Source organism: Schistocerca serialis, chromosome 1 (genome assembly GCF_023864345.2).
Source record: "Schistocerca serialis cubense isolate TAMUIC-IGC-003099 chromosome 1, iqSchSeri2.2, whole genome shotgun sequence".
Taxonomy (NCBI): Eukaryota; Metazoa; Arthropoda; class Insecta; order Orthoptera; family Acrididae; genus Schistocerca; species Schistocerca serialis.
This window is the reverse complement of record NC_064638.1, coordinates 316,131,144-316,275,322: the sequence shown is the minus strand read 5'-3', so window position 1 is coordinate 316,275,322 and position 144,179 is coordinate 316,131,144. Positions and strand designations below refer to the sequence as shown.

General features: G+C 39.9%; 1 protein-coding gene across 2 annotated transcripts; it reads left to right on the top strand.

Annotated features, from left to right (window-relative positions):
* Positions 1–77,443: 77,443 nt before the first annotated feature.
* On the top strand, positions 77,444–140,110 carry LOC126469743 (D-2-hydroxyglutarate dehydrogenase, mitochondrial). Of its 2 annotated transcripts, none has more exons than XM_050096965.1 (8): positions 77,444–77,797; positions 89,666–89,942; positions 95,853–96,050; positions 107,802–107,995; positions 113,849–114,017; positions 122,375–122,661; positions 128,719–128,887; positions 138,966–140,110. In XM_050096965.1, exons 2-8 carry the CDS (start codon positions 89,672–89,674, stop codon positions 139,217–139,219), a joined length of 1,542 nt encoding a protein of 513 aa, XP_049952922.1. In that variant the 5' UTR covers positions 77,444–77,797; positions 89,666–89,671; the 3' UTR covers positions 139,220–140,110. The 2 variants fall into 2 exon arrangements, with proteins under 2 accessions (XP_049952922.1, XP_049952915.1); XM_050096958.1 differs by lacking the exon at positions 128,719–128,887 and adding an exon at positions 128,936–129,104 and having other exon boundaries at positions 77,449–77,797.
* Positions 140,111–144,179: the final 4,069 nt, after the last annotated feature.

Sequence of the window (144,179 nt, the reverse complement as noted above, 5' to 3'; positions counted from 1 at the left end):
CTGCTAAAGAGGCATTCATTTTTTTATTATAGAAATTCACATGTGAACCAGAGAGTGAATTGGCAAATTGTAAAGATTCACACTCTTGTAGATAATGTAACTTCAAAATAAAGCCCCAGTTCACATCTACAACTTCATAGTTAATAATTTTCTCTCCGGATAAAGTATTATGAACTAATTTGAGCATGTAGTATGGAACGAGAATTGCATACTATCATTGGCAGCACGCTTGAAGTAAGGGACCAAATTTTCCAGATCCAGTGAAAACCAAGATTTTTCAATATCTGAATGTTGACAGCATCAGCATCACATTTCACTGACCTCACAAGAACACTTACAAGAAACAGTTTCAGTGAACGAACTTCCACAATTTCAGTCATTACGTCTGATGACAGTTTATTCACATAGAAATACACAATTGGGCGCTTAAACTTTCCAGTATACGACACTATCTCAAAAACCAAAGCTTCAGTAGCCAGTTCTTCTGGATCTATATTCACAAAGTTGCCCAGATCAACGTAGTCTGCATACAATTTTTGTTGTTGTTCCACACAAGCTGCTTCCTACTTGACATACTATCAAAAATAAGTGCACACTCTTTAAGGTATCGTTTGTCACTTGTATTATATTTTAGATAGTTGAAAACCTCTTGTAGATAGTCAGGTTCACAATTCAGTGATGACACCCAACCACGAAGAATACTGGGATAGGGCAAAAGAAGCACAGAGAGTACAAATCTATATGCCCTAGTGGAATATAAATGCAGAGTTAGCGCAAATTGTTTCGTAAGTTCATCGTATCGCCCGAATTGCTTCTTTGCACCACTGTTTTTCAGTTGGGTAACTATAAAATCTAAATGAAAACCACTAAAACCTTCCTGAACAACACTTTCCAGATTGTCATTTACAGTTTCTTTTCTTCGGCACTGTAATCAATTCTAACATTGTTTCCTCCTTTCCACGTCGCTTATGTTTCATCTGCACTCGTCTAACTTTTTTCCTTAGGACCACAGTTCTGTGAGAGACATCAGTTTGAACATTGCACCACTCTTGTCATGATTGCTATCGGATTCACACAACGTGTTTGTCATTTGGATCTCATATATTTCCTGAAACAAAATTAAAAGAATCCACTTGCAACAATTACGCGCAACTACAAATTTAGAAATATGCATTAACAGCACAGTGTATCCTTGTTGCTAGTTAAATACATGGTTTTACTTCAGAAGCTGATGGTTTATTCCGAACAAGTTGCCTTCTCCGATTTATTTTCACCTGAAAATGATCTGGAAAACTGGATAAACTTAGTATAGTGTAATCCTTCAGCAGCTGTCTATCAGCTCCTGGTCGAAACATGTAGCTATCTTCGTTAAATGAGAGCTACAAATGACGTTATGTTTCAAAGGAATCCAATATTCCCTTCTCACTGCATGCGCCCATTTCTTTAAAACTTCTGGACGCGTGATGAGGAAAACAGAAAGGATTTTAGATATCTTTATACATAATTTGAATTTCTCTAACACTGTTTCCTTTACTATAGCTAACAGGTAGTATTGAATACCACTTCCTATTGCCCATCGATTACTGCGTGCGTATGCAACACAGCTCTTGACCATCTCTGTTAAAAAAAGAGACAGAATCACTTAAAAATCACGAGCAGAGCGACGAAAAGAAGTGTTACTTGTCCGGTTACAATGCGGCAATTCCACCAGACCGTCACGGTTTTCTAGGCAAAGACGCCTTTGACTAGTCTCTACAGTTTAGTACTGAGCTCACTGGCCGTAAGTGGACTATCCCACAGGCGTTACACGCGACTGGTCGCTCTTGTAACGTGAAATTTCCACTCGTTCTGAAACTATCCGCAAATACATGTCCAGTTCGCCTACATACGTCCACCTTTAATAATCCTCCACCCCATTTGATAAAATTTTCGAATGTTTTTATGTTGTCTTGCACTGTGAAAATTACGAGTATTTGACAAGATACATAAATGTACATAAAGAAAATTAACTTGTGGTTTTTCGTGAAAAGTCTGTACCCAGGGTGTTGTCAAGTTCTGCTTAGGCACAGAAATGAAACAATCAATCATCAAAGGAAAATATCATTGCAAAATGCACTTCCCCCAATTATTTTAGAAATTCTGATGGAATGTTATCTATTCCTACTGCCTTATTTGATCTTAAGTCCTCCAAAGCTCTTTTAAATTCCGATTATAATATTGGATCCCCCTATCTCATCTAATTCGACTCCTGTTTCTTCTACTATCATATCAGACAAATCTTCCCTCTCATAGAGGCTTTCAATGTATTCTTTCCACCTATCCGCTCTCTCCTTTGCATTTTAACAGTGGAATTCCCGTTGCACTCTTAATGTTATCACCCTTGATTTTAATGTTACCTAAGGTTGTTTTGACTTTCCTGTATGCTGAGTCTGTCCTTCCAACAATCATTTCTTTTTCAATGTCTTCACATTTTTCCTGCAGCCATTTCGTCTTAGCTTCCTTGCACTTCCCATTTGTTTCATTCTTCAGTGACTTGTATTCCTGTATTCCTGAGTTTCCCGGAACATTTTTGTATTTCCTCCTTTCACTCGTCAGTTGAATTATTTCTTATGTTACCCATGGTTTCTTCGCAGTTACCTTCTTTGTACGTATGTGTTTCTTCCCAACTTCTGTGATGGCCCTTTTTAGAGACGTCCATTCCTCTTCAACTGTACTGCATACTGAGCTATTCCTTATTGCTGTTCTATAGCCTTAGAGAACTTCAAGCGTATCTCGTCATTCCTTAGTACTTCCGTATTCCACTTCTTTGCTTATTGATTCTTCCTGATTAATGTCTTAAACTTCAGCCGACTCTTCAACATTACTATATTGTGATCTGAGTCTATATCTGCTCATGGGTATGCCTTACAATCCAGTATCTGATTTCGGAATCTCTGTTTGACCATGATATAATGTAACTGTAATCTTCCCGTATCACCATGTCATTTCCAAGTGTACCTTCTCCTCTTGTGATTCTTGAACAGAGTTTTCGCTGTTACTAGCTGAAACTTGTAACAGAACTCAATTAGCCTTTCTCCTCTCTCATTCCTTGTCCAAAGCCCGTATTCTCCTGTAACCTTTTCTTCTACTCCTTCGCCTTCAACTGCATTCCAGTCCCCCATGACTATTAGATTTTCATCCCCTTTACATACTTTATTACCCTTTCAATATCCTCACACACTTTCACTATCTCTTCATCTTCAGCTTGCGGCGTCGGCATGTATACCTGAACCATCGTTGTCGCAGCTGGTTTGCTATCGATTCTGTCACTGAACTGTTCACAGTAACATACTCTTTGCCCTACTTTCCTATTCATAACGAATCCTACTCCCGTTATACCATTTTCTGCTGCTGTCGATATGACCTTATACTCATCTGACCAGAAATCTTTGTCTTCCTTCCACTTAACTTCACTGACCCCTACTATATCTAGATTGAGCCTTTGCATTTCCCTTTTCAGATTTTCTAGTTTCCCTACCACTTTCAAGCTTCTGACTTTCCACATCCCGACTCGTAGAACGTTATCCTTTCGTTAATTATTCAGTCTTTTTCTCATGGTAACCTCCCCGCTGGCATCCCCCTCCCAGAAATCCGAATAGGGGACTTTTCCGGAATCTTTTGCCAATGGAGAGATCATCATGACACTTCTTCAATTGCAGGCCACATGTCCTGTGGATACACTTTACGTGTCTTTAATTCAGTAGTTTCCATTGCCTTCTGCATCCTCTTGCCCTGATCATTGCTGATTCTTCAGCCTTTAGGGGCAGTTTCCCACCCCTAGGACAAGAGAGTACCCTGAACTTCTGCCCACTCCTCCACCCTATTTGACAAGGCCGTTAGCAGAATGAGGGTGACTTCTTATGCCGGAAGTCTTCGGCCGCCAATGCTGATTATTAATAGTGTTTGGAGTCTGGGCGCGCGACCAACAGAAACTCCTCTCGCACTGGAACGTTAAGCATTAGCTGAAGTCTGACCAAGCGAACATCACAGAAAACTGTCTTCTGCCAGCCATGACCCATGCTGTTAGCAGTGGTGAAATTTCAAGATTAGGAATGTTGCAAGAAGTCCTTCACTGACCAACGTAATATCTTTCATAACAAATTAACATCTTGTCCAATATAAATTCCTACACTCACTGAAAATTGTCTCTTGCAATAACTATTGAGGTTTTTGGCTGACATGTAAACCGTCTCTTGCCTTCTTATGTTAGATATTGGAGAAAAACTAAGTGATGCACAGAAAATCAAAGTGCAGATAACAACACAGTCCTTCATTCAGTAACCAAGCAGAAACCATACCTAATATGAGAAAAATGTACACTAGTTGTTTCATGCCCGGCACTTGCAAAAATATTACAAAGTATGAAAATGTTGTGCAATCCTTTTACATGATACAGAATTACATCGACAGAAAAGATATTCATAAACATCCATAAGAAACTACATGAAACATGACTTATGCACTTGTACAAGACGTAGATAACCAAGAAAATTCAAACATTCGGAATAATCTGTTCATAAAAAGCAAAACATATAACATATTGAACAAGCAAAGAAATCGCATAAGATACAAGTAAGAAATCTACAAAATAAGAAACATAGTTGTGTAATAAGAACAAATTCATGTGTGTTCAGAAGAAATCGAAAACATATTAGAAACTGGCATCTTTACATTTAAACCACGAAAAGCAAAAAAAAATATAATCTAACACTAGAAACATGTATTCTTTGGTACCAAAATTATCACTGCTTTAAAATTTCAGGTATCTGTCTTGATTCATGATCATATGTTTAGGGAAGGGAAAAGGGCTTTGACATAGTCATGTGTTAAGAAGTCGTGTTCACCCAAAATTGTTCAACACCCCCACGTCCAAAATTGTTAAACACCCTCACGCATGCATCAGATTAGTACTTCATCACCTGTACTTCAAAAATTTCTCAAATTACTTCCCTCCTTCAACTTCTTAAATTTCGCAGTACTTACTTCCAAAATCTATTATTCATCACTTACATTTTCCTAAAATTTCATCTTTTAATCGCATAACTTCCATAGTGCTCAAATTATACCTCAAATGTTGCTCAGACTTCAAACCTAAAGTTCAAGATGTCCACAGTATTAAAATCATAAACGCAAAATCGTTTTTCTGAACTGTGCTCTTCTCAAATCATCACCTCATATAAAACCATATTATTGTCAAACCTTATATCTCGCAATATCACTTCAAATCATTTCTTTAACTCTCATTTTCTCAACCATAGTTAACCATCACCTCAACATATACCCCTGGTAGCTTATTGCTAACTCATGAGTTATCTATTACTTAAATTAGAGTAGCTCATCACACACATCCACACAACACAGAAAAAAGAGCAAAGCATCTAACTACAAGCAAAAGAAGTGCCAAACAAACTATATAACATTACATCTTAAAGAAATTTTATCACTAATACAGTTGCAAATAAAGAAACATCGAAAACATAAAATCATAGAAAAGTAAATTGTCATAGCGCAAGCAACAGTATATCATATCCTAGCAAAAACTGGTTTAACCAGTGCAAAATGTATTGCATCCTAACATAAACCAGCCTACCTGTCAATTGAAGAAAGATGACATTGAAACGTAAAACAAGAATAAATATATGATTATCTACAATACCTTAGTTAGATTGGTGTACCATGGTACTGATTATACTAAATACGTGTTATACAGTAAGTTAAAAATGTTTGTTGAAAAAGATTGTTACTAATTATTAGAATTTTGCTCTTTGTTCTTTGTGCTAGATTACCTCTCTCATTTTTCATGCTTTTTGAATAAGTCTCCCCCAATGATTTTTCAGAAAGTAAACATTTTTCAGTAAAATTTCTCATCATAAACTTTCAAGAGCTCTGGTGAACAGAAACGGTTAAACTACTTTTTAAGTTTACAAAAATATCAGTCAGAGGCTGAAAAAAAAATTGCGAGATGAAATATCATCTGTCAGTTAAGTAAAGTTTTAATAAAGCGTGATGAAGCTTTATTACAAAAACTGGATTAACAGCTAGGAACCATACAAACCGAGGTGACTGCTACGAAGGAACCTTATCGTGGGATCCCTGATTCAGTAACCGATGTCACGAATGAGGTACAAATGTCTCAGAAAGCACAGAATGCCCTGCACACTAAAGTATAGGAGATCACGTGTAAATTTAACCAGCTTTCTCTACAACAAACTGAGCTGATGGAAGAGCACAAGAAGGCTCACTCTGAGAAAATAGGAACTGAAATTAGCCAGTGGTTAGCGAAGAAAGATGTTGAGATTAGACAACACGTAACCACTGAAGTACAAGCGGTAGTACAGAGAATCACTATTGAAGCGGCATTCGGTAGAGGTCAACCTGCAACCGAATTAAGAACCGGATCAAAGCAGGTTCAGCAAACGTTAGATGAGAAACATCCACAATGGAAAAATGAAATTACTGCGCGTCTAGAACGATAGAAATGTAGTGTGTAAGATAGAGATCAACGTATGACGCAAGATCGTAAAAGATACGGGAACGAAAGTTATTATGAACTAATAGTTTTACGGAGCGGAATCATTACAGTCCTGCTCCAGAGAAGATAGTAGTTTTGTCACAGGAACAAAAACCAAGCTATGCAGATATCAAATTGTAGGGAAGCCTTATAAAACAAAGGCAATTTCAGAGTTTCTCAGGTCAGAAAAAGACTATACACCCCGTTATTTTTATGAAGAATTTCGAAAGATACAGTTTTTAATTTAGCACATTGTCGGTGAAGCAGCATTGTGGGCTATGGAGACAGCAGGTAGCCTCAAAATTTAGAACAATATGAGAAGGTATTCTTACCCAAATATTGGAGCACTTGCATCCAAGAACGTTTGAGACAGGTGGTGTTCAATCCCTCAACGTACAACTCAAAACTTGGTCGCATGCGTAAATATATTGAAAGCTACACTCAGTAAAGCTCGTTATTAGGATGAACCCATGACCACTAGAGAAGTATTACGTATCCTTAAACCGAAACTACCTATCCCGGTGAGGGAACAGCTAGAAAATGTCTCTGAACACGATTCCAAAAAATTGTCACTAGATTCTCTCGATCTCATAAAGGAAGATCGAAGGAAGTAAAACACAAGTAACGGTAGTACTCTCCACCATACGGGGGAACAACAAAAACAATGTTAATGGTAATCGAAAGAGGTATGATTACCATAGCAACAACAGTAAGAGTGGCAATAGTGGTTACAGGCAACTACAGAATAACGTTACGTATCGGAATTCAAATGTGAACGGTACAACAACAATCAACAAGGTGGTAAGAGGAAGAGACGCGGAGACGTCATAGAGAACAAAAAAATGGTTCAAATGGCTCTGAGCACTATGGGACTTAACATCTTAGGTCATCAGTCCCCTAGAACTTAGAACTATTTAAACGTAACTAACCTAAGTACATCACACACATTCATGCCCGAGGCAGGATTCGAACCTGCGACCGTAGCAGTCCCGCGGTTCCGGGCTGCAGCGCCTAGAACCGCACGGCCACGGCGGCCGGCCGTAGAGAACAATAATCTCAGCTCCCAGCAGTCAAAAACCAGTCGATACAATTCCGCTAGGCGGTAAAACCAACAGACAGGTCAACCTAATCCGAATTGGTGGCCACTTGCTGGATCCAGTAAATACCGGAAAAATCCTGAGCACATTAACGTGTAGGGACGAGATGGTCTGCAAGCAATTTGTGTTAGTAATTTGCAACCTTGACTTATTAAACTAATAGTTCAGTAATTTTCATATCTGTCAGCACCTGATTTCTTTGTAATCCAGATTATCTATAATAAACGCATCCGACCTCAACCGTTATACATGCACAGTAATTTACCCACTCGGGTATACTGTAGCTCACGGCTTTGTCAAAGCAATAAGATAACGAACTGATTCAACCGCCGACTCAGGGCACTTAGATATGCAGCAGTAGGCCTAATTAATGGGTTTACTAAGCAATTATACAGAAGTATAAGAAGCCAGGCATCATAGAAGGTTATGTTTATAGCGTGGTCATGTATCCACATGAAACACACAGCCACGCAGATTATTCCGTCCCTTGGACGAAAAAGGAGGCGGTAACTAAAGAAATCAAAAAGATTTTAGATTGGACTATTATAGAGCCTTCTTATTCTCTTTATAGCAGTCCACTATTGGCTGTATCAAAGATCAGTCAAACTTTAATTAAATTCGCTCAAGAAGCAGAAAAACGCAAAAGGAAGTATGATAAGAAATTAAAGAAAGTAAGAGAATATGACAATGGAGAATTAAGCCATCCCAAAGCTTCGAGTCTTAAAAAACAGAACATAAAATGGCAACTTTCGTACACTGGTGCCTACAAGGTTGTAGAGAAAATCCGTGGGAGCAGTTACAGGCTGTCACAACCTACCAGCATGACTTTCGAAGGCCTGTATCCATATAAGGAATTGAAAATGGTTCAATGGTTCAAATGGCTCTGAGCACTATGGGACTTAACTTCTGGTCATCAGTCCCCTAGAACTTAGAACTACTTAAACCTAACTAACCTAAGGACATCACAAACATCCGTACCCGAGGCAGGATTCGAACCTGCGACCGTAGCGGTCGCGCGATTCCAGACTGTAGCGCCTAGAACTGCTCGGCCACACCGACCGGCAATTGAAAAATAACTTGCAAAGAAGGTGAGAATTTCTCTAGATAATATTTGGTTTCTTTGTATGTGTATTGTTGTTCGTCACATAAATATTTTTAGGACGTAAGTAGTAAATTGTACTTTGTTATCTTACGTAACATTTTCAATGTAATTGTTAACTAGATGAACATTGGGCAACTAAAGCAAAAATCATTCTAGCGAACAACGTCTATTGCATTTAAGAATTGAGTTGGAAATTTTTTTAACCATTTTTAATTGTGTCTCTTGTATAACGTCCTGAACAGGGATGGAACATCATTAAATGCTGTTTAAAGGAAGTGAGAACTGCTGATGGTTAATCCATTTAAAATTCAGATTATTTTCCTTAAAGGTTCACTGAAGATAGCTATCTTTTTTTTTACGTTTTATAAACCTAGAATATAATAATGGTAGGAGAAGTTTCATTTTGCACACACAATTAAACAATGATTCATTCTTTACTTAAATCTACTTTTGTGTCTTGATAAACATTACAAAGTTTGAATTGCTTTGAGCTGAATCTAACTGCAGTTTTGCCGATTAGTTTTAGCGTTTCTGATGTCCTGGCGTCAACATTATTCGCAATTAGGCACCGGTAGCTTGCTTTCATGGATAAACATGAACATGCACTGGTGTCCTCTACACATGTAATAGTATTGTTGAACATGAAAAAGATACACTGGCCATTAGTCTGTAAAAGTCAAGCCATAGCCCTGAGTGTCAGAATCAAGATGGTCAGCTGCTCATAAAACATGAAGTGAAGAGATACATATGTATGCTTATGTGAGCACATTAAGTATCCATAAAAAGTTACGTACACGTCTGTAAGATTATAATATGTGGCAATAATATACAGATGACTATATCTGGCATCACGTAAGACGACGCTTTCGCACATAGAGGCGGAGCAGTAAACAAGCGTGGGGGGACGAGAAATGCGCATGCACGTCAACAGAGAGTGAGCAAACAAAGTCCACGTTGCCGAACTGCGGACGACACCTCAGGCTCATTTGTCTTTGGTTTATCGTATTGTACGTTCAAATCTGTGAGGGGAATAGTAAATATTAAAACCAATCTCTATCAGTCGTCATGAGAGAAAAATTAATTCACGTCTTGACGACGTTGAGTCCACTGCTTCACAGATTTATTCTGCGTGACGTCGGGAGACGAGAACAGCTGACAGCTTTTTGAAGACGTGAAATACACTCAAACTTACAACTGCCTAACGACAAGGCCATTGACACTACTTGCATATAATCATGTATTGCGATTTGAACTGTATTATAAGTAAAAATTTAAGACAGAACAAAATGATCTTCAATCACAAACCGAAATCATTATATTTGCCTGACAACTGCTTTTTCTCAATAGAAATTTTAAAAATGTGTATAAGGTGTGTGTGTGGATATGTTTGACAGTTGTTAAGTGTAATAACTGCACGTAAAAAAGAATTAGTGGTAGATAATACTAATGTAAAAGACTATCGTAAAAATGGTCAGTAAATTGTGATATTTTTCGCTGTTAACGGGCATTATGAGTGTAAATCGACTCGTTCGACATTACAGTGAGAGAGACCACATTTATAATCCATTGAACAAGCAAACAATTAACCATCATCTGCGAATAACTCCTGAGAATGCTGACAGATAACATCGAAAACCACCGATATCTCGACAAATAACAGTTACTGTCATTTTAGGGCCTTATTTAGTTCCTGCCTTGAAAATGATAGGGTTTACACGTGGAGATATCGGACTTTTGCAGAATGTATCGAGTTGCATTCTCGTGTCTTAATAGAGCATACAAAGTGGTGGGAGAAACTTAACTTCTCCTTGGGCAATATGTTGAACATTATAGTCTGCAGAAGTCAAAGGATAGAAAGTCATAATCAAAAAAGCTATGAAGGTCCCATTGTTATGTATGCAACTGATGGGTTGACAAACACATTTTTTAACCACGAGTCTTTAAAACTAAGAAATATTACTTTGTTTCAAACTCTACATCGCAATACCATCGTCACTTCCATTTGAGTCTGTTTCCGAACAATGTGATTGTAAATTTACGGTGATAGGTTCAAGTTTTATATCCGTCAGCACTTCCCTGTCAAATTATTCTTTCTGAAGTTTTTCAGCATGCCGCACAGACTGTGGCCACGCTACAGGTGGGATGTTGTCTATTGCCTCACGCACGAGCGATTCAGTGAATATTTTCTTGAATGTTTTTTTTCTTCTCCCACATAGCCTTAACCCTTTAGCCAAATTAATTCCATGGGGCTACACTGACAGTGACACGTGGGTAAACGCAAAACTGTGTAATCCCATTCACGTGCAAGGAAGTCGAGTTTATACATCCTGTCACGTGACTTGTATAGATTAACGAGCTGCAGGAGATCGGCACTAGTCTGGTTTATACTGTGCTTAATATTTTTATTTTCAAGCCAGGAAAAGATATCGCTTTTCTGGAGTTTGTACTTGGTGTTTTCTCTGTAACAGTTGAATACTACCAATGACCGACTTCGAAGCAAGATATCACAAGAATTGTGAGTCACGTCACGAAACTGATAGTGTTCATTTCCGAATGGTAGTCACTTCTATTTTTCCCACACGTAAATACAAGTTTACTCTCACAAACAAAACCAGAAGAAGAGTCAGCTTGCAGAATAATTAAGTTAGCATGTAACACGCCCGGGAGTACAGATGGGTGGCGTACCTTTTAAACTGGTTGTCGCTTATGCTTTTCTAGACCGTGCGCCCTGTCCACACCACGTACCTGATAACCCCGCGGCGGTCGTACTGCTCTGCTCCACACTGCTGCTGGCTTGACTGAAATTATCTATCGAAATATGCAAGCGAGTCAGGGGAGCCACTCGACGTCAAATACAACACTGTTCTACGTATGGTATGAACAACTATATTCTGAGGCAATTAAAGGAAATCGCAGATTGCACTGTTTACATTATAATTCATAAATGTTTATCCCAATTCACAATCTTGATAATTATCTGTCCACAATATCACTCAGACGAGAGTACGCGTAACCGACACGACGCGGGTGATTGTTGATGATTCCTATGAAAACTTCGACTCCCAGTACCATCACTCACTTTCCAGCAGATCTTCCTGGAATGATCGAACAAAAGTTCTTACGCTCGTCACACAAACAGATGTCTGTTAATAGTCCTCCTTGCCACTAGTAATTACATAACATTGTTCGTGAAGTTAATTTTTCAGTTCTCAGTTCTCACTTGTACGAGCATGCGCGTAACCGTCGCGGCGCGGCTGATTGTTGATAATGCGGAAACGCGATGACCGAACACACGTTCTCACGCTCGCTACAAATCACAGGCACTTGACTGCACTCTTTTATGGTAACTAGTTTCTAGTGATTCACATCAGTTCATTCTGGGGGACCGAGCACGTCGCGGATGACATACGAGGTGCGGCTAGAAAAAAACCGGACTGATGCTGGAAAAAACATTTATTTACAATTTCATGTTATCTCCTTCAATGTACTCTCCTCCTCGGTCTCTACACCGCTCCATACGAATTTTCCACTGTTCATAGCAATGCTGCAGATCATTTTCGGTAAGTCCATACATTACTTCCGTCGCTTTTTCTTTTACTGCTTCAACAGTCTCAAATCTAGTTCCTTTCAAAGCTGACTTGACTTTAGGGAAAAGAGAAAAGTCACAGGGGGCCAAATCAGGTGAGTAGGGTGGATGATCTAAGATGGGAATGTTGTGTTTTGCCAAAAACGTCTTCACTGACAACGCACTGTGAGCTGGGGCATTGTCTTGGTGAAGGATCCATGACTTTTTTCTCCACAAATCGTTCCGTTTTCTCCGTACTCGCTCACGTAGGGTAGCCAGGACGCTAATGTAGTAATGCTGATTCACTGTTTGTCCCTCTGGTACCCAATCAATGTGCACAATCCCTTTGATGTCAAAAAAAAATCATCATTGCCTTGAATTTCGATTTTGACATTCGTGCTTTTTTTTGTCGTGGAGAACCAGGAGTTTTCCAATGCATCGATTGGCGTTTAGTTTCGGGATCGTAAGTAAAAAACCACGATTCATCGCAAGTAATAACATTTTGTAAGAAGGTGGGATCACTTTCAATGTTTTCCAGGATGTCAGAACAAATGATTCTTCGGCGTTCCTTCTGTTCAATTGTGAGACACTTTGGAACCATTTTTGAACACATTTTGTTCATGTTGAAACTTTCGTGAAGAATCTGCCTAACACTTTCCTTGTCAACTCCTGTTAACTCAGACACTGCTCTGATTGTTAAACGGCGATCTTGTCGAACAAGTTTACCGATTTTTTCAATGTTTGCATCAGTTTTTGCTGACAATGGTCTGCCAGTGCGAGTGTCATCACTGGTGTCTTCGCGGCCATCTTTAAATCGTTTAAACCACTCAAACACTTGTGTTCGCGATAAACAATCATCGCCGTACACTTGTTGTAACATTACAAACGTTTCACTTGCAGATTTTCCTAGTTTGAAACAAAATTTGATGTTAACACGCTGTTCTTTCTGTACACTCAACATTTTCAGACGCACAGACAAAACGTCAACTACTTAAAACAGACGCCACGGGCAGACTGAGTGCAGGAGGCAGGTGAAACTCGAGCAGTAGGCGGAGCGAGAGTCACGTGACAGGCCACGCGACTTTCAGCCTTATTGCATTCGTTTTATTGTTTCACCAGTACTAGTCCGGTTTTTTTCTAGCCACACCTCGTACTGTACGGTACGACGCCCAACGAGAGGATACACATATACTTTATCAGCAGCACTGCTCATTTTTAAATTACTTTTTGATGCAGTTTCCTCTTAACCATTTGCATATTTTATCACTTTACTGTAATAGCACTTTTTTGTAGCAACACTTCAACTTCCGTACTAACAATGCCTCTCACATGCAGAGCTACACACTACACAACATAACAGTTTCGTGTCCCGCGCTCGACTCGACAGACGCGACTGCCCGGAAAGATACTCCGCAACCAATCCAGCGATATGACATTACGCTTACGAGCATGCAGAATAATTATCTGAAAACCTATTCCTATGAAAACTTTGACTCCCAGTACCATCACTCACTTTCCAGCAGATCTTCCTGGAATGATTCCTTTTGACCCATATTTCATCAAGATAATGCACTATTGAACTACCTCCTTCTCTTGTATCGTGGATCTTTATATGAGATGTAGTTCGTCCTGCACCTATGTCACATCTTTGAACTAAATACTTCTTCTTAACATATCTGGAACCGACGTCGTTTAAATTTGTCTGTGTGAATTCCTAAGGAACCAAACTGCTGAGGTCATCGGTCCCTAGCCTTATACACTACTTAAACTAACTTATGCTAAGAACAACACACGCACCCATGCCCGAGGGAGAACTCGAACCTCCGGCGGGGGAGGGGCCATGCAATTTGTGACATGGCGCCCCATCCGCATGACCGCTCTGCGCGGCCGTTTAAAATTCTTTACATTGACGAAGCGCTTAGCATTGAAGGCAATTTTCTCCTGCATAACTGTAACCCGTTTTTGTGATGTCGGGCATTCATCATTCACATGGAGCACTTTAAAACATCTTTGTTAAAACCATCCATCCATATTTGTTACAGGTTCCTTGTGATTTCGATGCTTTCCAGGGTACACGGAACCATCTTTTTCTACGGTTCCCACAGCTCTGACACTTTCGTTTACAATTTCCTTCACAGTCCTCTTGCGTACACCACATGATTTTTGTGTCTTCAAATGTCAACAGTAGGAGACCTACTTTCAAATTCACGTTTGAGAAAGTTATAAATGCGGTAAATAATCCCCTTGCCCGCTTGGGCACTTCACATTTATTGCCGTCACCTGTTTTTTTTTTTTAATCACACTAAACATTTACAGATACACATTCACAGATATACTGCTACAAGAATAAAAAAAAAGAAAACAACAAAAAGAACTAACAGTTAAATGAATAAATCGGTTGTCGTGAAATATAGCCACAGTGCAACATGTAGGAGCGAGACTCTTGCTGTGTAGGTGTAACCCGCTGCTAGCTGCTCGGAAAGAGAATGAGTAATATTGGCTGCTAGTGGCTAGTGGAGGGGATGCACAGAACGGGTGAAAATTGGGCCGCTTTTCAACATGACGCGGACTTTAATATACGTACATCGTGTGATCATGAACTGTGAGCAAAAAGATGTCATAAGTAACATAAGATGTTCGATACATAAACAACCAACAGTGCTAACGTCAGTGACGTGTGAACAAACACAAAACTAAGTGTGAAATTTTCCATCGAGTCTGATGAATTAAAAACAGCGGCGCAGCTCAAGTGTTGAGGCTAACGGGGCAGACTGACATAGCGACAGTGCAACGGCGCTTCGTAAACCTGTGGGTAATGGCGTCTCGCGTTGCTAAAAATAAATTATGAAAACTTTTGAGTGCAAAGTAAACATTTCTGCAGCCAACAAGACAATACATGTATTTTCAGCCACCATTGTGTAGTGATAATGTGAATAATTTTCATAGAGACAGTGAAAACTGTGAAACTGATGTTCAGCTGTAACTAACTTTAAATACGTGAGTAAATTCCATGAACTGGATCCAACTGCTGCGATATTTCTACAAAGAACCTTCACGAACAACATAAAAACTTCACAAACAGTATTGTTAAACATTTTTGTGTGATACTAAGAGTGTACTAACCTGTGTGAGATCTTCTCAGCGGACCTTCGATTACTTCCAGATCATCGACGCCGCATGTCGACGACACACGCCTACACTGAGATTTGAAAACTTGTTATTAATCTATAAGCCTTGTATATCACAAAGTTAGAAGAAAGAATTATACTGTGTAGCGGCTTGAACATTACTGCCACGTCAAAAAAATAAAATAATAAAACTGTTAAAATGAACTATACCTCGCTATTGTGCAAAGGACAAGTCAAAACTTATTTGACTCGTTTCTCAAACTATAACTATCCATTATTGTGCACATAGATTACATATGTGGCAAGGGACTCTGAACAAGTTAACTATTTTAAAGAATCTTTCGTGAAAACGCAATTGTACATTCCTGTCACTTTGGAAATTAATGTATTCTCATGTGTATGATTGTTTTTAAGTATTATGTTGCGGAAGTCAGATACAATTAGTCTGAAGACTTCTGCCCGGGTTAGACGCTGGGCTTTCCCTTGGGCCTCGCCGAGAAGGGTGGCGAAGTGTTCTAATCCCTGGTGATTTGCTCACTTAATCCCGGACTAACTGTATTGGTCACAGTATAGTAAGTGACAAGATAACTGTATTGGTCAAGGTATAGTAAGTGACAAAATGCAACGAAATTTTCCACGGGGCACTGTACCGTCTCCTGGAAAGCCTCTAAAAACTGTAGTAAAATGGTACGATAACCATAAATGACGAGTAACTCTCCACTTTCACGTATTTTGAACAAATGTATCTATGTAAAAAACACTAAGAATAACAAATAGTATGAGTATATTGAAAGTCATGGAATTTCTATATAATTGTGTGATAAAGACTCGGATGAATAAAATTTCACTCTGGTGTCAGCTCTCGAACGTATCAGACGCTTTTGTACGTGGTTACTTCTGAACGCACTACTTTGTTAATTGTTTGTAAGTTTTTCACAATATATGTATAAGAAGTATTTCTTCTTGTAATCTCATTTCATACCTCTCCCTCAAAGTCAATATAATTAAGTGGACGTAATCATCACTAGAATTTAAGTCTTATCGTTATCATTTGCCATTCTTTTGTCGTTATAGCGCATTGGCAGCCATTACATGAAATATAATTAATCGCATGTTTTTCGGGTTTCACCCACAAGATAACAAGAAAAATAGTACTTTAAATATTTTGTTATCAGGAGAAGAACTTTTTTTGCAGAAAAATTTTCATGAAATAACCACGACGAACCCAAAGATAACAAATAATATAAGGTCTGGCTCGCTTAAGAGTAAATCGCTGACGTAAAAATCTTGTTTTCATTGCTGTAAAAATCGTTCAGATCATAATTAACAGTATAAAAGAACAGTGTTTAAAAAGAATTTACGTAACATTGAGAACAATGGTGCAACTAAATAGATGACTATATCGTGTCTCTCGCTGCAATAATATTTCTTTATGGACTCTTAATTACTATAGTTGTAAACAAACCACTCGTATTTCTGAGCTATCTCTGTGTTTTAACAACGTAGGTAAACTGTTACAGCTCAACTTTGTGTCTCGGAATTATTTGCCTACGTAACAACATTGATGATTGTTAGCTATATTTTAGCCGCTACTACGAGTTTGCGAAATATATGTGACATCACAACTTACAAATATCTTCATCCACGATTCCAAACGCAATAAACAGATACCTTTCAAAAAGATTTAAAAAAATTTACGCTCGCTGGATTGCTGGTAGCACTTTGGCATTCGTGAGTAGTCCCTTCCGCTGATTTCATGCTATGTTTTAGTATGTTCTTCAGTACATGAAGTTTGCTTTGTCTTGGTTTAGCTGAGGGCGTCCCTTCGTGTTCCCACTTCACAATCTCATCCCAAACAGTCGCCTTGAGCAGTTTTAGGAACTTTGAAATATCCCTTATGTATTTGTTGCTCAGGTGAGGTCCAACGTCTAGTCCCCCTTACATTGGTCGGTCCGCCTATCACGATCTACTGTGTCAATTCTGCATTACATAGAAGTGTCCGGATACTTTTGACCACATATAGTGGTTCTTGAAGTTATTTCAGACGTAGCTGAGGCACTTCTTTAGTTCATTTCAAACGTTGCTCCACATTTTTATACTTAGTGTGGCAAAGGAACACTTGCTTGACTATTAAACTGAATTCATGAGGTACTGACAGATATACACATGGGTTTGTTCTGGGTTCATGTCTCGTTCCAGCACACAGTTTTGGAGTGTCATAAAGTTTCAAAGCAGCACATACTCCACTGCAGAGTAAAACATTCATTCAGAAAATCCCTAGACTGTGACTAAGCCGTTTCTCGGCGTTATCATTTCTTCCACAGTTCGACTCATCGTTTTAATCTGCTGGAAAGTTTCCTTAGGACAAAATGTGCCCTCCCTGCATACAGATCTTCAGATTTCCATCAACATTTAGTAAGCTTTTATTTCTTGTATTTCCGCCAGTATACAGGGTGTCCCAAAAAGAATGACCCGATAACTTGTAATAATATTGAGGCAAATGTCACCAGGTAACTGAAACAGCGCTAGATGTAATCGGCATAGTCTAGAGTTTCAGAAAAATCCGCTAGATGTCGCTACGAGCGCTGACCTGGAGCGTACAGCCAGTCTCGTGCAATATGGACCCTACATTTTTGAAGGAGAAACCGTACCAGGACAATCATACCTTGCAATGCTACGGAACTGGTTATTCCCACAGCTTGACTCTGACAATTTCATGTATCAGCAACATGGAGCACCACTGCGCTGGCACAACAACATGCGCAGTTTCCTCAATGCCAACGTGCCTCAACGTTGGATAGGGAGAAGAGTACCGCGAGACCAGGCTTTTCACTCTTGGCCTCCTATGTACCCTCACTTAACACCATGTGATTTCTTCCTGTGGGGATATGTTAAGCAATGTGTTTACGTTCCTCCCTTACCTCGTGACACTGATGAACTAAAAACCAGAATATCAGCTGCTGTAGCTTCAGTGACAGAAGACACCTTACCCTCAGTTTGGGACGAATTCGGCTATCGGCTAGGTATCGTCCGTGCAGCCAATGGAGGACATATTGAACATTTATGATGGATTTTTATAAACTTCTGTCTTTTCTGAGTAATTTAGTGTGCAATTTGTTGGTGTTAAGCTCTTATTCCTAATAAATAATTCTATTTAAAATCGGATCATTCTTTTTGGGACACCCTGTATTTCTCTGCTTCATATATCTGAAATCAGTTTAGGCCACATGCTGATGTCTGTATTGTCAAGTGCTATTAGAATAAACATCAGTATCAAATTATGTATCTAGATTGTGTTTAATTTTTTATTTACGCCCCGCCATATTCTCTGGACTTTGAATAAGTTTCATTATTTTCAATTTTTACTTATAGTTTAATATTTTCCTTCATTCCTGGAACCTATTGTACAGCTTTGATAGAACACAGAGAAAATAAAAGTAAAAAGGATGCAGACATCTCTAGCGTGTCCTCCGACCCAATTAAAACATCACAAGGGGAGAATAAGCGATTTTGTTTATTATGGTTGGACAAATGAATAAAGAAAACTCATGTTATTCGAGAGGGTGGACCACAAAGCAGATTACGATGCCTCAAGGGCAGAGTGGTTTAAAACTCCGGCTTCCAGATAGCGACGTTAGCTTTGTGCAACGCTGTACAATAAGAGAAAATTAATTACGTGCGTTGTAGCAACTTATTTTGTGTTTCACGTAGCTTTGTGTACAAAGTACACTTCGTAAGTGATCTTTTGCATGTGAATGTTGAAGAGAGTTAATTCTCGTGTGCTCACACGTGAAGCTTACCTGCTGTAGCAATGACGCCACATTTCTTTTGCTCTTTTGGGATGTAGCTACTCACAACCTACAGCAGTGGCAATAAGTATTTTGACAAGCACATTTTCATAAGAAAATTATTCAAAGGAAAATTTTTATAACTGTTATGTCATTTGATTAACTGCGCCAATATCACAAAACAAGAAACATTGAGTTCCATAAGCTGCAATATCACAGATACAGACGTGTTCAAATTATTAGATTAAATGATTATTTTTGATTTAACTTTTAAGGTGTACAAATAGGAGAGAAAAGTATAATAACTGATTTGTTTTAATGGTATGATTGATGCCACGAAATTTCTCTTCCAAGCAACTCACAGATCACTAAATTTTTCACACTTGATAACATTTGTCATTTAATCGTGTGGTGTTAGTTGTCTGTGTACATGATTTGAAAGTGTGTTTACAGTAATGTTTTATGTTTCTGTTGTGTACTTCAGCTTGTTATTTATCCTATCAACTTCTTGCTACATTAACAAGACATTATATAGCTTGTGAACTTGCATGTTTTTAGCTGTAGGAATAAATCGTGGACTTTCCAAAGAAAGTGAGGTTATGGGAAAAACAAAAGATATTTCACCTTAGAAAGTATCGGTTATGGTAGCACTTCTTTCTGAAAATCGCTGTACACAGCAAGAAATTTCTGACAGAATGAGAATATCACAGAAAACTGTCAGCAGAATCAAACTTTCAGTGCAGAGAGGTGGTGAATACAAGCCAAACAGGAAAGGAAAATGTGGACGTAAAAGAAAAATCAGTCCTAGAACAATGAAAAATCTTACAAACATGGCAACAACGAACTGTAAACTTACTTTTACAGACATGAGCCACAGCTGGAAGGTTTGGGTGTTGAAGTTTCACCTGTTACAGTGAGGAGGAGGCTGTTTGAATGTAGTTTTAAGGTATGCCGCCCACGGAAAAACAGAAAATCTCACTGCAGTATGCTAAAAAGCTTCAGGAGTGGACAAGTGAGGGCTGGGCTAAGGTATGTGCAATGATATGCTAAATTAAGTGTCTGATCTCTAAAGTTAGGAGTTCTGACTTGAAATTGTGATGTTTTATGATACTGAAGAAATGCACATTTGAATTTTGGGACTGTTGAGGTCTCCTATGCTACTATTCCAAAATTTTCTAACTTGAAATTTTGTACACATGCTTCAAGTATGCTTCAGTGATGAATCTGTATTCATTGTGATGGAAGAAAGCAGCCAGTATGTTCGTCACAGACCTGGAGAACAGTTCAAAGCTGAGTTGTTGCAGTAATGTGTGAAGCATCCAACTTCCATTATAGTCTGGAGTGTGATGTCTGTGAAAAGTCCTGGCAGATTACACATTGTTGAAGGAACAATGAGGCAAGAACAATATTAAGAAGTCATTGAAAGGAACTTTTTCCTCCAAATAAATGAGTGGTTTCCTAATAAAGATGCCTTTTCTATTCATGATGGGACACCTTGCCGTAAAGCCAGAAGTGTTTCCAAGTACTTGGAAGAAAAGCAACTGAAAGTGTTTCCCTGACCAGGAAATAGCCCTGATATGAACCTCACTGAAAATTTATGGCCAATTGTAAAACAGAGAATAAGGAAATTTACAATAACCACCAAACAAGTTCTTATGGAGAAACTACAGGAAATCTGGTACCGCGACAACGATAATAAACTGTCATGCGAAAAGTTAATAAAACTACGCCAAACAGGATAAAAATGATGATCAAGAACAAAGGCATGCATACAAAGTACTGAATGTACAAATATAATCTGTATGTGGATTTAAATGTGTAATAAATGTAAAGTTTTGGAAAAAATGTCTTTAGTCTAATAATCTGAACATATATGTAGTTTCACAAAACTACTGTAGTCTGACAAAAATCATATTACAGCTTAAAAGACTTGTGGAACTCGAATCTGTGTACGTAGCCATTAGTACTTGGTTGAGCAACCTTTCGCCTTGATTGCAGCCGCACCGTTGATAGTAAGGGGTCAACGGGGGCAGCCAAATTATGCAAGCGGAATTTCCGCAATTTTTCAACCAAAGATTGCAGCAATTGGTCCCAGATGGAGATTACTGAAGTATTCAGTCGGACTGAGATCTGGCCTTTGGCTACGCCACTTGAGTATCCTTACTTGCATCCTTCTCCAAAGATCCGTGACATGAGCAGAGATGTGTGCTTGGGATCATTGTCGACCTGAAATTCCCAGTTTCGTCACATTTTGTCTTTGGCATGGGACAATATGTGCGTTTTCAAGGTCTGAGAATATTTTAAGCGATTAATAATGCCTTCAATAGGCACCAGAGGGCAGCCACCTGAATGGGAGAAGCATCCCCACACCACGACATGGTACCAGACATGGTTTCTTGCATTGACAGGTCTTCGAACATATCGAATGCCATCGGGATAAAACAATTAAACTTACTTTCATCACTCCAGAACACATGCGACCACTGTTGAGGTGTCCAGTCCTTATGCGCTCTGGCAAACTCAAGTCGGGCTTTCCCATTTTTTGCCGATATTAATGGATTTTTGCATGGACGCCGATCATGAAGATTAAAATCTCCGAGGATCCGTTTTACGGTACTATTCGATATTTCCACGTTGTAGAATTCACGCAGCTCTTTCTTCATAGCAATATCAGTCTTCTTTCGGTTCCCATTCGACATCCTTCTTGTGAGATCCACCATTCGGAGTGTGGCTTTGTTGCGCCTACCTGTTCTTTGTTTATTATCTGTAATTCTTGTTAATTGTTTCTTCTTATTCCAAACACTCACAATTTGTCAGACAAATCAAAATCTCGAGCACCATTTGCCTGAGACTTGCCTGCTGTAGGGCATCGATTATCACGTGTTTAAGGTCTGCCGAATACTCTTTGACCTTCGGCATGTTGCGAACTGCGCAAAAATAAAACATAGTGTAAACCAAGCGTATTCGGGGTAATACTGACGTAGGCATTTGTTTTCCGACAATAAACCACAGTGTCACAATACTTTTGAACCGACCACAATAACTTGGTCAGTGTTGTACTTACCACTACTGCATTGAGTCCTAATGCACGTGTTTATATGGATACGCGCTTCTTCACAGTACGGCAAGACGGGCTGCCTAAGCAGCTTGAAGCGACAAATCCTAGTTACATTAAGAGATACGCAGTAAGCTGGGGGGTCTCGTAAACAGACGGCGAATGGATTTATGAACGCCTGCAAACTTTTCTATGGAGAGTGTGTTTGTGACGAAAAGAGAGAAACAGATGTGTACTTGTGCGACCTACGTGCTAATCGTCTATGGATAGCGAGTATCATAAGTTTGAAGCTAGTGAAGGAGCTCGAAGAAGCGAATTATTAAGACAGAACATAACAATGAGTCTGCCTCACAAATCTCTGGAATAGCTTAGCAACGCCTTGGAACCGGTTAATCGTCAATATTTAGCTGTGGATTAACTGTCACTTTAAAATATCCACAGATTCTTATCGATTCTTTTGGTTTTGGTAGAAACACAATTTCCGTAGCCCCTTTACTGGTCTTCTTCTTTGGTCATTCTTTCAATGTTTTCTTTAACTTTGTCTCTCATATTAAATTGTTGTGGTCTGAGCTTTAAAACTTTTGATGTCGCTTCTCAATTCCAGGACTGATTTGTACTTTTTCACGGGCGTAGCCAGGCTCGAAAAGAGATTCATGGTCCTGAAATAGTTTCTTCTCAGTTTCTTTACAGCTATTTCGATCCACCATATTTGCAATCAGTGATTTATTTTCGCTGATATTTAATCATTTCTTGCAAAAGGGATTGACTGTTTATCGTGAGTTAATAACCATTTCGGAAGGTTTTTGTTGTTTTATTATATTTGACCACTACTATTACTTTTTAAGAGCCATTTGGTACCATTAATGTTTTCGATGTTGAATTTTTCGATGTTGAATTTGAATTGAAGTACTCTGGCGATACCAGAAATTCGTAAGCGTCCAGGTTTATCAATAACCAGGTTGTAACAGCATCCAGCAGGAATTTAATTGTGCAGCCATTGATTTCCAGTGTCATGTAGATTTTTCCTGCATCTTCACTGTTGATGATTTAATTGTTGCTGATTTCTCCAGCCAATACAGCTTCGTTTTATTCATTCTGTGTTTTCCTGGTCCATGAGTTTGAATGTTGGTGCTTCTTGACAGTGAAGGGATTTTTGTTTCTCCTCAGACAAATGGCGGACATGTGACAAGTCTTCTTGCAATTATTACACACTGCATTTCTGAATTTCCATTTATTCCGGCTACGATCTCCTCTAAATTTTGGGCAAGGCTTGTATTTTCCCTTCTTAGGGTTCCTTTTTTTATAATCTTCTTCAACGTGGTCTTCTGGATTTTTAGTGGCTGGCCATTTGACAAATTTTGTTATTCAACGAACTCTGAAAGCAAAGAATGGTGAAAATACCGAAGTTACTCAATTTCATATGCTCCAGCAATCCTTAAAACTTCATCCAATGCAGGTTTGCTGTATTGCAGAGCCGAGTTCCGCACACTATCATGAGGAATACATAGTATAATAATATTTCAGATCGTTCTGTCAGTATAAACAATCTGTTGACCATCATGTTCGCATACGAAATTACAATACCTTGAAACACCATGCAGATCAGCCACGCACTCTGAATGTCTGACCAGGCTTCCTTTTGGGCTGAGGAATTTGCTTTAAAATAGGCAGATAATTGCTTAACCAGTTTGGAATATTTTTCCGTAGTGAACGTCCTTTTGTTGAAAGAGCTGTACTTGTCAGTACAGAACAATGGCAGGAAATACACCAGTTTCTGGTAGTGGTCCCTTACCAGGTGCAACTCAGAATGTTGATCTAGGTGGCGCAGGTACGTGTCCCATAGTTCCCATGTTCTGTCGAAAGCGGGAAACGCTGGTACATTTGATTTTTGTCCAGTGACGTAGCGCTGTGTGTTGTCGGCAGTTTTAATAAATCACGTTATTATTCAGAGGCGTCTTGTTGTTATTCCATCAACTGCCGCCGTTGGAGTGTCAGTATAAGCCCCGTGAGGACTGCCATTGTCATTGTGATCGACTTTACGATTCTTTGAATCCTCGTTCCCAAATACAAATAACTGGCTAGCGGCAACGTTAAATGTACTTATTGAAACGGCTGTTACACTAATACACACGTTTATTAACATAAAACACAAAGTAGTAATTGTGTACAGTCATACTGTAATATAAACGAACGCAGCAAAATAAGAATAACTGACTACAAAACTGGAAGACCTGTTGCTCCTATACATGCACAGAAATTATATAAATAACATTAAAATGTAGGAAAGTTCAAATATGACAGGCGAAAAGGGAGAAATCGATAGGGTGCCCTTGTATATATCGCCCATACGTGCTGAATGTATACGGATGGCAAGTACAAAAACTGTGAATATACGCTAATGAAAGAGCTCGAAAAAGTGGATTAGCAACGTAGAACATAACAAGCAGTCTACTCCATGAACCCCTGGAATAACTTAGAGACGTACACAAAATATAGAGTGGAAGAAGGAACAACTCTCTACAGAAGATAACAACATACAGAGAGTTTTTCAAAATTCTCATGAAAAATTCTACCCAAGTGTAAATGGGGCCAAGCAAATAATGATTTTCAAAAGAACACAGTTCCGGAATGAAAACGTATTCCAGTGTCCCCAGTCTTAGGACTAGAAGGAAGCTATTAATTTTCAGTGACTAGGATAAGTTCTACATTTACATCCAACTAACTGCTGTGGTGGTGATAGCTCAGTCTAACCAAACGGTTGGTTATAATTAACTCTCTGCAATGCCCAGCGTTGCCCGCGATGTTTAATACCTGCCACCAAAGTGATTGGCCATGTGCCTATTTCATACACATTACACATAGCGAATCAAAGCCACTTGGGAAATTGCAATGGCTTTAAATCAAATGGCGTATTTAATCACCCCCCCCCCCTTGTATGAAACATGGACCATGCCGTTGGCGGGGAGGCTTCCTGCCTCAGCGGTACTCCATAGCCGTACCGTAGGTGCAACCACAACGGAGGGGTATTTGTTGACAAACCAAATAAACGTATGGTTCCTGAAGAGAGGCAGCAGCCTTTTCAGTAGTTGCAGTCTGGATGATTGACCGATATGACCTTGTAACAACTAGCAAAACGACCTTGCTTTGTTGGTTATGCGAACGGCTGAAAGCAAGAGGAAACCACAGCCGCAATTTTTCCCGGCGGGATTCAAGCTCTACTATATGACTAAATGATGATGGCATCCTCTTGGGTAAAATATTCCGGGCTGGGACTACCCAGGAGGATATCGTTATCAGGAGAAACAAAACTGGCATTTTATGTCTCGGAGCGTGGAATGTCAGATACCTTAATCGGGCAGGTAGGTACGAAAATTTAAAACTGGAAATGGATGGGATAAAGTTAGATATAGTGGGAATTAGTGAGTTCGGTGGCATGAGGGAAAGACTTCTGGTCAGGTGAATACAGGGCTGTAAATACAAAAGCAAAGAGGGGTAATGCAGGAGTAGGTTTGATAATGAATAAAAAAATAGGAAAGTAGATGAGCTACTACGAACAGCATTGTATTATTATAGCAAAGATAAACACGAAACCCACACCCACCGCAGAAATACAAGTTTATATTCCAACTAGCTCCGCAGATGAGGAGGAGATAGAGGAAATATATATAGGATATTATTCAGATAGTTAAGAGATACGAAAATTTAAGAGTCATGGGAGACTGGAATTAGATGGTAGGAAAAGGAAGAGAAGAAAAAGTAGTAGGTGAATATAGACAGGGGGAAAGAAATGAAAGAGGATGCTGCCTGGTAGAATTTTGCACAGAGCATAATTTAATCATCGTTAACACTTGATTTCAGAATCATAAAGGAGGTTGTATACATGGAAGAGACCTGGAGACACTGGAAGGTTTCAGATTGATTATATAATGGTAAGACAGAGATTTAGGAATCAGATTTAAATTGTGAGACATTTCCAGGGGCAGATATGGACTCTGACCACAATTTATTGGTTTTGAACTGCATATTAAAACTGAAGAAACCGCAAAAAGGCAGGAATTTGAGGAGATTGGACCTGGATATACTGAAAGAACTAGAAGTTGTAGAGAGTTTCAGAGGGAGCACTAGGGAACTATTGACAAGAACAGGGGAAAGCAATACAATAGAAGTAGAATGGACAGCTTTGAGAGATGCAACAGTGAAGGCAGCAGAGGATCGAATAGGTAAAAAGACGAGGGCTAGTAGAAATCCTTGGATAACGCAAGGTATATTGAATTTAATCGATAACAACGGTGAAGTCACTGATGACTATGCCACTAAAGCAGAGTTATTAAACACGATTTTCCGAAACTCCTTCACCAAAAAAGACGAAGTAAATATTCCTGAATTCCAATCAAGAATAGCTGCCAAGATGAGAAACATAGAAATAGATATCTTCGGTGTTGCAAAGCAGCTTAAATCACTTAATAAAAGCAAGGCTTCCGGTCCAGATTGTATACCAGTCAGGTTACTCTCAGAGTATGCTGATACAATAGCTCCATATTTAGCAATTATATACAACCGCTCGCTCACAGAAAGATACGTACCTAAAGACTGGAAAATAGCTCAAGTCACACCAATACCCAAAAAGGGAAGTATGAGTAATCCGTTGAATTACAGGCCCAAATGACTAACGTCGATTTGCAGTAGGGTTTTGGAACATATACTGTATTCGTACCTTATGAAGTACCTCGGATAAAACGATTTATTGCACGGATTCAGAAAATATCGTTCTTGCGAGACACAATTAGCTCTTTATACTCACGAAGTAATGACTGCTATCGACAGGGAATGTCAAATTGGTTCCATATTTTTAGATTTCCAGAAGGCTTTCGACACCGTTCCTCACAAGCGTCTTCTAACCAAACTGCTTGCCTATGGAATATCGCCTCAGTTGTGCGACTGGATTCCTGATTTCCTATCAAAAAGGTTACAGTTCGTAGTAATAGACGGAAAGTCATCGAGTAAAACAGAAATAATATCCGGCGTTCCCCAAGAAAGTGTTATAGGCCCTCTATTGTTCCTCATCTATATTAACGACATAGGAGAAACTCTCAGTAGCCGTCTTAGGTTGTTTGCAGATGATACCGTTATTTACCGTCTTGTAAAGTCATTAGATGACCAAAACGAATTGCAAAATGATTTAGATAAGATATCTGTATGGTGCGAGAAGTGGCAATTGACTCTGAATAAAGAAAAGTGTGAAGTTATTCACATGAATATTAAAAGAGATCCGTTAAATTTCGATTACGCCATAAGTCACACAAATCTGAAGGCTGTAAATTCAACATAGATAATGTTGTGGGTAGAGCCAACCAAATGACTGCGATTCATTACCAGAACACTTAGTAGGTGCAACAGGTCTACTAAAGAACTGCTTACATCACGCTTGTCCGCCCTATTCTGGAGTATTGGAGTGCGGTGTGGGATCCGCATCAGACGGGACTGACGGATGACATCGAAAAAGTACAAAAAAGGGCAGCTCGTTTTGTATTATCGCGAAATAGGGGAGATAGTGCTACAGAGACGATACGTGAATTGGAGTGGCAATCATTAAAACAAAAGCGTTTTTCGTTGCGACGGGATCTTATCATGAAATTTCAGTCACCAGTTTTCTCCTCCGGTTGCGAAAACATTCTGTTGGCACTCACCTACATAGGGTGAAATGATCATCACGATAAAAAAAGAGAAATCAGCGCTCGCACAGAAAAATTTAAGTGCTCGTTTTTCCCGGGCACCATTCGAGAGTGGAACGGTAGAGAGACAGCTTGAAGGTGATTCATTGAACACTCTGGCAGGCACATTATAGTGAATGGTAGAGTAATCACGTAGATGTAGATGATGTAGATGTAATCGATGAAAGGAGAAAATGTAAAAAAGCAATAAATTAAGGGGGCGAAAGGTAATACAAACGTCTAAAAAATGAGCTCGACAGGAAGCACAAAATGGCTAAGCACGAATGGCTAGAGGACAAATATGAGGATGTAGAATCGTGTATCATTAGAAGTGAGATAGATGCTGCATACAGGAAAATTAAAGAGACCTTTGGAGAAAAGGAACCACTTATATGAACATCAAGCTCTCAGATGTAGAATCAGTCATAAGCAAAGAAGGGAAAGCAGAAAGGAGCAAGTAGTATGAAGAGGGTCTATACAAGGGGGACGTACAAGGGAGATGTACAGTACTTTGGAGCAATATTCTGGAAAGGGAGCAGATGTAGACGAAGATGAGAAGGGAAATATGATGTTGCGTGAAAAATATGACTAAGCACTGAAAGGCTTAAGTCGAAACAAAGCCGAGGGAGTAGATAACTTTCAGTTAGAGCTACTGATAGCTTGGGAGAGCCAGCCATAACACTCTTCTATCTGGCGAGCAAGACGTATGAGACAGGCGAAATACCCTCAGACTTCAAGAAGAATATAATAATACCAATTCCAAAGAAAGCGGTTGCTAACAGGTGTGAAAATTAGCGGACCATCAGTTTAATAAGTCACGGTTGCAAAATAATAATACGAATTCTTTGCAGAAGAATGGAAAAACATGTAGCAGCCGATCCTGGGGAAGACCATTTTAGGTTCCGCAGAAATGCAGGAACGTGCGAGGCAATACTCACCCTACGAATTCTCATAGAAGATAGGTTAAGGGAAGGCAAACCTACGTTTATATCATATGTAGACTTGGAGAAAGCTTTTGACAATGTTGACTGGAATACTCTCTAACAAATTCTAAAGGTGGCATGGGTAAAATACAGGGAGCGAAAGGCTATTTACAGTTTTTACAGAAACCAGATGGCAGTTATAAAAGTCGAGAGGCACGGAAAGAAAGCATTTGTTGAGAAGGGAGTGCGACAGTTTTGTAGCCCATCCCCGATGTTATCCAATCTTTATATTGAGCAAGCAGTAAAGGGAATTAAAGAAAAATTTGAATAGGTATTAAAACCTAGGTAGAAGAAATAAAAACTTTGAGGTTTGCCGATGACATTGTAATTTTGTCAAAGACAGCGAAGGACTTGGAAGAGCAGTTGAACGGAAGGAACAGTGTCTTGAAAGGAGGATACAAGATGAACATCATCGAAAGCAAAAAGAGGGTAATGGAATGTAGTTGCATTAAATCAGATGATGCTGAGGGAATTAGATTAGTAAATGAGACACTTAAAGTAGTAGATGAGTTTTGCTACTTGGGAAGCAAAATAACTGATGATGGTCGAAGTAGAGAGGATATAAAATGTAGACTGTCAATGGCAAGAAAAGAGTTTCTGAAGAAGCATTTGTTAATATCGAGTGCAGATTTATGTGTCAGGAAGGCCTTTCTGAAAGTATTTGTATGGAGTGTAGCCATGTATGGAAGTGAAACATGGACTATAAACAGTTTAGACAAACGAAAATAGAAGCTTTTGAAATGTGGTGCTACAGAAGACTACTGAAGATTAGATGGGTAGATCACATAACTAACGAGGAGTTACTGAATAGAATTGGGGAGAAGAGAGCTTTGTGGTACAACCTGACTAGAAGAAGGGAACGGTTGGTAAGACACATTCTGAGGCTCAAGGGATAACCAATAAGTACAGGAGGGAAGCGTGAGGAGTGGGGGAAGGGGGGCATCATAGGGAAAACAAGAGATCAACTCAGTGAGGAGATTCAGAAGGATGTAGGTTGTAGTTGTTACTTGGAGATGAAGAGGCCTGCACAGGATAGAGTAGCATGGAGAGCTGCATCAAACCAGTCTTTGGATTGAAGTTTACAATAATATTTGAATTAGTGTGTGTCAAAGGAAAAGATGATTAGTTACGCCATCTGAGGTTATACTTAGCGATATCTATCTCATTGCGCTTTTGGAGATATCATCTTCTATTGTGTCAGCTCAGTTTTCACTGTTTCAAGGAGAGCTGTGTCTGAAAACGACTCGAACTGTTCGAACAGTTTACGTCACAATTCGGGAAATTTCGGGTTCTATTCGATCTTTTGATTGGCCTGCGATCTAGTGCCTTCTGTTGGTACTATATCCACGACTCGCCTTAGTGTTTGTATGGAACGGTGTATTTTAATAATAAAAATAACAGTGTTGAAACACGAACTAAAATGTCTTCTAGAGTATGTGTCACGTGTAAGAACGGCAGCTGATGAATAAATAGGAGTTTGCAACCATTTTCCTGCCAAATTCTCAAGCTTTCGCTCGTCCTGCGATGTAGTGACGTCTCATGGCACTATATCCAAGACGGGTTTGGCCACTGTAATTTCTTCTCGCGACAGGAATTACAGTCATTTTACCACAATGTATGTCGTTTATTAGGCATTTAATTTTTCGTTATTCTTTTCATTATTTCATCTGAATGTAGAAATTTGAAGTCAATCGTCCAAGAATTTTGAAGTAAATCGGTCAAGTAACTTTCAAGACGAGTGGTAACAAAGTTTCTCCTTCATACATTTTATATAAGTATTTATATAATGTGAGTATTAAAAAATATATATGTCCGCCCAAATGTTCATAGGGGTTTGTGTAGAAATTTGAAGCAAATCAGCCAAGAACTTTTAGAGATTTTTGGTAAGCCCCTTTCCCCTTTATAATTACCCACATAAATGTTTCAAGTCAGATTATGAAATCTTATAGAGACAGTGATCCTCCTCTTTTCCTGACGATAAGTGTGCAAAATTTCATCAAGATCGGAATTAAACTGTAGATTTGTATGAATTACAAAAACAGACATTCCTTTGTAAGTACAGTATGTATGTACGCGTGCTGGTACTCATGAAGGTCCAGTGTGGGCTGTAATAATCGTATGACAACGAAACTCGATAGATACACTAATGTGTTAATTCGGAAGCTATTTACGCTGGAAAAAATTGGTTCTAATTTTCGCTACCAGGTGCAAATCTGGCGCTATAGCTGTGCACAGCGTCTCTTCGACCTCTCCGGTGCTCATATTTAACTAGGTGCGTAAGTGGCGTTTAATAACAAAACCAATATTATGCTTTTCTCACTTGTTTGACCTTTTCTGCCCATGCCTCGTTCCTAATCCATTATATATGGAAACTTCGGTCTTGCATTCACAGCGCCAGATTTGCATCTGATGGCCAAGATTGAATCCAATTTTTTTCCAGCGTAAATAGGTTCCGCATTACGGTTTAGAATATATACATGCCAAGTATCGCTGCCATACGAAAGTTGTAGCCCACACTAGACCTCTGTGAATACCTGCACTTTAAATATAATCACCCACTATCAGTCGCGACACGCTGTCTCGTTTTTGTTACCCCCTACCTAGCGGCCAGCAAGCTATACTGTTCAGTTCGGTGGGATCTAGGGAAAGCGAATGTGAATCTTAATTGTTTACATTGGTTTGTAGATTGGTTTTTGCAAAGGGGAGCGTCAGTAGCGCAATAAATGGCACGAACAACAAAAGGAAGATGTTATATTTGCCTTAAGTTTCCTATGGACTCAGAGAAGCATAAAACAGTGCGTTGCTGGACAGATTATGTACGATTCTCTTGTAACCTACAGATATTTACTAAAGAATTTCGTTTCCTTTTAACAACAAAACAACGGAAGACACGACCTTTCCATAAAAACATTGTATATCTACAAAAAACTACTAGTCAAATAAGTGAATATGGTGACAAGGAAACTTGAGTGGGATGCAATGCCTACATTATTTAACCTACTAAATAAGCCACCTCAACGGCACCTGAAGGCAAAACAACATCGGACGAGACAGTAAAACTCCAAAAGCAGTGAAAATTGTTTCTCGACACAGAAGAAACCAATTCCACAATTTATAGTTGCTACAGCCGAGACACAAACGGCAAGAATCTTCAACGCATTGGCCTCTGAAGCAAACGTAATTACATATATAGAAATTAGGAACTGTGAACTGTGAATGTGCGAATCATTAGACAACATTCAAAATTATTATGTGTCAAGGAAAGTGCCTATCACAATAAGTACAGACAACAATAGAAATACATGCTTCTCTTGCATGAGAGCTTCAGCTTCTTTTTTCGTCCCCTTCGCCCCATATGGCCGGGGGGGGGGGGGGGGGGGGCGAGGGCTGTCAGTGGATACAATTTGCCGGTCTTCAGCCACATGAAAGTAAAAATTTTAAAAACCTAGTATAAAAAATGGACATGGCGGTTGACAAAAATGAATTTTTGCGCATTAAAAAGACATCGTCAGTTGCATCAGTATCAAAAAGAATCATCCGATTTTTAAAAAATCGTAACTATGATGTTATTTGAGATACGTGCGTGAATAACGTACTGTTGGAAAGGGGAAACCTGAGTTTTACATAGTAACAGCAGTGTGCGCCCACTTCAGTTCTAGTAAAAATGATGTCGGGACCACAGAAAGCGTTTTGAGTTCTACGTTCTGTGCAGTGCGGGTCAGTAATAACTGTTCTGCGTGACTTTCGTACTAGATATGGTGTGGATCCTGTAATGTTATGTGTGCCTCACTGCTTTTTTTTTCTTTAACTAATTTGTGCCTGATTTTATTCTGAGAAGCTCAGTAATGTATGTAAATACCGTAAATGTAAATGTGATTCAAAAAGTACTTGAAGTGAAGTGAAGAAAAGCTGAACAGCAAGAAACTCTTTAGCGCGCAATACCCGCAACGATAGTATTAGAGAATCTTTGAGTATGGACTCTAAAAAAAAAGACAATTGATTTTATTATAAAAAAAGACTGTTAATCTGTATCTTGTGGAAAGAGGACGTGTTGCTTGGCCGTCGCTCAGAACGTATTGTTACATTTAATGAAAACTGATATTCTAGTGATAAAACCGAGTGAAGTATGCGTAAGAGTTGCCAAACATTTATGTGTACAAATTTTTTGGATGTGAAAAATAGAAATATCTTGTTTTTGGAAAAGAAGGTAAACTTCATTGTCGTTGCCGTCTATCAATCGAAAGAATTGTAAGTGTACAAAGTGCACTAAAATACAGGAAAAGAAATGCATTCTCTATAGATTTCATTCAATAAGTAACAACCTCTCATAATTTCTTAATTACAGTAATTGGATTATGTTCATGTACAATAGTATGGTGCTGAACTCCACTGACCAATTTTGATGTAGCAGGACGTGTAGTTTGAAGGAAATTTGTGCGTCAAGCAGTCTCCTTTTCTCACGGAAAGCAGATTTCTGTTTGATTTTACTTACTTACAACAGTGGTCCCTTAGGTATGAAAAGCTACGAAAACTTGGGCTCAAAGCTATCCGCAATACGGCCAAGTAACTAACAGAGTCGTATTTTAAACCTTAAAGAATAATAACTTCCTCCAAATTGCATACGACAACAACTGGTGCAGAAGCTGATCATTCAAGGAGGCAGCAACCAAAATTCAGGAACCAGTTACAACTTAAAGTAAAAATCTCAATCAAAAATCAGTCTCTCTCTCTCTCCAAACACATATATAAAAATTTCTATCATTATTATACAAAAAGGTCATTTTGCAATTCTCTTACAGCACACAGCGTTAGACGATGGTATGAACAATGCCGAGAAACAGGTTATTTGTGTGAAGGCAAATCGCCGGGCCGTCCCCGAGTGCCTGACACAGACGACGAACGCATCCGCCATAGTTTCACAAGGTGTCCGCAGAAATCCGTTCGGCGTGCAACTCGACAACTCAGCATGTTGTAAGCCACCGTGTGAGCTCGAATCTCTCTTATCTTCCCATCATTGCCTTTCTGCGAGATTTAATGGGAGAAAGTAACATATTGGTTAATTCTAACGGAAACGTACGTTCTCGGAACTTGAACAGGAAACACACCGTGATGGACAACTCCGTTGTAGTGTCTGTCACCGGAGCTGGATGAACTTCTCGGCGACGCTTTCGCGCTTACTAAATGCACCTGTGACGAAATGCCCCTTTCTTTTCTCGGATCTTATTTCCTCCATCAACACTCTATGATACGGGTCCCAGATCCTTCCCACCTCTTCTCTTTGACGTTACATCTGACTGTGTTGAGAGACAGTTGCTAGTGTCCTCGGTGCGCACGGCCTACAAGAGCTACTGACGGTAGCTAGCAATCACTGGACTCATTCAGGAATATCAAATAATTCGAAATATCATCGGCTGCGAGTCGTGGTGGAGCGACCATAAAAATCTACTCTTGGGATGAGCAGATAGGTGTGAGACAGGGAATCAGTACAAAAATCTAAGGAATGTAATTCACACACGATGGAGACTGTTCACAAAACTCTCATCCTTCCAATTCCTGAGTATTCTTCACTCTGAGATGGGCAGTAATACAAGCGTTTGACAGCACTAAGTCTTTAAGCTATTGAACAACTTCCGGTAGCGAGGAGAAAAGCACTGGCTGTGGTACATCTTAGTTTTTAATTACATTCAGTTTCTTGTTTTAGACAAGTTGCTTAAAAAATATACCCTCAGATAAAAAATAAATTAATCTAATATATTGTACGATGAAAGCTGATGCTCAGAGAATAAATGGGAAGGAATGTGTGGGTTTAACGCCCCTTTGATGTTGAGGTTACTAGATAAAGGACAGCCTCTAACCGGACAATTTCGGAGTAGGAAATAGGAAGTGGCGCGAAGGGACATCTTGTAAGGTTATCTCTTAGAAATATAATGTGCTCGGTACTACTGACTTATTTATTCCAATCTGATTACAAAGCTGCCGATAACTGCTGGAAATGGCGCACAGGGAGTAGCAGAAACCCGCAATATGGAGAACGAGACACCCACAAAATTATACAAACATTTATAGCTAACGACTGCTACGAGATAGAGCAGACGCACCATGATTTAAAGCTCTGTCGTACATATTTATGAAACCGACATAACGTATTACATTGCTGCAATAGGTTCCGCGTTGCTTTAAATGTTGTTAATGGTAACAGTGCTGACCTGGTTGCCAGAAAAAGCACTAGCTGCTAACGCTAACATCGTTTCTCTCTTTACGTGCGATAGCTGAAGGTATCTACGTCTTCTTCTCTGTTCATGTTGTTGCTGTCGCATCTTATACAGCAGTTTTAAAGTATAAAATGCGAAAACGGAAGCCTAGAGCAACACTTAAGCAGCAGGCCATAATCTGAACATTTGCTAAATATCCAAATTGTGCGCTCAAGACGAAAGTGATACGTCAGGGCTGGATGGAGGTTTCTGCACAGGCTCGGAACCAAACTTCTCCTCCCTACTAGGTAGTGTTAGTTGTGAATCCTTCAATACCTCCCAGCTGTCGTCTGGAAACTGCGGAGGGAATTACGCAGCGTGGACGATCGGCACAGAGTTGCAAGCAATAGGCCCTTTCTCACTCCAATACTCACACTTCACATATTATAGTGTGATGCGATATACCAAATGTGGGCCATAGATGACTGTAAACCTGTTATCTTTCCAATGAATAACATTTCTGCACATATGTAAACCATTTGCTACGTTGCGCTCAACGTTCATCAGATCTCAGGAAGCCTGCAGGGGGTGGTGCAAACTAGAGGTCACTCACCGACGTTTTAATTACGCGGAAATGGGTCCATTGACTGATATGTCATATACCTCCAATTAAAAACATTAAAATCAACTCGATGGACATCTCAGGACTATACAAATTGACTTAACTAAGACAGTAATAACCACCCAATTTTAGACAAGTCAATACTAAAAGTATGCTGGTAAGCATCAGAAAAGCTTAGTAGCGATGATAACTGAATCAGGATAAGAATCTGTGACCAGAACTATTCAACAATTCTTAACAGCATGCACTCATTAATTTTGTGTGTATTCTGTTTGGTACATGTCATGTGTGCAATTATATCTTATTAACATTCATGCATTATGTTGTCTGGAAAGAATTGGTTATTACGTGTGCTTCGCAGGCATGAGATCCCAGTAACACTGCAACAGACCAGCACTATGAGAATTAATTTTCTACTGTTCCAGACTGGAATTATACGTCCGCGTCGAACTGTTTGTCTGTAAAGCGGATGGTGAAACATCCATGTACATTTGAAAGCGTTACACACAAACTAGTTCAAAAATGGCTCTGAGCACTATGGGACTTAACTGCTGAGGTCAGCAGTCCCCTAGAACTTAGAACTACTTAAACCTAACTAACCTAAGGACATCACACACATACATGCCCGAGGCAGGATTCGAACCCGCGACCGTAGCGGTCGCGACTGTAGCGCCTGAACCGCTCGGCCACCCTAGCCGGCCACAAACTAGTCAATAGAGAGCTGTCTCAAGAACGGATCTAAGTTTTTTCCAAAAAGTTTATGCTGATGACAGGGGTGTAAATGTTTTACAGCGTATAAAATTTCTGAAATAAATTTATTGCTGTTATTGTGACATGATTGTATAATTTATTCATTCACTATAAAAGCCGCCTACTGTTTGTAAAAATTTCAAAAAACGTCTAAATATTGGTATCTGGATCTTCGGTTGGACGAACTTCCCTCATATAACGTGAACTTCTTTAGCTGCGAGCATCCTATTGAACAAAACAGCACTTATCATTCTCTAACCTTCACTAAACGCCTTACTGTCAGAAGTCACAAAAACATTAACTGAATTTGGTCCTGTGTTCTGTCACAAAGAAAGCGCATAGTGGAAATTTAAGTACTCTACTTTATATCGACCGATAAGGAAATGAACTTCACTAAATGCTTACAAAGTATCTTTCTCTTACAGGATAAACCAGGTTAATGACCACATGAGGCGCAATGGTGTGATGGTATGCACATTCTGGAAAAGTTTAACCGATTAAGTTGATTCCAAACCGACATTTATTGTAAAAAATGGAGCGTAGTCCTCAGTTTCACTAAACATTTAACATGTATAAAATCTTGACACTATGGTTGCGTAAGGGAAAACTGTCATTATATTAATCATCATTTTTCAGTGAGAATTAGGTAAACTAAGGGACGCAACATGGACTCTCATGTGCTCACATGCAAATATGCAAACATTCAAAGGATAATCGAAGGCAGAATTCATCACTTTGTAGTAAAGACTGAGTCGTCAAAACTGGGTTGCGACTCGCAGCGAAAGAAAGCGCAAGACTTAATCGTGGTCACGTTGCATGTGGTGAATCGTGACCGGTTAAAGAAAAAAGTCTGCCCTATCTGAATCTAGTGAAGCGACAGCAAACTTATCACTCGCGTGAACCCCGTAATGCTTCTGACTTTAAAGACTATAGAAAGTTCCTAATACGAAAGCCGGAAATATTTTCCATCCAAAATCACCTTCCACGAGCGCACAGAGGTGGCAAGCCATGCCCACCAGAACCCAACAAGGCCACGGTTAGTATCAAATCCGACCTGACTCGAGTCCGACAGCCGGCCGCTGTGACCCAGCGGTTTTATGCGCTTTAGTGCGGAGCCGCGCTGCTGCTGCGGTCGCAGGTTCGGATCCTGCCTCGGGCATGGATATGTGTGATGTCCTTAGGTTAATTAGGTTTAAGTAGTTCTAAGTCTAGGGGACTGATGACCTCAGATGTTAACTCCCATAGTGCTCAGAGCCATTTGAACCATTTTCGAGTCCGACAGAAAGGAACTTGAAGGGGTCGAACTGATCCTTCGGCATGACGAAGTTTTCAGAGCTACCAGGCGTCTCCTCCAGTCAGAAGATAGGAGATACAGTAACTACTTCCTTTGCTCAAAAATTTCCATCGGTTCACGGTATAAAATTTGAAGAAGCGCTTGCCTTGCTTGTGGGTGCGAGGTAAAAAATCGCGAGGCCGCGCACTATGGACGTCTAGGCAGATAAACGTCCCGCCAGATTGGCGCCCAAAGCCAGCTACGGAAACCTAAAGTAAGTGCCCCTCCCCTGGCACTGCTACACTGCTGAACCAAGCAAGTTCAGCGGCATTTACCAATGTGCATGCGTTTGCAATTGGACTCACATTTATACGATCTAGCAACCATCCATCTTGAGGAAATGTGCTCAAAGTTGCTGTGGATGCTGAATATCAAACGTAATAAAAATCACGATAAAATCTATCATTTCGACTGCCAGCGTGGATCCTCCTGACATGATATAAGTACGAAAAAACACTGTGCAGAACACTATAGATCGTATTGAAGGTGGAGTGATTGCCGCCTGTCAACTGAATAAAATGTAGTTAATATTCCCTAATGAATCGCATCTATGCTTCAATTCGAAAGTTAAGGTATCTTCGAGGCCCACGAAAAAACTTGAGTTACAGCTAAATTGCGCAGAACCAGACGGAGACATATGACTTGCTTGCCACGACAGTACGAAGCCACTTAGTACGTCCACAACAGTCCTTGTGATGTGGCTTGCATTTGGTGCACAGCAGTGGAGTCGTCAGAACACAGCAAAGCACTATGGACACGTTTGGATGAGATCACTTGTAACAAGATCACGGAAAGATCAAATGCCGGCCACATTCAGCGCGGTATGGGCCGAGAGTTAAATTCGACGTTCCTCTACTTTCGACCATGTCCTACGGTCGAATTCCTGGCTCTTTATCTCGGTTTAAGTACCCAAAGACCTGCAGTGGATAGGGACCTCTCGGCAGCCTCTGGTCACGCAACTCCTGCAAGATTGTGTATCCAGTTCTAGATGTTGTTCTGTATGCTCGGCAACCGCCAGGTGCGTCACCTTCACATAAAGGCACCGCGTAGATCGGCAAATATGGTAGCTTCTCCACCATGACTGTCTGCAGGTGCAAGTACATAGTCGCGAACGAGTTGCAATGTAGCCTTGAGAGGCGCTGACTCTGCCTCGTCGTCTAGTGCGCTGCTGGGACGAGCTACAGCATTCTCAATACTGTGGAAAAAGGAATACTACTAATCTCATCAGCGGCAGTTTCATGTTAAAAAACAAGTACGCTATTGCATGTTTCGTGCTGGCACTACGACAGCTGCCATCTGTAGCAACGACGTATGTACCTTGTTAGTTACTTTCATGTTCCATGGGTCATTTTGCAAGATAAATCGTCATGATGTGCAACGAGTCATTTTACATTCATATTGCAAATTAGTTGTTTTTTGCAATTTAAATTCTCATAAACATGGGCACCTAAGAATTTTGAAGTTTCCAACCTAAGTATTATTTGATCAACATGTGTTACACTTATCACTGGTGCAGTACCCCTAGAGATGCAGAACTTAGTATGATGTGTCTTTGTGAAATTCAGAGTGAGACTATTCTCAGAAAACCCAGTCAATGATACGTATGAGACCTTTGTTCACCATTTCTTCCATTTCTGTATGTATACGTGATTTCTCCCCAGTCAGAATTATGCCCCTGGATTCTGTTGGTTGCGCACAACTGTGAATTCGCCAGCCTTTTCGAAAGAGTATGGACACCAGACAGATTTCACTGACGAATGTGTAAGTGCAGCAGCTAAAGGTTCCTTGATAAGTCTAATAACAGAACTATTGAAAAATTGTATGATAACAGGTATAAATAATGTTTTTGACGCCTTCTGGTAGAAACGAAGACACACGTCGAAGAATGAAATTGTGAGAGCAAGAAGCTTTGATACAAGAAAAGTTCTAAATATGCATGTTTTGACAACATGTGTCATTCTTAAATGTATTTCAGGGATAAAGGTAGGTTACAAGTAGATAAGCAAAATTATGAATAAATATCATGGAGCATGTAGAGGAATGGAAATAGTTCCTACAGTAGACATTTTTCAGCAATATTGAGTATAAAGAGGCGTTAGATACTGTTAGATACATTCTGTTCTTGGTAGAAGAAGACACCCAAGTTTTCCAAGGTTGTCATTAACAGCCAGCCACATCATGTGCCCATCACTAAGTTACAGCATGTAGGCATGGAAAAGGAGAAGGGGGATAAGTCTCAGCAGAAAATCAAACTTGGACTGCAAGAGTTGCCACATGACATCATAGTGAAAGACAAACAGATTGATTAGTTTCAAGAATGTTTCGTAAAGGCGTTACGCAAAACTGCATTGCATTACGTCTCATAAAAAGCGAAAAAATATACGATCTCTACATTACACACCTTCTGATCAAAAGTGTCCAGATACCCTTATGTGATGCGGAACTGACCACTAAATGTCACGACAGGACGGCCCGCCAGTGTAAAAGGAGGTGGCTAATTTTGCGTAATCAGTACAGAAGCAGTAACAGCAGTGTGTGTCGGACAGGAGAACTTATATGAATGTGTGGTGTCTGAATACCATGCATTCATATACCTGATTCGGCTCGATGGGCAATGCATCCACAACCTTCTGTCTGGATGCACAATATCGTTCGGCCTCCAGCGGGAATCTAAAATTAGTGTGCAGGAGCACATGGACAGGGAATGCGAATACGTGGCGCCAGGGTCGGCCGGGGAGCGTGCCGAGATAGTCCGTGCATTTGCGATAAACACTCTGTCCGGATGGCGCAGTGGTTAATTCAGCTGCCTAAAAAGCAGGTAATCCCGGGTTCGAGTCCTAGTCCGCCACACATTTTCACTCGGTTCCTTCCTTCCCCCTCCACCTTCAATTTACTTAACAAGAGAGCTTAGTGTCATCGAACGTGGACTAGTCACTGTATGTCACCCGATTAGCAAAACCGTCAGGGGCCTTCCAACCCTTCTAAAGCAGCCCAAGTCGATTGTTGGTGATGTATTTGTGGAGTGGAAATGCGAAGAAACGACCAGGCATGCCTCATGTACTGACGGAAGGGACCATCGAGCATTGCGCAAGGTGACTATAAAAGTCGCAAGAAATCAGCCGGAAGGTTTCAAGTGCTACCAGCAGTCCAGCTAGCACAATGACCATGCCTGGGGATTTAAAAAGAATTGTGTACAACGGTCTACCAACTCCCCATAATTCATACGTTTCTGTACTCAATACTAAGCGGTGATTGAGGTGGTGTATAGAGCGATGCCACTGGGCAATGGATGACTGGAAATGCGTAATTTGGCGTGACGAATCGTGCTATACCACGTAGCAATTCAGTGGACGAGTTTGAGTTTGGTGAGTGCCTGGAGAACGTTAGTGTACAGTGCCAACAGTTACGTACGTAGTAGGTAGTTTTATGGTATGGGAGTGATCTTCGTAGTGGTGCCCTTACGTAATAAACGCTAAATGCGGAATGATATGAACACATTTTACAGCATTGTGCACTGCGTAGAATGCAGGTGCAGTTCCGAGGCAATGATTGGAGCAGCATGACACTGCACCAGGTTATAAAGCAGCATCTGTGAGGTATTGATTTCACCACATTAATATTCCTAAAATGGACTGGCCTGCCCAGAGATCTGACGTGAACCCAATGAAGCAGGGTTGGGATGTCCGCCCCCGGTAGCTTAGTGGTCAGCGCGGGAGACTGTCAATCATAAGGGCCCGGGTTCGATTCCCGGCTGGGTCGGAGATTTTTCTCCGCTCAGGGACTGGGTGTTGTGTTGTCATAATCATCATCATTTCATCCCCAATTCTCCTAAGTGGCGTCAAATCGAAAGACTAGCACCAGGCGGGCGGTCTCCCCGACGGGAGGCCCTCGTCACCCGCCATTATTATTATACCTTTGGGATGAGTTAGAACGTCGACTTTGCTCCAGATCCCAACATCCAACAACACTACCTTCTTTGGTTTCGGCTCGTGAGGAAGACTGAACTGCCGTTTCTCCATAGACATACAGATTCTTCATTGAAGGTTTCCCCGCCCGACAGAGTTAAGGCCAGGCCGTCATAATGTTGAAGTGTGGGCACACCCTGTATTAATGTCTGTTAATAAGCGTCCGTATACTTTTGACCACATGGTGTGCATAGGTTTCAATCTCTGCCTCAAATACTTCATTTGATCTGATTCCATATTGCTACTATACATATCCCACAAAATACACTACTGGCCATTAAAATTGCTGCACCAAGAGGAAATGCAGATGACAAAAGGGTATTCATTGAACAAGTATATTATACTAGAACTGACATGTGATTACATTTTCACGCAATTTGCGTGCATAGACCCTGAGAAATCAGTACCCAAAACAACCACCTCTGGCCGTAATAACGGCCTTGATACGACAGGGCATTGAGTCAAACAGAGCTTGGATGGCGTGTACAGGTACAGCTGCCCATGCAGCTTCAACTCGACACCACAGTTCATCAAGAGTAGTGACTGGCGTATTGTGACGAGCCAGTTGCTCGGCCACCATTGACCAGACGTTTTCAATTGGCGAGAGATCTAGAGAATGTGCTGGCCAGGGCAGCAGTCGAACGTTTTCTGTATCCAGAAAGGCCCGTACAGGACCTGCAACATCCGGTCGTGCTTATTCTGCTGAAATGTACGGTTTCGGAGGGATCGTATGAAGGATAGAGCCACGGGTCGTAACAAATCTGAAATGTAACGTCCACTGTTCAAAGTGCCGTCAATTCGAACAAGAGGTGACCGAGACGAGTAACCAATGGCAGCCAATACCATCACGCCGGGTGATACGCCAGTATGGCGATGATGAATACACGCTTCCAAAGTGCGTTCACCGCGATGTCGCCAAACACGGATGCGACCATCATGATGGTGAAAACAGAACGTGGATTCATCTGAAAAAATGACGTTTTGCCATTCGTGCACCCAGGTTCGTCGTTGAGTACACCATCACAGGCGCTCCTGTCTGTGATGCTGCGGCAAGGGTAACCGCAGCCATGTTCTCCGAGCTGATAGTGCATCCTGCTGCAAACGTCGTCGAACTGTTCGTGCAGATGGTTGTTGTCTTGCAAACGTCCCCATCTGTTGACTCAGGGTTCGAGACGTGGCTGCACGATCCGTTACAGCCATGCGGGATAAGATGCCTGTCATCTCGACTGTTAGTGATACGAGGCCGTTGGGATCCAGCACGGCGTTCCGTATTACCCTAATGAACCCACCGATTCTGTTGCACGTCATCTTCGTGGTGTAGCAATTTTAATGGCCAGTGGTGTAGTCTCGTGTTTGCTACTAATATTGTCTGCTTAATAATTATCACTCGTATGCGACGCGAACAGTAATTGCCTTGTCATATTTTCTAGTGATGCACCACATATTACGTACGTATCTGTTGGAAATTCTTCATTTAGATGTCTGCCTGCTACGAAGTTCTCAATCCACTCAAAGGACTTATTACAGTACCACATGAACATAGGTCTCGGTATGGTACTACATCGAATGCCTTCTAACAGTCTAGAAACACGGAATTTAACATGGCTCAAGAGTGCTAACAGAGGATCCAATTATTCATGATTTTGAAATTAATGCAGTCTACCTCGAGAAAGTGCATTTTGTTCCAGGTAAGCCTCACTGTGCCAAAAATAATATCCTTTTCGAGAAAATACTATGCTCGTAGATAACTTACAGATTTCACTGGTAAATTACTCGATGTAAGACCGAACTGACTTTTTCCCACTGTACACTCTGTATTTTAGCCTCGATACATACACGTAGTTTCGAAAAATTGCAGTTGTTGTCTCACCCTGGAACGATACACTATCAATAAGTGATCTCTCAGCTTCCTTATTCAGAGAAGAACCATCTCTCCGACTGACTAAACCGGCGCTGGACTATGTTTTTTGACTCAAAAGTAGTATAACAAAAATTTATAACTTTTGCTAATCAAATGCCTCTTATTTAGTCACAATCGAAACTTTTATGGCCACTATCGAACGAAGGCATAATACTTGCTGACTTCTGAGGCGAACACTGTGGCGCAACGCACCAAGCGCCAGCTCATCACAGACGTTGCAGGATCAGCTAAATAAAAGGGTGATGAAACTTCAAGCGTTTTTACATCAAGCTTTACACAGCGTCAACTTTGCGTACAAATTGCCGTCCCGTACCTTATTTCAGAGGCTTTGCGATAGGCTATAGATAAGAGAGCAGTGCATTCATCTTTGCTGAAGGGATATGTAACCACAAGTGACCCGACGTTGAGTTAAACTGAGTCGCCTAACAGAGCCTCGAGCTAAAGACGAAGATACTGTGGTAGATTAACCAGACTACTTTGATTATTATGCTAATTCGAAAGGGCCTTTATCAGTTCCCCGCTGTGTCTATTACAAAGCCCAAAAAAATTTAAGCTTTCCTCCACATCTTATTGGAACTTCGCTCTAATCCATATATGTGTTAAATCATGGTTTAAAATCTTTTTTCACTTACAGCCTCTTACCCGTAGCGAGGACGTAGCTCCGCTGAAAGATAGTTTTGTAAATAGAACAGGAAAGGCGCAAAGTGACGTATCCTTCGCCACACACCATAAAGTGCCTTGCGGAGTGTAGATATAGATGTAGATGTATGAAAATTTATTTTCAAAACTGCAACCATATTTATAGGAAACCAGCCGGAAAAAAAGAACATCACGACAATAAATGGTGTTTCGACGACTCCTGACTTACGATTAAAGTAAGAGGAACTTTTGAGCCCCAAAAAACAAGTGAAGTTTTCAAGGAGAAAGAAAATATCGAGAGCTACTTCGTTAATTCATCAAACCAGTGTCCACACCGCTGCAAGGAGAGATAAATGTGTGATGACACACCAAAGGTCTGGAATTTGTGTTATGAAATGTACACCGGGTAGGAGCTTCACATAAATTGTGACTACCGACATACTCTGACGCAAACTAACACCAAGAATTACTCAAGGACTTTTGAAAATATTCCCTAGTCAAGAGAGCTAGGCAGGTTCTTGTAGATGTTGGTTCTTATCAGCCCTAACCCGACAGGCTGGGAGGACGTCAAAGGGGTTCCCCGATGACAATATTTATTAGCGAACATCCAGTTTCAGCAGTCGCCTGACGAGCAAGGAAAACCTTCCGAAAACTTTGGTCGGAACCAGGGAATTATGACTTATCAGTCGAAACAGCCTTAACCGTCGAAGATTTTACGCGAGTAGTGGACTGCAAAAACCTTTATTATTAAATATAATGTCCTCGATGCGGCTCTCGAGAAGTAACATCGCCTGCCATTACATAATAGCGGGAAAAGGTCAGCTGAGCTTGAAATATCGAACTAATTTGCCAGTTGAGGAAGAAGAAATAAACCGAGCTGCAATCGGTGGTGTCCAATAATAATGTGGAGGCTATATCATAAGAACAGGTTGTGGTCAAGCTTTCAAAGTCAGTGTAATCATATTGGAGTCGCTGAAAGTGTGGTCGTTTCAATGTACACATCTGCAAAAGCTTCACTATTTTTGGAAATCAACGATACGTCCTCAAAAGTCAGTATATGCCTGGCAGTAAAAGACAATAGCTATAGCACCGTATTAGCACAGGTACAGCTCTCTTGGGTGTCGATTATCTAGTAATTAACACTTTTAATTCAAGTTAAGGGCTCAGAGATGTTGCCTGCGATTTAAGTTTATCGAGGAAAGATTTTGCTGAAAAGGATCTTGCAAGTGTAATAAGGGTGCACACTAACATATGAAATGCAAACTTCAGTTATATGTAGAGTGTATGCTCTCGTGGAGGATGGTGGATCTGGGAGAGTCGCAAACCATTCAGAGGTAGCAGAATCCGTTTATTTATTTATTACAAGCTCAAGCACTCATTTGTCATTGCCTGTTAAGCTCGAACTTGATCCACGAACCTGACAACGAAGCGCCTTAGAAGGACACTGGCCACTGCTACGCTCAGCACGGCCAAGGTTTGATGCGACATAGCATCCCAGACAATCTCGGCCTGATACTACCATACTGATTATCCAACATGCACCATAACCAATTTGCTTCATAATTCTAACTTACCACTGACATATCACATTTTAACGAATGACCTTGTAACCTTCCCTTAGAAGATAAAATTAATAATTATTTTGTTAATATCTTAACTCGTGAAAAGTGATAAATTTTGACGTAAGCAGCGCTACGCCATGACTCTGTAAAACCAATCTGAATCTGTCCGTGAAAAATAAACTGAAAAATTCTTGCCTCATGATGGTGTCGCCGGATAACGCTGTCTATATATCTGCTCGTGAATGGCACAGCTTAGTGCAATGCTGTACTATCTAGTAATACTGGACAACATTTTCCTGAGATATGAATTATTAGAAAAACTGACATTGCTTATTGACATAGCTGCACAGCTGGTCGTCTGATTACTAAAGAACACGTGACTATGATCTGAGAAAATTTTTGAAATATTTAAAATTAAATAAATGACTGGATCGGGACAGGCAATGACTTAAGGCAAAATTATTCCTTCCCTTTTTGTTGACTGGTAAAAATTATATTCTGAAAATCTTTTACATTATTGGTAAAGATTTGCAGTCCATTATATGAAAAATTGAATATTAAAAATCTGGGTCAACTGGTGCTGACGAATCACAAAAAGATTGAAACAAATTCATATTAACATCTCAGACAAGTGACTTAACTATGTGCATGCCAATAAAAACAATAAAATTTACCCTACAATACACGGCTATGAACTGCACTGTAGCAGCGATCGACTGCAACTACTGCCGAGACTGCTCTGACCTGTGACTCCATTGCAGCAAAGATATTTTCTATCGCAGGCAGCGCGTGGGTAATACATCGAAATTACATTTGCTCCAGCAGGGTGGTGAACCTCTTACAACCTTACTTTAACAAAATTTTCAGTTCCAATACACGACATACAAAATAGAAGTAGAGAAGGTAATAGCTTAGAAAATAAAAATAATAAAGAAGTACTGTCACAGCATCTTCAGTTCACCTCTCACATGATATACAAATTTAGTATAACCCCCACCCCCGTATGTTAAATGGTTTCCTGATTTCATAATCAAGTTGCACAAATTCATACTCACAGTTTAGTCTTACTGAGTCATTAATATTAATAGCTAGTGTAGGGTGCACCACATATTTGACAACATTGTGCATTTTGACTTTCCTCCAGCGAAACTTACCTCCAGTGTCATATCTAGCCGGTGGGGGAGGGGAGGGGGGCCATAGCATACCCGGGTATCCACCCTGGGCGACAATTTCAAATTTCAAGGGGCGCCAAATTCATATTCTTGAGGAAAAAAACCTTGGTTCCCAAAGCGCCTAGCATCCAGTGCACGTTGATCTATCAATTAATCGCACGATTTTGAAATCCATCCCGGTTGATTTTTGAACATTTCTGAACGAATCATAAGTTGATTTTTGAATGCGTGCGTAGTGTAAGTGATGTCTCTGCCGCAGAGATTCCCATCATATCTCAAAACAAAAAACATTCCCGCAGAGAAAAGGGGACGGATCTATACGAGTTGAGCCAAATAAACTCGAAAAGGTGGATGCCAATCGCCGTTTTTTATGTCATTGAGTGGGTGTGCGAATGACCAACGTCATTATAATCATTTGCAAAATCCATAGAGTCAGACTGCTAGAGTGGAAATAAACGACTAACAGAAATAACAGGTAAGAAAGATTACAGATTATCTTCTCGATGTATCCAAGAACATGAAATTTTGATAGAAAATTTTTGCCCGGTCGCTACACTATTACGGGCCAGTTGCACAGTCCCCGGTTAGCAGACTCTTAAATTCTATTCTCGGAATAGCACAGAAAACGCGTTGTACCGGCACGTAATAACACCTGACGGAAGAGTAAATGCGTGATAACTGAGCCGATGATTCTCGCAGAGTTAGTGAAGTTAAGCGGAGAATAAGTTTTTTGGAAATTTGTGGTAAGGTCTTGTGGGACCAAACTACTGAGGTCATCGGTCACTAAGCCTACTTAAACTAACTTACGCTAAAGACAACACACACAGCCATGCCCGAGGGAGGACTCGAATCCCTGACGAGAGGAGCCGCCCGGAAGGCGACAAGGCGCCTAAGACCGCGCGGCTACCCCGCGTGGCAATAAGTTTTGACGATGGCAGGAATAGCTACAGAATTAGTGATGACAAGAGTGTTTCTTACAACGAGGAAGGAGAAGAAACTGCGACATCACACAAATTATAGGCAAGACTCAGATGATTCCAAATTTATATTAAAATTTCTTACTAATGCTACTACTACTACTACTACTTGTAGATCTCATGATATTAGTACATCGTGAATTGTATTCTGTCGCATTATTTATGCAAATGAGGAAGATAAGAACGACCATTTGTACCAAAACAGTCTTGCTTATTTGGCGTGAGTTATAATTGCTGCAATATTAGAAAGGCTTAGTTCGTTTCATCTAACAGACAGTGACAAAATATACGTAATCAAATGGAGAAACCACTCCAGTCCTGGGTTCTATTCGCATTAACAGCTTTTTCAGTATTAGACAACGACATTTTGATTTTTCATGTAGGAAAGCGTTTGACGAACTTTGATGAGGTAATAGACTTGTTCGCAGAAAGGAAAGCACACCGTGTAAAGCTGCTGCAAGATTAGAGAGAAAAAAATTCTGGGACCTAAGGACTGAAAAAATGTGTACTGGTTTTATGTTTCCTGTATTTAATTTTATGCCACATAAAAGCTAAAGTTGTTAGTTTCAAGAGAAATTCTGTACCCCTGAACTTGAAAAGAAAACAAATTAAGCTCAAGGTAGAAATCGTTACTGGTCACAGGAAATTTAAGAAACTCCTCCACACGGTCGGCTTAGAGGCAGAAGCCCCAAAGTGTAGATTATTTGATGAGGAGGATAAAACCGCGCAACATCCAGCCTTCCAACGCCAAGGTATGGAGGGCAAAAGACATAGAATATTCGGGTTGGGAGAGCCTGAAGCTAGTAAAGGGTGTCCTACTACTTCTCAAAGGTACCTGTTAGCTTTACTAGAATCACAGGGAGCGAAACCACCCAATGTACTCAGTCTCGCTGTGGCCAAAGTGGAGTAAGACCACTGTTCTTTCTGTGTCCCTGTATAAATCGAATCAGCGTTAACATAGACACTGTGAGCGTTCTATTGTCAAGTTCTGGGCGTCAAAGTATGTGTCCTTGTACATGTTGATACCAGTTTCTATTGAGGCAATGTCAGGTATATCTTCTTGTATGGAATTCTTAAGTGCGCGGCTCTAATTTCATAACTGAAAGTAACCTCTGCTACTTTACTGAGAGATGAAATTAACTGGTAAGGCAGAATTTTAGGTACAGTATATGACATAAATATTTTTAGTGAAGTATAAAACAGACAGAGATGACATTTAGGGATGAGGCAGGATTTTAGGTGCAGTTCTTGTAAAATTCTATCAGTGAAATATAATATTTATGAATGAACGTATGTGTGTGTGTGTGGGGAGGGGGGGGGGGGGGGGAGGGATGAAGTTTATTGACGAGGCAGAAGGTGCCTGCTTTTACCAAGGGAGTGTGCATTTAAATACCTGTACGGTTGTGCGTGTGCATGTGTACTTATGCAAGAAAACAGCTATTGCCCAAAAGGAAGTGTGAATGTTGTTTTGTTACATGTTTCTGTGCTCCAAACGTCCATCAGCTACAAGTGAGTGGTTGCCTTTCTCTTATTTTACGTAAAACATAAGGTAAGATGTTCAAACGTTACACATCATTAGGTTCTTTCATAATCATTTACAAACTGTCTTGTGTAAAGAATTTTACAACATTCTTTTCAAGAAGCCAATGGAAAAGCATAAGATTAATCACTACTCATCGTTCCCATTCTGAGAAAGTGAAAGTAATATCAGCATTCTGGAAAGCTAAAACAAAACTCTTGAAAAGTCCCTTGTTGTACTTTGCATGGTCCAAAAGAGCCCATATGCAATTAATAATAAATCAACAATGTTGAATCTATGACCACATTTCTTTCTTAAACATCCAAATCAAGAAGTTGGTAAGACGGACAGAATCATTCACGATGATAAAATGACAAGTTTTATGGCGTTGGTCATTGGAAAGGATGGGATTGATGCATGAAATATGAACCGTTTACTTCATTTAGCTTGATATTTTAAAATACCATTAAGATACCGTTACATTAAGCAGATTTGCGAATAAATGTGTGTATGTGTGTTTGGGGGGAGGGGCAGGAGGGTGATGAAATTTATTGACGAGGCAGAATTTTAGGTCCTTATATATTTTTGGTAAATAATGAATATGTGGAAATACTGCAAGTTTCACCAGTGTTGTCGAGATCTTTATGAAATTTTTGATAAATAATTCAGGTCGTCTAGATACTTTTGAACATGGCGTCAATTTAAACTTTCATTCATTTTTTTAATTTCCAGCTTCTGTGACATTACAAAAAAATGGTTCAAATGGCTCTGAGCACTATGGGACTTAACATCTGAGGTCATCAGTCCCCTAGAACTTAGAACGACTTAAACCTAACTAACCTAAGGACATCACACACATCCATGCCCGAGGCAGGATTCGAACCTGCGACCGTAGCAGTAGCGCGGTTCCGGACTGGGCGCCTAGAACAGCTAGACCACCGCGGCCGGCTGTGACATTATAGATTCCACAGTCTTGGACAAGTATTTCTCGTACTTTTGTACACTGAACGGCACCGACGGTTTTTCATACTTGGGTGCAGTATGCGTTCCTTGATCAGTTGTTCTGAAGTTCAACAGTTAAAATCCATTGTGCTCGTTTCTCGTTTCTCTTTCGGACCGAAATTATGGCCAATAATAAACTGAAAATTCATGAAACTTCAGACAATTTGTCCTTCAGAATAACAATCCGCTTGTTTGCGATGGAACAATCATAATAATTCTGCCCACTCACATAAATCTAGTCAAAAGGCCCATGTAATCAACGCATTGTATTCAATGCCTGCTGCAGGAATTAGCAAAACTAGCAAGCAAACAGTTTCTTCAGCGCTACGCCAGTCCAAAAAACTTTGTTCATTTGCGTATTAGTGGAGAACATGTGAAATTTCAGTTGGACACGGTTGCCTCAGTTACACTGCTGAATCGTGACGCAAATGAACTGTTAGGCTCCCCACTCCTGTCTAAAACTAGCGCGCACCTGATGGCTTATAATGGACACGATATTCCTGTTCTCGGAAAATGTACACTGCCTGCCATGTATAGCTCGCATACGCGAACTGTAAATTTCACACAGGGCGCTGAAGACCTTGCTGTCGTGCGCCCAAAAAACCCCTCTACTACTACTACTACTGTAAATTTCACTGCGCTACAATCACGTGATTGTGAGAACATATTTGGCCTTGATTCTTTTGATTTGTATGGCTTTAAAATTCAGGACAATGTGCTGACAGTGACTGCATTCAATATCAAAGAAAGCGTTCCTTGCTTGCCGAAAGAATTCCCTGAGCTCTTTTCGGAAGGCTTAGGCAAAGCTAAAAATTTTGTTGCACATACTATTATGAAATTTTTCCTTGCCAGGACTGTTCCTATTGCGTTACGGGACAAAGTCGCTACTGAACTTCAAGAATTGCATGATAGCGGAACTACTGCGCTCATATAAGCTAGTCAACGAGCAAGTCCATTTTGCTCCCTAAGCCTTCATGTCGCATTCGCCTCTATGTTGACTGTAAGTCTACAGTCAACACACAAACTGTGATTGAAACTTATCCATTGCCACTCCCAGAGGACCTCATGGACAGATTTGTCGCTGGTCGCTACTTTTCAAAAATTGATTTACCCAACGCATATCTTCAAATACCACTAGATGGAGAATCTCAAAAAGTGTGTGTTGTGAACACTCATTTGAGCTTGTTTAAATATTTGCGTTTGCCTTTTGCCAGTGCTTCCACATCCATCATTTTCCAACGTTATTTGGAACAGCTGGCTGCTCAAGTACCAAACTGTTCAAACTACTTGGACGATATAGTCGTAGCAAGTCGTACACATGAAGAACACACTACAAATTTGTGTGCTTTATTTCGTGTGTTATCTGGTGCAGCACTAAAGGGTGGACTGGACATGTGTGATTTTTTTAAACCTGAGTTGCAGTATCTTGGTCATGTCATAAACAGTCAAGGCATACATCCTCTTCTATCACATTTGTTAGCCATACGGGACCCGCCAGTTCTTCGCAGTGTCACAGGCTTGCAGTCAGTCTTAGGGAAAATGAACTATTATATTCGTTTTGCCCCGAATGCTGCACAAACAGCAGCTCCATTGCATCGCTTGAGTCGCAAGGATGTTCCCTTTGTTTGGACAGATAAATGCCAAATTGCTTATCAAGAACTTAAAAGATGATTCACTTTGATCCTGACAAAACAGTTGTGTTGCAAGTTGACGTTTCCTCTTACGGAATCAGTGCGGATCACAAGCCATTGTAGTCATTTTTTCATCCGACGAATCCTGTTCCTGTACGAACAGTCCAAAAATTGCAAAGTTGGGCTTTGTTGTTGTCTCAGTAACAGTACGAGATTGTGTATTGTCCCACAGCTCAACATGGAAATGCGGACGCCCTTTCACGTCTTCTGATTGGCCCTGATGCAGACCTTGACGCTTCTGCTGCATCTTGTTATCACATCGATACTCATGATTCTGAGTTGCTTCAGTCCTTTCCCCTGAACTACAGGAAGATAGCACAGGTCACGGAAGCTGATTCAGATTTGAACATTTGGCTAAAATGCATTCGCACGTCTTGGCCTCGCTCATATGCGCAACGTAAATAACTCTGTAGTGCGCCGATACTTTGCACGTCGGTATAGCCTCGCTAAACAGCAAGGTAATTCTTGTTCAAAACGACAATGGACAGTCGCCTGTGGTTGATCCCCAAAGCTTTGCAAAAATAAGTGTTGCAGTTACGTCGCCAAGGACACTGGGGATTGTTCGTACAAAACAGTTAGCGCGTCGACACTGTACTTTGCAGGGTATGGACACCATATAGAACAGATGACGTCACTGTCACACGGAAAATCAGTACGCTCCGCTACAAAATTCTCTGCTTGGCCTAAATCGCAATCACCATGGCAACGTCTGGACATAGACTTTGCCGGATCTTTTTGGAACAATCGTTGGTGGAGTGTGGTGAACTCTTATAGCAAGTTTCCTTTTGCTGTGCCAATGAACTAGACAACGTCACGTAGCAGAATTCAGATGTTGTCCTCCATTTTTTCTGTCTCGAAGGTTTACCTGAAGTCATAGTGTCGGCCTTCAGTTAACGTCAAATGAATCTGAAACATTCTGTGAACGCAATGGCATACAGCGTCTAACTAGTTCACCGTTCCATCTACAGTCCAGTGGTGAAGCGGACCGTTTTGTCAGAACACAGAAGCAGCAGACGGGCAGACTTTGCATCGTGCACACCAGGGATCAAGCATTGCAACTGTTCCTCGCCTCCTATCGTCCGTTCGCCCGTGTCTACGAGATGGACCATCGCCGGTGTAGTTGCTACAAGGCCGTCGCCATCGGACACTGGTCCACCTGCTCCACCTGTTCCACCCTCTTCAGCATCTAGCGCCGAAGACCACGACTATAGATTCGCGCGGCATGATACTGTCTTTTACAGGGTTTTTAGCGGTAGCAGACGGTGGGCGCGAGGCGAGATCGTCCGTCGACTTGACGCTTGCATGTCTCTTCTTTCAGTTTCAGATGGCTTGCAGCGCCGCCATCAAAATCAACTGCCAGAGGGTGTCCTCACGACACCGCGGGACAACCCCATGGAGACGGAGCCTTCGCCTCCTCCGCCTCCTTTCGTCCTACCGATGGAGCTGGACCTCCCCACGCCGCACCAGCAGACTCCTTCATCCTCGAATGGGCCACTGGAGGTGGACGCGTACCGCTCTAGGCGTTTTCTGGGGGACGTTTTCATCGAAGTGCAGGCCGTCCCCTGCAGCCCAAGCTTCCAGTCCAATGCAGCGTCCACGCTCCTGCCTCCCCTCCCGTTGTTGAGCTCCTTATACGACGACGGTCCGTCGCTTTGGGGGAGAGGAATGTTATGGCGTAAAGTCAAGTGCCGGTACGCCAATCGGGAACGATAGAGAAGAGATGGCTGAGGAAAGCCAGCCAATAGCACGCTGACCGACCCCTCTGCAGGACAACGCGACAGTAACAGCCCCTATGTGAAGAGGACATAAGCGCTGCGCACAAATGGTCGCGGCCCAGTTCTACAACAGCTTCAAGACTAGCAGCTTCAAGACCAGCAACTGCGATAGAAGCGTCAACTCTAATCACTTGCTTGCACTGTCTATGTAACATGGACTTGGGAATTGTTATACTGAAGCGATTTCTTATTTTGTCTGTCGCTCTTTGCTTGCGACACATCTGTGTAATATAATGTTAAGTATTGTATTTTTTCATTTTATAATAAAACTCATTAATAGATTTGTCTGAATGTTGTCTAGTGATCTGTGAAAGCAGGTTTCCTAGGCAGCCCATATTTAACTATTAGGCCGGATTTAACAGAATGGATTCCACTTCAAGACTCCTGCTCTCCATCTAGTCTAGATGCAGTGCCTCCTCGCTTAGCTCTCGACCAACCGCTGAGCACAAGTGAGTTGGAGCTTCCAGTCAGAAGAATTTGCAATAAAATTTAACCTCCCACCCACACGTCGAAAAGGGAAGAGGCAATCAGTTTCGCTCAGTTCTAAGGCAGAAGGCGCACCCAAACACACACACACACACACACACACACACACACACACACGCCTCCTCCCCCCCCCCCCCCCTCCCCAGCACACACTGGTGTGTAACTTCCTCTCACACAAAAATTTAGACAAACACAAAGGATGTTATTTTCCGTTGCTTATTTGATCGCCCGAGTCTGGCGAATATGCTGTCAGGTCTTGAAAGTTCTGTAACTCGCATTCCTCAGTTATGTGCCATGTTCCAAAAGAAGCATTAGCTGGCGCCTATTTGTTCGACCACCACGGGTAAAGCTAAAGTTAATGTTATATCTTCGCCCCTCAGTATTGTTCACTCTTGCATCTCTGAGAAGTCTTGGACTGCCAGTGCGGCATGGTCCACATTGAACAAAGACCCCCTGCTGTCCACAAGTCCCTGCCGGCAGCAGTCCACACAGCGTCTGAAAAGCGACTGCCTACTACCCCAGGTGCATACCTGAGTGGCATCCCCCAGTCAGAGCCCTGCCAGACATGCAACCCCTTGCAAGTCGTACCGTGTGGCAGAGCCAAGGGAACCACAACTCTTACCCAGAAAGCTACAGTAGTAGGGAGATGGGGTTTTTTGCTCCAATTTTGATATCAAACTGATATGCAGATTACATAAATTGATCAATTAATCACACTCCGACTGTGCCCACCCCTGCCCCCAGATGATATCACATGTTTCTCTCAGCCTGCAAGTGGGCCCCCTCCCCCTCTCCCCCTCCCCCCCTCTCCCCCTCTCCCCCCTCTCCCCATCTACTCTATTGGCGGGAAATTCGTATTTTGGTGGGGATTTCTTTGTTGCAGGGCTGTGCTGACATCCCTCACCACCCTTCCCCCAGGATTTGGCGGGAAATTAAAATTGGTGGTACCCTTTCTGGGACTTAAACCTGGTTCTACTGGATGGACAGCCCAAGTGCACTCCCTAACACATGTAAACTGTCCAGGTGCAGGAGAGGAAGGTTAGGTTAGTGTACTTTATTTATTTTGTTCAAGAAAATGAATTAAAAACATGTCCTAATTATGTAATTAATCATAAATATTGGGCCTAATTACACAACTATATGTATGGCGCTACACAAGGACGGCCTCAAATCACAATAGAACTCAAAAATTGATGATACCATACAACTGATGTTATCCTGCTTGGAAAAAATTTCGCAATACCTACTAGTGACAGACGCACACAAAATCTACCCTTCCCCCACAAGCTAGCGGGGAAAAAAGCAGGGGGGTAAGGTACTATTTTTATTCTTTCTGGATGGAAATACATTTGACTGACGAGGTGCTTGCTTTGGACAGAGAGGAATTTAAAAAGTGTGTTACCTGTAAGCATACAGTATTTATCGTTGTTTGTCATCAGAGTTCGCTACAGACGCCTGCTCAAAAACCACCCTACATCTCAGGTGATCGAAGCTATCTCAACTGATGGAAAAAAATGCATCACAGTTCTAATTACACTTCGAAAAGTCGTGAAAAAGAAACAGCACTCGTTATGGACGGGTCGTAATACAACAAATTTACTGGGAAAATCGTTGTCCTAAAAGACTGCAAGGGAAGCAATAGTTGAACGTGCGTGCCCCTCGATGCACAATCACAAACTGCCGAAAATCGAGGACCTCTTCCTCACACCTCCCTCTATCAAGCTACTGGGAGGGCGCATGATTATTCAGACGGCTAGCAGCTCCACAGAGCGTCTCGTAGTCTTTCTGCGCCCTCCCCCCCCCCCCCCCCCCCCCACACCCTCCGTCTGCAGCCATTGACCACACTCGGCCCTCCATGGTCACTCGCGATACACGACATGCCTTGAGGCAGCAGTCTAGACAACACAAAAGGGAAATTTACCAGCTTAACTCCACCCATCTTCAGAACACTCCAGATGGCTTTCTGAAAAGTCAGCTGCTTGCAAAACAGGAAGCTCCTTCCACCTAAGGCAAGTGCAGCTTCAGACCGCCGGCCTTCAGCACAAAGTGCGATGCCAGCAACCCTCAGAATAAACCAGTGATAAATGAGTGCTATTCCGAGCGAGGGTTGTTTGTCTAAAGCGCCAGTCACGACCTCTTATGGAAGTCCCGCCACGCCATTCAGAGCAGTGTCAGTGGACTATTCAACATCAATGCAACTCCTGCAATAAAGCAACTATTAAAAAAGGAAAACATAGACGTGACAACAGTAAATGTCCTCTTTCCACGAAAATAAGTAAAGTCCATTTTCTTTTAGTTTTATGAGCAAAATCAGTATAGTTTTTACTTTTGACTGCAGGATACAATTCGCATCTCATTATTTTGCGACATCCAGCAAAGTGCACCGCCGCCGATCACAAGTGATCAGCAGCAACATGTCCACCAACTTCCAAAGAAAAAATATCTTTTTAAGCTATTTCTTTCAGCTTGTTGAACAAAATACTCAACCTGAATGCGTCTCTCACGTTCAACAACTGTAAATAAACGGTCATGCACGTTTGTATTACAAACATTTCAGACAATCTTTCATGCCATCGGCCTACATGTTCGAAAAAAAAAATTCATTTTACGTTCAACAACAACAGAGAACGTAGCTGTTTAGTACACTACGGCAGGTCCCCTTTTACCAGTGCGATGCTATATCACACTAGCATTTACAAAACAAATCGTGAGAGCCTGTCTCGCCCTTTGTAGGTGGGAGACAGAAATTTCGTTAAATGATATTGCCGCAACAAAAAGAGTAACGCCTATCAAGAATCATTCCATGGTGCCCTAGCCATCTCCTCCACCCACTAGGCGGTACGTCATTGACATCAATTTGCCCGGCTCAGTAATTAAATTGATCATGAGAGTCAGTTTGCAAGGTGAGTAATTTTTGTTAGTAGTCGGATTACACTCACCAGGTAAGTCAAATGGGAATCCGTGGAGGGAAGATGATGTTTCTTTCGAGGAACATTATTGAGAACCGACATTTGAAGCTGATCGCAGAGGGTTTCTACAGCCCACAACATACATTTCGCGTAAGAACTGCGCTATTAAAAACACAATTATAGCGATTATGTTACCATCACCCTGCATAAAAAGCGGTCGTGCGTCTACAGGCACACACACAAGCCACTGATAGTGTTATGCTTTCGGGTAGAAATGCTGTCTGCGATCTGGAATCAAGTCTATCCATTCTACCACGAACTTGTGTTGCTGTAGAGACGTCTTTTAATGATTACAGTCACTGGTGAATCATATTCGTGCCACTCTCATATCTCGAAACGAGTCACTTTTTTCGAACCATCTGCTAGGGATCCCATATAGCAAACCTCCAGTACTGTATTTTAGACAGTAACTCTGCATCTTGGTCGTGATCGAAATCGCTTTCAAAGACAGGTGTAAAGTTTCATCACCCGTACTGCAGGATAACAATATCAAAAATGGCTCTGAGCACTATGGGACTTAACTTCTGAGGTCATCAGTCCCCTAGAACTTAGAACTACTTAAACCTAACTAACCTAAGGACATCACACACATCCATACCCGAGACAGAATTCGAACCTGCGACCGTAGCGGTCGCGCGGTTCCAGACTGTAGCGCCTAGAACCGCTCGGCCACTCCGGCCGGCCGATAACAGTATCCAACTGACTATCAATCTCACGAGAGGGTTCCTGTATTATTCCTTCATAAGCAGTTTAATACATTGTTCTTTCGGGTGTAAAACACCCAATAAGTGTACACAGCCATACACTTTTTTTTTTTCCTACCATGACTTAGGCACCCATGTCAGCTGCTGCTAAACTGACAGTAACACGTTTCGATCCTCTGGCTCTCACAGAAAACTGAACATTGCTTGGTGTAAACTGTACACCTATCACAACACACGTGCTAGCAGAAATAAAACACAGAGGCGATGTTTCTCATTCACAAAAATGTGGAAGACGTCGCAACATATGGAAACTGGAAGAGTTTGCAGTATCGTAGAGTGCTTCCAACAGCTATTTGAATGTGATGACCTGTACAGTTAATCTCATCTTCCCAATCGACGGGATAGCGGAAGTCTCAGTGTTCCATTTCGAAATGCACTGTTCCTTCATTTTGCAGCCATGTACATGATTACTGTTCCAGTGTTGACCATCGTAGGAAGGGGCTGTTCACAACACGTGTGAGGTAGTACAATTAAAAAGAGGTACTGTCACCTTAATGGTGAAAAAAAATAAAAACATGTGGAGGACATCGTAGCATATGGAAATAGGACCAGTCTGTAGCCCTGAGGAATGCTACCAAACAACTGTATGAAGGTGACGACCTCTACATTTAATCCCATGCTCCACAGTGATATCCGGTGTTCCGCCAAGGCTCCCTCCATGTCAGCCAAGTGGTTTCAGTCAATCATTATGTGGTAATCATCAGGTACACAGAGGATGGTCAGGATGGGAAAGACACCATTGATATGGAACGATGTACTGTAAAACACACCACAGTTGATACCGAAATCAATTTCACCCAGAAGTCAGAGTGAGCTATATCTACCACATTCAGCAACCTGCATAGAAACAGAGTGAACTGAGTTAATGCTGTAGGACCGTGTTTTGACCACTCAGTGGAAATGGGAACATGTTTTCATAGCTCTGCCACCCATGTACAATGTGTAAAGTCAGCACCAAACGAAGCCCTCTCCTGCAACAAGACGTAGCATAAAAGACGACACGAACAGTTACAGTGGTCTTTCTTATCGGGAAAATTAGGAAGTCTCAACATCATGCAGGTACTGCAGTCCAAAGCATATCCACACCCCTCAATGTCCATTCACGTCTATCATGCAAAGATTCTATCATCGTTATTCTGTACCATCCAACAGAGAAAAATTAAGAACTATAAAAGCTCATCTAACTTTATCCGATAGATTTTTACCGCATCTCTCTCTTCTCACACATCAATGCCGTTTATGTGCCAGCATCGAGCATATGCAGCAATCCTATTAAATATACAGGTATTGATCCATTGGAGAAGGTGGCCAGTGATTGACGTCACTTGCACAGATCAGTGTAAAGTTTCATCACCTGTACTGTACGAGGACCCTCTCCCACAGATTATCAGGCACAGGACTGGGTCCCTGTTTCGTTGTTTCATACACCGCTTTTTCTACTGTAACACGTTTTGTACACTGTCATACATTTTTTTTCCACCACGACTTCGACGTCTGTGTCAGATTCTAAACTCACATTAACACGTTTTGGTCCATTGGCTCCCCCAGAAAACTAGACATTGCATGGTGCAAATCATGTTATTGTTGCTGATCCCCAACACACCCACACACTGGGTCATTGAAATAAGAGACAGACAAAACATAAGGAAACTGGAAGTGTTTTGAAGCATTGTGGAGTGTTTCCAAACTGCTGTCCAAAGGTTATTGATGAGCTCTACATATAAATTTATCATTCACAGTGACGGGATAACTGATGGCACTGTGTTCCATTTGATTGATTCCTCACATTGTTGCCATGCACGCAATCACTGTTTGGGTGTTAGCTATCCCCGGAACAAGTTGCCCCCTCCACCAAGACTCTTTCTCCATCCAAAACAAGCGATGTCAATCATTCATTAAGTGATAATCAACAGTGTACCAGTGGATAGTTGGGATGGAAAATACACTGTCGATGTGCTGTAATAATAAGCTTCGCAGTTGATGTGATCAATTTTAGCAATTTTATCGTAATTTCAACACTGACTAATGACGTAGCAGCATGCTTACCAATTTCTGTATCATCATTAAACAGCCACCTCAAGGCATGCCGCAAATCGCGAGTGACCACGGAGGACGCAGTGCGGTCAGCAGCCGCTGGCGGAGGCTGCAGAAAAATTACGAGATGCTCTGCGGAGCAACTGGCCATTTGAAGAAGTGTGGGTCCTCCCCGTATGTGGATGGAGGGAGGCGTGAGGAAAAGGGCCTCGATTTTCAGCAGTTTGTGATTGTACATCGAGAGGTACACACGTTCAACTACCGCCTTCTTTGCAGTCTTTTAGGACAACGATTTTCCCAGTACATGTGTTGCGTTATGACCAGTCCATTACGAGTGCTGTTTATTTTTCACGACTTTTCGGTGAGTAGTTAGAACTGTGATGCATTTTTCCATCAGCTGTGATAGCGTGTATTGGCTTTGATTACCTGAGCTGTTGGGTGGTTTTTGAGCAGGCGTCTGCAGCGAACTCTGATGACAAACAACGATAAATACTGTATGCTTACAGGTAACACACTTTTTAAATTCCTCTCTGTCCAAAGCAAGCATCTCGTCAGTCAAATGTATTTCCAACCAGAAAGAATAAAGATAGTACCTTACCCCGCTGCCTTTTTCCCGCCAGCTTGTGGGGGAAGGGTAGATTTTGTGTGTGTCTGTCACTAGTAGGTAATGCGAAATTTTTTCCCAACAGGATAACACCAGTTGTATGGTATCATCAATTTTTGAGTTCTATTGCGATTTGAGGCCGTGCTTGTGTAGCGCCATTCATATAGTTGTGTAATTAGGCCTGATCTTTATGATTAATTATATAATTCGGATCTATCTTTACTTCATTTTCCTGGCCAAAATAAATAAAGCACACTAACCGAACCTTCCTCTCCTGCATCTGGACAGTTTCCATGTTTTGGGGTATGCACTTGGGCTTTCCATCCAGTAGAATCAGGGTTCGAGTCTCAGAAAGGGCACTGCCTATTGTAATTTCCCACCAATTCCAAGCGCCTCTGGTGGTATAATTGTGTTGGGGGCGGGGGGGAGGGGGGGGGGAGTGCACTTGGACTTTTCGTGCAGGAGCACCAGACTTTGAGTCCCAGAAAGGGTACTGTCAATTTTAATTTCCCACCAGTTCCTGGGGAACCTGGGGAAGGGGGGTTGGGATGTCAGCGCAGCCCTGGGACAAAGAAATTCCCGCCAAATTTGAAATTCCCGCCAATGGAGTAGGTTGAGGGATAGGGAGGGTGGAGAAGGGGGAGGGGCCTGGAGCCCAAGTGCAGGCTGTGGAAAAACACCTGACATCATCTGGGGGCGGGAGTTTGCGTGATCGGGGGTGGGCATAGTCGGTGGTGATTAATAGATCAATTTAATCAATTTGCATATCAATTTGGTTTCGAAAGTATAGTGGGAACCCCATCTCACTATTACTAGCTACCCCTATGAACAAATGCCATGTTAGAATCTTAACTGCAAAATAAAGTTACAAAAAGAAATTATGGAAGAAGCACAACCCCTGAACCTGTTAGTTACTCACCTATTGGCCGAAAACAAAACTGGAGCTAACATGGAAACAAAACGCATAAACTCGAATGTGATTAACATCATTACACAGCTGAATGTGATGGAGTGGCCAATTAGGTCGTCATCTCACAATTTGTTACGTCATGAATATGCCATACTTTTTACATCATATGAAAATGCCCAACGTGCTACATCATGAATGTACCGAGAAGTCAGAAAATCTGTAACTGCTCTTAATTTCTATGGATTGGGATGGACTCCATAGCCATTCACTAGACAACCCAAAATCTTTATTTCTTGGGAAACGAAGGGGCACTTTTTCGGATTCAGTTACGGATATGTTGTCTGAGCACATTTAAACATGTCATTTTGCAATGTCTACATTTTACATTGTTTTTACAATATTGTCTAATGTCCTCCACAATTTGCGAACACATCTCTCACATTTCAGCATGAGTCTACATCTATGTGTATACTCTGCAAACCACTGTGAGTTGCATGGCAATTGGCATCTCCCATTGTACCAGTTATCGTGGTTTCCTTCAGTTCCATTCATCTATGGATTGCAGGAAGAGTGATTGTTTAAATGCCTCTGTGTGTGCTGTGATTACGGTAATCTTGTTCTCACAAACTTTATGTCAGTGATTCCTTGGGGGATGAAGTAACTCCTAAAGCCACCATTTACAACCAGTTCAGTAGTCTACAAATAAACCAAAGCCTACTACCTGCTTTACCCACGACTGAGCCAATGGATCGTTCCATCTTGAACCCCTATCCAGGTATTTGTATGAACTGGCAGATTCCAGTTGTTACTCATTGATATTGCACTCATAGGATAATACTTGTTTTCTTTTTGTGAAATGCACAATTTTATATTCCTGAATATTTAAAGCATGTTGCCAATCTTTGCCTCACTCTGAAATGTTACCAAGATATTATTTAATATCTTGAATATTTATTCAGCTTCTTTTGGAGACTACTTCATTACAGATGGCTTCATCATAGGCTACAGTCTGAGGTTACTATTAACGTTGTTCACAAGATCATTAATATATAACATGAAAAGCAAAGGTCCCAAAACACTTCTCTGGGACACACGCGAAGTTACTTCTAAATCTGACGATGTCTTTCTGTTCAAGTTAACATACTGCATCCTCCCTGCCAAAAAATCCTCAATCCATCACACTTTTCGCTCGATACTTCGTATTATCGGTGGTACTGAGTAAAATGCCTTTTGTAAATCAAGAAATATTGCTTCTACCTGGCAGCTTTGATCCAAAGATTTCAGTATGTCGTGCATAAAAAGTGTGAGTTGGGTTTCGCATGGTCGATGATTTCGGAATCCATGCTGGTTGGTGAGGAGATGGTCATTCTGTCTGACTGATGAGTTACAACAGAAAATTTTTTCATAAGACGTTATTGAGTGGAAATATATAAAATGTATCAGAAGGCTGGTTCGTTTGTTTCCAAGACAAGCAACTATATGAACATCTGAAATAGCTGAACTTCATTGTTTGACAAGCTCAGTAACATGCTTCCTCCAAGACATGTTTTCATCAGTATGTATAAACCAAAATTTGGAGCATTTTACGACATTCCTGCTAATGTACTGCATCAATTGTTGGAATGATTATTTGTTGCACAAGACTGAATATAGTGTGTTTTTTTTTCAAAATTTAGGCAGTGTTCATTTTCTGGAAACCACTTAATAATTCTTTGGAAAATATCATTTACAATCTCTCCTGTTCCTTTCTCTCTAATGAGATTTATTATAACACTACTATTATGTTCCTTTCTCTCTAATGAGATTTATTATAACACTACTATTATCAGCAAAATGTAGCAACTATCCTTGTTTAATGTTGATTGGAAGGTCATTTCCACATATAAAGAATAGAGTTGGACCCAAAATTGAACCCAGGGGGACTATTTGCGATTCCTCCCCAATCACTAATGTTTTCTACTTTTCCAACATTGTTTGAATTATTCTGCACGAATTGTTGCTTCTGTTCGTTAATTATGATTAAAACCAGTTGCATGTAGAACAATCAGTTCTATAAAACTGAAGGTTTTCTAAGAATGTAATATAGTAAAGGAGGACACTGGTGGAATCAGGCATGAAGAAGGTCAGATCCTTAAAATCAAAAAATTCTGGTGGTTATGATAAAGTATCAACGAAGTTAAGTACACAATGTGCTTCTGAGTTTAGTAAGACATTAAGCTATTTGAGTAACTAGTCGTTTATCAGCGTGATATTTGTGGAATTTCTGTAATATATACTGAGATTATGCCTTTGTTCAAGGAAGGAAATAAAGAAATACTGTTTAATATCTGTCCAATTTCCTTTTGCCTGCATTCTCAAAAATTTTTGGAAAGGTAATTACAAATGGATTTTTAACCAACTGACTAAAAATAATATGTTGTCAAAAGCCCAGTACAGATTTATAAAGGGTTCTTATATTGAGATGACTAGTCACACATACAATGAAAATGTACTCCTTAAGTTATTAAATAATAACTACAGGCTACTGCTATATTTTGTGCACTGTCAAAGGCATTTGACTGTGTAAATATAATATCCTTTTAAATAAATTAGAATATTACAGTGCAACAGGAAATTCTGCAACATGGTTCAAATCCTATATCTCTTACAAGAAACAAAGGGTATCATTAGGAAAGAGACATGTATTAAGCTATCAAGTGTCATCCAACTGGGAACTAACTACATGTGGTTTCCCACTAGGTTACTTTTTCTTACGTTTATCAAATACCGTTCATCAGTAACATTACCAGTTGTGAAATTCGTTTTGTTTGCGGATGATACAAACATTGCAATAAACAGCAAATGAAGTGTAGTCTTAGAAAATGGGATAATGAAATTTTCATGGTCGTGGTTCTTAGCCAATTACTTGTCACTAAATTTTGAAAAAAAAAATATTACATTCAGCTCTTTTAAGAGGTTTGCCACAATGTATGCCTAAAATATGATAAAAAACAGGTAGAGAGGTGGACATGTTAAATTCTTTGGATTAAATCTCAATAATAACTCAAATGGGAGAGGAACACTACATATATGCTGAATCACCTATACAAATCTCTATTTGAAATGCAAACATTGTCCTACATAGGAGATATACTTTCATTGTACAGTTTCCTATAGCATTGTTTTTTGGGATAATTTATCAGTTAAGCTGTAATTTGTCATTATAAATATATCTTTTACCCACACCAACAGCTCAGTTCACTGAAATAAGAATAATCTACACAAAGACTATAAGTTCCTTACTTTGGTTCAGAAAGGTGTCTGTTTTTCAGTAACTTGACAACATTTTCAATAACTTGACAGCAGCCATACAAATTTTAGCTACCAGTAAACTTCAGTTAAAGAGGAGCCTAAAAAATACATTTGTGGCCAGCTCTTACTCCACTAATGAATTTATTATTAGAACCAGTTGACGTATGCGTTACTAATAATATCAAATAATGCGAGTAATAGTACCAACTGACCTCCATACACATTCGGTGCAGTAATGTGGTCATTGTAAATAAGTGTTGTAAAGTGATTTTCCTGTTTAGTGTTTATTATCTCATAAATTATTTCTTTCACTGTAAATATTTATTATGCACTCTTAATTTCCTTACATGTCATGCATCCTGAAGGATCTCAAAACTGTGGATCAACTGGAATTAAAAATACATCTCATATAATCAAATAGCTTAGAAAGATTGCATTAAATACCAACTGGTGATGTTTTATCATTTAATGCTTGTAATACTTAGAAGATGAATGTACAAATAGCAATCTCAATTGCACAAACCTCTTGGGCACCGAAATGTAATATGCTAAGTAAAGTTCTTCTACGTTAATGTGAGGCTATGCTTTAACACTTCCTTTTCGGGGGGGGGGGGGGGGGGGGGGGCGGAGGGAATCAGTCTTCTGGCTGGTTTGATGCATACTACCACGAATTCCTCTCCTGTGCCAAACTTTTCATCTCAGAATAGCACTTGTAACCAACATCCTGAATTATTTGCTGAACGTATTCTAATTTCTGTCTTCCTCTATAGCATTTACCTCAACTGAGGATGAAACGGCGGTCGGATGGTCCCGATGGGCCACTTGTGGCCTTCTCACTGTTCTCATTTCTGGTACTTATTATTACTTTCATCTTTGTTCGATTAACTCTCAATCCATATTCTGTACTCATTACACTGTTCATTCTATTCAACAACTCCTGTAATATTCTGCACTTGCACTGAGGATGGAAACGTCGTCAGCGAATCTTATCAATGATATCATTGAATTTTAATCCCACTCTTGAACCTTTCTTTTATTTCCATTATTGCTTCTTCAACATATAGCTTGAAGAGCAGGGCCGGAAGATTACACCCTACTTTATCCATTTCTGACAAGTTCCACATCATTACGAAGTGTCGTATTCATGATTTATGGAACAAGTACTAATCTAATCTAATCTAATCATTCCCTTCATTCTTGGCCTTCCACTCTCATTGTTCCCTCCTGATTATTATACATATTGTGTATTACTTGTCTTTTTTCCATAGTTTAACCCTATTATTCTCAGGATTTCTAACATCTTGCACCATTTTAAATTACTGAACGCTTTTTCAAGTGCACAGATCCCATAAAACTGTCTTGATTTTTCTTCAGTCTTGCTTCCATTATCAACAACGAAGTCAAAACTGTTTCTCTGGTGCCTTTACCTTTTCTGAAGCCAAACTGATTGTCATCTAACAAATCCTTAATTTCATTTTCCATTCTTCTGTATATTATTCATCAGAACTGTGGATGCATGGGCTGATATGCTGATTGTACAGTAATTCTCACATTTGCCAGCTCTTTCAATCTTATAAACAGTATGTATGATGAATTTCCAAAAGTCTTATGGTACATCACCAGTCTCACACATTCTACACATCAAAATGAATAATGATTTTGTTGCAACTTCCCCCAAAGATTTTGGAAATTTCGATGAAATGTTATCTATCCCTTCTGCCTTATTTGTATGTAAGTCTTCCAAAGATCTTCTAAATTGTGATTCTCATATTGGACCCCTTATCCCTTCCCTATCGACTCCTGTTTCTTCTTCTATCACGTCATCTGATAAGTCCCCCTCTCACCCCCCGCCCCCCTCCTGTAGAGGCCAGGCCACAATCTACTCTTTCTACCTATCTGCTCTCTCCTATGCATTTAATAGTGGAGCTCCCATTGCATTCTTAATGTTACAGCTCTTGCTTTTAACTTCACCTAAGCCTGCTTTGACTTTTCTGTATGCTGATTCAGACTTTACAATAATAATTTCTTTTTCTATTTCTTCACATTTTTCATGTAGCCATTTCGCCTTAGCTTCCTTGCACTTCCTGTTTATTTTATTCCTAAGTGACTTGTATTTCTATATTCCTGCACTTCTGCGAACATTTTCGTACTTCCTTCCTTTATCGATCAACTGAAGTATTTCTTCTGTTATCCATGGCTTCTTCGAAGTTACTCTCCTTGTACCTATGTTTTTCTCTCCAACTTCTGTGACTGCTCTTTTTAGAGAAGCCCATACCTCGTCAACTGAACTGCCTACTGAGCTACTTATTATCACAGTATTTATAGCCTCAAAGAACTTCAAGTATATCTCTTCATTCCTTAGGTCTCCATATCCCATTTCTTTCTTAGTAGTCTCTTAGACTCCAACCTACTTTTCATCATTACCAATTTGTGCTCTGAGTCTATATATGCCCCAGGATATGCATTACAATCCTGTATCTGATTTTGGAATCTCTGCCTGACCCAGCTGAAACCTTTCTGTATCAACCAGTCTTTTCTATGTATATCTCCCTCTCTTGTGATTCTTGAACAACCTTATCACTGAAATGTTCACAGTAACTCATTCTCTGCCCTGCCTTCCTATCTGTAATGAATCCTTCTCCCATTATACCATTTTCCACTGCTGTTGAAATTATCCTATACTCATCTTACCAGAAATCCTTGTCTTCTTTGCGTTCCATTTCCTGTCCCCCCCCCCCCTTCTCCATATCTAGACTGAGCCCTAACATTTCCCTTTTCAGATTTTCTAGCTTCCCTACCATGTTCAGACTTCTGACATTCCACCACCCCAAATCATAGGACATTATCTATAGTTGGTTATTCAGTCTTTTTCTCATGGTCGCATCCCCCTTGGCAGTCCCCTCCCAGAGATCCCTATGGGAGACTAGTCTGGAGTATTTTGCCAATGGAGAGATCATCATGACAATTTTTCTATTACAGACCACATGGCCTGGGATATCCATTATGTGTCTTTGAGGCAGTGAATTCCATTGCCTTCCGCATCGTCATGTTGTTGATCACTGCTGATTCTTCTGTCTATTACAGGCAGTTTCCCACTCCAAGAGCAAGAGAGCACACTGAACCGGTATCCACTCCTCTGCCCTCTTTGACAAGGCCATTAACAGTATGAGGTTTGACTTCTTATGCTAGAAGTCTTTGGCTACAATTGTTGCTGACTACATTATTTTTTCGAATATTTTGGAAAACGATGTTAAAAAGGAAACTGGTAATAATTATTTATGTCTCTTTTTTCACCTTCCTTATAAGAAATGTTGCATAATTTAAATTGTTTGAAAAAATTCCCTGTGTCTGTAATGCATTATGTATATCGCTAAGGACATTACTTATTAATTTAGAACAACTTTTCACCCACATCATATGAGCTTCCATTTTTTTAAAAAACATTTTTTACGATTCTTTTATTTTAAATGTGTATTCATGCTAGTTTTGTTGCTTAAAGTTTTGTGGAATGACATTTGTAAGATATTCTCTTGTTTCTTCAACTGAACCCATTAATATTATTGTTGCTGCTACATATAGAAAATGATCATTAAAAGTATTCACAATCTGTGAATTATCAGTCACTTCACTGTCATTTAGTTTAACAATTGTAGTATCTTGCACAAAGACTGGTTATCCTCCCATTTGACAATAACCCATATAGTTTCAATCTTATTATCTGTATTATTAATGTCTGTCTTGATGTGCATATTCTGGACATTTTAATTGTTGTTATTGTGGTCTTCAGTTCGAATACTGGTTTCATGCAGCTCTCCATGCTACTCTATCCTGTGCAAGCCTTTTCATCTCTGAGTAACTATTGCAACCTATATCCCTCTGAATCTGCTTACTGCATTGATCTCTTGGTCTCCCTCTACGATTTTAACCCCACATGCTTCCCATATTTTAATTACTTTCCTTAAAATATTGCAGTATTTTTTGTAATATGCAAGTAACATTAGATCTTGACTTTTCTGGCCTGCATGTAAACCTCCTTCTTCCTGCTACATGAGATTTTAATTTTATTAGTTATCCACATCTTACTTGCTTTTTTTTGCTGTATCTTTATGTAACTACCATTTTCAAATATTGACACAAATCTACTACAGAATAAACTGAATTTGGCATTAGCATCTCTTTCTTCATATACCTCATCCCATACCACCTCTTTTAATTTATTCTTAAAAAATTGTGTCTTGTTCTCATTAACAAGCCTCACCCCCTTTGAATGAACCTGCCTCAGGGATTTAAGGTGCTATATCATTTATTTCTATTAATTGTGCATCTTGATCAGTTGGTCCATTGGCAATTGGGTACACAGTACTTGCAGCCTGAGCACTTACTATAGAAATGTTATTACTCAGTGTCCTGCTGTCTTGCTGAACTAGAGTTGAAAACTACCAGTATTAGATGTTAGCAACTAACAAAAGCTTCACAGCTTAATTGAGCATCTTAGTTGATGACATAACTCATCTCAGCGTTGATAGCGGAATATTACCGTCTTCAATGGCAAACAAATGCCCAGAGCAGTCTTTACTATGTGTGCTTAGTGGAATAGCGTCGCCCATCTCGAGCTCTAACCTTCCACAGTCTGTCTGTGATGCCTGCAACAAGTCCCATGCAAGAACAGCATTGTCATTACACTCTGTTACAATGACAAATTCAAAGGGTGTGTTCCATCACTGACAGTTGTTCTTGCAATGTTCCTGTCGGTTGGACATATTCCTCAATTGTGGTTGTCAGTGTAATCACTGAACATAGCCTTTATTCACTAACTATGGCGAGAGTCTGCTCTTACAGAGGAGGAAGCTCCTGAGTCTGCTATCACCTGAACTGGTTGGCAGTTGATGATGACATCAATGATATTTCCTGATTTGCATCTGTGGCATCCTCATCTCCGCAGAAGGCCACCACACTTAGTTTTCCAGAAGTCAGCTGCTATGGAAAATTCTGGCGCCTTGGTACAATGACAGGGAATGGTTATGGCATGTTGGGGAGCGACCTTGTCCAGAGTACAGTGATAGGCTTCATCCCACAGATAGGCTATAATCGTCTGCAGTTGACAAGCATCGACATAACTATTGTGATGGTTGATGTCCTGTGGCGTAGTCGCCATTGAAAACTCGCCTTCATTGTCTGCAATAGCATATATTGTGTCCAGGGTGTTCACAGTAGAAACACACCAGCGTGTTGTAGGGATTGGTACTACAGATCGACACATCGCTTCTTCAACATTCACTATTAGCTCCTGGTGTATCAGGTCGACAGTTCATGGCTGCTGTCTCTTGCTTACACCATTTAACAGTTCTGGTTGTCATAAAATGCTGTATCTCCTCTTTCACTACGTGGCTTATGAGACACACTAGGTTGGAGTGGTCTTGCACAAATTTCGTAGGGATAACATTCGACAGTCAGTCATACCTTTTTCGTCCAATTCTGTGCTGTGACATCCTTTCTCAGAAGAGTTTGGTATAATACTCGTATGTCTTCTGTGACCACTTTCATCTAGTGTGTGATTCTATCAACTTCTGCTGGTAAACTTTTAAGGATGTGAAGTTGTGATACAAGGAACTCTTGTGTTCCTGACATTTCGTCCAGGACTGCACTGGACACTTTCAGAGGCGCTCCTCCGCTGAGCCTTGCCGACTCTGTGGTCGGATTTTTCATGATGGGCAGCTCAAAAGGTCTACTGCCATCTCTGCATAAGGGTTAGTGTTCACTAAAGTGAGGTGTCGCAGGATGTGGGCACTGCGATGTTTGCGTACGTCTGGTTAAGGTTAACCATTTATACAAGCTCATCTGGAGATAGATTGGGTCGAAATTCGAACAAAGGGTAGCGGTTTGAAGGGCAGAGGGAAAAAAGTGCCAAGGCAAGTGCCCACGGAAAAAAACCACTGCGATAGCTAGGTCGGGTAGTAAGAGCAGTAGCGGATGTTAGAAGTGGGTATCATGCAATTGGATACCGTGTCAAGCCAAGTTTCGTCATAAGAGATCAGTCCTAGACAGTGCTACAGCACAGTGTGCTGCAGTTTGTGCTATGAGAGCCCCTGCCGTGCTGTCAGTGGTGATTTCACGTGGGGGAGACACCAGCTACTTCAAAACATCTGCAGTGCGTCACTGTGGCTTCAATTTTGCAATGTAATAGCTATCCCCTATACTAGAACTGGAATACAAGCAGTATATCGTTTCCACTGTCTGTATATTCAATAGACCAATGGATTCCAAGCCTACAGTTCTCAGCTGTACATTAGGCATCCATCAGTGTTGTCTGGAGATGCTTGTTAGGACCCTATTAAATGGCTGAAAGGATTCAATTAAGACATCTAATACAAAAAGTGGAATGACATTATGTGTATGGTAAATGTGTACTTTTACTTGGACTGCACAGCCAAGCAGTGGTTCGATAACAACGAAGGAAGCTCAGTAACTGGGATAACTTCCAAGGCAAATTGAAGAAAACATATGACAACAATCTGCAGCAAGTCCGCTTGGCAGAATAACAATTGAAGAACAGGGTCCAGCATCACTGGGAAACGATGCAGCCCTATACATACAGAATCACTTTGTTCTTTTCTGAAACAGAAATTTTATCTACAACGTCAAATCACGGAGAACCTAAATCAGGATGGCCAGACACGGGTTTGGACTGTCGCCCTCCCGAATGCGAGTCCAATATGCTAACCACTGTGCCACCTCGCTTGGTCCTCCCAGTTGGTGAGCACAGCAAACAGCGAATATTCCAGATTGCTGGTATTTATATAAACGTCGAATATTCCAGAATGTACAAACGTGGGACATTTCAAGAGCCTTCCAGGAACTATAAATACTAAATAACAAATAACTGAAGACGGGTCTGAAGTGGCGACCCACAACACACCAGCAAGCAACGCTAACTGCACGGCGCTGTGGCACACTGCACGCATCTACATCTACATCCATAATCCGCAAGCCACCTGACCGTGTGTGGCGGAGGGCACCTTGAGCACCTCTATCGGTTCTCCCTTCTATTCCAGTCTTGTATTGTTCATGGAAAGAAAGATTGTCAGTATGCATCTGTGTGGGCTCTAATCTCTCTGATTTTATCCTCACGGTCTCTTCGCGATATATACGTAGGAGGGAGCAATATACTGCCTGACTCCTCAGTGAAGGTATATGTTCTAGAAACTTCAACAAAGAGCTACTGAGCGTCTCTCTTGCACAGTCTTCCACTGGAGTTTATCTATCATCTCCATAATGCTTTCACAATTACTAAAAGATCCTGTAACGAAGCGCGCAGCTCTCTGTTGGATCTTCTCTATTTCCTCTATCAACCCCATCTGGCACAGATCCCACACCAGTGAGCAGTATTCAAGCAGTGGGCGAATAAGTGTACAGTAATCTACTTCCTTTGTTTCAGACTGCGTTTCCTAAGGATTCCGCACTACAGCTCTTGGCAATATCATTATTAGTTAAGTTTCTTACTTATTTATTTAGCCACAGATATTTTGAAAAGATATTGAACACGCCAGCTAAATATAAAATGAAAGGTAGCTAAAAGTTAAACAATTCAAAAGTGCATCAAATAATTACTTTCATATCTATACATGTACAAATTAGGTGTATATATTTATGTACACAAAACAGCGAGCAAGTCTTGAGATAAAAATAAAACTAATACTAAATCATTCCTCCTCAGGGGACACCGCCTTAACGTAGCACTGTCCGTGCGGGCGAGGAGGTTTGCGTGCTCCGGATCCGGAGGGCTACGCCAGCGGTAGCGTAGCTACCAGCAGGGTCACCCATGCCGGACAGGCCAAAGGGGAGGAGCCAGACAAAGTGTGTCCCACAATGATCTATTGCTCCCCTTTCCTATCCCAAACCTGTCCTCGCCATTTCCTTTTCCTGTCATTCCCTGGTATATGTACAAAAGGGCAGAAAGACCTCTATAGGCGTGGAGAAGCCAATCTTTCTACAGGAGAAAACCCCGAATGAAAAATCCTGGTCCTCCAGGTTGGGGGTTGGTGACAGGCTACCAACCCGTCCTGGAAAAAATAATCACCGGTACTAGCATCACAGAAGAGCCTCGGATAGGACTGATCTCTGTAAAACGACCTAAGCAAGAACAAGGACTATGGAAGGAAATACAACTAGGGACCTGGAATGTCAGAAGCCTATACCAACCTGGGGCAGCAAAATGTGTAATAAGGGAGGCAGATAAGTATCAAATTGATCTATTGGCCCTGCAAGAAACAAGGTGGACAGAAACCGGAGCTACAGAAATGGAAAACTACGTCATATTCCATGGAGCCTCAGAAACAAACTGTGGTGTCACCGCCAGACACCACACTTGCTAGGTGGTAGCTTAAATCGGCCGCGGTCCATTTAGTACATGTCGGACCCGCGTGTCGCCACTGTGTGATCGCAGACCGAGCGCCACCACAAGGCAGGTCTCAAGATACGGACGAGCACTCGCCCCAGTTGTACGACGACTTTGCTAGCGACTACACTGATGAAGCCTTTCTCTCATTTGCCGAGAGACAGTTAGAATAGCCTTCAGCTAAGTCCATGGCTACGACCTAGCAAGGCGCCATTAGCCTTACATAGTTTGATAGTTATCATATGAAATGTCTCATCAAGAACGTCGTAAACCAATGACGGATTAAAAGTTAAGTATTCCCAAAGCAACGTACTTTTCTTTATAGCAATTCATTGAGCGTCCTGTTTCAGACTTCAAGATATTCTGCGTGAGCTTATAGCGTGCCTATCGGCCCCCTCAAAATAACACTGTGTCGGCACTTCTGTCGACACATCACAAACCACTCACTAGGAACTGGTTTTGCAGTGAAGAAATCACTCTGTACCACTCTCATAGATTTTAAATCAATCAACCCCAGAATCTCACTCCTAACCATAGACACGGGAAAACACAAACTCACATATATAAATTGTCATGCCCCAACTGAAGAAAGCAATGACATCAAAAAAGATATTTTCTACGAGGAATTAGAAACGGTTTTAGACAATGTACCAAGTGAACATTACAAAATTATCCTTGGAAGATTTTAATGCGAAAATAGGGAAAGAAGCAGCCTTCATGGGGACCATCGGAAAGCACAGTTTACATGATGTGAGCAGTGATAACGGCACTAGGCTGGTTAGCTTTGCGACTGCAAAAGGCTTGTTTATAAGTAGTACTGATTTCGACAAGAAGAGAATATATAAAGGAACCTGGGTGTCTCCAGATGGGAAAACAGTGAACCAGATTGACCACCTAATTGTAGAGAAGAGAATAAAGAAGTGGATACAAAATGTTAGAACGGCAAGAGGTGCGGAATGTGGATCAGACCACTTCCTTGTCAGAGGAAGGATGAAAACAATATGGAGAGCTAGGAAGCACAAAAGAATGCAAAGAGTCACTCGATATGACCATGAGAGTCTGACTGAAAATAATATAAGAAGAACTTTCAAGATAGCACTAACAAACCGTTTTTGAGGCTTTGAATGAAGAGGAAGGAGATACTGTGGTAGATCAGAACTGGAAGGCGATTGCAGAGACCATTAAAGAAACAGCCCAAGAAGTAATCCCAAAGCGAACTAGGGGAAAAAGAGTGTGGTTCAATGAGGAGTGTGAGGGAGCTATCAGGGAGAGACAATGGGCCAAACTACTGTGGATACAAAGCAATATGCAAGAAGAAGAAAAATCGAAGTTTGAAGAAACACGATGGCAGACCCAAGCCACATTGAGGAAAGCAAAGAGAAAATGTGTTAAAAGTATCATGGAGGAAGCTGAACAAGACTTTCATGGAAATAGGTATAAAAAACTTTATATAAAAGTGAAAAGTTTTAAAGGAGGGACATACCATCAACACAGATTCATAAAAGATGCCAATGGAAGAATGTTAACAGAAGATCAAAAAATTGGAAGAAGATGGATGGAATACTTCAGAGAATTACTAAACTCTGATGAACCAACCGAACTACTTGAGTTTGATGAACCAGTAACAATAGACCCAGAATATCCTCCACCCACCATTGAAGAGATAAGGAACCAGATTAAAAACCTTAAGAATGGTAAAAGTCCAGGTGAGGACAGTATTCCTGCTGAACTTCTCAAGGCTGGAGACGAAATCCTCTGTTTCAAAATCCACAAGCTAATCGAGCAAATTTGGGTAAAACATGAAATACCAGAGGAATGGAAGGTAGCTGTGATATGCCCCATATATAAAAAGAAAGACAAATCCGTATGTGACAACTACAGGGGCATAGCGCTACTCAACACCTGTTATAAGATCTTCTCCAACTGCCTATTAGAACGAATAAAACCTATAGCAACAGACACAATTGGAGAATACCAAGGAGGTTTCCAGGCAGGGCGATCAACCACGGACCAGATTTTGTCCTAAAACAGGTCTGTGAAAAAATGTACGAATACGGACGAGAGATACATCTCCTGTTTGTAGACTTCAAGAAGGCTTACGGCAATATACATAGACCTAGCCTGATTAGAACTATGACAGAGTTTGGTATACCAAAGAAGTTGGTCAAACTGGTAGAGGTATGCCTAAATGACACAAAACTTAAGGTTAAGGTAGGCAATCAAATGACAGAAAGCTTCCAAGTTGTAACAGGATTACGCCAAGGAGATGGGCTATCACCTGTCCTCTTCAACCTGGCACTTGAGAAGGTAATGCGGGATTTCAACAGACAAAACATCAAGGGCATTCAAATTGGTAATGAACACATTACATATCTGGCCTATGCAGACGACATTGCACTATTAGCATGCACACAAGAAGATCTGAAGAGAAGTATCCAGACCTTGGAGTTATTGGCAGCTAGGATCGGTCTACAAATAGCTCTGAAAAGACAGAGTATATGGCCATAGGAAGAAAGATCCAGAACTCTCAAGATTTAATTGTGAACAACACCAGGTATAAACATGTGAAAGAGTTCAAATACCTTGGATCATTTTTTACAGAAGTAACATCAACTGAAGCAGAGATAAAAGCACGACTACAGGCGGGAAACAGATACTATCACTCTCTAGACCCTATATTAAAATGTAGAAGTGTCTCGCAACAACTAAAGCTACGGTTGTATAAGACATTAATAATGCCAGTAGTACTTTATGGTTCTCAAACCTGGAGCACTCGAAAACAAGACCTTAAGTGACTGCTAAAATTTGAAAGGAAAGTCCTCAGGAAAATATTTGGACCAGTCAGAGATCAGACTACTGCAGAATGGAGAAGACGCCATATCACTGAATTAGAAGAGCTGTACAAGGAGCCTAACATCGTGGGAGTGATGACAAGCAAAAGACTGCAATGGGCTGGACATGTTGTTAGAATGGAGGCAACAAGATGGCCCAAAATCACAATGGACTGGATCCCGTCAGGCAGCAGACCAGTGGGAAGACCTAGAAAGAGGTGGATCGATGGAGTGAGAGAAGACCTGTTGCAGCTGGGAGTCACGGAAAACTGGAGACAGATAGCAGAAGACAGAGACGGATGGAGAGCTCTAACTGTGGTGGCGCGCGGTCCTCTGGGCCTGATCGTGAAGAATGAAGAAGAAGAATACTAAATCATTCGCCCATGATGTATAATCACTTCTCGCTGACATCAAGAGAGAACTTTCCGCGTTTTGCCCAAATATCTTGTCATGTACTGTGTAATAAACGGCTTCAGTATAACCGCAGCTTTGAAACACAGTACACAACTGAGATAAAGCTAAACAATACACCTGGAGTTTTATACTGTACCTTCTCGGCTCAGTTGAGTTCTGCTGCTCTTTGTTAATCCCGATGTATTTTCGTCTTTCTTGTATCTTCTTTACATTATAGTGACAAAAAGCACATATCGGTATTCGCCACTACGAATACAACAGCTGTTTCCACTCAAAGAACGACTTATAACCCCCCGAGAGAAGCCAATTATTTTCTCTGTTCGTAACTATAAGCATACGATCATTTAGCACTTAGATGTTGGGAAGTATAATTCCAAACGATGAAACGCGTCCCTAAAATCTGTTTTGATGAAACATTATGAAACGGAAGGTATCAACACAAAATTTTCCCAATAGTACTATTACGCAGCTGCGCAGTAAATAGAAATAAAGGGTATTAAACATACTATTACTTGCCCTTTGAAAATCATGTAACTTCATACTCAGAAAAAATTAAGGCTGAAACATAATTTGCTTTTTATAATTTCATTGCCAGAATCACTGCAACACTACGGTGTTTAGCCACTGGCTAGGACTATTCGACTTACATCTGTCATTTTAGTACCACTTCAAATATGTTTTTCTCAGCAGAATGCTGTGATGCTCATTAGGGGCAGATCCACCGAATCTGCGTAACTGCTGTACGTAACATGCGGTATCAAGGCTGAAAATGAGATAACCACACTTTACGCAAATAGGCAGAAGTTAAAGAGCGCTAGTGCGTGTTGGGAAGTAAGGATATGTAGGAAAATAAAGTAGGTTATGTGTGCGTTTGTTATCGGCTTGTAGTGTAGCTTATAAACAACTCTCAGACAACGGACAGTTGCCAAAGTGAAAGGTGTTAATGACAGAAAGGTGATAATATCTGCTCGTCCTCCAGCAGGGTTGCAAGAATACGAAAGGTATGGTGCTGAACACAAGTGAAACTTAATGTAATAGCGGTACATTGCTCTTTAGAAAAATAACGCTCAGAAGAAATGCAGTGAATGATTTCATAAAAACATTTTTGTTGCATGCCGTTTCACCGAAAATTATATTAGGGTGACGTTTCGTATTCACAAAATCAACTTAAAAAAGAATTCATTTAGCGTTTGCTTGCCACATAGAAAAACACTGTGTATTTTTCAACTATTAATAAATGACGCCCACATAACTAGAATCAGTTATAACCAACGTGCAGCATTAACTACGCTGTTTCAAACACTATTATTAAACGTAGGTGCACAACAAAACCATAAAAAAAGTATTTTGGGCTTGTATCTCGCCGAGCAGATATGTGGAAGCTGTCATACGCACGAAGCTATTTTCTCACATAATAACTATATTAGTGAAAAGATATTAACGTAACAGTTGAGACAGGGCTTATTATCTTGTCTCAGTTGTTCATAGCTGACAAATTTTTCTCACAGTTGGTAAGGTGGATTCACGATTCCTCCAAACCAGCACTGATAAAAATGGAAATGTCACTAGGTGGAAGTGCAAATTAAAACGAATGCTGGAGGTGAACAGTTGAAACCAGACTTCCTTGGCTTTTACCTAATCCTTAAACTCGGCTTTCTCAAAATGATTTTTTGTTTTGTTTTGATTTATGTATCAAGTAGACAGATATTCCTAAAATTGACATTCAATCAATCAATGAATCTCCACATGTTCACAGTAGCTGTATTACTTTGGTGAACATTTTTTATAACTGATCATAACAGTGCATCCCACTTTTCTTTAGGACTTAAGTTAGGGTAAGTTCCCCTAAATATGTTACAAAATGTGTTTTCATTTTTTAAAGAAAAAGAGTACCAGAAAGGAAAAAAAATTATATGAAAGACAATGGTAGCTGCTTTAAAATGGCACTGTGTTTAATTCTTTAGAGCTGCAAATCTAAACCAAAAATAAATAAAACACTGTATCATTTTTTTGGACTGAAAATCTTAATATGAGGTATTCCTAAGTACAATGAAGATACTAGACTGAGGTCTTAAAAATGAGATAGAGCACCAAAAAATGACCCCTATGTATAACTGGGAGTTTCCTTTCACAGATTTTTTAAGGATATTTATGGCATGAAATGAATGTCGGTGTCAGCTTCAAAAACTTCTTTATCTGCTCAACTGGCAAAACTTCTTTATTTGTTTCTTCTATTTTCGACATTATTAATCTAAGCTACAATGAGTAGAAACTGTTTACAATTATACTTGACATATTGACACTGATACAAAAATTACAAACGCACAAAAGAGAATCACTGTCTTATTTTTTTTATTTGTTTTTATTATTAATTTTTTTTCCATGAACATCAACAGGACCGTTAAACACAAAACAGGTTCCTCGTCTGATATTTCCAAAACCAGCAACAACATGAGGAATTGGCAATTCCCCTATCACATCACTCTTATTAATCAGAGAAATGTCTTTTTCATTTAATTTAAAAACTGTTTTTTCCTTGTCTACAGACTCTAGAGCCATAACTTCAAGATCATTTTCTAATATTTTTTGAGTGGTGCACACACATCTGTAGCTGTAAGAATTTCTCTTCCCTCCTTGAAATTTAGCCAAAATATAATCTCCTTCAGTTGCATGTGCTGGATTAGTCATTACAATAGCATCTGGTGTGGATTCTTCTAACAGATCGACATCATCAAGGCTGTTATCACTCTTCAAAGAGATGTTGGAATCTGAATCAGTCTCCTTAGGCCTACTCGTTTGTGTATTTGCAGTTGTTTTGGCTCTAGGCATAACTTTCCTAGTCTTCTGCTTTTGGCTTAGGCCTTATCCTTTGTTGTTTGGAGGCTTTTCTTTTTCAGCAATGAGTTTGCTGTATTCTTCTGAAGTTATTACTTTCGTCTGAAGGGGTAAATTTTCAAAACTTGCTGATGATTCACTGCTGTAAACAGGGGTTACACTAATTTTTTCAGAACCGCTAGCTTCAACTTCACCACCATCAGAGCAAGGCAACAGGGTGTTCTCTTCCGAAATACTGAGGTCTGGCTCACTGATATTTGTGGATTTGTTCATGTTTTTTTTATATTATACGTGTGTAATTTTTCAGGATCCAGTCAATGAACAGGATACCATGACCTGTTATAGAGGCAGAATCCTGTGTTCTTCAAGCCTGGTATTATGTTTTTAGGTTTCATTGCATCTGGCCATACTTTACACACAAGATCCACAAATTCTGATTTCAGTGGTTAAAAGGCTTGAAGCAACACTTGTCTAAAGGTTGCAGCTGGTCAGTTGTATGTGGGGGCAGCTTCATGACTGCAATTCTCGTATTCCTTGCTTTTTCAATTACTGTGGGATCTAAATGACTAAGGTGACCATCCAACAATTGAAGTAAAGGTCTCTCTATCACAATGTCACAGAAATGACCAAAGTAGCTCAATGACGTCATGAAACCATTAACAGCAGTTGAATAAAATGTTCCAGATAAATCACGTGCTCCCTTCCAGGAGGACCGTAGGTGCACCCCTCAAAAATGATATGTGGTGGAAGAGCCCTGCCTGCAGCTGACACACAAGCAGGCACTGTTGTATTGTCTTTTTCCAGAACCCTGAATATCCCAGGAAAACTTCTGACCAATACCTCCGACAGCTTGTACCCTGCAAGGATCAGCTGAAAAGTATGTCTCATCCAAATTCCATATATTGGCTGGTTTATCTTTGATGTCCAGCTCTTCCAATATTGCTCCTAATTTATCATAGAAATCATAAATAATAAAATGATCACTTGTAGCTTTTCTGCGATTCATTTCAAGAGCTTCCGGCTTCTTCAGTGTTAATGACTTTTACAAACAGAAATGTCTGAACCATTTTGAACCAGGTTTTCCATCTTTAAAACGAGTGGTCAAACCATTTTGTTCCACAAAGCCTTGAACAACCAGCAACAGTTCAGATCTTGTCATTGGAAATCCCCATTTAGCAAGTGTCTTCAAGTGATTAGATAAAGTTGTTTCTTGATCTGCTGTCAAGCCTGTTTTCCTACCTTGCACACCTGTGTGATTATCATGTACCCTTCTGTGCAGAAACATTTTATCCATTTTATATTTCAATGCTACCTGTCCGAGTGAAGCTCCATCTTTCACCTCTTTTATGGCTGAAGAAATATCTTCTTTACTATATGGCCTTCCTTTTTTCTTATATGAAGATGCCATACTGTTCCTGTCATGACCCAAAATATTCCAATTTAATATTATATAATATTGGCATAAAATAAATTTAAGAACAGTTGAGACCTATTTTAGATGAAACCTATACTTAGGCGTACCTGTAAAAGAGACCTGAGAGGAATAGCAGTACACCAGTAACTCAAAACTGTAGCCCATTTCATATCCTCTGCTGCTGCTTTTGCTGCACTAGTATCAACAATAGCATGAAATAAAGCACAACAACTGCTGCATTATTGCCCTAACAACAATAGCAAGAAATACAGCACAACTGCTGCATTATTGCCAATTGCAGCAAGTAACACACATTTCAGTGAACAGAATGGCATGATTAAAAAAACAAAGTGTGTACCACTTTTAGGAAACTGCTGTATCATATTTTGGGATTGCAGTGTATCATATTTAGGGATAATATTGACTGTTTATTAATTAACTCCATATAATAAATGTGAAAGTAATGGTTAGCCCAACAGACAGAGCACATCTTTCTGTCTATGTAATCCAAATTTGGTGGGTAAAGAATCAGTATTTCCAAGATTGTGGCAAATGTTGTAGAACTGTGTGCACATTTATTTTCGATGTGAAAAATGGTGACTGACTAAATTATTTTTTATCTCAGTGCTGAGTTTATAATGGAAAAAAACAAAATATGACTGGTCATTCCCAAAGAACGGCGGCATAAATAATAGTAGGAACATTTGTGATAAGTACGGTTCTCTTATGAATAAATTGGGTGTACCAGTATTTGGAAAATTTTTGCTGTATCAGTTTTAGGACACATTACCATACTGGAAGTAGTGTGATTTGATTTTATTTGATTTTTTATTTGGTCCTGTTGATTATATGTTGCACAAAGAGTGTACTATCAATATATGACAAGTCAAGCGAAATAATACAAAACTATGTGAACATTTTATGTATCATACAAATGGTTATTTTTTACGAACGATTGATTGCGGACAAAATTGCAACCTGCATTTTACTGGTATAAGTTCAAGTGAATGTGAATATGTATACTGGTCGACTATGATTCTCTTTAAAAATATTATAGAGGTGGTCCATGTAATTACTTTGAATGTGAAATACATTACAGCTTTCTAACCATTGATAACACATGATTTTCTGTGGATTTATGTTTTTCTGTAGATTCTTACAAATCATATTTTCCCAGTCTTGGAATTCATATCTGAAATTTGCAAGTTATACGCAGCCTTCAAAGTATTCTAAACTGATCTAGAAAGTTGTCAGACTTTCCTTGGTCAAGTATATGGCACTGAACACAGAAGTGTCACAATTGAAAATATGATTGTTCAAGTTTCCCAGTGGGTAGAATATTTCATAAAGACCTATTTTCAAGTATGCATATAGATGAAATTATTTTCTCTTTCAGTAGTTTAGTTGAGAACCTTCTAGCCAAAATATTGGGAGCGGAAATAATTGTGTCCTGGCAGCATGCCCCAAAAATTTTGAAATAACTTTCACAGTCAAACTAGAAGATAAAGAGCAAAAATGTTCATTTTTAGCATATGATCATAAATGTGTACCAGCGGAGCTTCATCCAGTCGAAAGTAGAAAGAAAAGATCTTGGACAGTGTATGTTTAAATCATAGGAGCACACATGAGAACACAGAAGGCAGTTAGGAACATCCTGTCTGTAGTAATGTTTTATTGGTATGGGGCAACAAGCCATCAGTATTGCTTCAGCCTCTATGTGTGGCTGGGGTAGGTGCTCTTGAGATGCCTCTGCTCTAAAATGGGGAAGCTAGCTGGAGCACCATCTTTTCTAGTAGCCCAAGTTGGTTGCCAATAATTCCCAACCACAAACTGACATCAAACCGGTACCAGTGGGTCACTTCCACCTTATCAGTAAAACACTAATGCAGAAAGAACATTCCCACTTGCCTGGTGTTTTCTCATGTATGTTTTCACTTATTGAAACCTATACTCTCAAAGATCCTTTATCTCCACCTTCAAGTGTTTGTAACTCCCTTGGACTACATTTATGACCCTATGTCTATATGACTTTCCTTGCTCCTTATCCTCTCAAGGGTTGTTTCCTGAAGCTTATCCACATTTATCAAAATCATCCTGCATACATACAAGGTCCGGCAGAAAAACCTCCCCTTTAAGGAGAGCTAATAAAAACAAAAACAAATAAGGTAGAACAATTTTATTTATACTAAATAAAAGTACATATTATGCTATTTTAGAAAATACTCTTATGGTCTTACTTTTTAAATAAAACATCCCTTAAATGGCTTCCTGCACTGTCGACACACTGTTTGAGTCTTTCCCTGAAGTTATTCATTACTCTTTGAGTCATTTCAGGTGGAATAGCTTCAACCTCTTGTGTAATTGCTTCTTTCAGGGCTCGTAAAGATTGTGGACGTTGTTCATAAACTTTTGCTTTTAAATAGCCCCAAAGAAAGAAATCACAGGGCGTTAAGTCCGGCGATCATGGGGGCCAGCCAATGTCTCCACGCAACGAGATCACATGTCCAGGAAACATTTCCTTCACCAATGCCAGTGACTGCCGCGCTGTGTGGGCAGTAGCACCATCTTGCTGGAACCACACGTTCTCTATTTCACCAAAAAGCTCCCTTAGTTGCAGTTGGAGAAAGTCGCGGAGCATGGCACAATAGCGTTCACTGTTGACGGTTAAATTCCTGTCATTTTCTTCGAAAAAGTAAGGACCGATCACTCCGGAATTGTAAACAGCACACCATACTGTTACTTTAGGGCTATGAAGTGGTCGTTGAAGAAGTTCTTGGGGATTGTGTTCACACCAGTACCTGCAATTTTGGCTGTTCACTGTTCCGGCAAGGTGAAAGTGTGCTTCATCAGAAAAAATCACAATATCGTTGGGACGAATGTTTCGAAGAAGGTCTTGGCACAAACTTACACGGACACCACAGTCTCGTTCACTCAGCTCCTGCGTAGTTACAATTTTGTAAGGATGCATTTTAAGATCTCGATGCAAGATTCTTCTCACACTTCGATCAGATATCCGTAATGCTGCCGCATGCTTTTTAGCGGATCGTCGAGGAGATTGTTGAACTGAAGCTCTAATTGCATCAACGTTTCCGGGGCCTGTTGCAGTCCGTGGTCGTCCAGGTGGTTTCCTTTTTATGCAGAACCTGTCTCACAAAAGTTAGCAACCCAAGAATAAATTGTTTTCTTATCGGGAACAGGGTCCCGTCGTCCGAGCGCAAAGCGAACGCGAAAAGCACGTTGAGTATTAATAGGCGATTCGCCATTTTGAATAAAATCTTCCACTACGAAGGCACGATGTTCACCAGACCACGCCATGGCGTACACTGAAAACGGCACGTAGGCAGCTACTTAACGACGCGCCCCCCACCACTCTGCTCCTTCTACTGTCCGCTGCACGTTACTTTGTAATCGGGGAGTTTTTTATGCCGGACCCTGTACATCCCTTCCATAACTGGTTTATTTAACCGTGATGGTTAAACGTCAACAATGTTGAATCCCCATCAAGGAAAAGTACAGTTTCACATAATTATAAATGCTGATTCACTTACACTATTTTGGACATGCATCTACATCTATACTCTACAAACCACCACAAGGTGCATGGCAGAAGGTACGTCCCATTGTACCAGTTATTAGGGTTTCTTCCCAAACCATTCATGTATGGCGTGCAGGAAGAATGATTGTTTCAAAGCCTCTGTGCTTGCAGTAATTATTCTGATCTCATCCTCATGATCCCTATGTGACAGCGATACTTAGGGGATTGTAGAATATTCCTAAAGTCAAGCCTTAAAGCTGGTTCTTGAAACTTTGTTAACAGGCCTTCTCAGGACAGTTTACGCCTATCTTCAAGAGTCTTCCAGTTCAGTTCCTTCAGTACCTCTGTGACACCCTCCTACAGATTAAACAAACCTGTGACCATATGGGCTGCCCTTCTCCATATATGTTCAATATCGCCTGTTAGCCCTATTTGGTACGGGTCCCACACACTTGAGCAATATTCTAGAATCAGTCGCACAAGTGATTGGTAAGCAATCTCTTTTGTAGGGGGCCAAGGGAAGTGTGCGATTCCACCATTTGCTTTGGCACGTGTGATGGAAATGTTATGATGTCATCGTGGCACTGTTTTTGTGTGTTTGTTGATGGCCTGTTGTATTTGGTGGTGTGCTCTTGCAGTGAATGTTCGGTTTGAAGATGTTGTGTTATATGTGGTATTCGCTCATTTGACTTCACACAAAGTTCTTTCTGTGAGGTTGTTGGAAGAGAATGATGTGTCACCAGTTATTTTGATTTATTGTTGGGGGGAGGGGAGGGGGATGGTGTTATGTGTTTATGTGAGGTACGATTATAGTTGTGTGTTTATGGACCGAAATGTAATAGTGTATTTCGTGAGGGAAGAATACGCCAAAAAAATTGAAGTTATTCCCTCCGGGTTGCTTTGGGTTATGATATGACAAGGTTTATACAGCAGTTCAACCTGACTGCTGACAATGTGAAGTGTCATACATGCATTTAGAGTATGAAGTTGACCAGAGTTTGTTTGTCGGATGTCACTATGACAATAGTTGGTGATCTGTCCAGCGGCGGACCTGGTTAGAGAGATGTAGATTGGTCATCAGAGATACTGTTTCACTTACATATTACTTTTATCCTTCATTTTTACATCTTTAAGAAGTTATTTTTTGGTTTTCCAATAACTTTTTGTGTAATTCTGTGTTTGTATTTTAGTCAAGTGACTCTGAATGTGTCTGGTTTTAGTTGATATTAATAGTCGCGGTTGATCTATATAGGTCAAGGGAAATGTGTGATTGCTGTGGTTGTGGTGGTGTAGCAGAATATTGTAATTTAAGTTTTTTATATTGTTTGTTTTAGGATGATGCAATGTTTTTTTTAATTGTTGTATATTTAGCGTGTCCCCAGCCAAGACCCCCAGCTTTTCATGATTGTCCCATTAGTTTCATTCTATATTTGGGGTGAGACATTAAAGTGCCATTTTTATTCTTGTTCACATTTTCGTTAGCATGTCTCAGTAGTGATTTCACTGTCCACATATTGTATATGCTGAAACTAGCCGTTTACACCATATCGATGACATCATGGGTCAGAGTAGACAGGTGGATTTAATGCCCCTTTGTAGATTGATTGCACTTCCCCAATATTTGACCAATAAACTGAAGTCTACCACTTGCTTTACCCACGATTGAGCCCCTGTGATCTTTCCATTTCATAAGCCTATAAAGTGTTATACCCAGGTATGTGTATGAGTTGGCTGCTTCCAACAGTGATTCATTGATATTATTGTCATAGGATACTATGTGTTTTCATTTTGTGAAGTGCACAATTTTACATTTTTGAACATTTAAAGCAAGTTGCCAATCTTTGCACCACTTCGAAATCTTATCAAGATGTGACTGAATATTTATGCCACGTCTTTCAGATAGTTCTTCATTACAGATAATTGCATCATTTGCAAAAGGCCTGATGTTGCTATTAATATTGTCTGCAAGATCATTAATATAAAACATGAACAACAAGAGTCCCAACACACTGATCTGGCAATGACTCTCCATCCAAGATAACATGCTGCATGCTCCCTATGAAAACGTCCTTAATCCAGCCACAAATTTCACTTGATACTCCATATGATCATTCTTTTGACAATAAGCATAGGTTTGGTACTGAGTCAAATGCTTTTTGGAAATCAGGAAATACTGCATCTACATGACTGTCTTGATCCAGCTTTCAGAATGCTATGTGAGAAAAGAAAAGTGAGGGTTGGGTTTCACATGATAAATGTTTTCAGAATCTGTGCTGGCTGGCACTAATGAGGTCATTCTGTTAGAGATCTCACTATGTTTGACCTTCTAAATATATTATTCCTTCCTAAATATATTATTACATCACTATGAACCGTTTCCCTTTATTATGGACCAAGTACAGTTACAACAAAAGGTTAGAGAAAGGGAGGCTAACATTTGATACCAGTATATCTTTTTCCTGGAAAAATCTCTAAATCAGTTTTTTCACAATCTCTGAATGTTTGCACATATCCAAGGCTCATATTCATGCTTATTGTTAACTGCACAACATAATACACTGCGAAGATCTGGCACTAACTGGTTCGCCAGCTGCAACAAAATGACAATGAGCCATGCGTTTCCTCCGGGGTTACTTCTACAGCTTCAGTGGGAACTGTGAAATGGAGCAACTGTTTCTAAACTGTCAATACACCTGCCTCTGTGTTCTCTTGGCACACTAAATGGAGTCTGGCACAATAAAGTCAAAAAGGAGGAAGGTAGTAACAGACATCCCCCATGGTTCGGTATTAAGACCTATATCCTTTTCACTGTATGCAAATGTGTCATCAGTGTTGTCATACTGCAAATACCAAATGTACACTGATGACCTCCAATTGTATCTAAGTGCAAAACCAATGAACCTGAAGATGGCTATTAAGAATCTTAATACCAACCTTTATGCAGTATCAAAATAGGTGCAGAATATAGGGTTAAAGCTCATCCCATCCAAAACCCAAGATGTAGTGTTTGATCATTCTATGCTCATTAGCGCAAAATATCAGGAATCCCCACCATCTTTAACCCTAAATTGGACAAAGATTAACTTGTCTCCTTCGGTAGAGAGTCTACGAGCAATAACAGATGAAAATTTCAGTTGGACAGAGCTTGTAACTTCAATGTGCAAGAAAACGTAAGCATCTCTCCATGCCCTACAAAAATATAAAAAACTATTCCACCTTGACGTGAAAAAGAAACTTGTACAAATACTTATAATTATTGATTACAGTGATATATCCTGAGAGGATTTAGCCAGGAAAGCTCACAGTTCCTGATTGTGATTGCCTGTGTTCAGTATATCTGTGATATCTGACTTTTTGATAGTATTTCATCATCATATGTTCAGCAATCCTGGCTGCCCACAGACAAGAATAGATTTTTCCATACCCTCTATCTTCTCTATGTCTTATTAATGAACACTGTCCCCCATATCATTCCTTGACCTTAATGCTCTTACCGGAACAACATGGCGCAAACACCCCTTCACATCAGAGCAAAATCATTTCCGTCCCACTCCATTGTTCAGCCACTTTCTTGAAATCCTTCTCAGTAGCAGAACCCTTAGAGAATTGAATAACATCTCCAGCTTCAGAAGACAGTTAATGACATATCTACTGAAACAACAATAAGGATTATCATTGTTCCTGTACATGCTAGTTCCCTTGTACATCTTTCCCAACCATATCTTCCTGTTATCACAGTATTCTCGGATGGTGCAGTTTCCTTAAATCTCCTTTCCTCAGAACTCGCTGAATCAGATGATTATAAAAATGTAAAAAATTTTTGTATACAGTTGCATAACATTATGGCTGCCACATGAACAAGCATGATTGCACTCCATGCGTGAGTTTGGAGCTGAGGTCCCTATTGTACATTGTTCTATGTTTTACACACAATCTGCTCCATATACTTTATCATATAAAACATAGTTTTGTTCTTCATTACTACACAAACTAAGGACATCCGTTGGAGGTACACCTCTGTCTTGATTAGAACTAGTCCTAAGAACTGAATAAAGCTCTTGTATTCTGTCCAAGAGAAACATTTATCCTAAAAAGACCTAATAGTAATATTGGAAATTATTGGGATTGGACCATACAAGTAACCGCATACTGAAAATATTCGGGTGCAGACTATACTGTGTGTCATTTGAAGGGCAACAAATCCATCATATTCATGTGTGATTATCCCCATCCTGCTGAGCAACCCCTTGAGCTCTGTATTTATGTGTTCAACAGAGTGCTTTGTCCAAGGATTGTCATATTGCTGACAGAGTGACAGTCATCACATTAGTGTGAAGGGCTTTATCAGCAGTGTGGCTGATATTAGATTCAGCTGCATGATTGACATTATTCATGCCCGTCTTTTCCCAGTAATTACTACATAATCTTGTTTAGAAATATCTTTCCACAGAGAGTCAAAACCACAAATGATTTTGCTGGATCTGTACTCTGTCTATTGTAATTGACATGGTCACAGTTCTTTTGCTGTTTTATTGTTTAAAAATCCAGACTATTATTTTTAAAAAAGTTTTATGTTTATACTTACATTAAACAAAAGGTAGAAACTAATATGTTGACATGCTGTAAAACAATGTACATAGTTTGGAGTGAATTATTAATGCCAGTGTACACACTCACAACATACAGAGGAAGAACAATGTATGAAGTGCTTCATGAATATATAGAAGTACACCTCACAAATTTAAAATGCTTGAAGAATGACCTCAGTACCTGCATATCAAGTTACCAAGAAATCTGCCTAAAAACCTGCATGTTAGTGTGCATGACACAAACTCTATAAAGGAACTCAAATATTATATGGTGGAAAAGGGATTTTACAATGTTAGAAAGTGCTTATTACATTAAATTTTTATGTATTATTGTTTACAATCGATGATGATTGTGCAGTCAAAATATATATATAAACTTGTTATGAAGAGACCATATTGTGTAATCCAACCTAGATATGGCATGTAAATATTGGCATATTACTTCATTTATATCTTCTGTAATCTTGACTGATTTTTTTTTCTTGTTTATTGTCAGGCCACCATGCATATCCAGATGGCTGCTCGCTTCTTGTTGGTGCGCAGCTCTCCCAGCAGGGTCATTTCAGTGAGCCAGGCAAGGCATCTCTCTACCAAAGCTGCACAATCTGTTGAACTGACTTCAGAAAGGTACCCAGATGTCAGAAGAGGAAATTTTAGTAAACTCAGTCCAGGGCATATTAGTTTCTTTGAGAGCATTCTAGGGAAAAACCGTGTCTTAACTGATCGAGCTGATGTAGAGAGTTACAATGTGGACTGGATGAAGATGGTTAGAGGTAAGTTTTTTGATTGTTTTCCATTACTTGAAAAAAATGTGTTGGTGTTTTATCTTATTCTTAAAACTATCTGTAGATATTTAGTAGAATGAGTATGGGGAAGTTATTCAGCATGCAAATCCTGGTACACAACTTCTTCAATACCAAGTGTAGGTCTATCCTTACATGCCTGTGGCCAAGAGTTGAAGCTTCTACCAGTTTTGCCTTAGCAAAAGACATGAGATCACGGAAGAAAGAGGAGTAATGGATGGTATTGCCTTACTCCAGGGGTGGGCAAATAGTAGCCAGCGGGCCACATGCAGCCCGCTAGTTGTTATTGTGTGGCCCGGCAGGACTTTAAGAAAAATTCGCCTTGACTCGAAATTTCCTTTCCGTGCATGAGCTAAGATTTCCACTAGGATGGCCAGATGAATGTGCATGTGCAGTGTAGATATTAATCATACAGTGCTTTCCCAGCTGATCTGGTTTATTTCCATGTTGTCTGTGCAATAATAAACATATACATTTCCAACTTTAGTGGAACCATGAACACTCTAGAAAAAATTTAAAACCAGTGATTAATATCGTCTGTTTAATGAAGAATGGACAAACACATACTTCTTGTTGACACATGGAATAAAGCAGTTTGTTTATGATGTCTTGAAAAGATAGCCATGTTTAAGGAGTACAATCCAAAACAACATTACACGATGAAACTGCAAATTTTCCAAGGAAGGATGTAAAATAAAAGCTGTGTTGTGCGTGAAAAGGCTGAAGAAGCAACAAACATTATTTACAAAGCAATCAGCACTTCAGAATAACACTACAGAAGGAAGTGTCAGGGTAGCATGCAACAAGCCTTTTTCAGATAGATATTAAGCTGTGTATGGTAGAGTGTGCAAGCATATTGTGTCCTGATGTTGTAAGCTAATTTGAAAGTGTTTCATTGTCAAGAAGGACTGTAATGTGGTGTATTAACTTATCTAGTGATGAACTCACAAAACAGCTGAGGACTGAAAGCGAAGATGTACTAACCCTTATCCATGCAATTAATAAAAATTCCATCACCACAGTGGAATTACTTGACCTAGAATCAGTTAAAAGTTAGAACCAATGCTCAGTACTTGCTTGAAGATGCTCTGAGTTTTGCAGAGAAAATCAGCTTGTTCTGCAACAAAATGATAAGCATTACAACAGTGAGCCCAGTGCTTTCTGTGAAAAAATGAAGATATGGTGAAACTTTTAAAAACTAGTTACAAGCACAAGAAACATAGTGGGATATTTTTTTTTTTCATTGCGCTTTAGTTCTGGAGAGTCTTTGTAAAGCTGGTCTGAACATAAAACATGTGGTAGATCCTATTGTTAGTGTTGTGAACACAATCAGAGCAAGGGCACTCTACCACCAACAGTTTGAATATCTTCATAATGATGTGGAGTCAAAGTATGAAGATGTAATTGGCCAAAACAGAGTGAGGTGGTTGAGCCAGGGCATTGCATTAAAAAGTGTCTGGACATTGCTGAATGAAATCCTATATTTCTGGGTAAAAATGTGATATATCATGATTTGGTTACAAAAATAGAATGTGAGAAGTGGAGATATGAGATGATGATCACAGCTGATATAAATATATATTTATCAGAAATTTCATAAACTGAATATGGCAATGCAGTGAGTGAGTTTGTTTGCACATGAAATCTGGTTGAATGTGAAATTATTCAAAGCAAAATTAGCTCTATTTGCAAAGCAAGCAAGTGAAGGTAGTTTTTGTCATTTTCCTTTATTAGGAATTCAAAGAGTTTGAAAGTGTTTCTACTGAGATTAGGGAGCAGTGCAGAGTTTGGAGGAAGAGTTCAGAAGAAGATTTCAAGACTTAAGAAAATTGAGCCACAGCTCAATTTGCTATCTTATCCCATCACAACTGATATTAATGTAACACATGAGGAGCTGCTGCTTGGAGTTATTGACATGCACTCGGATCGCAGTGGAAGGAAATGTTAAATGTTGTGCCAGAAGGAAATGCTTAATGTTATGACATTGGATGACTTTCACAAATAATCACCAGCTGAAAAATTTCCATGTATGAAGAAATTTGCTGTGAAATGTGCTACATATATTTGTGAGCAAAGCTATAATTTTTTTTAATCAACTTCAGTAAATATTGATGCTCCTTGACAGACATTCACTTGCAGACTGTGATGAGAATCTCAACAATCAGTCTCACTCCTAATACCTAAAAACTGTAAGAAAGTGTGATAGGATACATTTGACTCCTTAAACTGATTCTAAAATTAAATTTGCTTTCAGACATAGATTAAAAAACTAGCAAAATAAATAAATTGCATAATATGACTATATATTTATTGATTTTTTTATTGGACAATTTATACCTTTTCTGAAATGCAAATTTAATTAATGAACGTAACCTTTTAAAAGGTGAGGCCCTCCACTAACCTCCGCTTTCACAAGTGACCCCGGGCTGAAACAGTTTCCCACCTCTGCTTTACACTGTATTCTTTCTGCTGCCCCATGTTCCTGCTGTCTCTGTCCACCGACAACACAGGATTCAAGATGCTCTCTGAGAGCTTCTAATATTCACAAGTCGACATAGCTAAGTCATCATATCTGACATAAAATTGATGCCCTAGTCTCTGATGGCAGCTTCTGGTGTGTAATTTTGAATAACTATTGCATCACTATTCCCTTTATCAGTTGCAGACTGTGTCTTGGGAGTAAACTATTGCCAGTTGGTTCAAAGTTCCACTCACTCTGACATTCTTCAAGGGTTGTACCAGGATGTTTCGTTGCACAAAGTGTGTGACTGAGCATCTCTGCATTCATGTGAGCATTGCCAAGTCAGTGTATTACTGCAGTTTGTAATCAGACTCACTCAATCACAACAACCAACTCATTAGATGGCTTCAGAGATCCTGAAATCCAAGTGGGCATTTAAAAGCAGCATGGTTTACAACCAGTTTGAAATTGCACCCTTACATTTAGCAATGGAAAAGTATTACACCATGTATTAGACTCAGCATTTCTGTTTCTGAAGGGGTGTAATCCTGCTCATCATAGATTCAGCTTCCATTATCGGTTGGTTCCAAGGTATTCCCTTTCATTCACCTCTTGGCTCAGCACACATCCTAAAGTACAGTTTCTTGCATCACCTGGCAAGATGAGTTGGTGTCTGCTGCTGCACAGTGGGCTGCCAATGCTAGACATTTTAGGCTGAACAGATCAGTATTTGCTGTTGTTAAGTCCACATTCTTTTCCCTTTTCCATTCCTGTAAGTGCATGAGTTTTTCCTTGGCGCAGTGTCGTGAGCAGGTTCCTGGCAGTGAATTTTGAGGCTGTCAGGTTACCATGTGATTCCCACGAAAATTTTCAATTCCAGGGAACATGCTGGTTGACTGGTCTGAAGAACACAACCTCCATCATGTTTTTGATGCTAAAGATCATTGTACATTTCCTTCTGGTGCCTGGAGGACAGGTCATACAGATGCTGTTCATTATATGTAACGGACTGAAACATTTGAGCCCTTAAGCTTCCGCACATCAAAGGAAAAAACCTGGTCTCTGCTGAAAAAACTTGGAGGTGCCAACCCACCAGACTGCAGGAAGGAGGCTGTTACTTCCAAGCAAGTAGCACATAACATTGTGACCATGTCTAGAACTCATCAGATTCAATCACACACAATGAATGTCAAAAAGGAATTGAAGACTCTCAAATTAGCCTGTAAACCTGAGTCAGACTACTGCAGACCATTCAGCAACGCGGAATAATGACGGCTCTCAAAGAAAAGGAAGTGGCGAAAGCACCTGGTTTTGACAGCATTCATTCAGAATCCCTAATCCACATGGGAAGCATGCAACAAATTGGCTAGCTGTATTCTTTACTGATGTCCTCCAAACTCATAATATTCCCCACAACGTGAAAAGAGCAAAATCACAGCTATTTTGAAATCAGGTCAACCAAATGACAAACCACAAATCTACTGACCCATTACTTTACTTGCCACTGTATATAAACTTTTGGAAAGAATGAATACTGTATAACAGAATCAGCCACAACATATTTCAAAACCTCTCCAAACTAGATCTAACAGTGGCCTGTGATACTGTTTGGAGGCAAGGGGTTATGTTCAAACTTTAAGGAATCATGCCATGTCTTAAAATTGGAAACCTCATCAGTGCTATGTTAAGCAGTAGAAGCTTCCAAGTTCTAATGGGTAATAAGTTGAGTTCTCTAATGAAGCTTAACAATTGCCTTCCACAACGATCAGTGCTAGCCCCTTTTCTGTTTTCTCTGTGTACAGCAGACGTGCATAAGACAACATTAAGGAAGTTTGGATATGCTGATGATTTGGGTCTTGCTGCGACTCACAAAGACCTGGTTGTTACTGAGTCTGTCTTGACTGAAGACCTACAAATTGTTGGCCAATACGTCTGGAACTGGAGGTTGCAGCCAAGTGCTGCCAAAACAGAAGACCAGCTTCCACTGTAACAACAGGCTTGCAAACAAGAAAATAAAGGTATATCCTCTTTAAGGGAAACAGCTGTGCCCTAACAATAGTCCATGTTATCTAGAGGTCACTCTAGACAGGATGCTCAGCTTCAAAGAGCACGTACTGAAAACTGCTACTAAGATGAAGTCAAGAAACTACATCTTACAGAAGATTAGTGGCATGGCAGGGGCCCATCAGCTCCAACACAGAGGACATCTATGCTTGGACTGTTATACCCTGTGGCAATATATTGCACTGCAGTCTGGATCAACAGCCCATACACCAGACTCTTCAATACACAGCTCAACCAGAGTATGCTCTTCATCGCAGGAATAATCAGAAATACTCCAACTTTCTGCCCATCTATTCTCAGCCATGTAGCTCCCACACTTTTGTGCCATGAAGCTGCTCTCAAGTGGGAGTTTACCAAAATAGCTGGTGATCCATACATCCCTATACATGAGGACATTCTTGTACTCAGTAAAAACAGACTTTACCCCTGTCCCCCACCTCTACAAGGTGCAAAATCTGTGGTTGACGATGGAGTAACAACAGCAGACAGAATATAGACAGAAATATGACAGAAAAACGCCATCCCAGAACAGTTGAAGATTTCGTGCATCTCGACCAGGTCACCAGGGTTTTAAAGAGCATCACAAGATCTGGTCTACACTCAACAAAATAAGAACAAATAGTGGAAGATGTGCTGACTCAGTGTACAGATGGGGATTAACAACATTGCCCAGCTGTGACTGGTTCAGAATGACAAACTGTTCAGCACATCATATGTATGTGCCAGAATCGATCCTTTACTGGCCATTTAGTTGTGTATGTTCAGCAGTTGTACATAAGCTTGTGACCTTCTGTGCTTTGTAAACATTGTAAATTTAACTGACTTATAATCATGTCTTTATTTTCTGTGTGTTAAATATCTCTATATTTATAGTTAAAGAAAAAAATGTTTCCTTGTGTGACGTAACACTAGCCATCTACTAAATAAAATGAATAATGCTGATGGGCACTATAAAACCCAAATATCCTTCTAAGACAAGTTTATGTTCCTAAAAAAATACAGAAGCAAATTGTAGATTATGATAAGTGTATCAAAAATAAATAGATTTATGTACAGAAATAGTAAAAGGTATGTAATTATATGTGGAATATGCACTGTTTTTATTGCTCTTTTTAATTAGAATTTTCTTTTCTGAGGATGGTTCTAGAAGGAATAGAAAAATGAGGCACAAGAAAATCGATCATTTAAAAATTCAGTTAAAGATAAAGGTTTAATAGGGGTAAATGTAGGCTCAGCAGAAATATTACATCGTTGTTCCTCTGCTTAATGTTGTTAGTACAGTAGTACTAGAGCAGAAAGACTTTTGAAAGTTATTATTATTATTGGCTCAAATATACTTTTCAAATATGTTTCAGGAGCTAGTGAAGTTGTATTAAAACCAAAGACAACAGAAGAAGTTTCCAAAATTTTGAAGTTCTGCAATGAGGAGAACTTGGCTGTTTGTCCTCAAGGGGGCAACACTGGTCTTGTAGGAGGAAGTGTCCCAGTTTTTGATGAAGTTATTCTCTCTACTACCCTTATGAATGAAATAATAAGTATTGATGAAGTTTCGGGTGAGTGACCAAACTAATATTTTAAAAGTAATCTTGTTATCTTTCAAAGAAATATTAGATCATAAGAATGTATTAAAACATTCTCAGGCTGAACATTTAGGTTTATTTTTGTTTACAATGATCTCTTTCTGTATGTATGATTGGCCTGGTGACTTTGACACTGTTATTTCAAGATAGATTCCAGTTCTTAAGGCCATCAGATAACTTTCATGCATAATAGGAAGTCACTAAGTGCTAATGTAGTGTCATTTTTCTGTAGTTGTATATCGTATGAAACAGATTAAATTTCTTCTTAGGCTTGCTTCATTTAGTTTTGCTCTTGCAACACATCAGTAAGTTATGGAATACATGAAGAAGCTCAAGATTTTTGAGATACCTCTTGAAATTTGTACAAGGCCAAATATATTTGGTTAAGTGCACATAGTTGAACGCTCAGCAGTCACTATTATAAGGCCACTGTTTTTCTTTATTTACGGCTGTTCATTCTCTCTAGTGAATATACTGTAAAGAATACCACAGCCATAATCTTGACCATAATGAAGATTTAAGCAGGCTGCTACTGTTTGAATCTAAAGACTGGCAACCAACCATTGTAAGTGGAAACCCTTCTGTAGCGTTTCATAATGCAAAAGGCTGAAACTGGCAATGCAAAATTATATGGAATCACAATTAGGAAATAATTTTTTCTTTCTTCAAATATTAACAACATTTGGAAAATTCACTGTGGTCGACATATGTTGAATTGATACTTAAAACCAAAGTTTTTCACAAAGACTATTGATTTTTGTGGGAACTGAAACTGAAGCTTTTCGGAAGAAAGGGTATAACATAATGGAATACGAATTATGTAGTGGTAAGAACTTCCAGGCAAAAAGAGGGAAAAAATAATAAAACAGACATAGGTAAATGATGTTTCTTTCTCTGTTGCGCAAAGAAAAAGTGCATCATACACAGAGCCCTTCTGAGGAAAGAGCCACAATGGTGTTATTTACATAGGCCAGATAGTTTGCAGTAAGCCATGAAACGAGTTATCTGTCCCAGGAAAAATTTATATGCCTCCTCCTCAGCATATCTGCTTCCTCATATTCCCAACCCCATAAATAACCTACTCTTCAACAGTTGTCATACCTCCTTAACTCAGAGCTAGCCTTCAGGCACAACCACTACAAAATAGTCTGTTTTTGTATAATTTATTATCTGCTACACCACCAAATGCTACAATTTCCCCAAAATTTCATAAGTATGTTGTGAATTTGGTTGACAGAGGACCTGGTTTCATATCCTTCTCTGACAGCTTAATAAATTACTTCCCAAATGTTACTGTATACATTGGAGGAAAACTTTAACTAATCATCAAAATGTTCAAGTGTATATATTATGTGATGGTCTAACCCTGTTTGCTTATATAGTTTCTAAGTTAATTCAGCATGAGAAACAGAGACTCACAACTGAGTCCTGATGCTGTATCCCACTTTAAGTAGCACTTTCTCTAATCAAAAGCTCTGCTGAGGCCCTGACTTCATCCTGAGAGCCTGACTTCATCCACACTCCATCATTTTTCCTGCTACCCATCCCTTCCCAACAAGTCATCTTATATCTTAGCTACTGTTTTCAGTTTTGTATGTTAAATTGTGTTTAATTATTTAAATTGGGTTATATCATAGAGTTTGAGTCATCCTGTCCACAGATATTCTCAAGGAACATATAGCATCTGTGCCACACAAAAGTATTAATTTCAGATAATACTTGTGTTTTAGACCCTACCAATACATTAATAATCTTGAAAATGTTGCCTTGATTATCAGTGTGAACAAACTATTCTGGGCTTGACCAAAACATGTAGAAGATGAATTAATTTTGTTTTTGTTAGAAGAGCATTCACTAACCATTCTAATCTTACAAGTTCTTAGAAATAATTTTACATTGTCTTGCAAACGTTCATCTATCAACCTTTTCTGGCTATATGATTTATTTATTTATTTTCAAATGGTTTTTCTGTATACTTTAGCTTCACTGCTTCTGTAATAACACTACACATTTTGGACAGTTTCCAGTGTCTGGCCGGGTCTGTTTGAAACATAAGTCTCTCCTTGTCTTCTGTCTTGCCACCGTCTCTCCATCTTCACCTTGTTCCAGTCTTCTCCTTTCTTCTGGACGCATTCCTCCACTCCTTTCAACCATCTGCCTCTTGGTCTTCCTCTTGGTCTCTTTCCTTCCAGTTTCATCTTGTGTATCCTCCTGGGTATTGTCTTCTTATCCATTCGCTTAAGGTGCCAATACCATCTCAGCCTTGATTTCTCTGTCTCCTCCTGTAATGGTTCCACCTTCATTAACTCTCTGATCCCCTCATTTCTTAACCTGGCTGCCTTTGTCTCTCCAATACTGTTCCTCAAGAATTTCATCTCACTCGCTTGTACTTTGCTTTTCTCTCTTCCTTGCGTAAGCCAGGTTTCAGATGCATATGTCAGGATCGGGACGTAGTATGACTGGTATATAACTTTTTTACTGATTTGGATTTGGGGTACATCCTTGCTCCATATCAGGCTTCTGACACTCTTCACTCTTCTGAAATGCTTCTGCTCCCTCTCCCCCCCCCCCCCCACCCCCCCTCCCCCTACTCATTAATTTCTCTGTCATTTTTTCCATCTTCCTGTATCAGGCTTCCTAGCTGCTTGAAACTCTCAACTCTCCTCAACCGTTCCCCACCAATTATTATTTCAGTTGTTCCTCTTCTCCTTTGTTCTTGTTATGATAATCACCTCACTCTTACTTATACTAAATTTCGTCCCATATTCTTATACTGTTCATTCCCATACTTCCAACTGCTCTTGTACTTCCTCCTCCTTATTCCCCCAAATCATCAGATCATCTGCAAACACCATAGCTTTTATCTTTCCTGCACCAATTACTTGTGCTACTGTATTCATTGTATCATCCATCACTACAATGAAGAGTAATGGTGAAAGTGTACTTTCCTGCCTCAAACCATTCTTCTGTCCAGTCCAATCTGATTTCTCTCCTACCACTTCCACACAGCTCACACTTCCATGGTACATTTCCATTATCTTCCAAATACTCTGTATTGCTACTCCTTGTTTCTCCAGGGCTTTCCACACTTTGCTTCTACGTATAGTACCATATGCTTGTTCAATGTCCAGGAAGGTCATTAGTAGATCTATTCCATATTCATAACACTGTTCTTGCAGTTGTCTTACAACAAAAATTAAATCCACTGTGGATCTTCCTGTTCTGAAGTCATGTTGCTCTTCTCTCATCCCTCCTTCTAATTGTGCCTGAATTCGTGCTTCCAAAATTTTCTCAAAATCTTTGCACAATGACTCATCAATGTTATCCCCCAATAGTTCTTGCACTCTTTTTCTATTTCTCTTCTTAAATATTGGGACAATTATTCCCTTCTTCCAGTCTTCTGGGGTCATCTTCTGTCTCCACACAATTTTCATTACTTGATATAACCATTGTATCCCCACCGCTTCTGCTGTTCTCACCATCTCTGCACTTAGCTCATCCAGGCCTGGTGACTTCCCTCCCTTCATCTTGCCCAATGCCTCTTCCACTTCTCCCCATGTAATGTCTTTCTCTATTTGCTGTTCCTCCTCAGCTTGTTCCTCCTCACTCAGGTCTCCATTTGGGTTCAGGAGTTCTTCAAAATACTCCTTCCACATATTCTTGAGTTCCCCCTTATTCCCTACATCTTGGCCTCTTTTGTTCATAACTTGTTGTACTGTTCATCCTCTTACTTTTAATCACTGTCCTCCATCATTCTGGTTCCCTGTTCTGTAACAACACAAACTCTTTAATTCAGAAAGAAAAAAAATCTGTAACTAACACGAATTTACTGCAATTCAGTTTCAATGCAGACATCTCATAACCCATTTAATGAAAATATAAAATAATAGCACCAAATTTATGTTTTACCATTTTCTAACCTACATGTCACACCAATCACAAACATTACAGAAATCATGTTTAGTAGGAATGGTTCGGTTCAACATCATTTACTTGCAAAATATTTGACCAGCCAAACATCTGCAACTGAGGAACATATTAATTGAACAAAAATCTGCTTCAGTCGTGAGTGATTTCTTATTTATTACACAATATTATGAAAAAAGATAGATTGCTCCTCACTATATAGCTGAGATGTTAAGTCGCAGATGGGTACAACGAAAAAACTGTCAAACAAATAAGCTTACTGCCAAAAAGGCTTTTGTTGCAATTGCACAACACACACACACACACACACACACACACACACACACACACACACACACACACACACACAATCACAGCCTCTGGCTGCTGAGGCCAGACTGTGAGCAGCAGGGCATGATGGGAGAAGAAATCTGGGTGGTGTGTATAAGGAGTAGGCTGGGGTGGGTAGGAGGAGGAATAGAAGGGTAGGGGTGGTAGACAGTAAAACACTGCTTGTGGGAGCATACATGGATGAGGTGGAGAGAGGGTAGGGCAGCTAGGTGCAGTCAGGAGGTTAGACATAGGGCTAGAAGGGAAGGTGGGCAGCGGAAAAGCAGAGATGTAAAAAGACTTGGTATGTTGATAGAATAGAAGGTTGTGTAGTGCAAAAGTGGGCACAGGGAAAGGGATAGATGGATGTACAATACTCACTAACGAAAGTTGAGGCCAGAAAGGTTACTGGAATGTAGGATATACTACAGGTAGAATTCCCACCTGCACAATTCAGAAAGAGTGATGTTGGTAAGAAGTATCCAATGACACAGGTTGTGAAGCAGTAATTAAATTTAAGAACAATGTGATGGGCAATGTGCTTAGCACCTGTGTGGTCTAGATGTTTCTTGGCCACAGTTTGTCAGTGGCCATTCAAGCGGACAGATGGCTTGTAGGTCATCAGGCCCATGTAGAATGCAGCACAGTGGTTGCATATCCCTGCAATAGACCTAGATGCTAGACCTGTCCTGTACTTCCTCCCACCACCACCTACTCCAGTCTAGTTACAAGTATTACTTATCCCATCAGAGGCAGGGCTATCTGAGAAACCAGTTATGTGATCTACAAGCTGAGCTGCAACCACTGTGCTGCATTCTATATGGGATGAGGCAAAGGGGTTGGGAGCAGGGTTTTGTATAGGGATGGACAAGGATACTGTGTATGTTCAGTGGGTGGTGGAATACCACCATGGGAGGAATGGTAAGGATAGTGGGGAGGACAGTCCTCAGTTCAGTGCACAGCAAGAGGTCATTGAATCCCTGACATAGAATGTGATTCAGTTGCTCCAGCCCTGGATGGTACTGGGTCATGAGGAGAATACTCCTCTTTGGCCAGATAGTGGGATTTTGGGAAGTGGAGCATGACTGAAGAAATAAGACATGATGTTTCTGTTTACAGTCTGTGAAAACCTCAGTGCAACTCTTGGTATATTTTGAGAGTGTCTGCTTGTCACTACAGATGTGTTGGACATGGGCGGCTAGGCTGTATGGAAGGGACTTCTTGGTATGGAATGGGTGACAGTTGTCGAAGTGGAGGTATTGCTGGTTACTGGTTGTTGGTAAGTTTGATTGGACAGAGGGACTGATGTAGCCATCTTTAAGGTAGACGTCAACACTGAGGAAGGTGACTTGTTGGGTTGAGGAGGACAGGGTGAAGCAAATGAGGGAGAAGGTATTGAGGTTCTGGAAGAATGTGGTTGGGGTGTCCTCAGTCCAGATCACAAAGATGTTATCAATAAATCTGGACCAGCAGTGCCTCCAATTCAACAGCAGTCACCCATTCCATACCAAGAAGTCTCTTCCATACTGCCTAGCCACCCATGGCTGTAGCAAGTGACGAGTAGCCCTCTCGAAAAATACCAAAGGTCCCACTGAGGCCTTCACAGACCATAATTACCCTCCCAATCTTGTACAGAAACAGGTCTCCCATGCCTTGTCTCTCCCGTTACCCCCACCTCCCAAAGTCCTACTGTCCAGCCACAGGGGAGCATTCCCCTCTTGATACAGTACCACCAGGACTGGAGCAACCAAACCACATTCTCCACCAGGGTTTCAGCTACTTCTTGTTGTGCCCTGAAATGAGAAATGTGCTTCACATTATCCATCCCATCTTTCTCACAGCGATTCCACCACCCACCGAACTTACATAATATCTTCGTCTGTCCCTACACAACCCCTGCTCCTAACCTCCTAACCCCTTGCCTCATGGCTCATACCCCAGAAATATACCTAGATGCAAGACCTGTTCCATACATTGTCCAACCACCACCTACTCCAATCTAGTCACAAGCATCACCTATCCTATCAGAGGCAGGGCTGCCTGTGAAATCAGTCATGTGATCTACAAGCAAAGCTGAAACTACTGTGCTGCATTTTACATGTGCATGACAACCAACAAGCAGTCTATCTGCACGAATGGCCACCAACAAACTGTGGCCTAGAGACAGTTGAACCGAGCAGTTGTGGAGCACACTGCCCATCACAACATTCTTTATTTCAATGCTGCTTCACAGCCTGCACCATCTGGATCATTCCTGCCACCACCAACTTTTCTGAATTGTGCAGGTGGGAACTCTCCCTGCAGTATATCCAACATTCCAGTAACCCCCCTGGCCTCAAACTTCATTAGTCATTGTTCTACACCCACATCTTCACTTCCCTGTCCCCACTCAAGCACTACTGCCCTACCCTCTCTCCACCTGATCACTGTATGCTCCCACAAGCAGCACTTTACCATCTCCGACCCATGTCTTGCTATCCCTCCTCCTCATCACTCCAGCTTATTCCTTACCCTCACCACCCAGATTGCTTCTCCCATCATGCATTGCTACTCGCATTCTGACCTTGGCAACCAGAGACTATGGTCATGTGTCTGTGAGTTTATTTGCATGTACGTGTGTTTGTGTATGTTATCCGATTCCAACTAAGGCCTTTTTGTCCAAATCTTACTTGTCTGATGGTCTTTTTGTTATGCCTATTCTTTTCATAATATTGTCATTATTCCATCCTGGATTTTCTATTGTTTTATTTATTACGCAACTGGCTTTGAAGCCTAAAGTTCCATTTTCAGGTGCCACCCACTGCAAACAAGAGCAGGAGCTACTAGCTTACAAGATATAAGCTACTAGCTTACAAGATCTTATGTAACAAATTGAAAAGTGAAGCCTTGAAAAGTGATGTACTCGCATAATAATGGAAACATAAAAGTGTCACCATGGGGGCCCACACCCCTCACACCCATGCCAGAAAAGTGCATGGGACTGGGACAAATATGTTTACATAGAGGGGGGGACTGGGACAAAAATGAACAGGAATTTTTGCTAAACACTTATGTGTATACAGGGTGCCAATTATTGAACTATCTGAAATTAAATCGTCACAATTTCTGAACGGTTTGCATTAGGACATTCAAACTGCACAGTTGGCCGCAGTGCAATATGAGCATGCATGGTTTGGTTTAGCAACAAAGCCCACTTTCATTTGGATGGGTTTGTCAATAATTGAAATTGGCGCATTTGGGGAACGGAGAAGCTGCATTTCGCGATCGAGAAGTCTCTTCACCCTCTACGGGTGACTGTGTGGTGCACAATGTCCAGTCATGGAATGATCGGTGTGATATTCCTTGATGGCATAATGACTACCGAATGGTATGTAGAGCTTTCGGAAGATGATTTCATCACCATTGTCCAAAGTGACACTGTTATTGACAAGATGTGGTTCCTTCAAGGTGGAACTAAACACCATTAAAGCAGGAGAGAGTTTGAAGTCCTGGAGGAGCACTTTGGGGTCCATATTCTGGCTCTGGGGTCACCAGAGGCCACTGGCATGGGCCTTGATTGGCTGCTATATTCTCCGGGTCTGAACACATGCAACTCCTTTTTGTGGGGCTATATTAAAGACAAGGTGTACAGCAATCACCCCAAAACCATTGCTGAATTGAACATCCATTCAGGAGGTCATCGACAGCATTGATTTTTCTTACACCACACCATCGCCACTGATGGAAAGCATATCGAACATGTCGTAACATAAATCCGAATATCTGTAGTGATGTTTACATGTTGAATGAAGTGTGTGCATACCATAATTTATAACTAATTTACATTTTTTTCATATAGTTCAATAACTGTAACCCTGTATATTTTTATATTTAGTGTTTTAATATTAATAGTACCATGTATGAGATATAGTTTATCTCATTTTCATGACTCAATCATTTCGTTAATCCTACTGTACCTGAATTGTAGTGTTCTCATCCTTTATACATAAGCTTAGTTCTTTACTCACTTTGTTTCTGGTTTATAGCCCTTCTCACTTATTTTTATTAGATGTAGTTCTGTGTGAATTCATGGTGCTGTTTTATATGTTTACAGTTCTAATCCTGTTGTGTATATTATTTTAACCCTCACTAAGCTTTTTGTAGTAAGACTTTTTTTTGGCTCTTCAAGAAGAGTGTATATATTATTATTGATGTTAAAGGTTGGCAACATTCTACTGTCACAGTTCACTTATCACTCCAACAGCACATGCCGCATAGTATTAAAGAGACACCAACAACTTGAACAGTCCCATGTTGACATGCAGGGTCCATGGATTCATGAGGTTGTCTCCATACCCGTACACGTCTATCCGCTCAATAAAATTTGAAACTAGACTCATCTGTCTAGGTAACATGTTTCCAATCATCAACAGTCCAATTTTTGTGCTGACCGGCCCAGATGAGGCATAAAGCTTTGTATCATGCAGTCATTAAGGGTACATGAGTGGGCCTTCAGTTCTGAAAGCCCATATCGATGATGTTTTGTTGAATGGTTTGCACGCTGACATTAGTTGATGGCCCAGTCTTGAAATCTGCGGCAATTTGCAGAAGGGTTGCACATATGTCACACTGAACAATTCTCTTTAGTCATCATTGGTCCCATTTTGCAGGATCTTTTTCCAGCCATAACAATGTCAGAGATTTGATGTTTTACTGATCTTCATGGTACACTAATAAAATGGTTATACGAGGAAATCCCCAGTTCATCGCTACCTCAGATATACTATGTCCCATCGCTGGTGGACCAGCTATAACATTATGTTCAGACTCACTTAAATCTTGATAACCTGTCATTGTAGCAGCAGTAACTGGTCTAACAACCGTGCCACACACTTTTCGTATGTAGGTGCTGCCGACCACAGCACCGTATTCTGCCTGTTTACGTATCTCTGTATTTGAATATGCATGCCTATACCAGTTTCTTTGGCACTTCAGTGTATTATCCACACCTCCTGTTTTAGTTGTATTTTCATTTTTTATCTTTTTATTATGTTGCACTCCATCACACTGATTTATACAGGGTGTTAAAAAAAAAAAAAAAGGTACAGCCAAACTTTCAGGAAACATTCCTCACACAAATAAAGAAAAGATGTTATGTGGACATGTGTCCGGAAATGCTTAATTTCCATGTTAGAGCTCATTTTAGTTTCGTCCTTATGTACTATACTTCCTCGATTCACCGCCAGTTGGCCCAATTGAAGGAAGGTAATGTTGACTTCAGTGCTTGTGTTGACATGAGACTCATTGCTCTACAGTACTAGCATCAAGCACATCAGAACGTAGCATCAACAGATTAGTGTTCATCACGGACGTGGTTTTGCAGTCGGTGCAATGTTTACAAATGCGGAGTTGGCAGATGCCCATTTGATGTATGGATTAGCACGGGGCAATAGCCGTTGCGCGGTACGTTTGTATCGAGACAGATTTCCAGAACAAAGGTGTCCCGACAGGAAGATGTTCAAAGCAATTGATCGGCATCTTAGGGAGCACGGAACATTCCAGCCTATGACTCGCGACTGGGGAAGACCTAGAACGACGAGGACACCTGCAATGGACGAGGCAATTCTTCATGCAGTTGACGATAACCTAATGTCAGCGTCAGAGAAGTTGCTGCTGTACAAGGTAACATTGACCACGTCACTGTATGGAGAGTGCCACGGGAGAACCAGTTGTTTCCGTACCATGTACAGCGTGTGCAGGCACTATCAGCAGCTGATTGGCCTCCACGGGTACGCTTCTATGAATGGTTCATCCAACAATGTGTCAATCCTCATTTCAGTGCAAATGTTCTCTTTATGGATGAGGCTTCATTCCAACGTGATCAAATTGTAAATTTTCACAATCAATATGTGTGAGCGGTCGAGAATCCGCACGCAATTGTGCAATCACGTCATCAACACAGATTTTCTGTGAACGTTTGGGAAGGCATTGTTGGTGATGTCTTGCTTGGGCCCCATGTTCTTCCACCTACGTTCAATGGAGCACGTTATCATGATTTCATACGGGATACTCTACCTGTGCTGCTAGAACATGTGCCTTTACAAGTACGACACAATATGTGGTTCATGCACAATGGAGCTCCTGCACATTTCAGTCAAAGTGTTCGTACGCTCCTCAACAACAGATTCGGTGACCGATGGATTGGTAGAGGCGGACCAATCCATGGCCTCCACGCTCTCCTGACGTCAACCCTCTTGACTTTCATTTATGGGGACATTTGAAAGCTCTTGTCTACGCAACCCAGGTACCAAATGTAGAGACTCTTCGTGCTCGTATTGTGGACGGCTGTGATACAATACGCCATTCTCCAGGGCTGCATCAGTGCATCAGGGACTCCATGCGACGGAGGGTGGATGCACGTATCCTCGCTAACGGAGGACATTTTGAACATTTCCTGTAACAAAGTATTTGAAGTCACGCTGGTACATTCTGTTGCTGTGTGTTTCCATTCCATGATTAATGTGATTTGAAGAGAAGTAATAAAATGAGCTCTAACATGGAAACTGAGTGTTTCCGGACACATGTCCACATAACGTATTTTCTTTCTTTGTGTGTGAGGAATGTTTCCTGAAAGTTTGGCCGTACCTTTTTGTAACACCCTGTAGAATTTGTGCCAAACACTTTTGTACATTATTGTATTTATTCTTACACTTGTAGTTCTATTTTATATTAATGTTATGAACCACGATTATGTAAGCGGACAGACTAGTCAGCCTCTGTTTCCCACTCTTTTCTTTTACTATCTATTTCGGTTCCCCATCTCATTGGCTCCTACATCAGTCGCTTCTGCTATTGCAATCAGCTGCCTGCCGCAATCAGCTGGCTCCCTGGCTCGCTGCAGCAGACACTTCTGTGTTATGCTTGTCCTGCATGTAAGAGAGTTACTTATTTATTGTTGTGTTCATTTTCTCCAGTTCCTTCCCTCTATGTTAGTGTCTTTGTTCCAGTCTCATGCATATGTTTGTTGTGGGTGTGACATGGCCCCCCTCTCCACCCATGACTCACTGTTCTGGCTACCGCATATTTATGTTTACATTATTACGTGAGTACACTGCTTTTTACGGCTTTCACATTTTGGTATATCAGTTCCATAGATTTTGTAAGCTAGTAGCTTCTCCTCTTGTTCAAAGCTGGTGGAAACTGCAGATGAAGGTTTAGACTTCAAAACCAACCATTTTATAAATAAGAAATTAGTGGCAACTGAAGCAGATTTTTATTGTGTTAATGATTTATGACTTTATCGATCTGAGTTTACAAGTCTCAGGGCTGGAGAAAGTCCTAACAGTCACTGAGATGGAAAACATCATAAGACTGAGAATGGGGCACTAGTCATAATACATAGCTACTTTCTGCAGAAAGAGGGTGCACCAACACGGTGACTTACCAGTCGCTGTGTGCCACTGTTATTGATAAGAGGGTATCCTTAAAATATTTTTTTTTCTATTGTAGGTGTCCTTGTTTGTCAAGCTGGTTGTATCTTAGAAGTTCTGGATAATTATTTATCAGAAAGAGGTCTTATCATGCCTCTTGACTTAGGAGCCAAAGGCAGCTGTAACATTGGAGGAAATGTTTCTACTAATGCTGGAGGCATAAGGCTCTTACGTTATGGAAGTTTACATGGTAGTGTACTTGGTATTGAAGCAGTAAGTGTAGTTCATTCTGTGTTCTAATTTTAAACATTATATATCTTTTAAACTTAAGTGGATTAGTCAACTATCAGAGGAAATCATCATAAGGGGGAACATCTCTCTGTCTCTCTGCATGTGTTGATGTGGCCTCTCTCTCTCTCTCTCTCTCTCTCTCTCTCTCTCTGACACACACACACACACACACACACACACACACACACACCTGTAGAGAGCTCTTGAAGGAGAGCAGAGGCCTTTACAGTAGTTTCAGGGACAACAATCTGGAAGAATGACTTCTGGCCTTCCATCATTAGCTAATATTGCGTGGTATATTGGCACTGCAAACAGCTGAAGCAAGGTAAAACTATAGCCATTTTATTTCTTGAGGACATGCAGTTATAATGTATGCCTCTTGGGTAAAATATTCCAGAGCTACAACAGTTCCACATTTTTATCTGATACAGTGCAATACTGATTCAGCCAGTGGAGAGTCTAGGTCAGGTTGGCAAATGTTACATAGGCCAGGAAAGAGTATTAGAAGGCAGGTGTCCATTTTGACTACTGGCACATTAGCACAGCTCTTTTAATGATTGGTGCCAACGTTCAACCAAACCATTGCTTGCAGAGCCGTAGCTTGTCGTTTAGTGATGCAGTACACTGCAAAATTTACTCAAATGGGCAAATAGTTTAGATGAAAACTGATTTCCTTAGACTGTTGTAATGTGAAGTGGGCAGCCAAAGTGGGACAGCTAGTGTCACAGAAAAGCAGTGGCCAGTATCTCAGCTGAAATATTGTCCACTAGGATGGCCTCTGGCCATCGAATAAAATGGTCATTTGCTGTCGAAAGGTAACATTGTCCATCTGAAGGGAATAATGGTCCTACCACATCAGTATGAACCTGTGGAAATTGTGCTGTTGAATCTTGAAAATCTCTCACTGACATGTTGATACAGTGAAAAATCTTGTTGCGCTGGCATTGTGGACGTGAGTAAGCCCAGGTTCGACAATCTTTTTGTGTTCCTGGCTGTACAAAATGGCTAGTTATTAGTTTAATTGTTGCCTTAGTGCCAGGGTGACATAAGTTGTGTAAGCTTTTGAAAGCACATTTACAAAATGCAGAAACTATAAATGGACCAGTTCTACCATTTGGAACCTAGCAATATAGTCTGGCATTCATGATGGGGATGTTGGTAAGTCTCAGTTGAAGGCTAGATGTGGTGTCTGTTAAAAATCACTGTAGCTCCTGGTCATATTCTTGAGCTGCATGCTCTGTTGCCTCCGTGATACTGCTCACATGGGAAAGGTAGTTGCTGCTATGTTATCGATTCTGACATAAGTTGCACATTAGTGCTGAATTGTGCAATGAACTCAAACTGATTACATCATATTGGCAAGCACTAATCATTATTTTGCCAAAAGATATAGATAAGTGGTTTATGGTCTGTATAAATTGCAAATTCCATTGCCTCCAGTGGCTTACAAACATATTGTATGGTCTTATAAACCATGAGTAATTTGCTGACGTATGCACTCAGTTTATGTTTTACTGGGGAGAGTTTATGTGAGTAGAACACAAGTGGCTGCTAGGCATCATTTACATACTGTTGTAACACAGCACTGGTTGCAGTTTGGCTGGCATTCGCTGCAAGTGCAAGAGGTGCTTCTAATGCCAGATGAAAAAGAAGTGCAGCATTTGCTATGCTGACTCAAAAGTGGTGTTCATTTTTATGAGTGGTGTTCCTTATGTCTGTCAACTGTATCTTCCTTTAACTTTCAGACCAGACAGTGCTGTGGGAAGAGGCTCCTGAAGTTCTGCCAAGTGAATTAAATGGTGCCAGTAAAAACAGAGAATTCCTAAGACTATTCACAGTTCTGTAGCAGTCTCTGGTGATAGCCTACTTACTATGGTTTCGACTTCCTCTGGTAAAGGCAACTATCCCTGAAGTGATATAGGGTGGCCCAAGATGATGATCTCTGTCTGTCTAAAAACACACTCCACAGTGTTTAACATGCCACTGTATTTGTCTAGGCATCTAAAAACCTTGAGTAAGTGCTGTTTGTGTTTCTCTGCTATTGCTGAAAAATGAGGATACCATCAAGATGTGGAGAAAAAGCACAATAACCCTATTGGCACCAAAATTAGGAATCTTTACCATGTTTGGATGTCATTTCTAAATCCATACATCATGAATCAGCTTTTGAAGAAACTAAATGGTGTTATGATAGCTGTCTTCAGTATATCTTTTTCAGCACTGCGAACTTGAGTATTGGCTTTTGCACAGTCAAACACTCTAAACACTGTTGTGCCACATAATACAGAGGTTGTCTCTCAAAATCAGTATGGGGTAACGAGCTGCTACTGTTCAAGCATTAAGAGCACAGTAATCCCTGGATGCGTACCATGTGTCACTCTTCTTTGGGACCAAATGTAGAGGCGATAACCTTGAGCTGCTAGATGAACAAATGATGCCTTCTTTCAACATGGAATTAAATTTGGCTTTTGCTGCGGTGTAGTAGTGTGTAACTAGGTGTCTGGATCTGCATGAAATTGATGGGCCTGCAGTAATATAATGAATGGTGCTGTCATGACCTCTTTTGGTGTGCCTAGAGGAAACATGATGCCTGGGAAGTGCCCCAGTAGCTCAGCATATCTACTGCCTGTTGACCAGATCAGCATCATGTACCACTTTGCTGCATCAAAACTCTAGTAGAAAGGCCAGTGATGCTGTTGATGAGGCTTGCCTTGGCCATGTCTGGCACAAGGTGATAGTGTGCTAAAAAACTGGCCCCAATTATCGACTCCATCACATCTGCCACAGTAAAATTCCACATAAACTCACATCATATTCCCAGATCAATTTCCATATGTTGCATTTTGTATGTCATTATGAATGAGTTGTTAGGTGCAGAAAATTGTAACAAGGTCAGTGCTTGATACTTGGGTAACAGAGTTCATGCTAAAATACATATATCAGAACAAGTGTCCAGAGAAACATTTTGTCCTGTCTTGCAGTCCGTTATGAAGAGGCGCAGAGACGGTGACTGACGGTCGATTGCTCCTATTTCAGACTGTCATTTTTGATTGAGGAAAGAACACAGCGAAGTGAACTTGTGCATCTGGTCTCTGAACTTTCTGTGATACCAGCACACATCTGGCTGGATGGTGTTGTCTTATGCTGAGCATTTCATGAAGGAATGGCTTCTCGAACATTTACAGAAGCACCCCCTAACATACCTGATTCACTAATCTGGGTGTCAACCTTAGTTGTGAGGCTGTCAAAACCTGCATACGTCACTATCAGGGTGCTGTATCCTGCAGTAGCAGTTAAAGTGCAATATGTCGGCATTGTTGCATCCTGCAGCCTGTCTGCCAGGTTCGCTATGATGCTTAGTGACACCATGCACACGTCGACTTTACTTCGTAAATGGCAGAGGTATTGAGATGATTTTCTGTCTCCCATGTCCTCCTGTAACAGTACCTGCCTCACTCCTTGCGAAGCTGACACACTGTGAATTAACTAGTCCTGGAGCTTCGCATATGCTTCCATATCTGGAGGCAAGTTTATTAAATCTGCACCTCTGCTGTGTAACAATAATCTAGTTGGCTGGCCACAGCTGAAATTTGGTAAGTCTGTCTTGTTCCAGCACAGAGAAAACTTACCTCTAGCTGTGCAAACGTTAACCTAGCCTTCACCTTCCAACGATGTGATGAGTCACCAGAAACAAGAAGTGGTTCAGATTCCAGGTTCCTTCTTCCTGGTTCAATAAATGGGGTAGGTTAGGGACTTGCAAGTCGCCAAAGTGACATCCAATAGAAAGACTTGCATCAGGCCATTGAGCCACAATTATTATTGTAATCTAAACAGGGTGTTCAGAAATTCCCATTACAGACTTTTAGGACTTGTAGAGGGGAGCGAGTACATAGTATTTTGAATAGAAACCTATGTTTGGAAACATACAATTTCCATTCTATTATAGTTGGAATTCAGATATGTAACATGTCCATGTCTGCTGAGGGAAAGAGAAAAGTCCCAGAGTTGCTTGTCCTGGTATACAGTAGGGTAGACAGGATGACATGTACTACATCAGAGGGTCACCTGATGTCATTTAACGTCTGCCTTGCTATAAGGCCTTTTCAGTTCCTGTGCACCTCTGATGGTGATGGTTCAGTACACATTTTTGGAATACACAGGCATGCTGCTCGTATATGGCGAAATGTGAAGTAATGGAAGAGCTGCTAATTGGCTGTATAATGAATGTTTTCTACAACATAGCACACCATCGCACAAACCTCTTGCCCGAGTTATGAAGTGCCTCTGAGAAACAGTTACCTTCACCGTGAGGAGGCAGGTTTGTGGTGCGTCACAACAACGCCACATACCCGCATCTGAAGATGGTGTACTCCATCACATTGAAGTAAACCCATCAACCAGTTCTCGAACAATTGTGTGTGCAGTGGATGTTACTCACGGTATTGTCTGGGACACACTGCATGAGCAACATTTACGTCCGTACCACTTACACAGGTTACACGCTGTAAGTCAACCAATTTTCCACAATGCATTGCTTACTGTACGTGGTTTCTGCAACACTGCATCAACACACCCCTGTTTCAACTTGGAGCTCTGTTCATGAATGAATGTAAGATCACTAGGAACTGTGTTCTGAATTCGCAAAACAGCCATGTCTGAGCAGACAAAAACCCTTGTGCCATGTTTGTTCAGGGACTTCAGGCCCCGTTTGGTATTAATGTGTGGGCAGGTATTCTGGATGGTCATGTGACTATACCATACCTCCTTCCACTCAAACTAACTGGTCCTGCATAACTTCCTACAAAACATATTGGACCCATTCTTGGAAGCTGTGCCACTCCATCTGGAAATTTGGTTTCAGCATTGTGATGCACTATAGCACTTCTCACATGTGGTTCAGAGACATCTCAGTAGATGATATGGTGAAAGGCAGATAGGCTGAGGAGGTCTAACTACATGGCCACCACATTTAACTCCTGTGTACTACATCTTGTGGAATTGTATGCAAAGTTTAATTTACAAGACTCTTGTAGAGATGGGGGAAGATCTACTTGCGCAAGTTCTGGCTGCTGTGCTAGAAACTGAAGAGACATCAGGTGGGATGAAAAGTGTATACCAGAACATGCTTTGTAGGTACAACGTGTGTAACAATGCTGATGGTTGCCGCTTCAAGCTAGTGTTGTAACACATCAGTACTGTTCAGTACATACAGTATGCTGGGTTCTTTTTCTGTTTTGGAATAATGTGAACATGTAATGTTTAAGTGTTAATACAAACTAATGTGCTTAAGTGATAAACGGATGTTTCTTATGTTCCCTTTCAATTGTTACCTAATAATAGTACTGCATCACACCTAATTAAATTCCTCAAGCAGAAGTGGTTGAAACAATAGTAAAGGGAAACAGTATGTTTCCAGACATGGATTCCTATTCAAAATATTATGTAATCACCCCCACCCCCACTCTACAAGTCCTATAAGTTTGTAATGGGAACGCCCAAACACTCTGTATAGATAATTTTGTATGGAACCCTCAGAATGCAAGTCCTACCCACACTCATCCAGTTTTTTATGTGTGTAAGTGCTACCCATCCAACATTTGGCACATAGAAACTGTGATTTCCCAGCAGTTACTTAGTGTTGTTCTACATGACTTTTTTTCCTTACTTTCCCAGTCATAAGTGTTGTGATGTATGCATATATACTGTTATGGTCTCAATTTTAGAATTCTTAACTTATTTTTTGAAGTATTGGATGACTGACTGTCTCTAGCTTGAAATTTTTTATGTCTCTTTTACATAATTTTATGTATATCAAAATTCTTCTTTCTTTTATAGGTGAAAGCTGATGGAGAGGTCATTGATTGCCTGAGTACTCTTAAGAAAGATAATACAGGTTACCATTTGAAACATTTGTTTATTGGATCTGAAGGAACTTTAGGTGTTGTGACTAAGGTAGCCATTCATTGCCCACCAGCCCCAAAAGCTATCAACCTTGCTTTTCTAGGTAAAGTGTGTGCTTTTGTTAGATAATTCATATTTACAAGGTAGAATAAGCGATGAATTAAATGTGAAATACAAGCCTCCATTGAACTGTTCCTATGTATTGATCTGTGTAATCTGTCATATGTAGATAAGGATATAACACTGCTGGCAGCTCTATCTAAAATAACTATATTAATATGTCCTCTTCACAATGAGCCTGAAGATAATTTGCACACAACTTATATTGGAAATAAAGAGAGGCATGATATAAAAAATGCCAGGGTATAAAGAGTATTGTAAATATGCAGTTGATTTTATTGCAGTCATATTGAAGAAAAGAGATACAGCGTAAATAAATTCACAAAAAATAGTAAGTGTGAAACATCTGCTCTTCACTCTTGGAAAGGTCTCCAATCTATACACTACATGTTTTGTAGCAAATGGATTTATTGGAGCAGTTTCATTTTTTCATGTTGACACAGTGCCACAGACTGAATGAATTGTGAGGTTTATTAAATCTCAGTAAATCCCAATTGGTTTATCTTTCCTGCACAACAGCGAAACAGTACGTTTGTCCCATTGTCAACAAGTATCTCAACCTTCCTAATTTGTATCTTTCATTCAATTCCCTCATTGCTTTTCCTTTCACCACTTCTTTTGTGCTCTTCACCAGAACATTTAACTTTACCAACAGATTTGATTATACTCGTAGTGTCACCATGCCTCTCTGTTAGTATATTTCTATTCTTAGCTGACTGAATTTTTGTGAAATGTACTTCCAGAATAACAGTGACCTACATCTAACAATTATTAACATGTGACTTTTCGTGCTTTCCTGACAGATCTGTTGCAAATATACTTCTTGGGTTTGCCGCGGGATCGTATTGTGTAACTCTCACAGTATTTCACCAATGCAACTGCTTGACATTATCAGGTAGTGGTAGCTGCTGCTGTCATTGTTGCAAGGTGTGACTGGTGATAATCACGTGGCGGTGTCGAAATTTATCATACCGGGAGTAGGCAATACGCGTGCGCAGGAAGAGGATCGTAGTTGGAGGAAAGCAGCGCTCCTGGTGCCCTCTGCTGGGAGCTGCAGAAAGGCCATCCACGAGTGCGCTATGGACAATGACTGTGCTGCCAGATGCTGCCGCAGTTAAAGGCTGAACTAAATCTCAGTAGTGCATACGCTTCACACGATGAATCGGAAGTTCTTGTTTTCCCTGTTTTGACTTAATGGCAGCCAGTGCTGGATTCCAGGCGGCACTTAGTTTAAAACCTGCATCCCTGTTGATAAGATTGTCCGCTGGATATGTATGGCCTCCTTAACAACACAGTCCCAGAAAGATAATGCTGGCGATTAAATTTCTGTCTGTTCGTAAAGCGTATGATGTCCCACGTCCAGGCAATGATCCGCTACTGCTGATTTATTAAGTTGCCCCAGGCATGTTTGATGATGATGTTCAACACAATGTTCTTGCATGGTTTCACATGTCTGTCCAATATAAGATTTTCCACATTGGCATGGGATTTTATACATGCCACTTTTCCTAAGGCCAAGGTCATTTTTGACCAAGTACAATACATTCCTCAATTTTGCTGGTAGCCGGAAAAACATACTTGATGTTGTGCTTTTTGAGGATTCTTTCTATTCTCAAAAACATCCCGCCAAAGTAGGGCACTACTGCTGTTGCAGTGAGTGCCTCCACATCTTCATTTACACCCCTGCTTCGAGTTTGCTTAGAATGGAATGCATGGCATATCTGCCTATTGGAATATCCATTCTGTTGGAATACCATTCTCAGGTGCTGTAGCTCACCAGGTAGACTATCAGCATCTGAGACTTCATGTGCTCTATGAATCAAAGAGCGTAGGACACTACTGCGTTGTACAGGATGGTGACAACTTGTGGCCTGCAAATATAGCTCAGTATGAATTGATTTGTGATAGACACTTTGTCCCAGTGTAACATCAGCTTTTCTTCTGACTATGACGTCCAGGAATGGTAGGATGCCATACTTTTCCACTTCCATTGTGAACTGTATATTCCAATGGCGCGAGTTCACATGTTGGAGAAACACAGGTAATGTCTCTATTCCATGGGGCCACACCACAAAAGTATTGTCTACATACTGCCAGAAACAGGAAGGTTTGGGACTTGCCAACTGCAGTGCTTTTTCCTCAAAGTCTTCCATAAAATAATTGGCCATCATGGGAGACAGAAGACTCCTCATGGCGACACAGTCCACTTGTTCAAAATATTGGTCATTGAATAAGAAATAACTTGAGGTAATCACATGTTTAAATAATGCCAGAATGTCTTTCTCAAACTGGCTGTTGATAAGCTCTAATGAATCTTGCAGAGATACTTTCATAAACAAAGATGTAACATTGAAACTAACCAAAATATCCAACGCTTGTAGCTGAAGTGTCTTCAGGTGTTCTATGAAGTCCTCTGAATTCCCGATATGGTGATACACTTGCCTATGAGAGGTCCCAACAGTGTAGTAAGATGTTTGGCCAGAAAGTACGTAGGAACTCCAATGTTGCTCACTATTGGGCGAAGAGGAGTCCCATCCTTATGTATCTTAGGTAGGCTGTACAGTCTTGGAGGAACTGCAGTGTGGTGGATTAGGCTTTTAGTCAATTTAGAAGGAATGGAACTCTTCTTGAGAAGATCTAATCTTTTTCTTGGAATTTTGCCAGTCGGATCCTCTCTTAGCTTGTGATAGGCAGGATCATCGAGAAGCGCCTCCATCTTGCTGTTGTATTCAACTCGTGGAGAGGGCAGTGGAGTTCCCCTTGTCAGCAGGTAAAATGACGAGTTCCTTGTCCACTCTCAAGTCTCACAGAGCCTTCCTTTCTGCTGAGCTGACGTTGAACTTGCTTGGTGGGGCTCGTGTTAAAATTCGGCAGGTGTCTCTCCGAATCTCTTCTGCAACATCACTGGGAAGCTTCAAAATTGCCTGTTCTATGCCAGCTATGCCATCTCCAATTAGAGCTGTCCGTGGTGTTGGTGCATAGTTCAACCCTTTCTCGTTAGAGTTTGAGAAAGACATTGTGGCATTATTTAAACATGTGCTTACCTCAACTTATTCCTTATTCAATGTCCAGTATTTTGAAGAAGTGGACGGTGTCACCATGGGAACTCCATCCCAATATACAATTCACAATGGAAGTGGAAAAGGATGGCATCTTACCATTCCTGGATGTCATAGTCAGAAGAAAAGCTGATATTACACTGGGACACAGCATCTATCATAAATCAACTCAAACGGTGCTATATTTGCAGGCCACAAGTTGTCATCATCCTGCACAATGTGGTAGTGTCCTACGTTCTTTGGTGCATAGAGCACATTTAGTCTAAGATACTGACGTCTACCTGGTGAGCTACACCACCTGAGAATGGTGTTCCAACAGAATGGATATTCCAATAAGCAGATACGCCATGCATTCCATTCCAAGCAAACTCGAAGCAGGGGTGTAAATGAAGATGTGGAGGCACCCACTGCAACATCGTTCTTGCCCTATTTTGGCGGCATGCCTTCGAGAGTATAATTGATCCCCAAAAAGCACGACATCAAGTGTGTTTTTTGGCCACCAGCAAAGTTGAGGAATTTAGTGTGTTCGGTCAAAGACGACCTTGGCCTTAGGAAACATAGCGTGTATAAAATCCCATGCTGATGTAGAAAGTCTTATATTGGACAGACATACCGAACCATGCAAGAACGTTGCATTGAACACCATTGTCATACACACCTGGGGCAACATGACAAATCAGCAGTAACGGAGCATTGCCTGGACATGGGACATCGTATGCTTTACGAACAGACAGAAATTTGATCCCCAGCATTATCTTTCTGGGACTGTGTTGTTAAGGAGGCCACACATATCCGTATGCAACAGGGATGCAGGTTTTCAACTAAGCACCACCTGGATTCCAGCACTGGCTGCCATTGAATCAAATACGGAAAAACAAGAACTTCTGATTCATCACATCACATCACACAATGTGCTACTGAGATTTAGTTCAGCCTTTAACTGCAGAAGCTTCCGGCAGCACAGTCATCCCCCATAACACACGCGTGGATGACCTTTCCATGGCTCCCAGCAGGCGGCACCAGGAGCGCTGCTTTCCTCCAGCTACGAGCGTCTACCTGCGCACACATATTGCCTGCTCCCAGCATGATAAATTTCGATGCTTCCGTGCGATTGTCATCAGTCACACCTGCAGCAGTGACAGTAGCAGCTACCACCACCTGATGATGTCGAGCAGTTGCATCGATGAAATACTGTGTGAGTTACACAATACAATGCAACAGCAAACCCAAGAAATGTATTTACAATTATTATCATTATTATAACTATTCTCATTATTATTTTTTATATTTAACATTACTAAAACAGTATTAACAATATACATTGTAATGTTACATGCAAAGATAATTTCTTGAAAGATTCTTGGTGCAGTAATTTCAACTTGTCACAAACATAACTTGGTATCAGGCACTCAGTAGTGGTGCAAAGGTGGTGACATGTAAAAATAAAGGAAAATTAATCCATACTTTTTGGAGTTGGTGGGTTTATTTATGAAAGTCTGAATTATACTTCACAATATGTACACCATGCTTTTGCATTTATAAACATGCAAATAAACCACGTTCGTCTTTGCTATACAAACAAGATTTCATTCCATGCTTGTTTGAATGTCCGCCTTCCACAGTAGCAGTTAAAATCAATTATTATTGGTTTCTCCATCTTAAGCATACTGCAATTAATTTAAGGGCATCTTAAACTAGAGTAATTGTGCTTTTATTTAAAAGGCATCTTTTTTGGTCATTCTGGAAAAATGTATGCATATGTTTGTACATTTTGGTTGTTATATGTTAAAAATAGTATTTCTTTATAAAGTTGGTGTGCAATTTGCTAACAGTGTTTTTGCCAATTGTTCACATATTCTGCAAACCACTGCTTTTTTCCTTCTTTCTCAGCAGAGGTTGAGGCCGAAACAAACTTTGTGTACATATAGAATTGGCGGGGATTTGTGTTTTTAGAAAGTGCTTTCTCTTACACTGCATTGAGATTATTTGCATTTCACCTCACTTTAGAAATAGAAATGTGGTTACATGGGTTTTCACTCACCACAGTGTTTATTTGTTTTGCATGTAGGTTGTGATTATTGGTTTTTCATGTAGGTTGTAATTATTGCCAATCTGTGATTTTTTTTTATTAATGGCGTATAATTTGTGTGTATGGGAGGAGGTAAGTTAATGTAAATTAGTGAAGATATAAATTCAGCAGAGACCAGAGTGAGGGTATGGGCAGGGATATGGTAACAGTGAATGGGGCCTCACTGGTGAGGGGGGGGGGGGGGTTACTGAGATCATGACATATACTGGGATGTGGTCTTATGTATAAATTTAATGTTTGTGACATATGCTGGTTGTTGTCTTATGTATAAATTTAAAGTTATATTAAATTATCAGTTTGTTTAAAGAGTGCTTGATTTGCCAGGTTGGTCTCAACATTTATGAGTTGTTTCTTTTCTGTTATGGTTTTCAAAATGTGGTAGTTTTCTTGTAAGGTGAGGAGGTGTTTTGCCAATATAAAATTAGCACTAGGGACACAGACATGGGAATCATAAGGATAAACAACAAAAAAACGACACCTCATCCTACAAGAAAACTACAATGTGCAGAAAACTATAATAGGAAATAAACAACTCATAAATGCTCAGGTCACCCTGGCAAACAACTCACTCTTTAAACTAATTGACCATTTAACATAACATTAAATATAACCTTATGATCACACCCATACATATGTCGCCCTCTCATTACCGCTCACCAGTCAGGCCCCATTCACTACTCATAGTCTGTTTACCATAATCACTATACCCCCAAATTTGAACTACAACTCTTAAACCCCTCCCAACCACCACCACCACCACCACCACCACCACCACCACCACCACCGCCACTCACATCTCTACTGAACATACAAGACATCTTCACTAATTTACACTAAAACAAACACACACACACACACGTACACACACACAAATACAAATTGTATATTATTTTTAAAAAATCACAGGTTGATAACAATCACAACCTACACAAAAAACAAATGAGCAAACATAAACACTATAATACTGTGCTAAATGGGATCACATGTGAATCAAAGAGTGAATCAGATATAAACTGGATTTTACTTAAACAAAAAAATCAGTTATTGAAAATTGAAAGGCAATTACAGTTTATTTTTCCACAGTTTCCCACTTTAGAAAACTATTTTTTCCAGAAGGAAGGAAGGGTTTTTTATCACAATATCATAGGATGTAGCTGGTTGTATCAGGAACCAATTGTGCACAAATTATTCCACATCCTCGTCATCTTGAAATTGGTGCCCTCCTAGAGCTCCTTTAAGCTGTCCAAATAAATGGAAATCACAGGGTGATGGGTCTGAGCTGTAAGGAGGATTATCCAATTGAGTCCAGTATATTTCTGGTAGTTTGGAGAATGTTAGAGCTGCAGTATGAAGCCTTGCATTCTCGTGGAGGAGGATAACCTGTTGAATAGGTTTGTCTCGTCTTCTGCGGCAATATGCAGCCCTCATCTTCTTCAAAAGCTATCAGTAATATGCTGCCTTGATTCCATGCTGCTCATGCAAAAAATCAATAAGGAAAATGCCTTACCGGTCGGGGGAGGAAAAAAAGTTGAAAAAAACCTTGCCAGCTGACAGTTGAGTCTTGGCTTTCACTGGGGCTCTCCTTCCTTTCCTCCACAACTCCTTACTGGTTTGTTTGGATTCAGGAGCAAACAGTGGACCCGCATTTCATTGCAGCTGATGACCTGACTCAAAAATGCATCACGTTCTTTCACAAACCTTGCTTGTAAACCTCTGGCAGACCTACGAACGTCACAACTTCAGATTTATAGTCAAAAGGTGAGGGACTCATCTGGAACACACTTTATGGAACTGTAGATCGTTTGTGATGATTGCGTGACAGCTCCCACAACTTATTCTATCATGTTCTGCAATTTCTGATACTCTCACTCTTAGTCACCTTCAAGAATGTCTCAAATGGCTCATCCAAGGACAGCAATCGTGTTCCTGATTTTCCAGGTATTCTCAACCTTCCTTGAACTGTTTATGCCAGGCAAAAATACATGCCCTTGACAGTGTTCGATCACCATGTTGTGCAGTCGTTCTCTGGAAAATTTCCATTGCTTGAACTATTTCACAAGTAAGAAATATTATAATGTGTGTTACACAGTGGAGGAATGCACCTGTTGCTCTGACATCATGAGCATTACTGACAAAGCTGCTGGAAGCAATTGCAGGCTCTGCTTACTCCTAATGGTTCCACCCAACAATACTAGAAGTGCGAGTCTATTGATGCTCAGTTACAAAAACCCTGTTTATACTTGATTCACCCTTGTAACTGCAGTTCTACTTCTAAAGTGAGATGAAGTGCAAGTAACGCCAATGCAGCATAAGAGAAAGTGCTTTCAAAAAAGGAAAAAACTGCAAAGTGTACATGTACAACAAAGTTTGTGTTGAAACTGTCAGAATTTGCAGCCAGCTGCACTTGTTGTACTCAATTGCTGTCAAAGGAGCCTCCTCCACATATCTAACAAGAACCCCAAAAACTCTGTGTGCACATTAGCCTTCCTCCCTGACGTACCAGCTCGTTACCCATCCAATGATGGAGATCCCAATGACCAGCAAATGGGTTCTCTGTGGTTGTTTGGCACCAGTGACCATCCCTGTGGATGTGCTGACACACATGTATTCTCAGCAGTTGGCAGTACTCTGTATCTCTTGCTAAGGTGTAAGGGGATAGCAGTATAGCCAGTATTCTCATTTGCCTTCTGCCTAGCAATACAAGACCCTGCTGCTGACTGCCATTTTTTCCTGTGTCAGAGCAAACTGAGTAGGTCATGTTTATCAGGAAGTGCAGTGACATAAGGGATAGTAAATAGTGTCATAGGTACCAGAAGTGTTACAGCTTTTTCAATCTTGCCCCATGCCACAACAGCAGAACACTCCAGCCTGGAATCTGTCAACTCTACTGAGTGTGGCTCAAGTCCAATTCCCCCGGCATTTGTTCACAACATGCACAATCTCATCCACTGCAGCTACATGGTAACAAGAAATGAAGTAGTACCCCCAGGCAGTTGGAGACAATCTGAAGATTATGGTGAGGCAATATATCAAAATACTAAACTGAATGACAGTGACTCCATATGATGAAAATACGGAAACAGAACGAGTCCCACTATCTGTTAGATAATGATTAACACTTAACAAAACTCTTTAACAAAAGCAAAAATTCATGTTGGTACCTTCATACGCATTGTTTCTCTCTTTTTTCAGGTTTACAAACTTTTGAAGATGTTCTTAAAACTCTCCAACTTGCAAAACACTCACTTGCTGAAATTTTGTCATCTTGTGAAATGATGGATAACCCAACAATGCAGGCAGTTACACAGAATCTGAAACTTAAGTGCCCTGTAGAGGAATATCCATTCTACATGCTGATAGAAACTTCAGGCAGTGACTCAAAACATGATGAAGAGAAATTATCAAAATTCTTGGAGGAGGCTATGTCAGGCAACTTGGTCCGTGATGGGACACTCACCAATGAACCTTCCAGAATCAAGGTAAAAATAAAATTGTATATTTGCAAACACAAACATCTTATGCTTGACATTGCTCCTATTGTTTGTATGATAACCATCATTTTTATATCTTGTTATCCTCAGCATCTGTTGTTAATGCCAAGTAATACAATCAAATCCTTATTGAATTTTAGTTATTTTCAACAGTCCTTTAATGATATTACGTAAAAACCAAATATTTCTCTCTCTGGACAAGATATCACATACGGGCATCATTTAATGGAATTAAAGATACTTAAAATAAAAGCAGCTGGAGGTGAAAAAGAAGACATGGTAAATGCAGGTTTTCACAATTTCATAATCAAAATGGAAGTATGCCATCATGTTAGACGGATAGTAAAAATTTGATAATATAATGTATGATTTTAAATAGTAAAGTTTATATTAAGTGGCTGGTGAGTGGCAACAGTAACCAATTGCTCCCAATACTATTAGTGGATGTGAGTGATAGAGCTCATTGGTTTTTGAAAATTGTGTATGGCTTGAATAATATTTATATATATTAACACTATTGAAAAAAAGCACAAATGAATGTCTTTAGATGATGTGCCCCATGTGAGCTGCGTGTGAAGTCATATTTTCATAGGCATTGAAAATGTACCTGTGCATATCCCCACCATAATTCATGCCATCTTTCTTACTCATGGAAACATCCTACTGGCTCACTCTATCATCAGCAGGCATGACAAAAAGAAAATAAAAAGCAGTTTAACTTAATAGCTTCATGTTTCACTTTCCCCACCATTGTGCAAGACTTTCAGCAGTTGCAACGAGGAACAGCAGCTCTCATTCTGCTTTGTCTCTTCCAGCAGCACAAGTCTTGAATCTCTCTTTTTTTTTAATATGACTATTGAGTGTCATGGCAAAAAATGTCCTTTATTTTCAACTATGTGTATAAATATATCGTAAAGTGGCAATATTATGAAAAGGAGAATTGCTTCTCGCCGTATAGCGGAGGTGCTGAGTCGCAGATAGGCACAACAAAAAGACTGTTGAACAAAGCTTACAGCCAAACAGGCCTTAATCAGAATTAGACAAAACACATGCACACACAAGCGAACGAGCGCACAAATGCAAACGCAAGTCACACATGCATGATCACAGTCTATGGCAGCCAAGGCAAGACTCTGAGTTTAGCTAGTGACTGTGGTCATATGTGTGTGTGTGAGTGTGTGTGTGTGTGTGTGTGAGTTGTGTCTGTATGTGTATGTTGGGAGGGGAGGGGGTCTAATTCTGATGAAGGCTTGTTTGGCTGAAAGTTTTATTTGAGTCTTTGTTGTGCCTGTCTGAGACTCAGCATCTCCACTGTATTGTGAGTCGCAACTATCTGTTTCATAATATTTTTACTATTGCATCCTGAATTTTCCATTGATTGTAAAGTGGCAAAATCTTCTTGAAACTTTGTAATGGCAATTTCATTATAGCCTTAATCAGTTCCTTTTAATAATATATCAATATTGCAATAATGCAAGATCATTTGAAGTAGCACAACTTATTCCAAAAGTATTTTAAGTTAGAAGTATGGATTTGTGAAGATTGAGATTACTGTAGAACTCTCAATACTTTAAGGGTGTTTCAATTCTAACATAATGACGATAAATTTTAACCCTACTCATTGATTGTAAATATTACAATGAAGTGGAAATAGTAAATCTCTTTGTGCTTTCAGAGATTTAAAGTTACTCTAAATTTAAAATAAAACACAATGGTGTTCTCATTGGCCCGGGTACAATCACTGAATGATGGCTTGATTCTGCACACTAGCACCAAATTTTGATTATGAAATTACATAAGGAAAGTTAGATTTACAACACTATTGCCCTGTCACAACCATGAATAATTCTAAGAATCAAAACAAAGCAAAAGCTGTTGATATAAGAGGCTTACTTTGAGGTACCTTCCAGGTATTGTATATATCAACCAAAATTCCATATATAAACCGAGATGTTGTGTTTTTAAGAATGCAGTAAGCACTGTAATAAGGAGTGACAGCAGCTGCCACTTATCTCGTTGTTACTTGTAACTTAAAGTGACTTGGCATGCCATGTTATATATGCATATTTAAAGTGTGTATACAGGAAGAAACACAGCTCACAGACAATTCAAAATTAGTTTTATTTATTCAAAAATGATTTTGACACCCATAAAGAATTCTGCTGTAAATCAGTATCTAATGTGCGTGTGTATGGGGGGGGGGGGGGGGGGGGTGTTCTCTTTTAGCTAACTTTTTTGTTGGTTCTTGGACTTGAAAACTGTGTCAATAGAAATTTTGTCCACACATGTGGAAACACTAACCATCTTATGAAGGCTGCAGTGGAGGGATGCATGTGCAGGTTGTCAATGCCTGTGTAAATATGGCTTCATGTTAAATGTTTTACTAACTGTAACAAGAAATGCTAGATGTAATGAGCATCTTGCACAGAAACCAATTCAGTGCAGACACTCTACATCATGTAAAGAAAATTGTCTAACAATAATGCACACCACATATATGATGAGCTCTGTTACTCAAAATCAGTAATGATGTATAAAAGTGTTTTTGAAAGGACCTGGTTATGGTTAACACTCATCAGCCAATTTAGATGTAGACTTCATTTTTGAATGTTTCTGTGGAAATTACTTACTAAAAATGAAATTCATCTGCCTTACATCCGGCACTTCTTAATATGATGTGAAACATTTTGCTGGCTTAATATGATAACACATACAAACGACACCCTTGTCTACATCAACTGTATGCAACATGGCATTGTGGGTATTGAAATAAAGAATTAGTATGTCATTGCGTGTGAAGTCATTTACAAAACAGTTTGTCTTTGTACCCAGAAAGAAAGATAAGGAAGATAGCTGATGAGCAGAAAGAGACGATGACATGATTAATACATTACTGAATGCAATAAGCAACCATGTTACAGTGATGAGAGTGACTTCAGCTGTAACATATCACAGTGTTATTTAACAGTATTTTTTGTTGTTGGTGCCCCTGCTGCTATCATGGTCTTCAGTCTGAATACTGGTTTTATGACAACACCCCCCCCCCCCTCTCCCCTCACTCCCAACACACACAAACTGATTGTTCCTTGATACTTTAGAACATGTCCTATCAACCAGTCCCTCCTTTTTCTCAATCTAATTCCCTCAGAATTTACTGATTTGATTTGACAGTATTCCATTACTGTTGTTAATATTCCTCTTTTATAAACTCTTTTCATAACGTTTTCTATTCCATTCAACTCATCATTCAAGTCCTTTGACACCTCCAGCAGAATTAAAATGTCTTCAGCAAACCTCAGAGATTTTTATTTTTTCTGCCTGCACTTTAATTCTCTTCCCAAATTTCTCTTTGTTTCTTGTTACTTCTTGTTTAATGTACAGATCAAGTAATGCAGTGGGTGGGCTACAGTTTTGTATTACTGCCTTCTCAGTTGTTGCTTCCCTTTCGTGTCCTTTGACATTTGTAATTGCAGTATTGTTTGTGTACAAGTCATAGACCCTTATGTTTCCTGTGTTTTATCCTCGCTACTTTCAGAATTTCAAATTTTCGGCCACTTTCTCGATACCTGCTTAAGTTATAAATGGAGTTGTGTCTATCTTTAATTTATCTTTTAAGATGGGTTGCAGGGTCAGTATTGCCTCATTTGTTCCTAGATTTTTCCAAATTTGATCTTTCCCAATGTCAGCTTCTGCTAGTTTTTCCATTCTTTTGTAAATAATTACTGTCAGTATTTTGCAACTCTGACTTATTTAACTGATGGTTCTGCAATATTCACCTCTGTCATAGCCTGCCTACTTTATAATTATTATATTTATCTTGAAGTCTGTGGATATTATGCTTGTCTCTCAATACATCCTGCATATTAGGTGTGTTAGTTTTGTCAGGATTTGTTCTCGTAAGGAGCTCAATAATTCTGAGGTAATGTCATCCACATTAGGTGCCTTCTTTCATCTTAAGTCTTCCAGAGCTCCAACAAATTGTTCTCCAGTATCACATCTCCTGTCTCAGCTTACTCTACTTCCTCTTCCCTTTCCAGAATATTGTATTAAGTTCTTTTTCTTTGTATAGCTCTTCTATATAATTTTTCCATCCTTCAGACTCCCCTTGTTCATTAGTACTGACTTGCCATCCAAACTCTTCACATCCATATACCACTTCTCTTTTCTGAAAGATTTCATTAATTTTCCTAATTGTTGATCTACCTTTCTCATTGTCATGCTTGCTTGCTTATACAGCTTTGCTTTTCTTCTCATGCCATTCTTGCTTTGCCATTATATAACTTTCTTCAATTTCATTTTTAGCCATCTGTATTCCCTTTTGGTGATTCATTTGGTCCTTTTTTATATTTTGTTGCTATGTCAGTTTAATTCAGTAATTAATGTGTTATGCCCAGATTTCTGTTGAAGGTTGTAATTTTGTGTATTTGATCCCAAGTTGCATCGCTGTTTTCTCTCTCAATCTTATATTCATCTTCTATTGTATTCATTCTCCCTGTTGTAGTCAAGTCATTGCCTAATGCTCCCATTGAAACTGTCAGTAACCATTGATTTTCTCAATTTATCCAAGTCCCTTTTCCATAATTTACTCCCTTTCCACAATTTCTTCAGTTTTAATCTGCAGTTCAGAACTAATAAATTACGGCAGAGTCTGCATCTGCAGTTTAAAGTGTGCATTTTAAATCTTTGCCTATCAACATATTATTTAACTTGAAATCTTCCAGTGGCTCCTGAGTGTCTTCCACAAGTGCAGCCCCCTTTTGTGATCTTAAACAAAGTATTACTAATGATTAAATTATTCTCTGTGCAAAATTCTAACAGGTGGCTTCCCTTCTCATTCCTTTGTCCCCATCTGCGTCTTCTTATTATTGGTATTTCCTTCTTATCCTTTTGGTGCTGTCAAATTCCAGTTCTCCACCGCAATTGAATTTTCATCTCCCTTAAAGACCTGATGAATAATTTCTTTTATCTTATGCTACAGTCTTTCAGTCTCTGTCTTATCTACAGAGCTAGTAGACATATAAACATGTAGTACTGTGGTGGGTGTGGGTTTCATCTTGGCCACTATAATGTATTCACCATGCTGTTCGTAGTAGCTTACCCACATTCCAGTCATTTTATTCATTATAAGACCTGCTCCTGCATTAACCTTATTCATGTTTGTATTTGTAATCCATTACTTGCCAGGCCAGAAGGCCAGTCCTTCCTAGCACCCCACTTCACTGATTCCTACTATAGCTTACTTCTGCTATGGATTTCTCTTTTTAAATTCTCTACTTACCTACTTACCTGAATACGGGGCTAACATTCCACACTCCAACTTGTAGAACACCAATTTTGTTTTTTCTGATGACAGCATCATCTGAATAATTCCCACCCAGAGATTCAAATAGGAATTAATTTTTGCCTGTAATAATTTATTCAAGAGGGTGGCATAATCATTAAACCATACAGTAGTGCTCCAGTGTAGTTGCACCTGTCTCACCACAGCAAGGTCCATGCTCCATGTGGGTTGTTTTGCCATTAAATGCAATTTAGTAAATTAAAACGAAAGCTGCTACTCTGAAAAAAGCTACTCCTTTCTCAGAATGATAAATACAGCTGTTTATCTTCTATTAGTATCTTAATATTAGTCAATTACGTCAGTAATTTTAAATTTTGTAACAACAGAATTCTATTCTTCAACAAATTACTTATTTTTTTTATATTTTATTGCAAGTGACAGATACGAAGACTGCAACAGATGATGTTAAATTACATGGCTTTATGTCAGTGTGCTTTTATTAACATTTGTGTAACACATTTTGTGCAAATCAACTGTAAACAAGACTATCAACCTTTGATTGAAGTTACAAAAGCAGCAGAATACTGCTGTTTGTAAAGAGAAGATATAATGACAGCACTCACTGAATCTGAGTTGTAGAGCCAGGACAGACTTATATTTCTGTTGCATAGCTTGGAGATTTTGCTTTATGTTTTATCATTACAAATTTCTTTTCTGTGAACATGCTTGCATGTTAAAGGACTAAAAACGGATTTGTCTCGTAGTCTATGTGGGAGCTGAGAGAACGTATGGCAGAAGCTTTACAACTGGATGGACATTTGTACACATGTGATGTGACTGTACCTTTACAGCACTATTACAGTTTAGTGCCAATTTTGAAGTCTCATCTTCAGAACAGCAATGCTCTCCGCATCTCAGGCTTTGGCCATTTGGGTAAGTGATGAATGAAATACTAATTCAGTCTCACTGTGTGTTCACCAGCAATTATGGCAGCTGCGTGAGCGTGTGGCAGAAGGACTTGTACATGATGGATATGTCTACAAATATGATATCTCATTACCATCTAAGATGTTCTACGCTGCAGTTCCCAAAGTAGCAGAAATGTTGAGAGAGACAAAAGCTATGAGAGTGACTGGATACGGACATGTCGGTAAGAGACGCATGACTTTATTTTGTATTTCAAATCCAGTGCGTCTCTTAAATGTATCAGTTATGTTGCCTTTTTCTGCATTTCATTGTCCATGTATGATGATGTAGTTGTCATTTTAAGATAAGGGTCAGACAAAGAATAGCCATCAGTGTGCTTGTTGCATGTCTCTTAAATGTATCAATTATGTTGGTTATTTTATGTATCTTAGTGCCCATGTGTGATCATTGAGTTGTCATTTTAAGATATAGACAAGTCAGAGAGTTGGAAATGGTGTACTCGTTGGAAAAACAGATGACTTCAAATGGTTGTAGAAACAGAACATCATCTACATGAAAATATTTGAAGCGTTTCATAAAATTCTATATTATAAAATACGTCACTCTTTCATTTGACGTATTTCCATACAAAAAATTCTCTGTACAGAATCCCACATAGATCATAAATTGATAGAGCATATATGACTCATTTGAAATGGACGTAGGTTGGCAACTTCTCATTTTTCATGTTATAGGGATGTAAGATGATTACTAATGAATGTCCTCAAAAATGAGGACATATGAATCATGTGCATGTAATATACTGAATATTAAAATACTTAACTGGCTGCTGTATGAAACCCAAGCTTGTTTAGGAAGCTTATAGAAAACAGATGTTAACTTATAAAAATTATGGAATAGGGGTTAGCACTTTTATGTGGGCTGCCTTGCCCCTCCCCCCCCCCTCCCACACACACACACACACACACACACACACAAAAAAAAGAAAAGAAAGATATTTCGCTGAGTATTCTCTCCCAGATTTAAAGACAAAATTGTTGGAGCAGTTACTGGGAACCGTTGTTCATGAACAATTGTTGCTGCAGCAAATGCTGAAATTGATCAGCTTCATTTACATGTATCTAAACTCACAGTTTGAGTAGCAGCTTGACATGTACATATGATATACAGACTCACAGCCCACCACAATTGGGTTTTTAAGGCTCTTAAAGTAAAAATCATACTGCATCTCTTTAAGAAATGTAGTCCGCACATTTTGCTGTTCTGCACAAATCCCATTCAACAGAAATATTTGTGAACTGTTAAGCATTTTACATTACTGATTTTTGCAGTTAGATCAATAGTGTGCGTACCATTTCAGTGTGGTAATTTCCATATGTTCATGGAGTGCTATATCAGATCGCATTACTCAGTTTCTCAACACTCTTAATCTGGAGCATAATAAGTCATCCGAATATTGAATAAAATTAAAAATGTGATTATTGATGTACCTTTGATGCACTCCACATTGTCAAATTGTCACTACTTTAATGCTGTTCTGTCTTTTTCCATTTCAGTGTGGTAATTTCCATATGTTCATGGAGTGCTATATCAGATCGCATTACTCAGTTTCTCAACACTCTTAATCTGGAGCATAATAAGTCATCCGAATATTGAATAAAATTAAAAATGTGATTATTGATGTACCTTTGATGCACTCCACATTGTCAAATTGTCACTACTTTAATGCTGTTCTGTCTTTTTCTGACGTGTACTAAACTTGTCATTTCTGCATTCCTGCTGCACCCAGCATCCTTGATAATCTGTTTCACAAATGCGATTTCTCTCTCTCTCTCTCTCTCTCTCTCTCTCTCTCTCTCTCTCTCTCTCTCCTCTCTCCACACCATATTTTCCCTATCTTGTCCCTTTCAGCATCTAGTTAAAAAAAACCTGAATATCATAATTTGTACCCTGATGACCTATCTCTTCTGCTGAGTGTATTTTTCCCCAGACACACAGCTTCAGAATGTGCTCACACATAGCAATCAAATTCTGTTGCTCTCCTTACGCCAATTATCATGTTTATTCCTCTTCCTTCATAACAAAACTCTCCTGTTTCTTCTACTATCTCTCGCATTTTCAATTTTTATGAAGGAATAATTTTCCTTTGTACTACTCTTTATTACTTTTGTCTGTAATTTTATGCCTTTTACAAATTATGAACACAGTAGCAAAAATCAATAAAGCAACAGGACCTGATGAAATTCCAGTGGAACTCATTAAACTTCTTGATGAAGAAAGTGTTAGTCTTACACTAATGTATCAACAAAGTGTACAATGCAGAAGAATGTGCAGATGTGAAGGTTGTGTACCCAGTAGTCTTATGAGCCATTCCTTGAAAATATTTCTGAAAATCATCCTTCAAAGGTCATGTTAGAAGTTCATTAATGAGGCAAGTCTTTCTTGACTGATCATGAAAAAACCTTTCACAGAATACATCATCATAAACTAATGGAATTTCTTAAAAGAGTGGATATACAGTAGCTCAAAAACATATCCACTGTACTGAGAATTTATATTGCAATCAGAGAGCACATGTTAAGTTTGATAATGAGGACACTGACTTTGTTAAATTTGCAGAGGTGTCTCACAAGAATGCGTTCTGTCACCCCTGTTATTCAATGTGTACTCAGAGTATTGTGGGATAGAAAAAAGGATAAAGATTAATGGAGTTTTCATCAACAACATTCACTATGTTGATGATACAATATTGATGGCAGCAGTAATCTGAGTCTGAATATCAACACCAAAAAGATGCATTTTATTATTGTCACAGGACACCCTGACTTCTTTACAAAAGCAAATTTATGATTCAGTGGCTCCGCAATAAAAATAGCAGAGAAGTTAAATACCTTGGAATGTGGCTCTGTGAAGATTGGAGACAAAATATCAGATAGAGAACACCCATAATGCTTTCATAAAATTCTCACAATTACAGAACTAGACATAAAGCTTAGAGTTCAGTTTGTAAGATGTTATTACATCTGGTGTACACTTCTAAAGGATGGACACTAAATATGTCAACAGCAAAGAAGATTGAGACTTTTGAAACATGGATTTACCACAGAATGTGTAAAATACAGTAGCAAAGATCTCTCCCTTAAGCAAACTACATAAATCAAGTTGGTTGCTGTTGATAGTTTTAATACCAACTTTTCCAACACTGAGAACTGTAATTATTTTGCGTCACCAGCCTCGCTATAAAAGGTTCATCCAATGAGACATGGGAAATTATCATAAACAGAAATGAGTGACTCATCTACCAGTCGTGATGACCCAGCATCTGTCTATAAGAATTGTTGAACTGTAGGGAACCCAACGCAGAAATATAGACACTACACAGAAGCCTAGCCTATCATCACACAAAGATTACGGTGGACACTGAAAATGGAATGATAGCACTTAGGACATTTAACACTTACAGGTGGAGAGACTGACTGTTAAACGGATATGGCAATATAGATTAAAAGTGAAAAATAGTTTCTATTCACATCCTTTAATATCTGTTTCCATCCTTTTAGACTTTAGAAAGTAAAGTCTCTAGTTTCTGTTTATATAGTCTAATAAACACTCCTCCTTTACACTATGCCAAATAAGGTTTAAACTGTGTGTTGGTAATTTCTGCTACCAGTCACTTTTTTTATTTTTTGTTTTATGTTTAATATAACGTAATAGAGCGTGTTTCGAAGGTGTTCTGTTCATCCTCAGACATTTATACGTACATACACAGAGAGAAATGTTACTTAAAAATAAGCCGACTTAAACTAGATTAACCTAGAACTCTTTGTCCATTGTTTGTTACTGTACTGGCATTTGGGGGAGGGGGGGTGAGGGGAGGGGTAGTGGATGGCCATAAATCAATGTCAGTGATGTCTTCTGCTGCTTTTTTTTCTTGTGGTTGACTATGTATGATATCACAGTGTGTATGGGATGCAGATAGTTTTGCATCAGTTTTGTTGCGAAAATAGCATGAAAGGCTTTTATATGCCAGTTGATCACTTACGATTTCATCACCTTGCAGCTCACTTGCATCACTGGTGTAATGGCAGAGCTCTTGAGTAACATTACACTATTGCACATTGTATTTTATCACTGATTTCTGACATAATTCACTGCACAAATTTCTTCGATATGCGTGTAAACATTATACACGTAACACAAGATGGCGAACGTGTAGCATGAGAGTCAGTATCAATTATCGAGGTTTTGTATCAATAGTCATGGTACTGACAGATTTTTTGTCATTTATTTACATTGACACATCTTGAATCTATTGAGTTACTACAGGCTTAAGACTGTTAAAGAATTTTGAGTTTTTGAATTCAGTTATCTCATTAAGAATGTTATCTCCAAGCTTTGTATTATGTATGAAAATTTCCATATCTTCCATGTTATCCATTCTTTTACTTTTTCCACTTTTGTGTAAAATTTTGAGGTTGTCTTCAATTTTCAAAGGGTGGCCTGTGCCTTTAATGTGAGTTGCTACTGCTAATTTGTTACATTTATCAAGTCTATAGCAGTCTAAATGTTATTTGAATCGAGTTCTGAAATTTCTGCCTGTTGTTTCCTTTTTAAAGGATTTAATATTCTAATAGCTGAAAGCAATATGAAATCCTTTAAAAAATTGTTCACTCTGTTGCCAGCTACCCCCACTGCCTCTCTTGCTTCTTCAGATGAATATTTTGGTATAACAGTGACCTGGGAACCACAGCTACTACTGTCCACAAAAAAGCAACACTTGGCAGCCACCAACACTTCTCCAGCCTGGCTTTGCAAAACAACCTCAGAGTTCCCAGAGCTGCCATGGTTCCACAGCAACTCCAGGGGACACAAGGTGCCATGACAAATACACCGCGGAACGGACCAACCTAGCCATGTTTGGTGTTTAGCAGTTCCCGAGACACTTCCATTCCAAGTTTGCAAAACAGCCTCAGAGTTCTTAGTGGCTCCAGGGTTCACAATACATCTTTGACAAAAATTTCAAAGAACGAGATAAATTCTCTGTGTCCAGTGTTCCTGGGGCTCTCGTCACTGAGCAAGTGGCAGTAACCCTCTCGATCGCCAGAAAACGCCATCCAGCCAGCCACTCTCCTCACAGCCAAAGCTGTTGGCTTCCCACTTGCTCCCTTTGATTGAAGCATGACCAATACTGAGCTTAACCTTATCTCCATACTTTAGTCTCACTATTTGAACTGTTACACCGGGACAGCAAGAAATAGAAAAAACTACATACCTAGGACATATCTTATCGAACATCAAATATAAGTACATACTTCAACAGTTGGTAATAAAAGGGAAGAAAAGGGCAAAGAAGAGTATTGTGGTCAAATAACATAAAGCAGTGGGCATGTCTACCAAGCACAGATCAACTACTGCATACTGTAGTGCAGATCAGCTACTGCATACTGTGGTTTATAGAATAAAGATGCATCACCGTTGCCAAAATTCATTGATGGACTCATAGAAGAAGAAAGTAGTTTGCCATTAAAAATTTCTTTTAAATCTACCTTACTTTCAGCAAGGATGGTAGCTTTGGTATCAACTCCTCTTACTTCTGTTGATTAATTTTCCTTTCACTTCGACTAAGTCTTCTTTGACATACAGGCTCAACAATGGTGGTGATAAGCTGCGTCCCTGCCTTACATTTTTCTTAATATGAGATTATCTTCCTTTTATTGCTACTACTTAATTTTCATTAGCTATTGCAGATTTCTAGTCTGACTCCACACTATAGAGCCCCATCATTCTCATTAAACGCCGTTTTTCCCTTTTTGATTGATGTGTGATTTCTCCCAGATGCACGCCCACAAAATGAATACAGACAGCTGCTCACAACTCTTATACAGCATATCTGCTGTATTCTTTATTATATTGCATAAGTGGTGTTAGTGATTAGTTGGTCCCTCAGGTTTTAAGGTGGCAGCTGCAAAGCTGGAGATTAAGAAGCAGGAAGATGGTTCATGAGGCTTAGAATTAAAATTGGAGGATAAATCAGATATTGAGATTCTAAAGGCAACAGCATATTAGTGTCATTATCATGGGTCGGGATCATGACCTAATTGTTTAATTAAGATTCAAGATTGTGAGTAGATAGGAAGGACCCAAACTGGAATGAGACAGTGTCATTCATATACCAATGGCAGTTCTTTAGATTTATTTATATATGTATTCTTGTGAGTGAGGAAGTGGTTGGCCAATGAGGTGGCTTCAATAGCAGGTGGCTGCTGAAAAAGTTAATGTTGAATGTCAACAAGGCGACAGGCACAGGAGATGGTAATGTACAAACATATAGTATCCACAATGATCAGCAAGGAGTGGTATTGGAACAGAATTGAAAAGGGCGAGACAACACCACTCATTTGTTTGTGCTTCACGTCTGCTTACCTTATTATCCTTTGTGAGACACTAACTTTTTAACTGTCATTCCTTCCTTTAGAATAATTTATACAGTAATTTTCGTAATGAAACATTCTCTGTGTTGTGTAGTATGTGCCCAAATACTAGTTGAACTATTTCAGAATTAGCTCTGTAGGTAAAGCAGTCATTGATTGCTTTAGATGCTTTATGTTCCCAGGCCACTGCGCCAGAATTGTATTTCCTGTCTGCAGTAGTTTTCTGCTTTGTGTTTAGTTATTTTTTGGTGTGTTTTGCATAAGCAACTATTATACAGCTTACATATTTCATATCTCTGTCTCAAAACTACTTGAATATACACTGAAGTGACAAGTCATGGGATAGCGATATGCACATACACAGATGACGGTAGTATTGCATACATGAGGTATAAAAGGTAGTGCATTGGCGGAGCTGTCATTTGTACTCAGATGATTCATATCAAAAGGTTTCCATTGTAATTATGACCCCATGCCAGAATTAAGACACTTTGAATGTAGAATAATAGTTGGAGCTAGACATGGACATTATGTTTCTGAAATTGTAGTGTAATTCAATATTCCAAGATCCACAGTGTCAAGAATGTGTCACAAATACCAAATTTCAGGCATAACCTCTCACCACGGACAACACAGTGGCCGACGGCCTTCACTTAATAACCGAGAGCAGCACTGTTTGTGTAGAGTTGTCACAGCAAACAGGCAAGCAACATTGCATGAAATAACTGCAGAAATCTGTATGGATGGGGTTGCAAAATTTGGCGTTAATAGACTATGGCAGCAGACAACAGACATGAGTCTCTTTGCCTGCAGCCTGGTGATCATTTCAGTTGGTCCCTACACAATTGGAAAACCGTGGCCTGGTCAGATGAGTTCCAATTTCAGTTATTAAGAGCTGATGGTAGGGTTTGGATGTGACACAGACCCCATGAACCCATGGACCCAAGTTGTCGACAAGGTGCTGTGCAAGCTTGTGGTGGCCCTATAATGGTGTGGGTTGTGTTTACAAGGAACGATCTACGCCCTCTTGTCCAACTGAACCAATCATTGACTGGAAATGGTTATGTTTGACTACTTGCAGACCAGCTGCAACCATTTGCAGTTCCCAAAGAATGATGGAATTTGTGTGGATGACAGTGCACCCTGCCATTGGGCCACAGTTGTTTGTGATTGATTTGAAGAACGCTCTGGACCACATGTGGAAATGATTTGGCTACCCAGATTATCTGACGTGAATCCCACTGAGCACATAATCAAAAGGTCAGTTCATTCACAAAATCCTGCACCAGCAACATTTTTGCAATTATAAATGTCTAGGAAACATGGTGGCTCAGTATTTCTGCAGGAACTTCTAATGACTTGTTTAATCTGAGGGAGGTCCAACACAATATTCGGAGGTATCCCATGATTTTTGTCACCTCAGTGTAGTTCCAGTCTTTAGCACTGGATATCATTAAATTTTATTTAATTGATTGTCTGCTTGTGTCTGTGTATGTGCGGATGGATATATGTGTGTGTGTGTGTGTGTGTGTGTGTGTGTGTGTGTGTGTGTGTACACCTGTCCTTTTTTCCCCCTAAGGTAAGTCTTTCCACTCCCGGGATTGGAATGACTCCTTACCCTCTCCCTTAAAACCCACATCCTTTCGTCTTTCCCTCTCCTTCCCTCTTTCCTGATGAAGCAACCGTTTGTTGCGAAAGCTTGAATTTTGTGTGTATGTTTGTGTTTGTTTGTGTGTCTATCGACCTGCCAGCACTTTCATTTGGTAAGTCACATCATCTTTGTTTTTAGATATTTTTTTCCCACGTGGAATGTTTCCCTCTATTATATAAATATTATTTAACATTTATTTGCTAGACAGAAATCTATTTTTACGCATCCTGACATTTATACTGCCTTGAGATAATTGTCTGTTTCCATATGTTACATCTAATACATCACTAAAAGAGAAGACAGTGGAGCCTCATCCTTATCTTACAAACACACCTTAAAATAATATCATTGCATTGGTCGCTTGCCGCAGTCTTCTGGAAATCAATTAGTGTTTCAGTAATAATAAGACACAAGCATTGCTCCAAGGCATTTTCAGAATGTTTCTTCAAGCTCAGCTTCAGCTGTTTCACACAGAAAAACTTATCAAAATAAAATTACACTCTTTCACAAATGCTTTGCTTATCAACAAGACTTTAAATGTAGCAAAAGTAAGCTTTTTTATTTTGAATTAATTTGCTCAGTTGAATTCACATTATAATAATTGTAGTAAATTAACTTCAGTGGGCAAGATACCATAATGCTTAAAACACTTGAGTTGTATATGGGAGGGGAGAGGTTAAAATCCTCAATGTACTCATTCTGATTTAGGTCTTCCATGACTGACTTCAGCTCAGTGATTGGAGAGTTGCTTCTTTTCTAATTATGTCAGTGGGACATTAAACTCTAATTTTCTTTATTTTGTACCCCACTGACCGAATAGAATCTCACTGCACGTAGAATAAAAGGAATAGCTGAATAACAGTAATGTCAACATTCTGGAGCGATAATGTAACACACATAGCCACACCACACACTGTGGTTGTGGGGAGTCCTATTACGTGAGGGCATATCAGTGCACTTCTACTGAGTATCTGCCTTTCTTTATTACTGGTTACTGTTTCCACCCTGGAAATTATGTTGTTGTAATATCAGAGCCATAAAATGATCAAGAGCTGAGTAAGAAATATTAGTAGACGGAAGCATTGAATTTGTTGTGAGGTGTACTCAGATGATTAAGTTGGTAAGACCACAGCCACTAAAGACAAATATCCCGATTCAAAGCCTAACCCTCACACATTGTTATTCTATCAGAAGTTTCTTCATGAGGCTGTTGTTCCTATTGGATTGCAAAAGAGCAATGAAAATATAAAATGAAGATATCATAATATCAGTAACTATCAGCTCAGCTGTAACACTGTGGCTACACATGTAATTACATGTTGCTGATCCCATACTTCATGCACAAAAACAACTGAAACTTCAGCTCAGCTGTAACACTGTGGCTACACATGTAATTACATGTTGCTTGCTCCATACTTGATGCACAAAAACAATTCAAACTCATTACCAACCACTTTCCTTTATACTGTCTCATTAGTAGATACACACCTCACCTGCTATTTTCTTTATTATTATCTTTAGTTCTCTTCATCTCACTTTATTATCTTGGGCACTTATTTGTCGTGGGTCCTCTCACATTATTTTCACAGTGGGTTCCCTTGATCCTGCCTATGACCCATTTCCCAGCGATATATAAAATCTCTTTTTTCACTATTTTTAGTCAGCAACATTTATTTGTTGCATGATTGCTACTCCGAGTATTTAATAAGTATAAAGTACATAATGTAAAGAAAATTTTTTCCTCTCTTTCTTCCCCTCCACTGCCAGTCATGCCATTCCTCCCTCCCTCCATACACGCGCACACACACACACACACACACACACCCTCTCCCTCCCTGTCTTGTTTCCCTCTCTACAGCTGTGCTAACTCTGCTTCCGTATTTCCCTCTTTATCAGTCCTTGGTTATTACTTATTCAATGTTATAGTGTACTTTACTTATGCTTTTATTCTAAATGAACTACACTTTCAGTTATAATCTATAGAATCTGATTGTATGCACAGGTGATGGAAATTTGCATCTCAATGTGACTTCTAAGCAGTATGAGCATGATCTTGACTCTCTAATAGAGTCATATGTTTTCAAATGGACATCACAGGTACGAGGAAGTATATCAGCAGAACATGGTATTGGCTTCAAGAAACCAAAGGTAATGCATTATTCCAAGTCACAGAGTGCCATTGGGTTAATGAAGCAGATAAAGAAACTTATGGATCCCAAAGGCATTTTAAATCCATACAAGGTGCTTCCAGAATGAGCTGAGCTAGGCAGACAGTATCCTCATGTTTTTGTGAAATGTTTTCAGATATACTGATTCACATTCATATAACAACCTGAAAATATCTTTTAATGTGCATGGTTAATTTTTATTTAACTAAGACCTATAAAAAAATTCTGATTCAATTGTTTGAATAGTGAATACCATTGGCCAAAGAAAAAAAAAAGGTACTTACTAACAATAAAAACAAAGACACTTACACAGCAATGCTGTTTCTTCTGAGGTTGCTGTCATATTTATTTTATTAAGACCATTTACAACAGAAGCAGAAGAGATGATGTTGCTTGCAATAAATGCGCTTATGTTTTGATAAGACCAATTTATATTTGAGAATTTTATTTTGGAGAAATGAAATGAACTGTAACAAATAACTTGTACAAAAGATGTTCTTACTAGTTAAAGTGATTCTTTAGACACAATTGGTACATTCTATAACCCTTGAAGAAGCATAAGAATGAAGATGCAATAATGAGCACTGATAAGAATTATATATATTATTTACAACTAGATTTAATTTGTAATTTGCTCAAATAATTGTGTATTTACAAAATAGTAATAATAGTCCCGAAAGTATTGTGCAGTGAAACAAATAAATATTTCGGGGAAAACAGTGTCAAAATTCACTTTCATAAAAATCATACTTATTCATAAATAATGTCTAAGCTAGTCATTTCATGTATCTTTGCTGTTAATCATTGTTGATAATCAACTAAGACTGTTAGTATGCATTTTGTTTATGAATGCAATAATTCCTGAGAACATGTGGGTTGTAAACATACAAAGTGAAATATTTAATTTTATATCATGTATATTTTTGACAAGTGTCTGTCTGTTATGGTTGAATGACACAATATAAGTTGTTATTAAAAATATTGTGTTTTCCTTAAGAAAAATTATTGTATTTTGTTAAATCCTGGTTTAATCCTCTTTATCACTGTTAAAGCCCATCATGGGTGGTGCATGCTGTATTGAATGATTATTCCCAGGTTGAAGCCATGAACACTTTGTTCGTGGCACAAATTCACAAGTCCTAATAACAATTGAAGGATCATTTGTGTTCACTTGAGAATAACAAAAACAATCTTCTCTGGCATACTATCAGTTCCAATAGAAGCCTTATTATGAGTCACTATGCAGCAGTCATTTTAAGAGGGCCATGCCGTGCAGAGTATGATGAAGCAATGTGGCAAGTTCAGATTGTACCTCTCTCCTGGCCAGAACAGAGCGAGTAGTTAAATGCAGCCATTGGAGGTTGCACTTCACCTGAAGTATCCAGCATACGGAAGTATGTCCACAACCACGTGACTTGCAGACAGTATTTTTTTCCTCAATAGCAGTGGAGCCAGTTTCCTGATGCACTGATCCACATACTGATCGGAAGCATGGCTGATGTGCCCTGTGGCAGTGTATCAACAGACTGTTTGTATACAGCATCATGTCCACAACATGTAGTGCTCTTGTGGTATTTGTATGTAGTCTCCAAAGGAGATACGCCTGCAGGTGAAAGGTAAGCAATCCACAGGAGGAAGATGAGGTGCTGGAAGCATAACATAGTTGTCCTACGGCCAGTATATTACATATTTGACTAGTCACATCCTTGTATTTCCATTGTTGACAGCTGATTTCTGTCAGAATGTTGGGCTCTATGCTGATTAAGTAAGACAGAAATGTAAAATATTATTGCCAGATTAACACGTTCATTAGGGAAAAATTATGAATTTTATCAGAAAATCATGCCATATCATCAGTCTACTAATTCTCCACGTAGATAACATAAGGAAAGGTGAGATACAGTGCCCGCTGACAGATAAAATTTCACATAATTCTCACACAAACTTTGATAAATGATGAAATCCTTGAAGTGTGCCTTGTGTTTTGTAAAATATGCTATGACATGCATAATTCATATATATAAAACCAATGATCACTTTGGCGACAGAAGCATGATGTGACAGCTTTTATAGGGATTTTAAGTTTTCATTATTATTATTACTACTACTACTACTGCTACTACTACTACTACTTTTAAGGAGGTGGCAATGGTTTCCTGGCATTAAATGACGTAAGTATGAGCACACTTTTAGATATAAACTTAGGCATCTGGTAACCCACACAAGGGTTTGTCTTTCAAGCTATATTAGTGAAACGACAAGACGCCTGAAAGCGATAAATTGATCATACCAGGTATTAGCAGATTTTTGAGAATACCCAGCAATTTCAGTGTTTCCAATGGCAAGAAAGGCAATACCAATAAGCAGGAGAGCAAACCCTTCCAATCCTAACAAGTACCAACAATTCCTGTCATAATGCTGCCAGGCCTAGGAGTCATACAATATTCTTGTTGATCTAAGTCTTCACAGTGAGAGGTGAGTAATGTTAAGAATGATACACACACAAAAGTATGTCAGTAAGAAAAATGTGAGCAACTGTGTGTGTGTGTGTGTGTGTGTGTGTGTGTGTTCAAAAGCAGCAAATATATATATATATATATATATATATATATATATATATATATATATATATAAAAAATCTACAGATAAATCCATAAAATTATTCAAGAGCCATATGTGGTTGATCAATTATCTTACACAGGCGAATGGCTGCACGAAGCATGGAGATTTGGAAATTTGTGATAAGGTCTTATGGGACCAAACTCCTGAGGTCATCGATCCCTAAGCTTACACACTACTTAATCTAACTTACACTAAGGACAATACACACACCCATGCCCAAGGAAGGACTCGAACCTCCAACGGGGGGGAGCCGCGCGAATCGTGACAAGGTGCCTAGACCGCATGACCACAAAGCATGTACCGCGCCAAAGATGTGCAGGCCGCTAAGGACAAAATTATGCTACAGGGTACATTGAGTTGGCTTCCATGGGATCTGTGGTGGTTATTGAAGGCATCATGAGAGCAGTGAACTACATGAACATTGTTGCGGACGCCTGCATCGGTTCTCCCCTACGGCGATGGCATCTTTCAACAGGTAGCTGGCCGTGTTTCAAGATCAAAATCATGCTACAGTGGTTTGAGGAGGTAATATAGTGAACTCGTATTGATGTCTTGACCAGCAAATGTGCCTGATCTGTACCCACTGGAACACGTATTGGCCCCAGCTGCGTGCTTGTAAACCATCATCCTGTAATTTGTGGGAATTGCTTGACCTGTGCGTAGACATCCGTGCCATATACTTCTGGAATCATATCAAGGTGTTGTAGAATCCATGCCAAGCAGAATCTCTTTTCTACTGTGTTTGAAAGGTTAAACAGCTGGTCATAATGTTTTGGCTCATTGGTGAATATTATGCACAACACTTACCCCTTCCAGTTTCTTGTCAGTTTCTACACTACTGTGCGTCAGTGTCTATGCTTCTGAACAGTTATCCCGGTTCATGGTGCACATTTTCAGCTTCCAGATGCAACAACAATTTGATTTTCAATATTATATTATTACTGGTTGAATTTAAAATTCTATTTTAATACAATCATTACGATGTATAATCTTATATTAAAGGTTTAACACAGGAAGACAAGTATTATATGTAGAGACTGTGTACTCGTACATGTCTTCAGGCAGCATAACCCACGACACGCCAATTACACAGGCTATATTTACCCACTATTTGAGAATGAGTGCACTTAGTAGCTTACAACAAACTTCATATATGATTTCAAACGTTTACTGAACTTTTCCTCGCTGACATCTCACGCAAAATGACGAAGGGGAGAAAGTTTATATCACAGTTTCACTGTTCATTTAATAAAATTTCAACATCCGGCATGACGTTTCAGTTTACTACTTCCTTACTGCTAAATCTATCCGCAACGCATTTTGCGGACAGTGTTCACATATGCCATTGAATGTACCTGCAAAGTTATATCATTGTACGACGTATAGTTCATGAGATATGACGTCATAAACATTGCGTTGCGTGAAAAATGAGCTTTTGCTTGGAATCGAGTGCAATTTATCCATACAATATTCATTCAGTGTTTAATAAAGAGAACACTTGGCGAGTTGCGACAAAATGCAAGCATATTATCGTTTCAAACCTTTTTAAAACTTATCTTCGCTTATGTGCTTAACGTCAAATATTAAATGCATCTTAATAGATCGACTCATTTGTAGTCAGACGTTTGAGGCTGTTTTATACGTGAGACCTCTGGTCTTGAAAGAATCGGAGCTTTTTATTGATACCTCAGTAAAACAGTGTAAATTTATGCAGCGCGACAAAGCACAGCTTTTTCATGAACCGACTAAATGTGCGATGTACGGTGTGTTATAGTTAAACGAGGGTTAACACAGTTGCAAATTCAATATAGTATCTGACTTTGAGGAGAGGGCTCTCGATTCGGCGAGGTTTAAACCAACAGTCTTCTGGCGGTACGTGGACGATACTTTTGTAGTGTGGCCTCACGGTGAAGAAGAGCTTTCACGGTTTTTACATCTGAATTCCATCCACACAAACATTCAGTTTACGATGGAAGTTGAAAGGGATGGTTGCCTACCATTTCTGGACGTCATGGTTAATCGCAGGGTGGATGGGTCATTGGGGCATTCTGTCTATCGAAAACCCACGCATACGGATTTGTACCTGCAGGCGTCAAGCTGTCATAACCCGTCACAAACTATGGGCGTCCTTCGAACGTTGGTGCATAGGGCACATGTCGTGTCTGATAAAGACAGCCTTGTAGACGAATTAGAGCACTTGAAATCTGTATTTCAACATAATGGATATTCTGCACATCAGGTCAGTATTGCTTTAAGGATGAAAAAACGTGACCACCCACAAGATCAAGAGGATAAGGAGGTGTTTAAGTCCAGAGCATTTCTCCCATATGTCGGGAGCATTTCATCGAAATTGTGTGAGCTCCGCTGAGAATTCCTTCAAACTCTTAGCACTTTATTGCGAATGTTTCGGCAATGATCACCACAGT

What these genes read in the sequence shown, in the direction of transcription:
- LOC126469743 (XM_050096965.1), top strand. Translation starts at nt 89,672, where the DNA reads ATGCATATCCAGATGGCTGCTCGCTTCTTGTTGGTGCGCAGCTCTCCC. An exon ending in ATGAACCTTCCAGAATCAAG is followed by an intron (nt 122,662 to 128,718) that starts GTAAAAATAAAA and finishes TTTGTCTCGTAG; the next exon opens with TCTATGTGGGAGCTGAGAGA. An exon ending in CTCAGGCTTTGGCCATTTGG is followed by an intron (nt 128,888 to 138,965) that starts GTAAGTGATGAA and finishes TTGTATGCACAG; the next exon opens with GTGATGGAAATTTGCATCTC.